The 144,179-nt window shown below is 43.5% G+C and overlaps 3 protein-coding genes across 5 annotated transcripts in view; all 3 read left to right on the top strand.

Annotated features, from left to right (window-relative positions):
* The window catches only part of ppp1r3cb (protein phosphatase 1, regulatory subunit 3Cb), a 48,083-nt gene extending 6,125 nt beyond the window's left edge, over positions 1–41,958 (top strand). Inside the window, exon 4 of the mRNA XM_085361705.1 lies at positions 41,764–41,958. Within this exon, the coding sequence (XP_085217831.1) occupies positions 41,764–41,824 (61 nt within the window). The 3' untranslated portion in view covers positions 41,825–41,958. The remainder of the gene's footprint in view (positions 1–41,763) is intronic.
* On the top strand, positions 6,365–7,219 carry LOC146627418 (uncharacterized). The gene is made up of 4 exons (XM_085361754.1): positions 6,365–6,377; positions 6,469–6,522; positions 6,620–6,967; positions 7,077–7,219. The coding sequence occupies exons 1-4, from the start codon at positions 6,365–6,367 to the stop codon at positions 7,217–7,219; spliced, it is 558 nt and encodes a 185-aa protein (XP_085217880.1).
* Positions 41,959–49,547: 7,589 nt separating the features above from the next.
* On the top strand, positions 49,548–137,577 carry tcerg1l (transcription elongation regulator 1 like). 3 transcript variants are annotated; one of them, XM_085361689.1, is made up of 17 exons: positions 49,548–49,748; positions 51,722–51,814; positions 51,920–52,092; positions 67,476–67,500; positions 82,593–82,600; positions 98,810–98,867; positions 99,229–99,297; positions 99,377–99,452; positions 101,500–101,502; positions 101,687–101,757; positions 104,004–104,122; positions 109,304–109,455; positions 109,542–109,629; positions 110,061–110,163; positions 132,957–133,046; positions 133,138–133,256; positions 137,421–137,577. In XM_085361689.1, the coding sequence occupies exons 1-17, from the start codon at positions 49,548–49,550 to the stop codon at positions 137,575–137,577; spliced, it is 1,605 nt and encodes a 534-aa protein (XP_085217815.1). The 3 variants fall into 3 exon arrangements, with proteins under 3 accessions (XP_085217815.1, XP_085217814.1, XP_085217813.1); XM_085361688.1 differs by lacking the exons at positions 67,476–67,500; positions 82,593–82,600; positions 101,500–101,502 and adding exons at positions 62,960–63,089; positions 80,549–80,555 and having other exon boundaries at positions 51,920–52,064; positions 98,736–98,867; positions 101,678–101,757; XM_085361687.1 differs by lacking the exons at positions 67,476–67,500; positions 82,593–82,600; positions 101,500–101,502 and adding an exon at positions 62,960–63,085 and having other exon boundaries at positions 51,914–52,064; positions 98,725–98,867; positions 101,678–101,757.
* The last annotated feature ends 6,602 nt before the right edge of the window (positions 137,578–144,179 follow it).

The following is a 144,179-nucleotide window of genomic DNA, read 5'->3' as shown; positions in this document are numbered from 1 at the left end:
CACGACCGCGACCTGCCTCCAACCATCAGCTGTTTCAAAGGCTCCACAGAAAGATTTGAACTTGGATTTAAAGAGCTACAGCTGATCTGAGACCAGCTGGGCGGTTGTTCCAGAGGTGCAGACACGGGGAAGGCACGGCGCCATTTCAGATGACCTTTAACTGCAGGATGGTCAGGAATGTGTGGACGCAGCAGACACGCTTTGTTCTGTAGTCACCGGGAGTCGACGCATCGCAGCAGTCATGTGACCTCTCTTTTTTGGTACCAGTCTGCAGCTTTTTAGACTCCTTGTAAGAGAGATGAGCGTGCGATGTGTTACAGGAGTCCAGCCTCGAGGCATCAGAAGCAAGTCTGATGGTTTTTAAAATGATTTCTGTCAAATGTCAGATTATCCCAAAGTGTGAATCAAAGCATCCTTCAGCAGACCTAAGAAACCGGTTCAATCATAAATAAATCTCTTCCTCCTCAGCATGTCTATGAAGCCCGAACCTCAGAAACTTCAGACTCTAATTTTCTTTTTAGTCACTGTGAACTGAACGATTGATTATAAATTGCTACTGAAATGTCTGCATGACACCAAATCATGTGTATCTTTCTTACATGGAGAGAATCAGATTCAATTAATTGTTTGATTGATTTTGTGATGATCAGTGAAGAGAAACAAAGAGATCATCAGGAAGTGAAACACGAAGAGGAGGAACTCTGAAACCTATCAGACAGGAGGAAGAGGAGATGATGAGGCAGCAAACTGCAGGTCTGCTGAAAGTTTTTGTTCTTTTCAAAGCTAAAACAATCAAACTTGCTTTGCCCTTATTCATCATGAAAGTGATGAATAAGGGCGACCGTGGCTCAGGGGGTTGGGAATCGCATCTGTAACCGGAAGGTCGCTGGTTCGATCCCTGGGCTCTCTGTCCTGGTCGTTGTGTCCTTGGGCAAGACACTTTACCCTACTTGCCTACTGGTGTTGGCCAGAGGGGCCGATGGCGCGATTTGGCAGCCTCGCTTCTGTCAGTCTGCCCCAGGGCAGCTGTGGCTACAACTGTAGCTGCCACCACCAGTGTGTGAATGTGAGAGTGAATGAATAGTGGTATTGTAAAGCGCTTTGGGTGCCTTGAAAAGCGCTATATAAATCCAATCTATTATTATTGTTATTAATAGAAACAGCTGAGCCTGCCTCGGTGCTGTCATTCAGTCCAGCCATGTTCTCTATCTGTGGGGGTGCACACTGTGCAGGGGCCTGTCCTCCACCATGGTTCTCCTTGCTCCTCTTTCTCAGGTTTCTCCTGCCTAATGTATTCACTGATCACGTAGTCAGTTGTATAGATACATCTCTAATAATCAGCTATGTACCACAGGCCTTCAAGCTGGCTGTAGTTAAACCTTTACTCAAAAAGCATCTCTAGACCCAGCAGTCTTAGCTAATTATAGGCCAATCTCCAACCTTCCTTTATATCAAACATCCTTGAAAGAGTAGTTGTCAAACAGCTAACAGATCATCTGCAGAGGAATGGTTTATTTGAAGAGTTTCAGTCAGGTTTCAGAGCTCATCACAGCACAGAAACAGCTTTAGTGAAGGTTACAAATGATCTTCTTATGGCCTCTGACAGTGGACTCATCTCTGTGCTTGTCCTGCTAGACCTCAGTGCAGCGTTCGATACTGTCGACCATAATATCCTATTAGAGGGAGGGGGGAGGATGAGAGAAGAAGAGGCAGCTGCAACGTAAAGACGCAGAATAACTCCAGCTTTGTGTCTTTTTCATTGTAGCTGAAGTCCGGGACAAAATGTTCCTTTTTCACCTCAATACCATTTTCTTCTGTTTTAATTTAATTTTATATATTTATATAGCACATTTAATTACAACAGGAGCGTTGACCAAAGTGCTGTACAAGAATACAAAATACATAATAAAACAACTTAGAGTATTGATAGCAAACACCAAATATGAATTAACAAATAACTCTCATGCTGTATTAAAAGCCAGTAAATAAAAATGTGTTTTAAGATAAGATTTAAAAAGATTGACAGTGAAAGCCTGTCTGATGTGTAGGGGTAAATTACTCCACAGCTTAGGTGCTGCGACTGCAAATGCTCGATCACCTCTATGAACCAGCCTCGACCTTGGTACAGCTAAAAGCAAAAGATCACTTGATCTAAGAGATCTAAGGGGGTATAAGTCTGCAAGAGCTCAGACAAATACCCGGGAGCCTGTCCATTCAGGGCTTTGTAGGTCAACAAAAATGTTAAAGTTAATTCCGAAGCGGACAGGGAGCCAATGGAGAGAGGCGAGCACCGGGGAAATGTGTTCACATCTTTTAGTACGTGTCAGAAGACGAGCTGCAGCATTCTGGACCAACTGCAGCCTTGCCAGGCAGGTCTGGCTGACTCCAGCATATAAGGAGTTACAATAGTCCAGCTGGGATATAATGAAAGCATGAATCGCTCGTTCAAAGTTTTTAAAAGATAAAAATGATCACCTTAGATAAAAGGCTCAGTTTGAAGAAAGACCGCTGTACGACTGAGCTCAGCTGTTTTTCAAAGGTGAACTTGCTGTCAAATATAACCCCAGATTTTTGGCATGTGATTTGACAAAAGGCTCAAGACTGCGCAGGTTAACATTAGAGGTGCTGGGATAGCCGCTTGGTCCAAAAATTAGCACTTCGGTTTTGTTCTCATTGAAGTTAAGGAGGTTAGAGGCCATCCAGGATTTAACTTCACCGAGACACTGAAGTAAGGGTTCTAGTGAGGCAGGACTGTTTCCCTTCAGCTGAAGATAGATCTGAGTATCATCGGCATATGAATGAAAACAAATGTTACATTTTCTAAAAATTAGGCAGCATATAAATGGAGAACAATATTGGCCCCAGTATAGATTCACCGCACCTGCTGTTTGATGAGCAGAAAGGTAGGGTGAGCATGGGGTGAAGCTTTCTGTTGACCCGCAGCTTAATAAGATAAGATAACCTTTATTAGTCCCACACGTGGGAAAGTGGTTTTGTCACAGCAGGAAGTGGACAGTGCAAAAGTTATGAAGCAAAAATTAGAATACAATGCAAATAATATACTGTACACAACTGTACAGAATAGAATAAAATAAAATACTATATACAGTAGAATAAAATATACAATAGCATAAAAATAGAATGCAAATTCTATATACAACTGAGTAAAAATACAACTTTGTCAGAAGTTTGTACAGTTTGATGCCGTAGGCTGATTCTGCGAGTCAACATCACCATTTGGCGTAATTATTGGTGTAACACTTTGTGAGTCGCAGGCATGTTCGTCTGCGCAGTCTGAGCACTTGTTAGGGCCCGAGCACTAAAAGTGCGAAGGCCTTATTGTATCTTTTATTGATTTGATTTTATTGATTAGCATCTCAGTGAATACAGAACAAAGATCTACCACAAAGAAAGAAAGCACGAGACAAGGCTAATCAAAAGGTCTTGGCTGAAGCTTTTGCTTATTACGCCAACCCTTTAACAAAAGATCTTTTTGTATGCAGCTCCTGTACACAGGGCTCGAAGCAAAGAATAAAACAAAGCAAAAACAAACAAAAAAAAAAAAGTTTCCCCCTTAGAAAGGTACCTACATCAAAGCAAAAGAGTCAAGAGTTTCAGTTTTATTATTTTTGCTCTTTTCATTCTTGATTTATATATTTTTCTAATATTTTTAAACATGTTTTTAAACCAGGAGAATGAACTCCACCTTTTTAAATCCCTGTCAGAACTATTCCACAGGTTACCTCCTCTAACAGAAACACATCTCTGCTTTATATTTGTCCTCATCTTGTTTTCCTTAAAGAAATCTGTTCCCCTTAAGTCATATTGACTCTCTCTGACTTTGAACAGCTTCTGAGTACTGGGGCAAAGCAAGTTATTTTGTGCTTTATAATTATCTGTGCCATTTTATATTCAACTAAATCATAAAATTTCAGGGTATTCAGATTAATAAACACAATGTTAGTTGGTTCTATATAGTTTGATTGGTTTATAATTCTTATAGCTCTTTTTTGTAACTTGAAAATATGAAGAGTGTTCGTTTTATATGCATTACCCCATATCTCCAGACAGTAAGTCATATATGGAAGCAACAGAGTGCAATAAAGTGTGTATAAAGATTTTTTGTTCAGGACATGCTTTGTTTTATAGAGAATATCGATGGTTTTTGACATTTTTGTTTTCACATGGTTTATATGAGACTTCCAACTCAGCTTATCATCAATCATCACTCCCAAGAAATTTTATTTTCATTCACTCTTTCAATTTCAATTCCATTAACCCTGATTTTAGAGACATTTTTCATTTGTCTAGTGCCAAAAATAATCAATTTTGTTTTCTTTATATTTAACGATAACTTATTTACATCAAACCAGTTTTTTAATATATTTAACTCCTTTTCCGCTGCAGTCAGAAGCTGTTCTAGGTTTTTACCTGAGCAGTACAGAGTGGTGTCATCAGCAAACAATACACATTTTAACAGTTTGGAAACACTACATATGTCACCTTATAAATACTAACCCCTTCCTCTTTCAAAAGAGTCTCCAAAATTACTGCAACACTTTCCCATTTATTTGGCCCAAATTCCCTGCCAAAAGCACCTCCAATCCCACGGCCCATCTCTAACAATGCAAGAGATGAAACCAACCAGACATCCAGCAAAACATGAAACTGTTCTGGAGTTCTGAGCAGGTTCATTCATTCAAGACGTTAACACCGGTGGCAGCAGTGGACGGACCTCTATTTGCTCCAGCAGCTGTGTGAGAGTCAGCAGATCGCTACAAACTGAAGATCATATGCAAGTTTTGGAAATTAAATTATGAATATTAACTTTGCTTTAAAACACAAAAATTTTAACTCATCTCAACATTCATTCAAACACATGACAAACTAATTGACACACCTGAGTCACTCACAGAGAGTGATATTATACCCCTCTCGTCAAACTGACAGGTCATTAATTATTCATGAGCTCCGGAAGTAATTAAATTATTCATGAGCTCCGGAAGTAGGAAGTAATTAAGTAATAAAAATATGATATTCATAAAAATATGATATTCATAAAAATATAATTGATTATTTAGAAAGTTTCTTATATATCAAAATAGCATTCTTTTATTTCTTTAAGCAATTAAAAAAATTTTTTTTATTTTTTTATGCTCAAAAAACGCCATCTGGTGGCGGGTCAGTGTGTGTGTGCGCGCGCGCCCGAGGCTGTGTGTCTGGGCGCGCGGGGGCGCGCCCGTGTCTCCGGACCGTGCTCTCTCGGGCTCCGTGCTCATGTGTTTAAAAATGTATTAAACCATATTAAAATTGTTTAGTTAAACTTGTGCTTTTGTAACGTTCAGTATGGCCACAAACACATGCTGCATGCCTTGGGGGAAAACTTTATTTAGATTTATATGCATTTGTAGATTTAGAATAAAACTCATACTCAGAAAAAACTCGCGATCCCCTAACCCTAACCCTCCTTAGAAACATAAGCAGGGAAAACTCCTTAAAAAACCCTCCGCGATTTCTCCAAAACCCTACAATAACTTGTTAGCTACCCCTCTATTCCCAAAACCTTATATTCGATAACAGGGAAAATCCTGAAAAAATCCTTAGTCTTTTTTCTCAAATTCAGCGCCCCGCGGCTCCCTTCATGCTCAGCCAAACAAAGCCAAAACTCCTTTTAAAAATTTCTCCGCGATTTCTCCAAAACCCCTAGAATAACTTGTTAGCTACCCCTCTATTCCCAAAAACCTTATATTCGATAACAGGGAAAATCCTTATTCTTTTTTCCTTCAAAAACTTCCCTCTTACTAGCAAGCTCTAAAATTCAACCCACACTCTAAGTTCTACCTCGCTCTTAATCTCCGATCCACAACTTCTTGCAGAGCACAATTTTTTCCTGCTTGTTCGCTCCCCGCTCTGCTCCCTAATGCGCTGCTTACCTCGTTTGAAAATTCCCCCCTTAGACCAACTCCGCCTCACTGCGCCCCGCTGCCAATCACATAACCCTTGCACCGCTCCCTTCGCACCCCGGTTAGCCAATCCACTCCAGGTCTGATTTTACGATCTCCCGCTGAGGTTAAGACTATCGTCGAACCCCCAGAAGACATCTGACTTCAGTCATATCAACAACTGGCGCCGCTCCGTGTCTCTTTCCTTATCCGCATATCATTCGGTAAGTGTTAAGCTTCCCCGTCTAACTACATTTTCGCATGTTCCTTTTTTTCCATTCTGTCAAAAAGCTTTTTCATCTTCAAAAGCCATGCAAATAGGCTCTGTAACACTTGGAATACACTTTTTAAATCATATATAAGCTCCCCTCTAACACTCAGAGCTAAAAAGGGCGTTTGTAAGTTAAACTATAGAAGCGATCATGGCCTCATCAGGTACCTCATTTTTTCTCACTCTTGTTCATATAATGTTTATATTTTTACTGTTTTTTCCCGTTTGTAAATACTCGATGTTATTTCTTTTCAGACTCTGAGATAAACCTGCTCAACTCCTCTTTTTTTGAGTCTCTCGATCGAATTGGTAGGTTTGGTTCATTCTTGTTCCCCTTCTTAACAGCTAATTGTACAAGAAAAACAAAACATTTACCCTCTTTTTTCATTTTTATCAAACTTTCTAGATATCTCTGACTTGGACACCTTTATTGGTACGAGTTCCCCGAATTCTTCACCACCAGTGCTTGTGCGATCCACAGGAAAGAATATTCGTCTCTCCACACGGGACAGACAGCATTTGCTCTCTACGCTAGATCGCCCTGCTTCATCTGGCCCCAGTTCCATTCCCGTCGGAGCTTGTTCTCTCCCGCAACCCTCTGGGAAAAACTTGCGCCTGTCCGCCGGGGACAGGCAAGATTTGCTCTCCGAGCTCACTCCCGATGCTCCGGCCGATCGGAGCCCCAGAAACGCTTCTTATTCTCCGACATCAGACACACGAAATGCACCGCGCCTGCCTTTGAGACCCAATCACGGTCAGTCTCTCTAGGTTCTCGCTTTTTTCTCATTTCTTTTTTAAAATAAAAACTAACCCTTTTCTATTTAACTTTACTAACTGTTTGTATCTTACCCTCAAATTCTCAGGGCGTTTCAGAAGGAGGAGTAGCAGGACCCGCAGGATCGCAAGGACAACGAGGACAACGCGAACACGCACCCGAAGGCAGCTGGCTTCAATCGCTCTTCGCGCGGTATCTCTGTTCGCTGAATTAGTTCAGCTCATCTTATAAAAACTTTGTTTTTGATTTTTTTTTTTCATTTTGCTTTTCAAACATACTCTCTTTTGTGGTTTTTTGTTCTTTTAATATATTCCTGTTAAACAATAATAATAAAATAAATGGATAACCAGGAACAAGATATTACAGACCCGTTTCTTGCTTTAGAAACAGCGTTAGCTAGGTTAAATGAAAATATACACCATTCTCAGATTACATATTCACAAAACAGTGAGCAACCTGAGGTGATCAATAATAATGATCCTTTAGAATTGCTTAATTTAGCTCTTGCCCGATTAGCACCCAATGAAAGTGCCTTTCAAAATATTTCTTTGAGTTTGGGATTGGATCATGATGAGATCCAAACAGAGTCAGACGCGGTTCATTCACAAATGAGTCTGACACAAAACATCTCCTCTTCTGATCCGTTTTTAGCAATTAATAGAGCTTTAGAAGCTTTGGCCCAAATACAAAATGAGGTTCAAATACCGCCAGAGTTATTGAGTCAAATAAACAGGCTAAATCAAAATCGTTTCATTGATTCTCAAAGCCAGCATTCGCTAGTCTTTTCCCCAGAAAATGCGTGTCCCAACGAACCGCTCAGCCGCAGCCCCCCGATACAGCTGTCAACCACTTTCAATGACTCTAATCCTCATCAATCACTCAGCTCTCCCGCAGACATTGTCTCTGCGAACGAGCCACTTAACCCAGTAAACCATGATCACTCCTTTCAACAAGGGGGTAATCCAGACCAGAGTTGCGCCAGTAATTCAGCACAACCCTCTATAGTTGTTAGAAATAAATTTAATAACGTTGAAATTAGAGAAATTTTGAATTTTCCTCCTCCAAACGATATACCCGACTATGCGCATTATTATCAAGGCGTAATGTCTAGTGCACGTGAAATATCAAACAGGGTTTTCTCTCACGCACGTCCAGGTGATTATATCCAGTTAGAATTGATAGGCCAGCAGTTACAAAATAATGTTTCAGTGATTTTACGTGATAATCATGATTTATCTGAATTTGAAAATTTATTCTTGAGAGCGGTACAGTCAAACTGGTCAGTAATGTGTGATGGCTCGTTGGAGGTTGTAGCTCAGATTGTTACACCCCCAAATGGCAGTGGGAAAAGATTGCTTAAACACATACTCGACAGCGAAATTGTGAAAAAGAAAACACGTTTTTTATACGTGGTCCATAACCCCTCGAATAAGTTGTGTTTTGCTACAAGTGTTGCCCACCTTCTGCAACCCGATTTTAATGACTATCAAGCACAAACATTAGCTAGAGAAATTCAACAAAAAGCTGGTCTAAATGATCAAACGCCTGTTGGGTTTAATCAAATAATTACATTTGAAAGGTTACTAGGATGTAAAATTATAGTATTTTACCGTAACGAGCATGATCGCACCCTTTGTAAATTTCAGACTAGTACAGTGAATAGCGCAAAAGCCTTGTGTTTATTTTTATTTGACAATCATTACTACGCTATCAAAAATCTTAAAGGATTTTTGGGCACAGCGTATTTGTGTACTCATTGTTACATAGGCTTTAACCATGTGTTATCCCATTTCTGCCCTGCTCGTTGCTCAGTCTGTATGCAGCCTGACTGCAACGATCATTTCCTCTCCCCTATTGTATGTACCGATTGTAATCGCACCTGTAGATCTCGTTATTGTTTTGAGAGCCATAAAAAACTCGTTGAGAAGCGTGAAAGGTCTGCCAGCAACTGTGAGCTCTACAGGAAATGTATCAAGTGCTCAAGGCTATATTACTTAGCAGCATATGAAAAACCTCACAAATGCCAAAAGAGAAAATGCCAAATCTGTCGTCAGGAAATCTCTAGTGATCATCAAACACATCAGTGCTATATGCAGGTTTTACAACGCGAAACAAAACATAATAACAAGTTGATTTTTTATGATTTTGAAACTTTTGTTAACGAACACGGTGAGCACAGCCCTTTTCTGGTGTGTACAAAAACATCAGATGGTAAATCTTGGAGCTCTCAGGGCGAGCATTGCGTTGAAAACTTTCTTGCTCATTTTAGACGCCCCCTCTTCAAGGGCTCAATCTTTATCGCTCATAATGCAAAGGGTTTCGATGCGTACATTATCCTTCGCGGGTTAGTTAGGCGAGGATTAAAACCAAACTTGATAATGCAAGGTTCCAAAGTGATCAGCTTTACAGACCCAGACTTTAATCAACGTTATATAGACTCGTCATGCTTCCTACCTATGCCATTGTCAGCTATCCCGAAAGCGATGGGATTTTCAGATAGTGTTAAAGGTTTTTTTCCTCATTCTTTCAGCTCCAAACAAAACCTAACTTATGTTGGACCGTACCCTCCCCCTTCCGCATTTAGTCTCGAGCGCATGACATCAAAAATTAGACAGGAATTTTACAAATGGTATGATTCAGTCAGCTCTGGCCCCTTCAATTTCATGAAACAGGCGCTGTTATACTGTAAAAATGATGTTGAAATTCTAGCTCGGGGTTGCACATTGTTTAGAAACGGGTTTATTGAAGAGAAAGGAGTAGATCCTTTCAGTCGCAACACGCTTGCAAGCGCTTGTCTTAAAACGTATTTGACAAACTTCATGCCTGCCAATTCTCTGGCCCTTCCCTGTCCTTTAAATTACCATAATCAGGTAAAATCATTTTCCTCATCCTCAATTCAATGGCTCGAATATCTCTCGTTTACGCAAGGTGTTTTTATCAGACATGCGCTCAATCAAGGAGAAAAACAGCTCGGTAGTTATTATGTAGATGGATATTCCGAAAATAATGGTAAAACATACGCGTGGGAATTTTTGGGCTGCTACTTCCATGGGTGTGTTAAGTGTTTTTCCAATCAGTCCGATGTTAACCCCCTGCTAGGTTCCTCTTTTGCAGAGTTAAACAGCGCCACTCAAGACAGGCTCGCTAGATTGAGAGCTGAGCATAATGTCTCTCTTGTTATAATCTGGGAGCATGAGTGGACCGAGTTAAAACGTAGTGATGAGAGTGTAATCAGCTTTCTCAAACGTTATGATCCACCAGAGCCTTTGATCCCCCGCCATGCTCTCTGTGGAGGCCGTACAAGCCCAGCACAACTTCGCTGTAGTGCCGGCCCCCGTGAGAAAATCAACTATGTCGATGTCACATCCCTGTATCCATATGTAAATAGTACATGTAGTTACCCCTTAGGTCATCCTCAAATAATCTTTCGAAATTTTCAGCACCCTAAAAACTACTTTGGGTTTATCAAAGCCGCCGTTTACCCACCACGACGGCTCTATTTTCCGGTCTTACCATTTAAAACAAAATCAGGAAAACTTCTCTTTACTCTCTGTCGCACTTGTGCTGAAATGAACAACCAACAAGGAGCCTGTAACCATAGTAACGAGGATAGAGCACTGAGAGGGGTTTGGACCACTCCCGAGTTTAACCTCGCATTAGAAAAGGGTTATGAAATAGGTCGAATCACAGAGGTATGGCACTTTGAGAGACAGAGTAACACAATATTCACAGACTATGTACATCATTTCCTGCGCAAAAAACAAGAAGCTTCAGGCTACCCATCAGATGCTGTAACTGAGGAGGCTAAACAGCTTTACATTAAAGACTACCAGGTTAAGCAAGGAATAACTTTAGACCCTGAAAACATAAAACTAAACCCTGCTAAAAGACAAATGGCCAAACTGTGTTTAAACTCCTTTTGGGGAAAATTTGGTCAGAGAAATAATCTCACACAGAGCAAACTGGTGAGTGACCCCGAGGAATTCTTTAACCTCATGTTCTCTCCAAAATACAAAGTGAGCTATTTCTCTTTTGTCAGTGATGATGTGGCTCTTATTCAATGGTGTTATGTGACCTCTGCACTCCGCTCCCAAACTCCACAGATAACATCTTCATTGCGGCCTTCACTACTTCATATGGGCGTATGAAACTCTACAGTTACTTGGATCAGCTGCAGGAAAGAGCTATTTACTATGACACTGATAGCGTAGTGTATCTCACTAAAGAAAATCAATCTGAACTAGAAACAGGCAGGTATTTAGGCGAGCTAACAAATGAGTTAGACCAGGATGATTTCATTACAGAGTTTGTTGCAGCAGGACCTAAGAGTTATGGCTACATGACCAGAAAAGGTAAAGTTGTTTTGAAAGCAAAAGGAATCACACAAACACATGATGTCTGCGAGAAGGTCAACTTTGAATCTGTAAAGATTCTTGTTGACAATTACATTGATAACTGTGAAGGAGGGTCTACACTTGAGGCCCCTCAGCACAGTATCGTTCGTAATAAATCAGCCTTTTCACTACAAAATTCATCATTTCCCAAAAAATTCCGTGTTGTTTATGACAAGCGTAGATTGCTGCCAGGAGGTCTGACTTTACCCTTTGGTTATTGATTTTTTGTTATTCGTTTTTGTTTGTTTTTTTAAAAAATGTTTCAGCCTGCTTTAATCGAGTTTGACCCCAGACTTCATGTGCCATTTTCCTGTATGGTTGTCGGGCCAAGTGGCTCTGGAAAGACCTTTTTTGTGAAATCTGTATTGGAAAACTGTGTACATGTTTTGAACAAGCTTATTGACAATGTTGTGTGGGTTTATACATCCTTTCAACCTCTGTATTCTGAGCTTCAAGAGAAAAATAAAAACATTAAATTCATCGAGGGCATTCCTGAATCATTTCAAGATGAGACCTTGTTTCCCTCACACCAAAGTCATCTCATTGTACTGGACGATGTTATTTTTCAAGCAGCTAATCATCCGGAAGTGGTCCGGATTTTCACTCAATACAGACACCATAAAAATATGAGTGTGATGATTTTGAGCCAGAACGTGTTTTTACAAGGTAAACACAGCAGGACGATCAGTCTGAACAGTACTTACATGGTGTTGTTTAAAAACCCCCGTGATAAATTACAAGTTAATACACTAGCTAGACAAATATACCCAGGACGTGTGCAATACTTTTTGGAAAGTTTTGAAGAAGCTACAAGAGAGCCACACGGATATTTATTGATAGATTTAACCCCCACCTGTCCAGAGCAACTAAGACTGAGAACAGGGATACTACCCTCTGAAAAGCTGTGTGTTTTCTTGCCCAGGAAAAAATAATAGAAACAATGTCTGTAAGATTGAGAAGAAACTTTGCTTTACTGAAAACACTAACCACAAGTTCCCCTAAAATCCGTAAGGTTATTTTACAACAATGCTCACCCGATTTTATTCAGTCTGTTTGTGAGATTTGTATGAATCTTTTAAAAGGAAATATTCCAGTCACAGAATGTCAGCATAAGAAGCTGAAACGGTATAGAGAGAAAATCAGACAGATGGCCAGCAGACGAGAGGGTGTTAGAAAGAAAAGAAAGTTAATCACTCAAAAGGGGGGTTTCCTGTTACCTTTGCTCACAACGGTTCTACCCATTGTTGCAGATCTGGCAATTGGGGCAATTCGCAAATAAAGATGCAGAAAATGTATCTGATCTCACCTGAGCAGATCAAACGCTTAAATGAAACACATGCAAATGCTTCTCGAGTGAATATCAGAGAGAAGGCGGAGGATGATCTGGATAGTCAAATGAGACAAGTACTGGAGACTCAAGGTCTAGCACCAGATGAGAAAATTAAAAAGTATAATATGCTTTTACAAAGGTACACAGCAAAATCTCCAGTGTTAAATTAACACTAGAGAGTGTCTATATGGGTCCACACCTCTGAGTGTTAAATACAACACTGTTGAGTGTTAAATTAACACTTTTGACAGTGTTATATGTTTAAAAGTAACCTAGTCAGTTTTGAAGATTAACAAAGACTAACACTGAGCAGTGCTGGTTTTCTAACACTGGAAAATAACTCAAAATGTTAGAAATATTCCAGTGTTAGAAAACCAGCACTGCTCAGTGTTAGTCTTTGTTAATCTTCAAAACTGACTAGGTTACTTTTAAACATATAACACTGTCAAAAGTGTTAATTTAACACTCAACAGTGTTGTATTTAACACTCAGAGGTGTGGACCCATATAGACACTCTCTAGTGTTAATTTAACACTGGAGATTTTGCTGTGTATCTGGTGCTTGAGAGACAGAAATCAGATGAAAGCAGACATATAACACTGAGACTCCCCAGAGAGCGTAAAGGGAGTGAGAGTGAGAGATCCGATGAATATCATCAGGAAGAAAGCGCAGAGGGGGGAAAGACGGGAAGTGTGAATAAGGTTTTACACGATGTTTTAACCCACATAAATCCACGTTCAAAGAGAAATACTGAATATCTAATGCGTAGAATATTAGCATCAAAAGGTCACATCGGATGGAGTGAGGAGGGTGAATTGATGCATAGAGAAAAGCCCATAGTAGGTAGTCAAATGCTGGACCTGATGAAATTTTTAGCAAGTCCCCGTGCAAGTGTGAAACCCATAGGCTGGAGCTCGCTCGCGCGAATGTTGGCGGATGTAAAAATACCCCTATCAACTATTGGAAACTTATCAGCTAGAAGAGAAATAGCAGCGTTAAAAGGAGAAACAGGAGAATACCACACATCATCTGAGGATGATGTTATTGTTAAGAAAAAAAAGAAGAAGAAAAGCAAGAGCATCACACCGTCTTGGGTGTATTTCTGATGTAATCAAAAACCAAAAAATAAAACCTTATTGTTTTTAAAAGTTAATTGTTTCTCATGTTTTTATATAACAAAAAAGCACAAATACACCACTTTTTTTCCGAAAGAAAACGTTTGATAGTTTTATTGAAATATTTTTAACACAAATGACAATCATTAAAAGCTTTCAGAGAACACGAAGTTTGATTAAAATTGCTAGCCTTACATATTAATACACATCTGATAAATCGTTTTACAAAACACGAGACCATGCTATCATTTTTGATTTGGTCAGAGCTATATAAAGCAAGTACATCCTCATAACTCTTTCCACGCGATTTGTTAGCCAGAAAAAATATGCAGTGTTGGCCACATACAGTGGAGATTGTGGCTTGTAGCTGTCTTTGATGAAAAGATACTCGTTTAGCATGCTTTTTCAAAAATGTTACAATACTTTTCGGGTAAAAAGGATAATCTGGTGGGAATCCAAATGAATCGTAAAAACTTGCACCTCCGTCTTGATCTAAAGAAATAGCCAGCCAGTGAGTTCCAGGTTTGTTCCTAGGATCTGTATTTATGATCATATATGTAGGCCGTTTAAACGAGCGTTTGAGTAATGTTAATAATTCATCTTCTGCATATACTCCAAAAAAACTATCGCCCACTAACAGTCTCATAATACTTTCCAATTCGTGATTGTTCATGATTCAATAAAAAAGTGAAACCTTAGTAATAATCAACCAAAACTTGTCTTTTGGAATTGATCTCGAGAATGGAATCATAACAAGCATAAACGATCAGTGTCGTTGTGTGAGGCAGTGGCACTCTGAAGCGCATTTCAAGTCTCAAGTTGCCATTTATCACAGGTGACAAGGCCTGATTGTCATCTGAAGGATTCATATTGAAAACAAACAATGTATATCCTTGTTCAAACTCCTGTCTGTCAATGCACAAGGACAAATCTTTCAGGTTTCTCCCGGTAGCAGTGTACAGGCTGTAAAACTCTCTTACGGACTGATTTTCAGCAAAATTGGGTTGAAACGCTTTGGCTGGTATTTGCTTACTCTCATGACACAGAGCCAAAAACTCTAGATTGTTGTGTTGGAAATTGAAAGGGCATAAATCATATCGACCTGTAAAAGCCTCGTGGTTAACCATGCCTATGACTAGGTAACGGGGAAGTGAGCCCAGAAATAGATTCTCATGATGTGATATCCGCGAGTTCTCGGGTATTGAAAATGTTTTTACATTAATCCGGGAGATGGGATACAATGCATTCGCTTGCATGAGAGCGGACGCGTGGCCAACACGGACAGCGGGGGAGACCGTGACTTTCCTTACGAACAATGATGCCCCAACAATATTGAGATGGTAATTGGCATTTTCAGGCGCCATGAGGGTGAAAGCATCGTTGGCTCTTGTGAGTTTAATCCGTAGATCCACATTATTTAATAAGAGTTTTTCGCAGAAAAATATGTCTGAATGTAGCGGACCGATCACGTGGAACTCTCGCGAGCGTTCACTGTAAACTGCCCTCCGGACTAAGCCCCTATTCGGCCCGTTATTGATAACATGGGAGTCGTGTGAGCCAGCAGTATCTTTGTAAAACAGACCTGCACTAAATTGAGTTTTCAGAGTTTCTTCTGAGTAATTTAAATATGTTTCAATTATGGCTCTATATGCATGTGTCGAACTCGCTTGTGAAATCAGTCTGTCGCCCAATGTGACGTCACACTGACTGAAGATGGTGTTTAAAGGGTAATTTATAATTCCAACATTAGCGTCTGCTGCAATATCGCTACCATCATGGCTTGTTATTTTCATTCTTAAACTGAACAGTGTATCATTCAGATCTAAGTAATGCAAGCCATTTCCGGGGACATAAAATTCCAGAGGTCCCCGATCTGTGAGCGCTGTTACTGGTAGAATTTCTGAATAACATTTGTCCTCGATAGACATCTGAGTGAGTGGGGCTGTAAAAATATCTAACTCACTCAAGGTGCATTCGTTTGATCTCTCGTGAAGTAAAGACATTGCTGATTGCTTCTTAGTTGATGTTGTGTTTAGAATATATCAGTCTTGCGTCCTCTCCGTCTCACGGTTTTCCCACTCTGTCTCTTTTTCACCGTTTTCCTGCGCTTTTTAAACTCTCTCAACCTCTGACCAGGGGGCCGCTTCAAGGGTCTGCGCGAAATTAGGGTCAGCCCCGAACCCTCTTGCTGTTCTGGTGTGTTCGACCGAGTTAAATTTGAGAGTGATGAGGTGACAATATCAGAAGCAAAACCTTTGACAGCAGATTTGAGGTGAGGCTTTGCGATGCTCACACCCCTCTTTATGAACGGGGTTACAAATCTAAACAATTTAGAGAAAATAGACGCTATTCCGCGCCCGTAAATTACAGGCGCACCTGAAAATCCGGGCAGACTGTTACCAGCCTGCGTTTGATAATACCCTATAAATCTATTATTATCCATTTTGTTGTTGTTGTTGTTGTTGTTGTTGTTGTTATGAGTTATGCAAGATCCTTGACAGGCCGGAAATGTAGCTTTACTATCGTTTTACCGTAGGTAAAGTTTACAGGCTCGTTCTGATCGGTTTTGATTTCAATATGGATATTTTCAATTTGTCTTCGTGCAACTGGAATATAGTCTGGTTTGTTAAAAGATAGGGTCACGATATCTCCGTAATTGCCCTCTATTTTCACAGTACGCAGTAGCGGGGAGTAGCTATCACCCACGAGCTGTAAGGCTGCTATATCAGAATAACAGAATAGATGATAACAGCCAGCCTTTATATCTGAAGGATATGGGGCAAATTTGCGCTCAAATCGTTGCCATACACCTGCTGGTACACCAAGCATATATGCGAGAGGCGGAAAAAACCTTAGTTGATATATTCCCCCAGCTGTGAATTCAAACTTTTTAACAATGGGATGATATTTTAGATAAATATCAGAGCTGATACGCCTCAGGCAGGCCTCAATCTCAGCTCTCAAAGTTTCAGCATGATCATAAAACCCGGCGCGTATTTTGGTTTTAACTACGTTATCAGGCTCAGCATCACCCTTTCTCCTATATTCAAAATAAGCCTTATCATTAGGGAGATTAAGCCATGTATAGGGATATGAAATTTCAGTGAGAGCAACCTCCCATGCCCCATCGAGATTGAGATGCTGGGCGAGATCCACACGGAAACAGCTGCTGGTGTTAGTTTTAAATACATTCAAACTTGCATTTGATGGAAGCTTATCCTTGACAAGAGTGATTTTCTGCAGCTCATGCTCATAAAAACTACCGATAATTTCTTCCCCGTCATAATCTTTGATTTTATAAACGGGAGGATCTCTAGGTATGCATTGGTCAATAGTAAACACTTCGCTTGTGAATGTTTGCTCATACCGCTTATCAAACACACCTCTGACTTTAGAGAGCCTAACGTGATCACCTTTTTTAAATTTCATGGGGTTTTTTCTACAGCGAGAAGAGGTGCCATACAGGTTTTGAAATACTAAGGCTGTGTTGTCTGAATTTACTTGATTCGGAGTCATTTTTATGGAACGATGGTAACTACTGTTATAGCTGTCTAATAAATCTTGTAACACATCGATATATCTACGTGTATTTGCAGCAGTGAAATATCTATACATTTTACTTTTAAGAGTTCTATTAAACCTTTCACAAACTGATGCTTTTAGATCGCTCCCTGTAGCAAAATGATTTATACCATACTTTTTCATTAAAGATTGAAAACTGGAATTAAAAAATTCCTTACCGCTATCTGTTTGGAGTTTTTGTGGGATTTGGCCATGTTTCAAGACAGATTCAAATGCTTTAGTGACTTGAACGCCTGTTTTGTTTTTCAAGATTCTTGCATAAGCTTTTTTAGAGAAAACATCTATAACTGTAAGTAAATATTGATAGCCATCATTATGCTCGGCTAACGCTCTCATATCTCAAAGGTCTGCTTGGTATTGATTAAGAGGTCTGGGGACAAACACACGGTTTCTCGGAAAGCGCAGGCGTGCAGCTCGGTGTAAGGTGTAAGCGTCTTGTCCAGAGAGGAATTTCTGTGCTGTTTGCGCGTTAATCTTTGTACCAGTTTCATCCTGTATGCTTTTAATCAATTTTTCCACACCGCAAAAGCTACCAGGGTGAGCTGGGTCATAATATGCACGTTTCAATAGATTCTGCTCTGCCATGTGTGATCTTTCAAGTTATGTTTAACTATGGTTTTATTTCATTATGAGCGGCTAGTTTTATGTCATGTAACGAGTTTTGCAAATATATTTTTTATTTGATATAATTAATAACATTATAGTTTGTTTCTTTTCTAGTGAAAAAAAATAATTAGTTTGATTTACTGCAACGCTTTTCCAAAAAAGTTTTATTTGATGTAACGGTTTTCAACAAACTATTTAATCTGATGTAATGAACAAAACAATAAACATGAACAAGAAAAGTTCTAAAAACTAACAGAGAAAAACATTTAAAAGTAAAAATAAGAAAAATAAAAAACATGTTAAGAAAAATAAATGGTAAAAGAGGGAGAGAAGAAAAACGATTACTAGGGGAGCCAAAGGGAGTATTTGTCATATAGTACTTTATCAATTGTGGTCCGGGTAACTTCTGTAACGCTTGACTCAATTTCTAACAGTGCGGTCTCTATATCACTGGCCTCTCGGAGTTCAAAGAGATATGCTTGGGCCACACCTCTGACTTGAGCCGCTGGTGGTGAAAAACCCTCTAACCGCAAAATTTGTAATAATGTGTTGGTGAAATGTCCATTCCATAATCTTCTGCTGAGTTCATCATAGTACTTGAAAAAGTAATATTTTTCCAGTGGGAAAAGACATGAATGTCGTCTTTGTGAGGGATGTGACACCTCACATCCTTGACAGACATCTTGTCTGTGTTTCTGGAGCAAGGAGTTAACGAGGTACTTTACAGTCAATTTTATAAGTTCAAAAACAGCAGTAGGGAGTAGAGTCGCGGCCTCATCGTTGTCCGCGGGCGAAGGCTCGTTGTCTTCAGACTCTCGGAAAAGAGCCCGGCACACAGGGTCGCCCAAGGCCCACAGTGATGCACCGGAGATTGCGGTGCTTGAGGGGCTCTGCTCCGGTGATTGCCACCCGAAAGCCGCTAGTTGTGGATGGCTGGGCGAGTTCCATCCTTGCGGTGATGAGGGCGGGGGTGGAGGCATAGCGGCCGGAGACGCTGAGGCCTGATGCGGGCTCTCGATCAACGGACTGGATGGCGGAGTAGCCAGATCGATTGGCGGAGTGGGTGGCGGTGTAGCCAGGTCGATTGGCGGAGTGGGTGGCGGTGTAGCCAGATCGATTGGCGGAGTGGGTGGCAGTGTAGCCAGGTCGATTGGCGGAGTGGGTGGCGGTGTAGCGAGATCCATTGGCGGGCTGGGTGGTGGTGTAGAAGCAGCTGATGGTCGGAGGGATGATGGAGATAGAGAGCTGAGGGGTCCAAAGCTGTGGTTAGTCATGGTTGTTTTAAGTAGTGGATGAGAGAGCGATTGCGGTTTTTAAGGGTTAGGGTTAGGAGAAGGCGGGGTAAGGGGGGACCGGAAGTGGGGGTGGGGGTATGTTGACCGTGGCGGGTTATTTCCAACCATCACCAGCTCAGTTGTACTTTTACTCATTTTGAACAGGTTTAATATTGTCGCATTGTTCTCGGCCATCATGTTGAGCCAGTGCTGAGTCGGAATCCGAAGCAATGTGCTGAAAACCCCGGACTGGGAGTTTGTAAGGTCGATCACAAAATCATCTGTGCAAGCTTGCTCGCATGTTTGTCGACTAACTCTACATACCCATCTGCAAAATGGAGTGCTCTTGGTCTCCCACTGGGTGTATGTGACGGTTTTGGTCACCGTGTTTTCATTCCGGAGTCGTTTGTGTTCTTGGGTGAATGGAGGGAACGAGTATTCCTCTTTGAAAACCCGATGCGTCTGTGTTTGCTGGTCTCTGGTTCGCGGTTGCTGAGAGCTGGTTTCCCGCACGCTTCTCTCTATTTCAGGGGTGGTAATGAGTGTAATAACCGCCCAGTCAGAGCTAGTAAAAGCGATTCGCGGTGTTAGCGGACCAAAACTTTCACCGGCTTTGAGCTGATAGAAAAAGATTTCACTCTGTGGTAGGCTGAAGGCATAACCCCAAAACCTGCCATTGTTGAGGCTGAATCTTTGCTCCAAACGGTTGGCCGCTGCTGTTGGCTGCACTCTGCAGAGATGTAGTCTTCTGAGTTCAGACGCCGTGGCGGAAGCTCTGTAGCAGTTTACAGGAGTTTGAGAAAGCACCGTTAGGTTGGTAGGTCTCACGGCCATGCTTCTTTGTGAAAAAAGAGAAAACTTGCTTGTTTTTTCTGAGAGAGAAAAAAACAGTTAAATTTAAGCTGAAATGTTAGATTATTTATCCTGAATGCCAGTAAGTGAATTAACCTATGGCTGAGAAGGTAAATCAGACCTGGAGCCGATTGGCTAACCGGGGTGCGAAGGGAGCGGTGCAAGGGTTATGTGATTGGCAGCGGGGCGCAGTGAGGCGGAGTTGGTCTAAGGGGGGAATTTTCAAACGAGGTAAGCAGCGCATTCGGGAGCAGAGCGGGGAGCGAACAAGCAGGAAAAAATTGTGCTCTGCAAGAAGTTGTGGATCGGAGATTAAGAGCGAGGTAGAACTTAGAGTGTGGGTTGAATTTTAGAGCTTGCTAGTAAGAGGGAAGTTTTTGAAGGAAAAAAGAATAAGGATTTTCCCTGTTATCGAATATAAGGTTTTTGGGAATAGAGGGGTAGCTAACAAGTTATTCTAGGGGTTTTGGAGAAATCGCGGAGAATTTTTTAAAAGGAGTTTTGGCTTTGTTTGGCTGAGCATGAAGGGAGCCGCGGGGCGCTGAATTTGAGAAAAAAGACTAAGGATTTTTTCAGGATTTTCCCTGAAATGCCGACCGTATGCCCACCCCCGATTGTTCCACTACTTTTTGTCAATTTGAACCCGTTTCTCTCTCTACTCTGAAGCATCTAATCGAGAAACTCAATAATACTAATCTTGTACATGATGTTCTTCCATCCCGTATAGTCAAGGATTGTTTTAGTACAATTGGACCTTGTCTTTTGTCCATATTGAACTCCTCCTTGCTGTCCGGCTATGTACCATTAGCTCTTAAACATGCCATAATCCAACCTGTTCTAAAAAAAAGTAATCTCGATCAAAATGATTATGCCAATTATAGGCCGATTTCCAAACTTCCCTTTGTGGCTAAAATTCTTGAGAAGGTAGTTCTGCTTCAACTTCAGACCTACCTGGATGAGAATAACATTAATGATAAATATCAATCGGCCTTTAAACAACACCATAGCACTGAATCAGCACTGCTTCGAGTTTTTAACGACCTTTTACTAATGGCTGACAATGGACGCCCCTCTGTCCTAGTGCTATTGGATCTTTCATCGGCATTTGACATGGTTGACCATAACATACTATTGGCGAGACTAGAGCACACTGTAGGCATCAAGGGCACTGCCTTGGATTGGTTTAAATCTTACCTCTCCGATCGGCTCTCTTCGGTTCACTTGGCTACCTCCTCCGCTGTACCTGTTTGCTGTGGTGTTCCCCAGGGATCTGTGCTAGGCCCTACCCTGTTCTCACTGTATATGCTTCCTTTAAGTGTCATTTTTGAGAAACACCACATTGCCTTTCACTATTATGCCGATGACATCCAGATCTATTTTGAGCTGAATGATGATCTAGCTATGTCCGTGAGTAACTTTCGAGAGTGCATGTGTGAGGTCAAGCAATGGCTTCTGGCAAATTTTCTTATCCTTAACGATAAGAAAACTGAAATTATGATCTTTGGCAGTGACGCTCTTCGTGCCAAACTTCATGATGCTTTTGGTTTTCTCACTAGTTCTTTCCCTGACACTGTTAGGAATCTGGGTGTGCTACTTGACAGCTCATTTAAACTTGACAAACAAGTATCTGCTGTCGTCAGATCTAGTTTCTACCAACTTCGCCTTATTTCCAGGGCCAAACATTACATCCCGCACAATGACTTGGAAAAGCTTATCCATGCCTTTGTTACGTCACGACTAGATTACTGTAATTCACTTTATTATGGTCTTCACTCTACCCTTTTACATAGATTACAGACAGTCCAGAATGCCGCTGCACGCATTCTAACTAAAACTAGGAAGTTTGCTCACATCACTCCCGTCCTTGCTGATCTGCACTGGTTGCCTGTGAAATTTCGTATTCAATTTAAAATTCTGTTGTTTACTTTTAAAATTACTAATAACACAGGGCCAAGTTATCTTAAGGAACTCTTAAATTCATATCTTCCTACGAGGGCCTTAAGATCTTCCTCACAGTCATTGTTGGTTCAGCCCAGATCTCGCTTGAAGTCTAGAGGTGATCGAGCGTTCGCTCTAGCTGCACCTGAGCTGTGGAACAATCTCCCGATTGGCATCCGGGCGTCTGATTCTATTCAATCTTTTAAATCACGGCTTAAAACATATCTGTTTGAACTTGCTTTTTCTACCAGTTAAATTCTCGCCTTGCTTCTAGTGTGTTGTTCTAATGTTCTAATGTGTCTGGTTGTTTTGCGTTGTCCTGTGCTGTCAATGTTTTCCATCACTGTGTTTGATGGTTCAGCTTTACAGCTTTACTCTGCTATAGCTCTGTGCTATAGTTTATTCTTATTAGTGGTTTTTATCTGTGAACATAATCTCACACTTATATGACTCTGACGTTATAGTCTTAATTATTTTATTTTATTGTTGCGTTGCCTATGTCCTCTATCACTGTGTATGATGGTACAGTTCTCTTTGCTACAGCTGTGTGCTATTGACTGTTCCTATTAGTGGTTTTTACCTGTGAACATAATCCCACACCTATATGATTCTGATGTTTTAGTGTAAATCATTTTATTGTTTTATTGTTTCATGTAAAGCACTTTGGCATGCCCCTGGCTTTTAATGTGCTCTATAAATAAAGATTGTTGTTGTTGTTGTTGTTGTTATCGAATATAAGGTTTTGGGAATAGAGGGGGTACCCTAACAAGTTATTGTAGGGTTTTGGAGAAATCGCGGAGGGTTTTTTAAGGAGTTTTCCCTGCTTATGTTTCTAAGGAGGGTTAGGGTTAGGGGATCGCGAGTTTTTTCTGAGTATGAGTTTTATTCTAAATCTACAAATGCATATAAATCTAAATAAAGTTTTCCCCCAAGGCATGCAGCATGTGTTTGTGGCCATACTGAACGTTACAAAAGCACAAGTTTAACTAAACAATTTTAATATGGTTTAATACATTTTTAAACACATGAGCACGGAGCCCGAGAGAGCACGGTCCGGAGACACGGGCGCGCCCCCGCGCGCCCAGACACACAGCCTCGGGCGCGCGCGCACACACACACACTGACCCGCCACCAGATGGCGTTTTTTGAGCATAAAAAAAAAAAAAAAAAATTTTTTAATTGCTTAAAGAAATAAAAGAATGCTATTTTGATATATAAGAAACTTTCTAAATAATCAATTATATTTTTATGAATATCATATTTTTATGAATATCATATTTTTATTACTTAATTACTTCCTACTTCCAGAGCTCATGAATAATTTAATTACTTCCGGAGCTCATGAATAATTTAATTACTTCCGGACTTCCGGAGCTCATGAATAATTAATGACCTGTCAGTTTGACGAGAGGGGTATAATATCACTCTCTACTCACTTTCTTAAATCCACTCGCTCTCACAAGCTCGACTCCATCAGTGGCTGTTTGTTATATTAGCCACACTTATACACACTGCATGTAACTGCAAACGCTCTTCAGCCATGTTGATGTGTTACCTATATTGGCTGGAAATGTTCATTTCCAGACAACAGACACAGGCAGACTATGCTTACATGTTACAACACTGGTGAAATTTTTATGTGTAATATATTTGTTCAAGACATTTCTTTGTTATGGGAAACATTTTGAAATCATCATGAGCAACAGGAGCGGTGATTTCTATAACTGCCACAAGTTAATCTGTAGTGGTTTTGGTATCAATGTGACAGGAAGTAAATACGGGCCAGTATCGCCGATACCGATACTTTTCAATTAATAAGGTGGATGCGTCATTGAATTGCTAAATGTGAATTAATTTTCATGACCTTGAGTGGTTTTTGTGATATTTTCTTTTTTATTATTAAATAGTTCAAACCCAGGAAATAATTAGGACAAAGCTTCTAATTAGAAAATGCTTTATTGTGGCGGGGCATGGCCTGCGATGTCCATCTCACCTGCACGCCGGATTGTACCCTGTGCTCTGCTTGTGTTGTTGTAGGTGGTGAGATGAATGAACACAGGCTGCGTCCCATCATGCTTTAAACAAGCTGTAGTTCAGCCTCTTCTTAAAATACACAATCTGGACACAACTGTTCTGTCCAGTTACAGGCCAATCGCAAAGCTTCCTTTTCTGTCTAACGTCTTGGAGAACGTGGTCTCCTTACACGTGCAGGCCCACATTGATTTTAACAAATTCTCTGAAAAATTTCAATCTGGTTTTAAATCACTACATAGCGCTGACACGGCACTTAAGGGTTTTTAATGATATTCTTGTCCTGTTTTTCTTCTCTCGCCCCAACCAATCACAGCAGATGGCCCCGCCCCTCCCTGAGCCTGGTTCTGCCAGAGGTTTCTTCCTGTTAAAAGGGAGTTTTTCCTTCCCACTGTCGCCAAAGTGCTGCTCATAGGGGGTCATATGATTGTTGGGCTTTTCTCTGTATCTATGAAGCGCCTTGAGGTGACTTTTGTTGTGATTTGGCGCTATATAAATAAAATTGAATTGAATGATATTCTTTTAACGCGGGACTCTGGCAGCCCTGCTGCCCTTTTATTGTTGGACTTGTCAGCAACTCTTAACACGGTCGACCACGACATCCTGTTATCACGACTAGAATTTCACGGCTGCCCTAAAAGGATCTGCTCTTGTTTGCAATGCTGTGGTTTCGACTCGCCGCTCCTGTGTCAGTGCAGGCACACTTTGCTCCCCCTCCCCCCTCTTGTGTTTAGATGTTGCGTCGTAATGTGATGTGACTTAGACGCTTTGGGGGTTGTTGTTTACATATTATTTATATTTCCACCAGTTGTTTTTGTTGAGAGTTTTAATTCAAGTTTTTGTATTATAGTTTCTTGTTTGTTTTAATTTGTTTACTGGTTTGCTTGCACTTTTTAAAAGAAGAAAGTGTACTTTATTGGTCCCCGTGGGGAAAATCCCTCTCTGCATTTAACCCACTCACTCAGTGAAGCAGTGGGCAGCCATTGGGCGCCCGGGGAGCAGTGTGTAGGGACGGTACCTTGCTCAGGGGTACCTCAAGGTAGCCGTTCAGTGGATTCGAACCACTGACCTTCCGATCATGGGGCCACCACTCTACCTACTGAGCTATCCCTGCCCATTTTTTTTGTTTCTTAAAAAAAAGAAAAAGAATTGATAACTGTGAACCACCACGGCAGACCCGATGGCATTTTCATGCTTCGCAGCATCGTTTATTATTACAATAATCACACGGTTGCTGTTACAGTACGTTCAATGGCTGCAGCTCTCCCGCTGCCAGCCGTACACATCACCACCAACAGCAACACAAGCAGAGCGCAGGTTTTAAGCAGCGAGGTGTGATTGTAGAGGCCGTGCAGGTGAGGTCATATCTGTTGACATATCTCCAAAAATGCACGTCATTGTGGAGAAACTGCACAGCGCAGCACAGTGGTGTTGTATGCGTGAGATCGGATCCACGACTGTGACAGAAAAGCCGATCAGCTGATCATTGATCATTTTCATGATTGAAGTAGCAACAGGAGAGGGAGGGGCTCCATATATCAGTTGTTAAGCTTAATGTGGGAATGCTTTACAAACATTCAGAGATGAACTGTACTGGTATCGGTCCGATCCAGTAATTTAGGTCAGTATCGGACCGATACGTAATATTGGATCGGTCCATCTCTACGCTGAACTCAACCCTGAGCCAATGTCGTTGTATTGATCATCCTCCGGAAATTAAAAACACAGTTCTCCACTTCATCTGTGGAGGACGAGAATATGACTATAGCATCTCAAAGGTCAAAGGGTATTCTCCTTTAACAACCGAAAACTCGGTAATGACCAAAATATTAGGCACGTTCTGCCCTCTTCTGCTTGTGTGACTGAAGATGCAGTTCAGAAATGTCACCACTAGATGGAGGCAAACGAATGTCAAAATGGAACTTGAGCCTCACTGGGCTGAGATTCACATTACAGGGCAAGACAAACAGAAACACACACAAAATAATCATTTTAAAAAGTGAAAACAACAATAACAATGTCCTTCTTGCGATGCATTATGGGTCCTCATAATGGCACCTTTTTTTTCAGTCATAACTCGGCTTCCATACCTCCCACATCTAGCACATGCTATATTGCCCCATGGCATTAATTATCCATAAAATCTCTGTAAGAATAAAATGAAGTTTTGAAGAGTGTTCATATTTAAGTACAGGGTTTAAAAGTAAGTGGAACCTGAACCACATTAAGTGCTAACATCACTAATGTCACATAACTTTACTGACATGTGGCCAAAAGTCATGTGTAAATGTTCTTTCATATTGGAATATGTCTGTGAAGGTTCTCAGTCATCCAGGTCATCGTAGTCTAAGGAGCTTGCAAAGAAAAGCGTCTGGACTTTAAGTTGCTTGAAGACGTTTCACCTCTCATCCGAGAATCATATTGGAACATTTGCATCGTGACATAAAACTCTTACTTACTGTTAAAGGTTTACTCTTCTTTCTTTCTTTCTTTCTTTTTTTTATATTATCCACCTTATAAACAGTACCTCAAGTGGTTGTTGATCAATGGTCTTGACAATTTGCATATAATTGATGAAGGAACTGACCTCACAGTCCATTGTTCCCTCCGTGGTGCTACTTTCAGTCATTATGCAAATGTCCTGTTTATGAGGTTGAAACCTGCAGTCACCTGATGATGATGAAACATTTCTCCCACTGAAAACGTCCAGATGAACAGAATCAACTGTTTGGGTTGACTGACCTGGATGATTGAGCATCCATCAGGACAGAAAAGAAACAACCATTACTTTCTTCAAAGCCATGATCTCAAACTCATCTTCAAATAGAAGATTTTCTCCCCATCTGCTTTTATACTTTTTAAAAATAGCTCACCAGTAGATTAATTCTAAGGTACACTGTGGTTTTTCTCCTTTCCTTCCTTTTTCAGAATAGAATAGAATAGAATAGAATAGAATAATCCTTTAATTGTCCCACAAGGGGAAATTTGGTTGTAACAGCAGCCAGAAAGACACATATACAACAAACAGGACACAGGACAGAAACATACATGATTTTTCTTACATATTTACATTAAGGACAGTGGTTACTATAAACAGAGTACTGTACAGTTATTAAATAAAATAAAATTAACTACAGATAAGAGGCAAAGCAGGTTGTAGTGCTGGTTTTGTGTTGTGTATTTCTCCCATTGTTAGTTTTATTGTTTTGTTCAAGTTAGTTTTTTTATTTTACCTCACCAAATGGACCTATAACAGAAATAAATGGATAAATAATGATTAATCTTAGTTTGACCACATAATGATAATCCCTTCATCTGTGTCTATTCTTTGATAAATCATATAATAACTAATTGGCCTCTTAAATCCTCCCTGTTTTTTTGTCTTCATCCCCTTTCTGTTTAGGAAGGAGGGTTAGCTTCATGACGTGGACATTTGTGACATGGGCGTGGGGGACACCCGTTTGCTAATGCACTAGACCCACAAACAGTGGCAATATAAGACCTTGTTTCCCTTTAACCCTTTATTATCTTTCTGAGAAGACTGAGAAAGGCCCGGCTTCCACCACCGATCCTGACCACCTTCTATAGAGGAACTATCGAGAGCATCCTGAGCGGCTGCATCACTGTCTGGTTTGGGAACTGTGCCATATCAGACCGCAAGACCCTACAGCAGATAGTGGGAACAGCAGAGAAGATCATCGGGGTCTCTCTCCCCTCTGTTGAGGACATCTACACCTCACGCTGCATTCGCAAAGCCACCAGCATTGTGGCTGATCGGACACACCCCTCTCACACACTCTTCACACTCCTGCCATCTGGAAAAAGGTACCGAAGCATTCGGGCACACACATCCAGACTGTGCAACAGCTTTTTTCCACAAGCCACCCGTCTCCTCAGCAAAAAGGGACTGACTGATAAACACGCACACGCACACACACACACACACACACACATTATCACTCAGCTTAACTCAACTACCTCAAAACATTGAGACTGGACTGACTAATCAACACAAGCGCAAACACACTGACCTACACCACCAAACCATCGTACACACCAACCTGTAAATGCTCTTTTGCACAATATTATTACTGCACTTTCTGCACTAACCTCTGCACTTCCTAATCTTTGCTGCTACACTAAGGAATGTTTACTGTTTCCTGTTTATCCTTAGATAGTTAGATAGTTTTTTGTTAATTTATGTTGTAATTTATGTTAGGTCAGGCTGTCTTGTCTCTGCTAGCCAGCTAACTAGGCCTCTTAGTTAGCTAGTTTAGTGTTTTCTGTTAATTTATGTTGTAAATTTATGTTGCATGTAGCACCTTGGTTCCTGGAGGAACGTTGTTTCGCCTCACTGTGTACTGTTAAACTGTATATGGTTGAAGTGACAATAAAGCCAACTTGACTTGACTATTGTGAATAAAAAACAAACTGGACAGTTGGGGCAAGGAGCTACCAAAACCTTTTCTGTAATTTTACACATTTATTTAGTTTAATTTAGTTAAATTTTTTAAAGACTCATGCCGACAGATTTCTTTCTTTGGCGCACCACTTTTTTCTTTATCATGTAGAAAAACAGTTAAATATGTAACTTCTTTACACTCACATAAAGGGGAGATTCACTGGTCCAGCCCACTCAGGATTAAAGTAGTCTCTATGACGCCCATCTTATAACTCTGCATAGTCACATTTTTGCAACGGGGGGTTCCACACGCTAACTCGCTCACGCTCCGAAAGGCAGGTTGGGTAACAAGGCCGGGGAAACTGTTCACAGAAGAGGGAAGCTCACAACTAGGAAACAAACTCAAGGAGAAAATGCTTAAGAGACTTCACAAAAGCTAGAATCTTAGCACTAATGTGTCTAGCACGTTAGTGCGATCGTGGCTCAAGAGTTGGGAGGTCGCCTTGTAATCGGAAGGTTGCCGGTTCGAGCCCCGGCTCGGACAGTCTCGGTCGTTGTGTCCTTGGGCAAGACGCTTCACCCGTTGCCTACTGGTGGTGGTCAGAGGGCCCGGTGGCGCCAGTGTCCGGCAGCCTCGCCTCTGTCAGTGCGCCCCAGGGTGGCTGTGGCTACAATGTAGTGCCACCGGCGAGCACTGTGAGGGTCATGTTTTTTGACTTTTCCAGTGCTTTCAACACCATCAGGCCGACCCTCCTGGGTGATAAGTTAGCAGCGATGCAGGTGGATGCTTCTCTGGTGTCCTGGATTGTTGATTACCTGACAGGAAGACCACAATATGTACGTCTCCCACAGTGTGTGTCTGACAAGGTGATTAGCAACACAGGGGCACCACAGGGGACTGTCCTCTCCCCCTTCCTCTTCACCCTCTACACCACAGACTTCAGCCACTGCACAGAGACCTGCCATCTTCAGAAGTTTTCTGATGACTCTGCGGTGGTTGGATGCATCAGCAGGGATGATGAGACAGAGTACCGGGCTGTGGTCGACTCCTTTGTCACGTGGTGTGAGCAGAATCATCTGCAGCTCAACGTGGCAAAGACCAAGGAACTGATCGTGGACTTCAGGAAGACCAGGAAACACTTGACCCCTGTTTCAATCCAGGGGGTCAGTGTTGACATTGTGGAGGACTATAAATACCTTGGAGTACACATTGACAATAAACTGGACTGGGCTAAAAACACCACAGCACTTTACAGGAAGGGCCAGAGTCGTCTCTATTTTTTGAGGCGACTGAGGTCCTTCAACATCTGCCAGAAAATGCTGAGGATTTTCTATGAGTCTGTGGTGGCCAGTGCGATCCTCTATGCTGTTGCATGCTGGGGGAGCAGGCTGAGGGTCGCAGATGCCAACAGACTTAATAAACTGATCCGTAAGGCCAGCAATGTTGTGGGGATGGAGCTGGACTCCCTCAAGGTGGTGTCGGAGAGGCGGATGCTGTCCAAGATAAAGACAATGTTGGATAACACCTCCCACCCACTCCATGACATGTTGGTCAGTCACAGGAGCTCGTTCAGTGAGAGACTGAGATTACCGAAAAGCACCACTGAACGACACAGGAAATCTTTCCTGCCTGTGGCTCCCTGTACAACGCATCCACTTAACACACTGTTTGCTGCTACAGCTACACATGTTTCTTTTCCAACTATTTATTTATAAGTGACTTATGTATGTATGTATGTATGTATGTATGTATGTATGTATATATTGTACTATTCTTAGTTAGCGTATTGTCTGTCTTGTCTTAATGTTGGTTTAAAATGGAGCACTGTAACAAAAAATAATTTCCCCCAGGGATCAATAAAGTATTCTGATTCTGATTCTGATCACCAGTGTGTGTGGATGACTGGATATGTAAAGCGCTTTGGGGTCCTTAGGGACTAGTAAAGCGCTATATAAATACAGGCCATTTTAGCACAATCATCTAGCGACAAGAGAATCTGAGCCCCGGCCTTAAATGGCACAGGAACACAACAGCAGAGTAATCGGAGACAGGTGCGTGGACCAAAGCCCGCAGTGATGAGAGAGACATATGTAGACTTACGGGGCCGGCTGGGCAGACACAGTGACCATGACAACATTGTTTTTTGGACACCACTCAGACAGCCAGCAATGTGGCTAAACGTGTCATGCAGTGGGGGGCTACAGTACTTCAGATGCACTGGCCATAGAGGCCTGGCTAGCTATGACTTTTCAATGCCAGGGTCTCCAATTCAGCAATCCTGGTCTCCAGAGCTGCAAACAGGCTACATTTATTACAAGTATAGTTAAATATAGTAATTAGCAGGCAATCTGGATAAAGCCGGTCCAGATTACACTATGAAATAAGATGTTATCGCAAAGTTTATATTATATAAGTTATATAAGCAAGTTTAAAGGCGTTTGGCTTGTTGGCACTGTAAATCTGATGCTTCTTCAGTCTGAGCTGTGAGGAAATAAAAATGTTAACGACAAACAACAACAGGGACTTAGAGTCCAACTCTGAACTCTAGAGAGGAGAAAAGTTTGACAGTCAAAGATACAATCTTATTGATTTTAGTTTGTCTGCAGCCACGTTTGTGTTGTACTGTCACACACTAACACTAGGTTTGGATTTTCATTTGAAGCTGCTGTAAACATGTCTGCTTTAGTTTCTGTGTCTGTTTTCAGGTGATAAGGCTGCTCTGAAGTCATTTCCTCCTCTGGGACAAAACAGCACTGATTGGCTGCACAGTTCCAGATGAGACGCACACAATGGGCAATCCTTCTGCGTTTGTTTTTCTACTGCTGGATGTGGGGTGTAACCATGGTGACAAGGAGTTGCCATGGGGATTCTACATCCCTCTCATGTTTTCAGTCAATGACATCATTAAGCTTAAGTCCCACCTCCAGCTACAACCATAAATGACAGCAGACACCTGTGTGTGTTACAGTGTATGTTACTATGTTACCATGTATAGATCTATATGTTACACTGTGTGTTGTGCTTGCTGTGTGAGATACACTGTATGTGTTACAGTGTGTGTTTTATAGTGTGTGTGTGTTTCCATATGTGTCTCTTATAGTTTGTATGTGTGTTTTACCATGTGTATATAACTGTGTGTGTCTGTGTTTATGTGCGTGTTATAACTGTGTCTACGTCTGTGTTACAACTGGCTCACAGGTGGTAACATAGAATGGTGTCAATTGAATGGGAATTACCTCGTAGGCAGTGTTGGGAAGGTTACTTTTAAAATGTATTCCACGACAGATTACAGATTACATGCCGCAAAATGTAGTTTGTAACGTATTCCATTAAGTTACTTAATAGGAGTAATTTATTCCCAATGCTTTGGATTACTTAATATATTATCACTTATTACTTATTACTTTGTGCACCTACATGAATGTACTATTGCTGTGTGATTTATTACTATTATTGAAGGTTACTCTCCACACCAACACCAGCTAGATGTTTAAATCTTACTATAAATGAATAACAGTAGGTGGACATTAGGTAAGGCTGCACTTCTTGCAGTGATCTCGTGTAGAAAACTACTCTGTATCAGTAATGCTTTCTTTTTGTCTGCAAATAATCATGTGGAACTGCACATGATTATTTGCAGCGATCAGGTTGTTAATGCAACAGCTTGTTAATACGTGGAGAGGCTTTTAAAATTTATCCTGGCTTCTACGGGCAACCAGTGAAGCTGCTGAAGAACAGCTAATATGAGCTCTTGACGGAGTAGAGTTATGACCCGAGCTGCAGAGTTTTGGAGAAGTTGGAGTTTATGAAGGAACTTTTTAGGGAGACCAAATAGGAGGGAATTGCAGTAATCAATAGGGGACGTAATAAGACTATGGACAAGGATGGCAGCAGCATGGGGAAGAAGGAAGGGGTGGAGTCGGTTAATATTACGGAAGTGGAAGCAAGCAGACCGGGTTATGTAATTAATGTGAGACTGGAATGAAAGAGTATTATCAAGTATGACAATCCAATCCAATCCAATTTTATTTATAAAGCACTTTAAAATACCCAGCACAGGAACAAAGTGCTGTACAGAAAATAAGTTAAAACAATAGAATAACAAAAAACAGCAAATTAAATAAATAAAACACATAAGACATAAAATTAAAACAGCCCTATGTTAAAGCAAAAACAAGATAAAACAGCATCGAATCACCTAAAAACAACTAAAATAAAAATAAAAAACCAACATCTCACGTGGTGTCAAAGGCCAAGGTAAAGAGGTGGGTTTTCAAGAGTGACTTAAAAACAGATAAAGAAGTGGCCTGTCTAATCTCTAAAGGAAGCTCGTTCCACCGTTTGGGAGCTGCTACAGCAAAAGCACGATCTCCTCTAAGTTTACGCCCAGTCCTGGGTATCTTCAGGAGCAGCTGATCAGCTGACCTGAGAGAGCGGGTGGGTGTATAAGGCTGTAGCAGCTCAGAGAGATAAGATGGAGCTAGGCCATGGAGAGCTTTAAAAGTAAATAAAAGAATTTTAAAATGAATCCTAAAAGAAATGGGCAGCCAGTGAAGTGAAGCTAAAACAGGGGAAATGTGCTCAAACTTTCGAGTGCCAGTTAAAAGACGAGCTGCAGCATTTTGCACCCTCTGTAGATGACTAATATATAATGCACTGACCCCTATATAAAGTGCATTACAGTAATCCAGCCGAGTGCTAACAAAGGCGTGGATCACTGTCTCAAAGTGCTGCCGTGAAAGAATTGGCTTTATTTTTGCAGCTGCCTGAGGTGAAAGAAGCTAGATTTTACCACGGCCTTAATTTGATTATCAAACTTTAGATCACAGTCCACTTTGACCCCCAGGTTTGTGACAGTTGGCTTAACATACTGTGCCAGGGAATCTACATACACATTGGGGGTCTCAGTGGGGCTGCCAAAAACCATCACCTCTGTCTTTTTATCATTGAATTTTAAAAAGTTAACAGACATCCAAGCCTTAATGTCATCGAGACACTGAAGTAATGGCTGTGTAAGGTATCTGCCTTTTTTCTTTAGAGGGACATAGATCTGACAGTCATCAGCATAAAAGTGGAAAGCAATGCCGTGCTTTCTCAGTACAGAACCAAGAGGAAGCAGATATAAAGAGAAGAGGAGGGGGCCTAGAACTGAGCCCTGTGGGACACCACACAAGAGGGGAGCGGAGGACGACGCATAGTCACCAAGGCTGACACAAAAAGTTCGCCCCGTCAAGTAGGACCTGAACCACTCCAGTGCTGTGCCCCTAATGCCCACCCAGTGCTCCAAACGAGAGAATAAAATGGCATGATCCACGGTATCAAACGCAGCTGTCAAATCTAAAAGCACAAGAACAACACAGTCCCCAGCATCAGTCGCTAAAAATATGTCATTAAAAACTTTTAAAAGGGCTGATTCAGTGCTATGAAAGGGTTTAAAACCAGATTGGAAAACCTCTAAAACATTTTGCTTTTCCAGGAAGGCTGTTATTTGGCTGTAAACTACCTTTTCAAGAATTTTGGAAAGAAAAGGTAGTTTGGAGATAGGCCTGTAATTTGCAAGAACCATAGGATCAAGAGCAGGTTTTTTAATCAGGGGTTTGACTACTGCATGTTTAAAATCTTTAGGGACAACACCTGACATCAGACTATGGTTTACCAGCTCAAGCACCAAAGGACCAACTGTAGGTAACACCTCTTTTAAAAGTCGAGGAGGGACAGCATCATTTGGAGACCCTGCAGGCTTAAGATGACCAACAGTCTCCTTTAAAAAGGATAGAGTCACAGGCTCAAACCTGTCAAAGACAGCAGAGCAGGAAACAGAGACTGAGAGGTCGTGAGCATGAGGAGAGATTTGAGCCCTTGTGGAGGAGACCTTCTCGATAAAAAAGTGTAAAAAATTTTCACAGGCTTCTGATGAGGGCTCGATACAGTCAGTATATGGTGCATTAAGAACAGAGTTAATAGTATTAAATAAAACACGTGGGTTGTGGCAGTTTGACAAAATAATGTCAGATAAGTGTTTTCTTTTGGCATCTTTTACAGTTCTTTGATATCGACGCCAACAGTCCTTCAGCATCTGGAATGACACTTGTAGTTTGTCCTTTTTCCACTTGCGCTCAGCTCGACGGCAGTCGCGTCTGACAGCTCGGGTCAAGTCGTTCAGCCAGGGCTCAGATTTAGTTTTAGGCAGTCTGGATTTTAATGGAGCCACAGTGTCCAAAGCAGTCCGACAGGTAGAATAAAACCATGAGCTCAGTTCCTCAGTCTGGCTGCATAAAAAATCCGGGATCTTACAGATCTGGTCAAAGACTGTTGAAAAGTGTTCAGCAGTGGAGGAGTTAAAAACACGACAGCGCTGAGCAGCAGCGCGAGTTTTAACTGAGGCACAGGCAAGAGGAACTTCAAACATCACAGGACTGTGGTCAGAAAACACAGCATCACAAATCTCTATGTTAAAAACAGAAAAACCATGAGATAAAACAAGATCAAGCGTGTGTCCACGTTCATGTGTGGGACCTGTCACACATTGCACCAGATTAAACGAATCAATAAGGTTTAAAAAGCCCTTCGCCATGGGCATGTCAGGACAACACACGTGAATATTAAAATCCCCAGCAATAAGAACACGATCATATTTTGGCATGAATTCAGCCAAGAAGTCAGCAAAGTCACTCACAAAGTCCTTATTGTATTTTGGAGGCCGGTAAACCACCGCACACAACACTGTGTGAGAGCAGCCCAGCTCAAACACAGACAGTTCAAAGCTGGTGAATGACGGGGTTGATAGCTGCTTACATTTAAAATGACTTTTAAAGATCGTAGCTATTCCTCCTCCTCGGCCCAACATACGCGGGGAATTAAAATAGCAGCAATCGCCGGGTAGAAGATCCGAGAAGATGCTGCACTCACCGGCGCTCAGCCACGTCTCGCACACACAAAGAAAATCCAGTCCTCGGGATGTGAAAAAATCCTTCAGGATAAACGTTTTGTTCGCTAGGGACCTAGCATTTACCAGGCCAATCCTGGCGGTAAGCAGCGGATCCCCGTCGCTAGCCGTCCTAGAAGCCCGACACAGAGGCCGCAGGTTCCGCAGATTCACACCACGTCGGCGGGGGCGAGGAGAGCAGGGTTTTCGGGACATCCCATCTAGGCCGATGACAGGTACCAGCCAGGCACAGACAGGTTCCAACGATCGCCGAGAGAAACAGAAGTTTGGCACCACTCCTTGTTTTCTGGACAAGGGCTTAAGAGAATACCTTAAAGAAGCTTTCAGCTTCACCAGGAAGCCAGCCCTTCGACCCCGGCGACGGCACTTTTGCCGGAGTGGTGGATCTGGAACACGGCACAGGTGAGCCGGGATCTCCGATATTAGCGGGGGCAAAGTTTTATGTTCAGCTTGGTTCCACTTTGCCCAGCCTTTGACAGAAGGTCGGAGATCCAGTAGGGTTAGGCGATCATACACCAAGAGAGAGTTGGCATTTATTACAATAGTCAATAAAATCAAAACAAACAAACATAACACTGGCAGTGATAGACGGCAAGCCACACGCACCGGCGCCATCTTGGATCAATCCCGGATGACACCCAAACTCTTAACCTGAGGGGAGGGAAGGGTGGGAGAATTTTCAATGTTAATGGAAAAGCTGTGGGATTTGGTTAAGATAGATGGTGAACCAACAAGTAAAACTTCTGTTTTATTACTTTGAGAATTGGAGGAGAACCAGGATCTAATCTCAATAAGACAGTTTGAGAGGGAGGTAGGTGGGAGGGATGAATTGGGTTTAGAAGAAAGGTAGAGCTGGGTGTCATCGGCATAACACTGAAAATTTATATTATATTGTCAGAATATATGACCAAGAGGGAGCATGTAAGTAATGAATAAAAGAGGCCCTAATACTGAACCCTGGGGCACACCAGCAGAAACAGGACAGAGAGTTGAAGAATGGGATTTAAGTTGGATAAACTGAGTGCGGTCTGAGAGATAGGAGGTGAACCAGGCAAGTGGGGTATGACTAATGCCAATGGAAGCTCACCGGTTCAGGAGAATATTGTGAGAAATGGTATCAAACGCCGCACTAAGATAAAGAAAGATGAGGATGGATAGGAGACCAGAATCCACTCCCATCAGAAGGTCATTGGTAATCCTTAGCAGAGCAGTTTCTGTGCTGTGATTGGGGCGGAAACCAGATTGAAATTGTTCATAGAGATTATGGTCATTGAGATGTGAATGAAGCTGGGCGGCGACAACTTTTTCAAGAATTTTTGGAATGAAGGGGAGATTTGATATAGGGCGAAGATTATCAAAGTTATTGGGGTCTGCACCAGGCTTTTTGAGAGTTGGGATAACAGAAGCCTTTTTCAGTGCTTCAGGAACAAGTCCAGTGTTCAGGGAGGAATGAATAATATTGGTTATGAGAGGAGCTAACAAGGGAAGACAGGCTTTAACTAACACATTGGGTTAAGTTGATGGTGGATATCTGAGATTTTACAAGTGAAAAAAGAGATAAGAGAGTTGCAAAAATCAACAGAATACATGTGGGAGGGGAATGTGTCTGGAGGTTTTGTAATTTTACTGAACAATGAATAGAGGGACATGGAGTTACCTTCATTAGAACTAATTAAACCAGAGTAGTAAGCAGATTTGGCTGAGGCAATGCAGTCCTTATAGAACAAACATGATCATTGTGCATTTCTTTATGTACAGTAAGTCCGGTTTTCTTGAATAGACGTCGAGTTGGAGTCCTTTAAGCTTTAAGGTGACGCAGGTCGGAGGTAAACCACGGAGCTGAACGGGAAAATGAGACAGTTCGATATTTAAGGGGAGCAAATATGTTAAGAAGGTTATGAAGGTTGACATTATAATGACAAACGAGTTCATGAGGGGTTGAGGAACAGTGGATAGATGGAAGGTCGTGGACGGCAGATGAAAAAACAGCTGGGTTGATATTACTAATCTTCCTAAAAGTGATATTACGAGAGACACAGGTTTTGGAAGCGGTTATGTTTGCATCAAAAGAAATAAACATATGATCAGACTGGGGAAACAATGTGGCTTTACAATGGGCGGGGGTAATGCCAGAACAACAGACCAAATCCAGGATATGACCTTTAGAGTGGGTAGGAAATGTTATGTACTGTAGAAGCCCAAAACTTTCCAGGCAGGAGGTAAAATCTCTGGAAAGAGGGATTTTATTATTGTCCATAATGGCTGGAAGGCGATGTCCAGGTAGAAGTATAGAGCCACAGGTAGAGAGACAGCCAGGCAGAAACGGAGCCGCAAAAGATCCGTAGCAGAGTACTGGAGAAGAGCTGTCGCCGGGTGATGAACGATGGATAAAAAAAACCCAGGTGAGCCACACCAACACCCTGTGGATCCACATCTTAATCAGGGCCGAGCACTGAGCACAAACGGAGGGACCGAACAACCAGCTGACAGCTGTAGCACAAGCAATAGAAGCCCGCAAGTATTGCGAAAACAAGTCAAAACAGGGTCGCGCCTTAGATACTTGATTCAAATTGTCGTCAGCAACTGAAAAAAATTATAATAAAAATATAACAATAACCAGTGAGCAGCGGCAGCCAGGCGTGCCAGAGTTCACTCAACCGGAAACACCATGTTATGTGTAATTTCTATTGCAAATATTAATCACAGTTAAATTTAGAAGGGATGACAGTAAAAAATGTGATGTCATCACGCGCTGCGTTCTCGACACCGGACTCCCGTGTGAACTTACGAAGTCCGGACGAGTGAAAACGCGACTACGTACTTTATTGATTGAGAAACGGCCTAACAGTCTACAGTCTATGAACTAACCTCAGCTAACGCCAACTAACAATGTTAGCTTGGTGGCAAGTAGCCTTCATTAATAGTAATAAAAATCACACAGCAACAGTAGATCGAAGACACTGCCGTTTCGCCCATCCCATTTCCAAGTAAGAAATGCATTCCTGCCCATGCACTGCCGGCTCTGCTGTCTGACTGACGCCACCAGCATTAACAGGACGCTGACATTAGAGCCTTTTGTGTGTTTTGTTTGGGTTTCCAGCAATCAAAATCAGAGAACCTGTATTAGTCCCAAATGGAAATTAAGTTAAAAGAAAAATAACAAAAGAACTGCAAGTCGTACTCGAACCGGCCGCACTCAGCCACGTGATTTATGGCTACATGCTCATCCAACTGGGTTAAATCTGCGCCCGACTGCGTTTAATCACCAAAACTGAAGAAGGCATAGAGAGGGCATAGCCTCACATATGAAACCGGAAATGACCGTCATGTATTCTGTTTATTTCAGCAAAGTAACTGTATTCTGATTACCACCTAATTAAACGGTAACTTTACCTGAATACAGTTACTCATATTTTGTATTTTAAATTTACTGCCCCTGCAACAAAAATAATGGCAGATCAAAATGAATGTTGGTGGCAATCTTTGGCCCATCTAAAGGCCTAATTATAATAACAATGAAATATTACATCAAATGTATTTTATGGAAAATATTTAAGTTTTTCGTTTTTTTCGGCTAAAAAAACAGCGCGCTCATGTAAAGTAACTGGGATTGAAAGGGTTAAAACAACAAAAATATAATTAAAACTTGATGTGAATATTTTAGAAGTAGAAGGCAGAAGTAGTTTTAAAAGACTGACTCATTTAAAGTGGAAAAAAGGTGGATGTCTTTTTAAGGACCCTCCAAGGGCTAAATACACAACGCTGATACATGGACTCCGTTACTCCCCAACACTGCTTGTAGGCGAACTGCAGTGGGTGCGAAAACCAAATGAAGATTGATAAGGTATGTGCAGCGGATTGGAGTGGAACAGCAGCAGGAACTGGGAAGGCCTTGAGAGGCAGGGTTTTACATACTGTGTGTATGCTGTTGTGTTACACTACATGTGTGTGTTTGTGTTGCCTGAGCCCTCAGTTTCTCTAATTATAACAAAGCCTCGGGTTACCTTATATCATCACAGCGCCGTTCAGCGTATTAGGAAGTTTAAAAATAAAATGTCGATTTATGTTGAACGAGTGATATTTGTTCAAGTGTCTTGTTTGATTGTCGTAACTCCGTCACTATTTAAATTTGACTAATTTCCTGAGATGATGATGATGATGATGATGAACTGACTGTAGTTCATATAACTAAACTGCTTCTTGATGACTTCCTGTGCCATGCTCTCGACGATGTTTCCGCTTGACGTCTTTCAAACATATTTTTCGTTGATTTCTTAATCCCAAAGCTCTCCATGGTCGATAAGCACCGTCTTTGTGCTTCTGCAGCAGATCTTTGACAGCACATCTGGAAACAGCTGCATGCTATAAAATGTCTGCTGACCCTGCTGAGGCAGGACAACTGTGTCTCTTTGCTGTATTCACTGAAAGCTTCTCAGACCCCTCAGTCTTCTCCTTTTAGACTCCCTCTGATTGTTATTCACCTGCACAGCTGCAGCTTTTCCACTTCATGACTTCAGTTTAAGAGAAAATGTTGTTCGTGAACAGCGATTTGCTATAGTTTGCTCACACATCACATTTATTTTCTGTGGTTCTTTAATCTGGAACGTTTTTGAAAATGAATGTTTTTAACCTCTTCACCAGCACACGCTCATGGGGAAAATGAACCTTATATCTTATGATATAACATCTCCTGCTCACACATTGTTCACTGCAAAATAAATACATAAATACAAAAAAGCCCAAAGTCAAACATAATGAGCGTATTTTTCTGATGAAAGAGTTTCACACACACCTCAACCCTTCAGTTCTATTCTGAAGCTGCTCTGGGGACCATTATTTCACCTCGCTGCCCGATTTCTTTCTGGCTTGATGGAAAATTATTCTTCAGGGCTGAATTACTCATTAAGATCTTTTTTTGTTTCAAAGCAACAGATATTTTATTGAAATGTAATTTCAGATGGAGGCTCTGTGCTTGTCGTTGATTGGTTAATGAGGGTCTGAAAGCTTAACGAAGCATCATGCTCATTAACGGCTGTGATTCTGAGCCAAAAAAACCCGTCGTTACTCCTCTTTGTACGACTGGGATCTGCTTATTCTTTTTTCATAAGCTCAGCCACATCCCTGGAGATCAAAATCTCTTCTTCGAGAGAAGACTGCTCTAAAAGTACATTACAACGCGGCTGTCCTTCGATTGACACATCAGGCCCAAAGTGCATCAGCTCACTGGGAAAATACCCGGTGTGCTAGATTATCAGTTCAGGCCTGCTACCTACACTTCTGTAATTGAGGCATGGTTGGTTAGATGCTTGCTGGCTTCAATGGAAGAACCTTCCAGTGGGATTGTGTTCAGGACAGTTGGAGTGGTTTTGTGTGGTTTGTCTGTCTGTGGTTGTTGGTTTTAAGCTCTGAGTTTGTGTTTAAATGACCAGGAAAACAGCAAGTGGCTTTTTGGCCTGAATAAATTCATCTGTACACAGATCTTCACGTGTAAACGCCAATCCTGCTCATAAATTAGGACGATACATCACAATGGTAACAGCTGGGGAAACTACAACATGCTGTTTCCATGGAGACCATGAAGGAGAGGAGGAAAAGAGGATAATTGTGTTTTAGGAAACACTTTAACTAATCAGCTCTAGCTGACAGTCGGGGTAATGGGTGTGTTTTGTGTTGTCATGCCGACTGCAGCTATTTAAACAGCTTTCATCATCACAACATGACAACAGAGTGAGCGTGGGACACACGGACAGACGAGAGATGGAGATAATAGAGGATAATAGGAGGTTTGAAAATGCTTCAGTGTAATAGCTGAGCCTCTCTCATGCTCTCTCTCTCTATTATTCTTTAGTTTCAGTCTCCAGACTGAAACAACTCAATTTCACCCCTCACTAACACTGTGTGTATGTATCTGTTAGTGTGTGTTGCAGTGTGTATGACCAGCAGTCATTTAAAACAATGACAAACTGCCAAACTCAGAGAGGAGAAGGAACAAAGAAAAATGATTTTTTACACATTTCAGGGTTTCTGTGTGAAATATTATCACGAAACACTTTTGAAAGCTGCTCATGTTCATGGGCTGGAGGTCGGAGGACTCAGCCTGCTCTCAGTCAAAAGGTAAACAAAAGCATCATTAACTCTGTGCTCATTATCCTCTGAAGCAGCTCCCAAACAGCTGCAGTGCAAAACACATCAAGGCTGCCGTGTGCATGGCTCCTGTCTAACAGTGTCAAACACTATATATGTGTAAATGTGTGTCACAGGTTTGGACACGCCCTCTCATTTAACATTTTTTGAATGTTTTTAGGAAATCTGCAGAGGGAGCTGAAGGTTCGAGTTGCCAAACGTCAGCCACAAAACTTCAATGACTTGCAGAGGATCTGCATCGAGGACAAAACCCCCGACATGTAAAACTGACCTCTGTGATTGCAACAAAGGTTTTGCCACCAAGCACCAAAGCATCATGTATTTGTTTCATTCATGAAAATGTGAATAAATCAGTTTTGAAATGCATTTTTCTGGATTTGTTGGTTATTGTTCTGTCTCCCACTGTTCTAATAAAGCTACCATAGAAATGATGGACTGAGCATTTCTTTGTGGGCAAACTTACAAAATCATTCTTCCCTGACTGTATATGCTGATGATGTCAAGTCTATTTTAATGAAAAGTGACTGAGGTGAAGCTTTTTTAATCCAGTGGCTCCAGCTGTATTCTTTGACCTTCCTATTTGGCCCCACATGAAAAAACCAGCATTTACTGGTTTAGGTGTGAAATGGACCTGCTTCACCCTCACATGCCATCACGTAGATCTGCTAACCAGGAGCTTTGACCGTCCTGAAGACATTTTTATAAATCCACAGGAGACACAGCCTTTGCACTTTTGGCTCCTAACATGTAAAAGGAGCTGCCTCTGGAGGTCAGGCAGGCGCCGTCTCTTGCTGTTTTTACCGTGCTTTTAAAAACACGTCTTTTCTCTTTGGCCTTTAACTCAGTGTGAGTTGTCATGTGTGTTAAACTTTTGTATGTCACCATACTGATTTATTCGTTTATTCTTCTTCGCTCGTTAATACAAACTGGGCGTCACAGCGAACGCCGTCCCCACAGATACAGCGGCCAGGGAAGCACAAGTCAAGACAATTCTAGTGGCAAACTTGTCGTTCCAACCATGGTCAGCGTTACAGTACACAGCGAGACAGCGAGACAACGTTCCTCCAACGTTCCTCCAACATTCCTACATATGGCAGACAATCAACACAGGACTACATAATGTGAGAGACAAGTGTGCAAAAAACCCCAGAATGACACAAACACAACAGTGCAATAGAAATGTGCAGCAGTGGCAGTGGGTTTTGCAAACAGTGGTTGGTTGATTTATGAAGGTGTGTGTGTTCATCCAGTCACTGAGTGTTCAGGAGTCTGACGGCCTGGGGGAAGAACCTGTTCCTCAGTCTGGCAGCGAGGGCCCGGATGCTCCGGTACCTCTTTCCAGAAGCCAACAGGCTGAAGGGTGTGCGAGGGTGTGTGGGGTCCTCCACGATGCTGGTGGCTTTGCGGTCGGAGCGGGTGTGACAGGTGTCCGTGATGGAGGGGAGATCTTCTCAGCTGTTCTTACTATCCGTTGTAGGGTGTTGCGCTCTGATAGAGTGCAGTTACAGAACCGCGGTCGTTGATCAATGCTCATGAGAATTTGCATATTTAATGATCGAGGACCTGACCTCCCAGCCCATTGTTCATTCAGTGGGCTGGTGTCAGTCACTGTGTAAAGGTGCTGTTTATAAGGTTGGAAATAGGGCTGGGTTTCTATAATCGATTCATCGATTAAAATCGATCCTGGCTTGGACAACGTGAAATCAATTCATTAAAATCCTGAATCGATTTTTTAATATAAATTTATTTTGCCCGAAACGCCAGAATCTCAGGTTAAACCTCACAAAATTTCAACAACTACCAAACAGCTAAAACAGTAAATGAGAGCAGGAACACGGCTTCTGCACAAAGACGTGAACACAAAGCGCCGACGCATCAGAATCAGTGAGATGTGACTTTCTCACCGACGGCACGGACACGGTCGGGGCTGAAAGCGACAGCTCGCCGATTCTGATGTGTCGGCGGGTCGAGCTTTGTGTTCACGCCCTTTTTGCGCTGATTCTAAAGCTGCAGGTTTTATCTCTCTCCAAACAATATTGACCGAACCAGCAGCAAAAGAAGATCCAAACTGTCCATCCATCCATCCATTCGCTTCCGCTTATCCTTTTCAGGGTCGCGGGGGGCGCTGGAGCCTATCCCAGCTGTCATAGGGCGAGAGGCGGGGTACACCCTGGACAGGTCGCCAGTCTGTCGCAGGGCCAACACACAAGGACAGACAACCATTCACACTCACATTCACACCTAGTGGCAATTTGTATTATCCAATCAACCTATCCCCACAAGCTGCATGTCTTTGGACGGTGGGAGGAAGCCGGAGTACCCGGAGGGAACCCACGCAAACACGGGGAGAACATGCAAACTCCACACAGAAAGACCCGGCCTGATGGTGGAATTGAACTCAGGACCTTCTTGCTGTGAGGCAACAGTGCTAACCACCGTGCCACCGTGCTGCCCCCAGCACCCAAGATCCAAACTACGCTTCACATAAACATGAACTCACTCTGACTTTTGCTGTTTTGCTTCCACCACAATGCACAGCTCTCTCTCTCTCTCTCTCTCTGTTTTCTGCATTATTCGCTTGCTTGTTACGCACAAGTCTACTGTTGTTTACAGCCTGTCAGCCGCTGTTTTTTTTCTTTTACTTACTTCCGAAAAGAAAACCTAACTTCTGCCGTTCAATACTGAACAAATTTAAACGTTTTAAAATTATGCAAAATGCAAAACGCCGTGTCTCTAATAAAACCTCTGTAACGTTACGTTCATGTGTTGATTAATGGTTTTCTTTTGTTTTTGATGGACTGCAGAATATTTTTATAAAATCCCAGAACAGGAAAATCAGCTTCATGTTTTTCTGTTTTATCTTCAGCTACTTTGACACAAAGGCCTCGCTGTGATGCTCACACCTTTGATAAAGGCTGGAAAGTGTCAGCTTCCTTTTTATAGATACAAAAATATGTAAATGTACTGATCTGAATTATAATATTTTTGTCTGAGGCAAAATTTCCCAGATTCAAATCGAATCGAATCGATTCGGGACCTTGTGAATCGGAATTGAATCGATTCTAGAAATTAGTGACGATACCCAGCCCTAGTTGGAAACCTGCAGTCAGCTGAGACTGAAGAATGTGACGAAACGTTTCTCCCACTGAAAACATCCAGACGAACAGAATCAACTGTTTGGCATTTACCATCCCAGCAACAGGGCAACAATATGAGAACAGGGGTCTGTCACACGAAGCGCTCCTGACATCAGCCCCACAGAGCTGATCAAGACAATAATCCAGAAATACCGATGAGGTGGAGGGCCCAAAACGTCTCTTCACTGACGTTCATCAGCAGGAAATGTAGAACGAAGTTTGCTGCTGCTCGATGGTTTTTTCACCTGACTGAAAGACGTTACTCCGAGTGATCAATAAACACATGAAGTGTTAGTACGGAGGACTTCTCTGTGTTTCCCAGGATTTTTATTTATCCTCCTCTGCACTGATCTGTCCTAGTTCCTATAAATATTTGTTCTGTGACTTTGCTGCACTTTGCTGCCAACCAGGGAAAATCATTTATTCATTTCTGAAGTCTGCCAGTCATTAAGCTTCAGGCTGAATTTCAGTTTGTGCAGATTTGTCTCAGAAAATCAGATCATGTACCGAAAACAGGTTTCTGCAAACTTCCTCATTTTATCCACAGAGATCAGTTTGTCCTTTAAAATAGTGATGAGCTCAGATTTCAGTTTCTATCACAGAAAACGGGAACAAAATAGACACAATCTAGCACCTGATCCCTTAAGTTTTATGTCCTCAGTCATACTCCGTGTGAGATTTAATCTGTGACATTACTAGAAAATACTGCCGTACTGATTCATCAGAACTGTGTGTGCATGTGTGTCGATCACGAGCAAACACTCATTAGTGCGATAATGAAGACAGTTTATTCTGTACGTGTGAGTTTTTTCTGAGCACACGCACAATTTAATCCGACATATTCTGGTGACGAGTGTGTTTATTTTACCTGATATCAGTAATTGTTTCTGACTCGAGCGGCTCTGCTGTAATCTCTGCAAACACACACTGATATTGACAGACGGATTAACTGTCGCCCTTTCAGAGGAGATGCTCGCCGCTATGATCTACCTCATCATACGACATTTTTTTTGATGACTGACGCATGGAAAAAAGACACACCAAGAATCTGTGAATGTTGGCAGATTATTTTAAAGAAACCAAAAAGTTTGGGTTAGATCGGGGGTCTCCAACTCCAGACCTCGAGGGCCGGTGTCGTGCAGGGTTTAGACGTGTCCTTGATCCAACACAGCTGATTTAAATGATTAAATGACCTCCTCAACATCTCTCGAAGTTCTCCAGAAGCCTGGTAGTGACCTAATCATGTGATTCAGGTGTGCTTACACAGGGTCACATTTAAAACCTGCAGGACGGTGGCCCACGGGGCCTGGAGTTGCCCAGCCCTGGGTTAGATTCTGTTTTCTGCCTCAAAGCTTCATTGATTGGGTCACTTTTTTATTATCTTTATACATGAAAAACAACAATGAATGAGTGGGAGATGTAAACATTCACAGATACCTGAAAAAATATCACATGTGGAGAGTTTTTCCTTTTCTTTTAGGTCAGTCGTAGTGGCTCTTGGGTGCACCAGAGAACAACATGGGGTTAGCATCTCGCCCAGGGATATTTGGCACACAGACTGGAGCACACAAGGATCAAACCACCAACCTTCCAGTTGGTGGGAGACCTGCTCTACCAGCTGAGCTACAGCCAATCTGAACTATGAGGCGAGCTCAGCATACCCAGGGCACAGCGCCGCTCTCTGAATTCACTTACACCAGGGGTGGTTTTACCCTGGGTCAGCACACCTGAATCACATGATTAGTTCCTTACCAGGCCTCTGGAGAACGCCAAGACATGTTGAGGAGGTCATTTGAAGCAGCTGTGATGGATCAGGGACGCTGGCCCATGAGGCCTGAGTTCCCCCACCCCTGACTAACACCAACATCAGAATCAAAGGTAAATGGCCTGCATTTGTATAGCGCTTTTCTAGTACAGAGGCGAGGCTGTAGGGGCGAGTCTGGCAGCCTCCGACCAATCACAGTTTTAGATAACCACTGGCAGGAGATCCTGACCCTGCTTCTAGCCCCGCCCATTTCAGTGAACATGCAGGTTAAACTGTTGGCCAACTTAGGAAGTGCTGGGAAGGAGCTACAGGTGAAAGGCGATCAGTACCGGAGGGGGGAGGCAGGAAGCAAAACTGAAACAGTCTTTCAAAGTAAAACAGAGCACAAGAGAAGGAAACACTAACAAACAGACAATGGAAGCGGAAACAAGGTGAGCAAAACAAACAGGTGGGAGGAGACCGAAGACACGAGCACAGAAACGAGACTCACGAAAAGATGCGAGTAAAACTGATGAGGAGGACAACGGGAACCACAAACACGATAACCGCGAATAACTCAAAGCTCCTGATTTTTACGGACCATCGATTATTACACGCACACGCGCGTGAAGGGGAGCGGCTCTTTGATCTGAGAGAAGCTCAGCTCAAATCCGTTTGTACCGGACAGAGGGGGGAGGGGGGAGACTCCGTGACGACGCGGAGCTGCACGCGGGCTCCGGTGTTTTTCAACCATCAGGCATCGCAGTGACACGCGCGGTGTGTCCGTCTGGTCTGTCTGCGTCTGTCTGTCGGTATTTCACGTCATGCCGCGCGCGTGCTTTCACCTTAACCGTATTGGAGGCTGATCTGCGGACCTCCGCGAGCTGCAGCCCGAAGAACGTGACCGGAGAGCAGAGGCTCGGTCCCGCCGGTGCGAGGAGCAGTTTACCGGATAGACGCCGGAGGAGCTCCGCGGGTCGGTAGGTGACTCTTACCGGATTTACCGTGATGTTCCGGTCAGCTGCAGGTCTGCATTATCATCCTCCTCCATTCATCATCGTCATCTTCAGCAGCAGCTGTTCACAGCTGGACTCTGTTGAAGACTTTGACTTCAGATATTTTTCATCACGTTTGTTTTTATTTAAGTCTGACTTTAATAAACAGACACATACAAACTCTGTCATTAATGTGTGTGTGTGTGTGTGTGTGAGGACACCATGTTCACCGTCATGTTACATATAAAATAATATTAAGTGATTATTTTTCAGTTGAATGTTACTATTCAGAAAAGATTCAACAGCCACATTCATGCCTGTGTGTCGGCCTGACAGCACCAACTTCACGGTTCCTAATTCTGATATGATATTTATAGTGATTACTGATCAATACCTGAGTCCAAACACTAATCTGTAATCCAAGTGTGAGAAACCTCAGGCTTACATTAAGAACTTTACAATATACAATGTGAAAAAAGAGTAAAAATCATTAGTGAAATAATAAATGATAACAGAACAGAGAGGAGTGAAATAAAAATGTATTTAATCCAATATGACGGCTTGGAGCTCAGTGTGCGTCTTTGCTGCTACACAAAATCTCATTTTCTTTTTATAATAAAATTCATTTGTTAAGAACAACAATCATGTATTGATTTACAATCATAAAATGTGACTGATGATCGATTAAAATTATAATAAAAATGATAGTTTTTATAACTGATCAGTGAAGGAAAATGTTTGAATCTGCAGTTGATCGTGTGACCTAAACTGCTGCTGCCGACCGTGTCCGTGGTGAAGAAGATGTAGGAGCACAGAGAGGAACCTGTGAGGAACATCAGTCGGAAACACGTTGTGACTGTTTGTGGTTGGACGGATTCAGTAGAAAGAAGCTTCAGCTGATCCTGATTGTAGAGGCTAAGCCTACGCTTGAAGTCTCTGAGGTGTTCGTTGGCGGGGGTGACGCGATGCCACTGTTATGAATGAAACCTGTTACAGTCCAGCAACTCCAGCCGTACTTCTCCATTTAACATCTTTATTCCACTTCCATCAGTTGCATTTGTTGTTAACAGTTCTCTTCATCCAACACCATTCATGAGAACAGCACAGTGGTCACAAACTCTTTGCTCCTTCCCAACAACAACACACCTGCCGTTAATTACGTGCGCTACCTTAAAAACGTTCACATAGACACACCATATGGTAAAACACAAAAGGTAACAACCCATAAAAATGGCTCCTGCTCCGATCAATAAATCGCTAAAGGTTCATCAGTGTTTCAAAGAACAGGAAATGCTCGTGGTTGTCTTTCCATCAAAATGAAATTACTCACAACTCTGACAGGTGTGATGATGATTTTGAGGTGATCAGTATGATCGGATTGATAATCAGTTGGATCAGTAATGGTTTCCATGAAGAGAGTATACTAAATGCAACAGTAGAAACAGTAGAATTATATTCTATTGTTAAAGTGGAGTTCAAACACCAGTTGGAGACTTCAGTTTAACATTTAGTTCTTTAATAACTTTTAAATATTTATTGGTCTGGATTCGGAGGTGTTGGCAGCGATCCGTGGTCTGTCTGGACCAGGGGTGCCCAATCCCGGTCCTCGAGAGCTACCGTCCTGCAGCTTTTAGATGCATCCCTACTCCAACACAGCTGAATCAAATGGTTTGATTACCTCTTCAGCATGCCATCGTGTTTGGCAAAGGCCTGAAAACAAGCCATTCATTTGATTCAGCTGTGTTGGAGTAGGGATGCATCTAAAAGCTGCAGGACGGTAGCTCTCAAGGACCGGGATTGAGCACCCCTGGTCTGGACTGATTTTGGATGAAGATGCAGTGTTTCTGTGGAAGTGTCACTTTGCACTGATGAAGCTGATGTCACGGCTGTTGAAAGCATGTGCTCAACTCGGGTTTGACTCGTTTATGTTTTCTTTTTGTGTATTTTTTATTTGCAGATTGCTAACCTCAGCATTAACTTTTCTTTTCTTTTAGCATACGGTTTGACCCATGTGATCATACTGCTCAGCCCTAATTCGCCCGTTTGCCACTCAGATGGTGATGTCATCATGATGCTGCCAGTCACCCGGTTTAAAGGTCAGCCAGCTGGCATGGTAACCACCACCACACCCTGGCTGTCTGTAAGCACTGACCCCTCCCCCCAGTGGCTGTGGTTGGCCAGCTGGTCAGCTGCAACATACCAGGCCATGCCTCCTTTGGTGTTCTACCCCCCAGCTGTGTGGATACCTGAGCACGCACAACTGATGCAGGTAACGCTGTCTGCACATCCTGCTGTTACACACGTTTCAGTTTCCTACCACAGGCTGCTAACAGAGAAGCTCTTTGTTGAACGAATCCTCCAAAGCTGTCCCAGCACTCTACACCACAGGTGTCCAACTCCAGGCCTCGAGGGCCGGTGTCCTGCAGGGTTTAGATGTGTCCTTGATCCAACACAGCTGATTTAAATGGCTAAATGACCTCCTCAACATGTCCTGAAGTTCTCCAGAGGCCTGGCAAGGAACTAATCATGTGATTCAGGTGTGTTGACCCAGGGTGAGATCTAAACCGTGACACTGGCAGGACGCTGGCCCTCGAGGCCTGGAATCGGACACCCCCGCCCTACACCATCCTCATCGTGGTCTGGTGGAAGATTTGTTTTTAATATCAAGCAATGGCTGCCTTTCCCTCTGCTCTGTTTGAACCTGTTCTGTATAATCATTGTTAGTGTTGCCTGCTCACTCATATCTGGCACTGTTCTTGGTAGTTTGGGTGATTGGTGCTGATGTGCTCAAAGATCACTAGAAAATAATCGAATAAAAAAACCTGACAGTTTCTTCTCTTGTTTATGGGAGATCGTCATAATCAAATAATAATAATTATCAAAGAAAAGAAAAGTGAGAACTTCCAGAATTCTCAGGTAGTCCCGCACGTCCTCATACAGCAGAAGTGCAGACCGCAGAAAGCCTCAACAGGAAGTGACAGAAAGCTTTTCACAGCTGGAAACGTTTTACTCTGCAGAGTCACGCTGGAGTCTCCTCTGAATTAACAACATTATTGATGAATTAACAGCGCTGAAGGCCCCCTGCCCTGCTGTGGACGAGTCAGGTCACACGGAGCGATGCACAAGGATTTGACTGGCTTAAAACAAGGAAACCAATCAAAAACATTGTCTGGAATTTAGGTTGCTGAATGAACGAGGCGTGTCCAGACGTAGGGACAGCTTCATTGTGTTACATGCAAATCAGTCCAACAGTTTTTCTTACATGTTGACTGCTATATATTCAGCATACACTATTTTAGTGATGCAAATATGTCCGAATGTATCCCCTCACATCAGCATTCGGATGGAATTTAATTAGCTCAAAGTGATTACATTTCTGTTGTAATGTAATTACATTACAACAGTGAATGAGCCGAATCATGAGCAGCGCTGACTGATTACAAGACCTTCGTTTATTTTAATGTCTCATGTTTCATCTTGTCCCTGAAAGTGATTGATTTATATGTGAAGCGAAAGGGTTAAGGACATGATTTCCTCACATCGCTTCTTCAGTTTGATCTAAAGTGTCTTTAAGTGAGTTCGGCCTCCTCTGCAGTCTAGAGATAAGATGAAACTTTAATGATCCCTGAGGGCAAAGTGAATAATCGTCTGTTAATTATCGGTGTCGTATTAATTATCTCGTGCTGCTCTTCTTTAATTCTTTCTGCATAAACTCCAGTGACAGAATTTAACATCTTATCAGCAGACCTTCTGAAGTAATTTTTCTTTTCAAAGCATGTTTGTGTCGAACAAAGAAAACTGTCTGAAATCCTGCACAGTGACATTAAATGGTGGCAAGAAAGGAAGGAGCTGCAGAGAGTTCTGAGGTTCTGTGCCTGGACTGAAAAGCCGCTGACAGATCTGGACCTCTGTGCTCTGACTGGCCTCTTTTCACTCGTGGATGATGGATGAAGGAGGTTTAGTTTTTATAGTGATAATGGATCTCTGACAGCTCCTTCACCTTGATGAAAAATCCTTTTTCAATAAGAGGATGATGAGTTCAGGTCCTCATTTTATTCTGTCAGCAGCTTCATCTGAAAGTCCTCCACTTATTTCTGCACACAGCACAAAGGTCAGGCAGGGCCAGGAGGACAAATTGGACAAATTCTCCGACAGAAGGCTGCACCAGCACCTGTCTACCTGTCTGTGTGTCTGTCTGTGTTGGTGGAGCAGGAAGTTCATCCTAATTTTTTGTGGTTTCAGTGGGAACGTCCAGCAGTTGAAGTCGTTCCTCTCGTCCAGCCGTTTTATCAGTCTTCACCTCTTCACCATCATTGTCATCATCGTTTCCCAAAGGTACGCACGCACGCACGCACGGACGCGCACACACACACACACACACACACACACACACACACACACATATACTGGAAAATGCTAATGTTGCTACTGTAGTTGCAGATCACTGATACCTGGTTCTCACCAGAGGAAGTGGGGGTGTTTCCAAGGAGACAGAAGCGCCTCCTATTAACCAATCGGATAATCCCGAGATCACGTAGACAAACCTCTGCGGCCAACCTGCTGTTGTTCCCTCCTCAGCTCTCAGGTAAGACAACACCTGCTGCAGATGTTGTGTTCGTGCTGGCCATCTTTTACAGTTTTATCTGGTGAGGATGCAGAAACGTGACAAACCAGGTGTCATGTGACATTTCTGTTCACTGAGTCATGTGACCTCTCAGTTCTTTACCTGCGATCAGTACAGTTGGAGTCAGGTATGTTTCCTTTATGAATCCACCTGATTATTCTGATCTGTTTGTTTAAACCAGCCCAGAGAGTTTAAGATTACACGCAGTTCATCCAATCAGATCAGGGACCTTCACGTCGAGGCGGGGCTTCTCATCTGGTCCTGTGCATTTAATCTGAAAGGCTCTGTGTAAAGGCCTGGCTAATCTGGAATCGAACCAACAACCACTGGAGGTTGGAGGTGTTTCAGGGATGCTGGATTCTCATTTGCCATGTTGCCATGACAACACGGCTCATTTCTGAGAGCTGAGTGGCTGTAGCTCGCTGCTCCGAGGTGAATGTGTTTTTACTCTCTCTCACACACACACACACGTACTGGTGTCAGTGTAATGGGAAGATGATTGGTCCATTTGAAATTACCCAATGAAGCATGATGGGAAATGTGTGCTATTCAGCCCTGAGACCGCAGGCATGTGTATTGATGAGCAGAAAAACCGTGACGGACATATGAACGAACGAGGTGGCGGTCTTATTTAAAGGTGGTGTTATTAGATAGACTGAATGATGGTAGGCCTATGTGAATGTGAATCGGTTCTGTTCTGACTCAGGTGGTGTCTGCGCTTTGGAATCAGCCTCACAGGGTGGGGTGGCTGTAAACAGTGAAATGTTTAAATGTTGGTTAAACATCAGCCTGCTGATCTTCTCCTTACATGAAGGAGGGTCAGAAGCTCGTATCAACTTCACTGATATTCACAGTGTTATTGCCCCTTGAAGTGGGATCAACTCTTCAGGAGACAAAAGTGAGTGTATACACTCTTAAATTTCTCCGGCAGCATGGCCTCGCCCAAGTAGGTTTGCCCCTGAATTGCCTCCTGCATTCCTGATTTTGTTGGTCTTCAATCCTCATGTCCTCACTTGTCTATACTATGGTGGGAGGTTAAGAAAAAATATTATTTTACTTGTACTTTTCGCTCCACTGCACTATTTGACAGATTTACTGTCCATTGCCCTAATACATGAGCATGGGCTGGGCCAGAAGTAACTGACCAGATGATTACAAAGAACGGCTGGGAGTATAGAGACTGAGGAGGTTGGTGAGATAGTCAGGGGCAAGGTTGATTAGGCATTTGAAAGTAGGCAGCAGAACTTTAAAATCAATACGAAATTTAATAGGCAGCCAATGTAAGTCAGAGAGCACTGGAGTAATACAGGCAAACTTTCTAGTTCCGGTTAGGAGACGATCGCAGCTTTCTGAATGAGCTGTAACCGTTGGAGGTGAGCGAGTTGGAGTCCAGAGTAGAGCGAGTTACAATAATCTAATCTGGAGGTCACAAAGGCATGTACCAGTTTTTCAAGATCTTTGTACGGTATTAAACGATTGACCATGGAAATTTGGAAGAAGCCAGATTTAACCACAGAGGAAACCTGTTTATCCAGCTTAAATGAGCTATCCAGGCAAACACCTAGATTACTTACAGTATCTGTAAGAAAGTAAGCAAAGGGAGCAAATCGGGCAGCTAGCTGGTCTCGTGGAGTGTGACTATCCTACACCATAATCTCAGTTTTCTTCTCATTTAAAATGAGAGAATTGGCTGACAGCCACTCTGTAACCTCTTTCAAGCTGTCAGACAAACGATTCAATGAAGCTGGCAGGTCATCACACAACTGGAAATAGATTTGAATGTCATCAGTATAACAGTGGTAGGAGATCTGATGTTTGTCAAAGATAGAACCCAGGGGTAGCATGTACAAGGCAACACTGGAGGGCCCAGCACAGACCCCTGTGGTACTCCACGGCAAACAGGGCAGTGGCGGATGAGTAGCAACCCATCATGAAAGAAAGTCCTACACGAGAGGTAGGATTTAAACCAAAGTGCAGAATCCTTGATGCCTATAACATGTTCCAGTCTCTCTAAAATCATTTTATGGTCTACTATATCAAAAGCAGCGGACAGATCCAATAAAATTAAAATGGGAGGGCAACCTGAGTCGGTAATTAAAAGAAGATCATTGAAAACCCTCAGCAGTGCCATTTCAGTGCTGTGGTGAGGTTTAAAACCAGACTGAAATTTGTCACTAATGTTATTTGCATTTAAGTAGGCCTGTAGTTGCAAAAGGACAGTTCTCTCTAATATTTTAGATAAAAACGGAAGTTTAGAGATAGGCCTATAATTCGCAAGGTCAGTATGGTCGAGGCTAGTTTTCTTTAGGATAGGTTGCACCACTGCATGTTTAAGTGCAGATGGGACATGGCCTGCGAGTAATGATAAATTAGCCGAGCTGAGTTTGAACTTCTCAATTGATCAATTATGCTTTAAGAGTAGAAAGTGAGATTGGTTCAGATTTGTAGAAGTTGGACGGAGATCCTCCAGGAGGACGAGGATTCACCACAGGAAGATGAGGGAGTGAGGTTTTTAGAAGTGAGATTTTCCTCGTAAAATAATTAAAAAATTCCTCACAGAGAACTGGGGAGGCAAAGTCTACTTTATCAGGGCAAGGATCGATCGCAGAATTGAAAATTTTAAACAGGACCCGGGGCTTATGGGTATTAGTCACGATGATGTCGGACAAAAAAGCCGCTTTAGAAGTCTTAACAGAGTCCTGATATATAGTGCGGCTGCTACGTAAAAGGGATACCTGAAGCTTATCTTTTTTCCACCTCCTCTCAGATTGACAAAAGGTACGGCGTAATGTCTCGTATAGAGTCATTTAACTGGAGTTGAGTGGAGGATCTAGGACGCTTCATTTTCACGGGGGCCACTAGGTCCAAGGTGGTGGAGCATGCGGATAACATAGCATTCATAATCTCCAAAAGTTGATTATGTTCATCTGGACGTAGCGTTTTGAGGCAGAAATGTTTCGTCACTCATCCAGGTGACTTCTTCAGTCTCAGCTGACTGCAGGTTTCAATCTTATAAACAGTACATTGCATAATGACTGAAACCAGCCCACTGAAGGAACAATGGGCTGAGAGGTCAGTTCCTTAATCTTAATTATGCAAATTCTCATGACCACTGACCAAAACCCACTGATCAAAGACCACTGATCAAAGACCACTGATCACTGAGTCCCATTCACAGAGTTGGGGAATGGCTGCAATCACAGCATTGTAAGATGGTGACAGATGTACCCTTAGGCCCCTCCTCCATTCAGAGATGGTCTTTCCCTTTTCACGTAAATGGCCTCCTTGACTCCGCCCTCAAACCAGCGTTCCTCCCTGTCCAGGATGTTACATCTTCATCCTTGAAAGAGTGTCCACTGGCCTGTAGGTGTAAATATAATGCAGAGTCCTGGCCTTGTGAGGTGGCTGTGTTGTGCCATCCGCTCCGCCAGAGGTTGTTTGGTTTCCCCGATGTTTAAATCCTGGCACTTACCAGCGTACACTATGTTACTCTGTTTGTGTCGGGGACCCGATCCTTGGGGTGGACCAATTTTTGGTGCAGCGTGTTTTGGGGTTTAAAAGCCACAGAAACCTGGTGTTTAGAAAAAATGTGTCTCAGCTGCTCCGATACTCCTGACACGTACGGGATCACTACAGATTTTCGCTTGGGCACCGGTACCGGTCCGAGGCCCGGAGGTTGGGGACCGCTGATTAAGAGGACCCGAGGGAAGCTCGGAAAGCTAAGCAGAAGTTATTTGGAGAGGAGAGTGACTGCCGTTGGTTGAAAAGAGAGGTAAAACTTCAGTGGTGTGGAAACATTATGGGTTCAGTCAGACGTGGATCAAGTAGACACAGTGTGTAACTTTGCTACAGTGTAGCTGCACCACAGAGCAACACTGCAAAGTTCACTAAACACAGATGTTTACATTTTTCATTTATTTTTTATATTGCAAACATTTGCACTGTTATCAGTATTTGCACTATTTTATATTATTTTTTGACAATCTTTAAAGTCATTATTCAACACATTGTTATTGTTAAATAAATATCGTCAAATAATCGAGATCTCAATGTCAGTGAAAATAATCGTGATTATCATTTTTGCCATAATCGAGCAGCCCTAGAGCTGGGTGTCATCTGCATAACAGTGTAAATGTATGCTATGTCTTCTAATGATGCTGCCTAAGGGAAGCATGTATAATGTAAACAGAATTGGTCCTAGCACTGAACCCTGTGGAACTCCATAATTAACCTCAGTATGTGAAGAGGACTCTCCATTTACATGCACAAACTGGAGTCTATTAGATAGATATGATACAAACCACTGCAGTGCAGTACCTGTAATACCTACAGCATGTTCTAATCGCTCTAATAAGTTCAGCGTTCAATACAATCCACCCCTCACAACTCATCAGGAAACTGACAGACCTGGGCATCAGTTCCCTCATGTGCAAATGGTCACTGGACTTCCTGACCAACCGCCCCCAACATGTCCGGCTGGATAACCGCTGCTCATCTACAATCACGATGAACACCGGTGTACCACAAGGCTGTGTGATGAGCCCTTTCCTCTACTCCCTCTTCACCCACGACTGCAGACCTGCTGATGATTCCAACACCATCATTAAGTTTGCAGATGACACCACGGTGATTGGCCTCATCAGTGACAACGATGAGGCCGCCTACAGGGAGGAGGTGGATCGTCTGGCTGAGTGGTGCGACACAAACAACCTGCTGCTTAACACCGAGAAGACCAAGGAGCTCATCGTGGACTACAGGAGGAATGCTGACCCACATCCACCCATCCACATTAAGGGGACGGCTGTGGAGCGTGTGAGCAGCTTCAAGTTCCTGGGAGTCCACATCTCCGAGGATCTCACCTGGACGACCAACTGCTCCAAGCTGGTCAAGAAGGCTCGCCAGCGCCTCTTCTTCTTGAGGACTCTGAGGAAGAACCACCTGTCCTCAGACATCCTGGTGAACTTCTATCGTTGCACCATCGAGAGCATCCTGACCAACTGTATAACAGTCTGGTACGGGAACTGCTCTGCCTCGGACCGGAAGGCGTTGCAGAGGGTCGTGAAAACTGCCCAGCGCATCGCCGGAGCACCACTTCCTGCCATAAAAGACATCTACAGGAAGCGGTGTCTGAAAAGGGCTGGGAAAATCATCAAAGACCCCAGTCACCCATCACATGGACTCTTCACCCTCCTGCCCTCTGGGAGGCGCCACAGGAGCCTCCGGACTAAGACCACCAGGTACCGGAACAGCTTCTTCCCCACAGCTGTCAGACTCCTGAACTCTGCCTCCTGACATCTGACCCACGTTAACACATGGACTGAACCAACCCGTTCTCACTCCCAAAGCGTAACATTTTACGCTAGGTGACAAATCGTCACCATATTACGTTTTCGGCTACCCACCACGTTCCTAAATGACGACCTCGGAAAAAGAGGAAATATGAGAACCGTCTGGACTGAACCTACACATGTTCGCTCTTATTCTTCAAATCGCTTAGAAACACGCTATTTAACATCATTAAAGTCCCGGTTAAGGTCAGGAATAAAGTTATGGTCAGGGCTAGGGATAAGGTTAGGTTTAGGGCTGGAATACAGGGCTGGAACGTCTACTCCCGCGGGAGCGTCATTGCACTGGATTCCAGCCATAACCCGCCGCGTACCATAAGAACGCCGAAGGTCTCGTTTCGCGTTCCTCAGGAACGCCGCGGGACGTGACAAAACGTCGACATGTTACGCCTCGGGAGTGAGAACGCTCTGACTGAACATACACACACCCACAATGGACAACTGTACCCTCAAACACAATAATAACATGGACTGAACCACCACTCACAACCACTAGCACTTTATATAGCCTCTGTAGAAACTATCTACACCCTCACTTATCTTAACTGCACTGCTGTATAGCTCTGTGTAAATAATCATTCTGTACATACGATAATTTTTAATTCTACAACTGTTTACAACTTGCATAGTTCCCATTTCTGTATAGCTGTATATCTCAGATTCTGTAAAGTTATTTATTTCATATTCTGTATAGTTTTTCATATTTATATCCTGTTCATAGCCTGTACATAGCTTGTACTCACTACAGCCTGTACATACTTATAGTTATAGAATATTCACAACATACTTCATACCGTGTACATTATAACATACCATAATAGACCCATTTCTGTAATATACTTGCATATCTATATTATTGCTAATATATATTGTAATATATCTATATCATGGCTAAACCACTTCTGGGTGGATGCAAACTGCATTTCGTTGCCTTGTACCTGTGCATGTGCAATGACAATAAAGTTGAATTCTATTCTATTCTATTCTAATAGGATATTATGGTCGACAGTATCGAACGCTGCACTGAGGTCTAGCAGGACAAGCACAGAGATGAGTCCACTGTCAGAGGCCATAAGAAGATCATTTGAAAAAAAAAACCTGGACTTCTTTAAGTTGCTTGAACACGTTTCACCTCTCATCCGAGAAGCTTCTTCAGTTCTGAACTGAAGAAGCTTCTCAGAATTATCTCTAATGATTGAAATTTTATTTGTGAAGAAGTTCATGAAGTCATTACTAGTTAACGTTAAAGGGATGGTTGGCTCAACAGCGTTCTGACTGTTTGCCAGCCTGGCTACAGAGCTGAAGAGAAACCTGGATTCTTATTTTCTTCAGTCAGTGATGAATAGTAAGATGTTCTGGCTTTGCGGAGGGCTTTCTTATAAAGCAGCAAACTATTTCTCCAGGCTAAACGATCTTCTAAATGAGTAATGAACCATGGGAGTTTGTGTTTGGTCTTGTTGTATTCTTTTCCTTTTTCTCTGTTTTTCTTTTCTTTTTTCCTTTTAGCAGTTTCTGGTTGGTTTATTCGTGTTGATAGTCCAAGGTCTTCTTAGTATTGGTATAGCTTTTGGATTCTGTTCATGTTAAAGTTTATATTTAAGTACCTGAGTTTTTGATTTAGTGTACCTCACCTCCCCTGTGTTATTTTTATCCAATTATCAAGTTTGTATGTTAGAATGTGCCGTTTACTGTTTCTTTATTTCTTACTTTGGGTTAGTCTCTGTTGGTATTTATCTCACCTGTGTTTCCCAGGTGTTTCCTCTCTGCCGCAAACACCCCTTTGTGTATGTTCAGTTGCTATCTGGTCCAAATATCTGCTTGCATGCCCTAGTGTTACCCGTTTCCATGTTTGCCTTTGTATGTGGTTTCATTTTCCCCTGTAGACTATGTAACTCATTAGCTAACTGGATTTCTGTTTTGTCTTTTGGACTTTTTATCAGCCTAAACGCACAGCTCATCTGTGTCGCACTTAGCCTGGTGGGGCTTAAGGCATTATCGTCCATTTACTTACAAATCAGTTGACAGGTTTGTAAACTTGTAGCTTTAGTTTGTTTACATGAAAAAAAAAAAACTAAACTGAAGAAGAAGGTGTTGTCTTTATGACTATTGGAGAACTTACGGGATTTACTTTGTGGCTAGCTGCTAGCCTGTACAGACCTTTGCATATCTATAGTAACAAAGCAGATGTGGCTACTGGAAGTTTTTTAACTCAAACTTGCAGCGTACACATGGTAGTTGGTTCAGCTCAGATCACATGTACACCATGAATGAACCCCTCTGGACCAAAATCACCTCCACCAAAGGACGTTGGTGCAGTTGTTTTAGGCCACACTCGAGTGCGCATACTGTGTTCGCATCTGCACAAAAGAGTAATATACAGGGTGAACCAGAGTACGACGAATGAATGAACCAGAAAGGAACCAGAGTATTATGGACTAAACACCCTAAGATTGAGGCTTTGAAGTAAAACTGTGTGTCGGTCTTTGGCTAATTAATAAGCTGGAGTGAAAGATTCACTCAGCCTTCAACTCAGCCTGTACTTTTTGTTAAATCATTTACTAATAGGACTTAGAAGAGAGAGGTCTAATGTCTGATACATTTAACTGTCCTGGTACAGTTGAAAACGGCTTTGTTTGTTTTCTTGTTTAGGTGGTCTGGGCCCAGACACAGTCTCTTGGTGGTTTGAGTTGGGTGTTTATTGCCACAATTCAGCCAAAATAAGTAAAGTCTGAATTTGCAGGTCCATGCCTATTGTAAGTGGGTTATGGTTTGAGAATGGCTTGGACACATACAGCTGCACCAGTCACCCAAAGGATTAGTGCTGTGATTGATTAGGCAATATAACCGTTGTTATATATAACCCAGAGAAAGGCGGAACATTTGAGTGCTATAAACCAGCGGTCCCCAACCCCCGGGCCACGGACCAGTAACAGTCCGTGAGTCGTTTGGTACCGGGCTGCGAGAGTTGAGGCTTGGGTGTGAAATTCACATTTTCAGGGTTTCCATGGGTCTTTTCCTGTGTGTTATGAACACATCTTTTTTCTTTTTGTACCGGTACTGGTTTTATTTTGTTGTATTTATCCGCGACACCTTAAAGGCCGGTCCGTGAAAATATTGTCGGACATAAACCGGTCCGTGGCGCAAAAAAGGTTGGAGACCGCTGCTGTAAACCATAAGATATGTTTGCCATCAACATGCAGGAACCAACTTGGTTATGTTACCATACCATCCATATACCATCCCTCCAGTAAAGCCCTCTGTGCTCCAGAAGCAAGTTAATGTTATTTATAATAGCCACCTTGTAGTCTCTACAGACTGATAACATCCAGGCAATCAAGCTGTGTAGGTGGACGAAACCAACCCCCTCCGTCTTTTGATATCAGATATCATTTGTCCCCAAATAGACTGGTTCAACTTGGGTTGGTTCTTTATAATCTCTGGGATCTTACCGGCTACTTCCGAAACCCCAGCACCAGGAAAATTATTTAGCAAAAGTTCAGTAAAAAAGAAAGGCCAGGAAACTTTTTAAGTCTGACACAGCTCAGGCCAAGAGAACAGAATTCATAAATATTCTGAATGAAGTAATATCAAAATTACTTCAACTTTCACCTGTGGTGCAGTTTTTTACGTTATTGCATTGCACTTTTCAAATGAATACTGAGTTGTTAATGTCCCTCTTTTATTGTATAATGTGGCATTATGTTTCTACATCATCTCCTGCTGAAATTTCTTCCTGCAACTTGTAGCATGATCATCTGCAGATGGTTTGTTGCATTGACATTTTAAGAGGTCTTTGTTGTGTCTCTTTATATTTTTATCTGCTGTTTGTGAGGAGCTTCCTGAGAACAGCTGCTGCCTTAAAGAATAAACTCAGGGGTGCAGGAACAGGTTATTGACTGGCTGCAGCCTGAGTCTGCATCACTGAAATAGACACAGATGTGTTTCTCTTGTCTAAATCCTCTGAGTTCATTTGTTTGAGACGATGTTCAGATGCAGTCAGAGGCTTTTGGAAGCCAACAAATGCAGATTAAATTTGCTTTTATTTAGTCAAACGTGGGTGTGTGTTCGTGTTGTTGATGTTTTCTGGCAGGAGCTCGGTTTCTCTTCAGTTTATAGTTTGTCAAGATTGATTTGTCTCAGATTGACACAACATGCTCACAGATGGAAACCTCCGCAGGAAATTCTGCTCTGCTGAATGTGGAGAGGAAATGAAAAACAGCTGAAAACTAAAAAATGTAATGTCTGCAACAGTGAGCATGTGTTGTTAAAATAATTTCTAACCTTATCATTCATCGGACTGTAAATGGACTGGTTCTTATCTAGCGCTTTTCTACTCTGGCTGAGCACTCACCATTCACCCATTCACACCAGCACTTTTTTGTCTATGCTGTCTCTAAGTGTTTACTATCTAACAGTCACACACATTCATACTCCGGTGGATGCATCGGAGAGCAACATGGGGGTTGGTATCTTGCGAGCATTGTGCTGCATCAAATATCCTTCCACAGATGTTTTATTGTCGCTGCAATGGTGCTGCCGTCAACAGATTTAGGTCAGTGTTTTCCTGAAAGGAGCGCAAACTCGTGGAGGCGGACTGATCTGCTGAAATATAACCATGCCACAAGCACACAGATCTTCATTAAAAGTGTAACTACATGAAACTTCAGTTAAGCCACAATGATATCAGCCACTTATAATGGCTGATTGCGGGGGTTTCCATATGGAGCCTCAGTGATGACAGATTTCTCTCTAATTATTTCAATGATTGTTTACTTCATTGAAGCCGGTATCAATCTGAAATTTATTCATTTGTTTTTCATGCGACTAGTTCTTTTGATTTATCAATTTAGATTCAGGGTGTTGTTGTGCTAAGAAGTATTATTGTAGGGTCTACCTTACAATATATGAGCTTCCTCCGAAGGGTGACTGGCCTCTGCCTCAGAGATAGGGTGAGAAGTTCGACCATATAGGAGGGGCTCAGAGTAGAGCTGCTGCTCCACATCGAAAGGAGTCAGCTGAGGTGGTTCGGGCATCTGACAAGGATGCCTCCTGGGCGCCTCCTGGGCGAGGTTTTCTGGGCATGTCCCACCGGGAGGAGGCCCCGGGGCAGACCCAGGACACGCTGGAGAGATTATATCTCTTAGCTGGCCTGGGAACGCCTTGGTGTTCCCCCGTACAAGCTGGAGGAGGTGGCTGGGGAGAGGGAGGTCTGGGCTTCTCTGCTTGGGCGACCCGGCCCTGGATAAGCGGAAGAAGATGGATGAATGTTTAATCTGAAGTGACTGCTTACACCCTCACTGTCAACCCTCTTTTTTATTCATTGGAAATCAGTTCAGCATTTGAACTCATACATACAAACTCTTCTCAGCTGTTCCTGTCGAGCTTGAATAAAATCTATTTACTAAGCAGAAAGAGCAGAAGACATGTGGACACTCAGTTTTTAGGCTTCGTGAAATATTCTTCAATACACTGATGAAGATCAGAAGCATCCATTTCTTATTCTGTGTGCAGATCACATCAGGAGAGACAACACAAAGACAAGAGATGTCGAACCTGAAGACTCTTCTTCTTCCTCGCTCCCACTACACCTGCTGTCTTTGTCTCCTCTCCCTCTCCCCACAGCTCTTCCTCCATCAGGTGAGTCTGATTTGATCCTCATTGTGTAATTAGTGTGTTGGTGGAGTCACAATTGCTGCTTTCGCTAATTTCATAAGCTGTATATGGATCACGTGGTAAAGCCACTTCCTGTTTACAATGCTGTGTGTTTCCTGTCTGCAGTCAGAGTAAATCAAATAAGATAATCGTATAATCTATTGATAACAGGATCTGGTTGTGACACCATAGCAAGTTCAGGTTCTGGTTCCATGCTGTGATTCTGATTGTGCAGTAGGGCTGTGCGATATGACCAAAATCTCATATCCCTAAATAAGACGTATATCGTCCTGACAACGATATATATCACAAAAATTTGACATTTCCTGTTAATTCGCTGAATCTCGGCCAGCTCGACTCATGTGAAGTGTTTTCAGCTGGGCGTCGTTTACCTGGAGTCGAGTGGGTTTTTTTTCTTTCATAGGTGGTACAAGAGGCTTGTCCTGTTTGAGTCTGAGGCCAGTTTGCACCATAATTTGCATAGCTCAGTTTTCTGGTCTGCGTCAGACTTTTCATAAACAAACCATGTCCATGCTACAGAGGTAGGCCCTCGTTTAGGAATAAGGTCCTCGATTTGTTTTGACTGGTCCTTCTGTTTGTCACCATTTCAGTTTATTTGGAAAATCTTAACAGGATCTTGAGCTTTATTGTGAAAGGTTTATGTGGAAAATAAACAAGAGGATGGTGGAGCCACACAATGGTTTTACCGTCGTTGTTGCTAATGACAGCGCATAAAAAGAGTCACTTGTCTATCCGTAGTGTGGTTATAGTACCGTAATTGTCGGGCTATAAGCCGCTACTTTTTGCACAAGCTTTGAACCCTGCGGCTTTTAGTCAGGTGCGGCTTTTCTATGGATTGTCCATGATTTTTGTCATATCGTAAGAGGATTTGTTTTGTTTGTTCCGCTGTTGTACGGCACTACGTTGGCTGGCGGAAGGGCATGTGATCAGACACACAGTATCGGGGTTCAAGAGTGGTATGTTGGTCACATGTCCGTCCGCCAGGCAACATAGTGCTGTACAAGTAGCGCGAAAAACAAACTTCAAAGTAGCGCTACGCATTCAGCGGGAGGCGTGGATGACCAGCGGCGATAAACTTGCGAAAAGCAAGTTATGCCCAACTCCACCGGTGGAACCTGACAGCGTGGAAAAGTGTGAAAACATCCACGATCACCAACGGATTTCGAAGGGCTGGACTGCTGCATGATGGAGAGGAGGACACCGCCACGGCCCTTCTGAGGGTGTTCGACACTGACAACGAGGATTTGTTTGGTTTTGAAAGTGACAACAAAGGAGAGAAGCGGAGAGTGGATGACGAAGCCATCCTGAGCCTGTTCGTGTCCGACACTGGAGAAGAGGACTTTGGTGGTTTCAGTGCAGGAAGAAAAGAAAGATGGTGGTGAATGACTGACTTTTCTTCTTGTTAAAGCCGTGTCACTGCACCTGAGCCTAAAAGGTAGTCCGGATCTATTTTTCTGGTGTGCTGTAGGTTATTGTTATGTACTACATTTGTTACTCATTTATGAAGCACAGTACATGTTTCGTACTTGTAATTACCGCTACTTGTACATATACCTAAAAAGTAGGGCTGGGCGATATGACCCAAAATTTATATCTCGATATTTTTTAGCTGGATGGTAGAGCTGGGCGATATGAGATTTTTTCATATCACGATATGTTTTTTTCATTTCAGGCGATAACGATATCGATCACGATATAAGCCAAATAACTATATTTGTAAGATTTAAATGTGCCGTTGCTCACAAGTAAAATGTGAAATAATCAGCAGCTTGTTTTTATTTAAATATTTATTTCCCATAATAAGTTCAACAGGGTAGATGTACTTAAGGAACATGAGACTTTTTCAGATAAATAAAGGCAAATATTGCAAACTACACAAAAGGCAGCCGCTAAAGCGTTTAAGTTTCAAAATAGAACAAACGAAACAGACTAAATTGTCAATTCCACTTAGAAACAAAATATTAATTCTAAAAATAAATCTTAGTTTGTTTTACAGAAGAACAGACAAAACTGACTAACTTTTGTCAGTATCAAATAAACTGAGAACTAAAAGGAAATTCTCAATCTCTCCTTGTTGTATAGCTGAGCTTTTCAAACAGTTTTAACAGTTACTTTAGTCTGACAAAAGCCGAATGATGAATTAGCGCTTCCAGTCAGAGACTGAGGCTACGTCCACACGTACACGGGTATTTTTGAAAACGGAGATTTTCCATTTTCGTTTTAAAAAATAATCCCGTCCACACATAAAGGCAGAAATGAAAGAAAACGCTGCTATGAACATGCCAAAGCAGCAGGTGGCGCCAGATTCCTAACCGTGCCTAAATGTTGGCCAATCAGAAGTCTAGAAGCCTCGGTGGGAAAAAGTAAACAAAGCTGGGGCATAGAAGCAGAACCGAGTCGTAAGTGTGGAGGGACAGTAACTGTGTGTATATGTAAGCATTTAAACACTGCAGAGAGTAGAATTAACAGTAACAGTATTGTAGAAATTCATTTCACCGAAACAATAACGTGGCGCAGTGTGACGCATGCACCAGTTTATTGTATTTCCAGACTTGCTTTCGGTACAATTTACAGTGCACGCTACTCTATTTTTGTCAGACTTGAAATAGCCGAAATACCTTCACACTACGGAGCTTCTATGGCTCTTCCGTTCGACAATCTCTCCGGCGTTGGAACCATCATCTGTTTTCTCTTCGGTCACGCTCGGTTGATTTTTCTAGTCGGCACACTCATTTCCTCCATTACCCGCTGGCTGCTTCCCAAACAAACACACGTGCGGCTTGGCACTTGTGCTGTACGTAACAAGTCACGCGACGTGACGCTGCGGCCGTGACGCTGCGGCTCTGCGCTACTTAATTTGGATTGGCTGACCTTTTTTTTTTTTTTTTTTTTTTTTGAGGACAAGAGCGGCGAGGTCTATCGCGATAGCTTAATTTCTCTATCGAGTAAAAGTTATATCGCGATACATATCGTTATCGTTCTATCGCCCAGCTCTACTGGATGGCGATATAAGATATGTATCTCGATATTTTTTTTTTAAGCCATAAAGTAAGAACAAAAAGAGAGTTCTTAGTCAAAGCTGTGTCCCAGATGTCACACAGGCACTTTTATTAACATACAGCACAGATGTACATGAAAAATTACTCAAAATTAAATTATGAGCATTCATTAAATAATAATGCTCCATAAATAAAAGAAAACAAGGTTGTTTTTGTGCTAAACAAAGAGCTCACAATTGTGCAGTCAAAATGTAAACTAAAAGACGCTGAGCGTAATAACAAAGACAGACAGATTTCACAGCTGCTCTGTTCCCAAGTTTTACTGCGTGACTGACAGCCTGGAGTTTGAAATCCGCTTCATAACCACGTCTCTTACAGGTGCCATTTATGGTCCTTATACACACACAATACGGTAATATTACGTTGATGCACAGTACGTATCACTCCGCGAAGCTCTTCGGTAGCCGTAATGCGCCGACAATCTATCAAGCGGTGCAGCTCCGTAGCTTACCAAAGTCGTACTCAAACATTTTTGACAGATTGCTGAGCGCCGTGTACCACATAAAAGCGGTTCGCGGCCATCAAGCACAACCAGAATTCATACATAAGGCGCGCTATCAACTTTTGAGAGAATGAAAGGACTTTAGGGTTAGCGCTGTTAGCTCGTTAGCGCGGTTAGCTCGTTAGCATGTTTAGCTCGTTAGCACGTTGACGCCGTCCAGCCCCACGCATGGGGCGATGCGCAGTAACTCGTTAACGGAGATTTGCCGTGTCCGTCTTGTCGCTGCCTGCATGTGAAGCGATGGGGGAGGAGGGGGAGTTGTCTTCAGTGAAGGCGAGGCGGAGTAACGTTGCGTAGAGACAAAAGTGGACGAAAGAGAGGCAAACTTGCGGCTCCACAACTATAATTATAACGTAACATAGACTATATCGATATAAAGGATATTGTCACATCTTATATCTCGTATAAAAATATATCGATATGTTTTAAAAACTCGATATATCGCCCAGCTCTACTAAAAAGTTATGCAAATATGTACCCATAACTTGTTTTTCAAAATATTAATAAAAGGGGTGTGTCTCCAAACAGCCGTCTCTTTCCTGACAATTCGCTTTGTGCATATTCTCTTACATATGATAAGTCAGCATTGAAACACCTGCAGCTTTTAGTCAGGTGCTGCTAATGTATGTACAAAACAGGATTTTCCCCTGATTTTAGCTTGTGCGGCTAATATTCAGGTGCGCTCTGTAGTCCGGGAAATCAGAATCAGAATACTTTATTAATCCCGAAAGAAATTAGGGTACAAATACAGTAAATATAAGAGAAAAAGAGAACTTTAATACAGCCACTACAGTGACCGTCAAAACCATGAAAAAATAGTACTGTAAACGGTTTATTTTGTAACACCACGAAACAAACGATAGCATATAATATGAAATGATAGATGTTTTCATATCATCATCCAATATATATTGTCATATCGAACAGCCCTATTGTGCAGATCTCTGCAGGTGTGGTGATATAGAACAGCTTGTTATGTGTCTCCTCTTCTGGCTGCGTTCATCTGTTTTTCAGCTGCTCATCACTGCTGTTGTGTATTTTTCATTTTGCTTATTAAAATCCAGCCGTACTCGATTTGACGCTGTGTATCTGTTCTGGTTTTTTGCAGCAGCGAAACAAATCTGCAGCTCAGCGTGTCATTACTGAAAATAAAGTGACTAACAGCCTCACAGACTCAAAACAGATAATAAACAGCAGTGGGGAGTCTATCGTCCACTGAGGAGTATGAAAACAAATATTTTTCCACAGTTTCTGTCTGACATCAGGTAGCTGCAGTGTGTGACTGATTTTATTAGCATCTGCTGCTGATCACAGTCTTCTTACTTTGACTGCTATAGTCCCTCAAAAAGAAAAAAGAAAATCACATAATAATTCAAAAAGGTTTAGGGAAGTTAAATGTGTACCAGTGTTAGTCAGTCTCAGATGTTTCACTGTGTTTCTGCTGCTGTGTGCAAAATAACAGATTCATCAGCCTTTATAAAATGTAAAGCAGCTCATTACAGTGCCGCGTCTTTCAGCTGTGTTTGATTAGCCTGAGTGTGTGAGTGAGTGAGTGTGTGTGTGTGTGTGTGTGAGTGTGTGTGTGTGTGTGTGTGTGTGTGTGAGTGTGAGTGTGTGTGTGTGTGTGTGTGTGTGTGTGTGTGTGTGAGTGTGAGTGTGTGTGTGAGTGAGTGTGTGAGTGTGCGTGTGCGAGTGCGAGTGTGTGTGTGTGTGTGTGTGTGTGTGTGTGTGAGTGTGTGTGTGTGTGTGTGTGTGTGAGAGAGAGAGAGACTGAGAAGATTTCTCAAAGGCATTAGTTAATTTTCTTCCCACAATCCCTTGCTCCTCTGAGCCAGTCCTGTGTGTGCAGCTGTTACGTGTTTGCTACGATGCGTAGGGTTGGCTTCCAGGCCCCTCTTCTCTGGACACCCTCTCTTCTTTTAAGATGAGGCTTCATTTTTGCTAAAGCATATAATTAGGGTTGGAACAGGTGACCCTGGCCCTCTCTTAGTTATACTGCAACAGGCTCAGGCTGAAAGACTTTCCATTATGAGAGTTTCTTCTTCACTCTCCTTTTTTCTCTCCCCAGGTGTTTATATACAACTGTCATGATCCTTTATGCAGGTGCTTTGAAAATGAATTTAAGTTATAATACATCCTTGGGCAGCCATCTTGGCTACATATAATTTTCAAGTTTAGTCCATCTCATAAGCAGTGAATTTGACGAAGATGCCAAATGAGGTTTCTCACCTCTGTGAACAGAGACTCTCTACATTTTGGACAGGTGAACATTTTACTTGCATCCTTTAATCTGTGCAATCAGCTCCAGTACTTTGGTTTTCCTTTGGGTGGACAGTGGCAGGTCATAGACAAACTCAAAGAAGGTGAAGACGGAGCAAAGCGGTGCTGGATAGGACAAGGACCCAATACAGTTTGAAAAGCTTATCCACAGCACACGTCTGGCCATCATTCAGAGGAATGGTTGCTTTGTCATTCTTGGCAACAATGACGTACTGCCTGGTTGCACTGTTTAGATCCCCGATGCATATCGGCTGGGGTTGGTGTGTTGTGGATGATGCTTCAGGATCACTGCAAAGGCTTGGAGATGGGGAAGATAAAGATAGATTTTTAGAGAAGTATTCAGTGAGGTTTAGACAAATGCTTTCCTCAGGTAAATACTGTGTGAACCTCACTGAATACATATCAGTGCAAGAACAACCAAGTGCGTTATAGCTGATTTAAGGCTGCAACGACTGGCACCAACTGGTGGGAGCAGGTGTGTTAACACTACAAGGGCAGTGTAACAAGCCTCATCTAATGAAGAAAAGCAAGGTGTAAAATTATTCAAAATACAGAAATGTGTTATTTAATCAATTATGAGATGTACAACAAAAATGACTTTCTCTTTTGTGAATAGATGAAATCAGAAATGCAGAGGCTTAAGGCACCTCATTTGGCTTATATGCGCAGCCCAAGGCCACATAATTTAAATTCTTTAGTTTAGTCTAGTCTCTAGGAATCCACAATAAGAGACTGGATCATAATAATGCTCCTGAGAAAGAAAGGACAGAGGTATATGGGTAATATACACTCAACAAAAATATAAACGCAACACCTTTGTTACTGCTCCCATTCCCCATGGGATGGACGTAGAGACCTAAAATTCATTCCAGATACACAATATAACCATCCCTCCCAAACAGTGGTCACAAATCAGTCCAAATGTGTGGTAGTGGGCACATCTGCTATATTGAGATAATCCATCCCACCTCACAGGTGTGCCACATCAGGATGCTGATCTGACATCATGAGTAGTGCACAGGTGTACCTCAGACTGCCCACAACAAAAGGCCACCCTGGAATGTGCAGTTTTGTCTCACAGCAAAATGCCACAGATGCCACAAGCAATGAGGGAGCGTGCAATTGGCATGCTGACAGCAGGAATGTCAACCAGATCTGTCGCCCGTGCATTAAATGTTCATTTCTCAACCATAAGCCGTCTCCACAGGCGTTTCAGAGAATATGGCAGCACATCCAACCGGCCTCACAACCGCAGACCTCGTGTAACCACACCAGCCCAGGACCTCCACATCCAGCAGGTTCACCTCCAAGATCGTCTGAGACCAGCCACCCAGACAGCTGTGAGAGCAGTCCCTTCTTTCGAATGTTGGAACACTGAGCTACTAGTTGTTTCGCCGTCATTGTGGATGTTGGGTATCGAAGAATCCATAGGTCCCTCATCCTATTCATGTAGCCCCTTCCGCCGGGGTTACTTGCGTAGTAGCATTCCAACAACGCCCTGTTTTCGTCTCTTGCCCACCGATGCCTTCTTGTTCCAGTAGCCCACTTTTCGTCAGGGTGCCCTGGTTCCTCAACACCTGACGCGGAGCTTGTTGATCCGGGCGACGTCCGAGCCGGCATGCCTTCATATTTATCTGTCTCGCTCATGTTGCGGTAGGCTTGCTTAGCATAGGGGGTCTAGCCTTAGGACCCTTACTGGATACAGACGCCCCAGGCAGGAATTGAACTTGCGGTCCAAAGGCGTGTAGTCTAACCACTACGCTATCCAGCTATATATATATATATATATATATATATATATATATAGCACTAGGTGCGGTGACTCCCAAGCTAGGCGAGTGGCTCCAGCAGATCCCGGGAACAACATCGGAGATCTCTGTCCAGAAGAGCGCAGTCCTGGGAACAGCTAAGATACTGCGCAGGACCCTCAAGCTCCCAGGCCTCTGGTAGAGGACCCGAGCTTGAAGGATAAACCGCCCGCAGGGGCGTGCTGGGTGTTTTTTATATATATATATATATATATATATATATATATATGCACATAATGTACATGCACGTTAAATATGCATCAATGGCAGACTCATACCTTGGGCCAACATGCCTCCAGTGTGGTCTTCTGGAAAGTACGCAGGCTATAAACAGCGAGCGCAGAGTCTTTGTTAATAAAATGGATGGTTACGCTCATGTAGGGCTACGTATCTCTGCTCGTCCATAGGTCAGAATTCAAGGCATAATGCACGGCCCTGCAAACATCCTTCTCTACTTTGGCCCGGCATGCATCATATAAGCGAGGCAACTCGACTTTACTGAAGTGCTTACGACCGGGCATAACGTACCTCGGATCAAGGACTTTGACGAGGTCACGAAAGCTGTCCTTCTCAACTACATAAACAGGGCCATGCCTTTACAAATATAACGTGAGATGGCTTCTGTGATTCTGTAATAATTTATAAAATTAGGTTAGAAACGATAGAAACGAAGAAAAATGGCATATTGCCCAGCACTATTAACCAGTGAAAAGTAATTATAACAAATATTTATCACAACACTACTAAATGTAGTCTATTAAGTGTGATAACAGAAGACAGAGGGCAACGTCAAACTAAAGTTAATCAGGCTTTAATCCTATTCTGTGCTAGCAAACGAATGGTCGCGGTGAACTGACTACATTTGCTATATTCAGAGCAAGGGCGTAGATTTCGTTTTGGCATTGGTGGGGGCGAATGATTCAGTTTTTTTTTTCCTTTTTGTCTTTGCTTCTTGATAACAAAAGGAGAAATGTACTTGCCTACATATGCTATTCTACATGCTTTTAAACCATTTAAAATTACAATTGATAGTTTTATATGCGAGTTATATAATGCTAAATTATAATTAAACAAATGAATAAGTATTTTAGACTTTAGTTTACTTCAGCCATATTCAATATAAATCAGGTATCATACAAAAATAAAAATAACTTCAAATTCAGCAGGGCTGGACTGGGACAAAATCGGCATTTTGACGAGTGACCAGCCCACCATGGTATTATAGGAAAAGTCATAAATCCTTTAAAGCCTTTATAATAAGCTTAAACCTACACCACCTTCCATATTCTGGTATTCTGAACAGTAACACCTAATTTATAATTACATATACCTATAACTGAAAGGGTTGCCAACTCCCAGCAAAAAAAGAAATGAAAAGAAGTAGGGAACCCCCCCCCCCCCCCCACCCTCTGCCTCAAGATGCTTAACTAACAAAACCGATTTAAATTTAATGCACTTATACAACAAATGCACATAACTCTATTATTTTTCTCCAGTAATTAAATACATTCAACATCTTTCTTCAACAGAATTGCAGACTGCACAGATGGTACCTTCCCAAAGTAAAGAATACTATAACTTACTGGGGTATATACTAACTAGACTTAATATTTACTGAATACAATAATGCATTTCTATACATTTTACATCAGATGAAAACGTTTGTTGTAAGATTCAGATAATTATTTGTTAAAAGCGAGACATTTTAAATGAGAATAAGAAAGAAAAGTATGTCTTTGTGCCCCCCTCTCCCTGTTAATGCCCTACCTGCCCCCCTGGCAACACTTTGCTAGACCCGCCCCTGCACAGTCACCAGCTGTCAGCTGCTTAGAAAAGGATCCTGGTGTCATTTGTCTCTCAGAAACAGTTCATAACTTCAACTCATCCATGTCACCTAAAAGGTAAACCTGTTTCTCCATCACCTGTTCAGCTCTGATGGTTCAGTAAGGACATCTCCTGGTTTCATCTTCATGTTTCCCTCTCACCACATATCCAAACCACCATCATGACCAGCAGCTTTCCAGCTGTGGCTCCAGCAAACATCAGCTGATACTAGAAATTAATATGAAATAAATTCTAACAACAGCTGATCAAGCTTAAACGTGCTGCTGTTGTTTAACCGACATCTGCTGGTTTCCTCTTTCTTGCGCAGAGAGAAAAGCCGATCAGCTGATCATTGATCAGTTTCATGATTGAATTAGCAACTTTCTAGCTGAAGTAGTGTGGGACAAATCGCGTTCCTTTTCACCTTAACTTTAAAGTTTGACCTCCTCAGCTGTAATTGGTCCAGCCCAGAGTCGATCATGACCAACTGGCCAATCCACCACCTTTCATTTATACTGTTAAAAAAAGAAAAGGAAAAAAAACCCATTGGCCCATAAAAACGAAAAATCACGAGCGGCCCACCGGGCAAATGCCAAGTATGCCCGATGGCCAGTCCAGCCCTGAAATACAGTCATGACAATAAACGAATATGAGTTCAAGGACTTAACAACATTACTTCAGTTACACCAACATCTCTGACACGTTAGCACTAAGGGAACACTGAATGACCTGGTGCTTTATGTCCATCTAAGATTACCACAAAGTAAAAGATCTCTCAGCAAAATTATGCAACATTTTAGCCACACTATTGCCCCGATCAAATCAGTGAGCTGGGATTTTTTATTCTAAGCTACTGTTACGGCAACAGACATTAATCCTACTGGTGTCCCACACAACAACTCAATGTCCACTATGTGAAGCTGCCAAACACAGGCCTTCTCCTCTCGTTAACTGAGATAAACTGCTGGCATATTGGTTTTACATCTATACTGTCCAGTGTCTCCTGGTGGACATACATCAGCATTGTTTAATCTCATTTGAGTCATTTTTGACTTTAGCCATGTTTTCTGAGAGCACTGAAGCTTCTTTCAGCCTCAACTGAGGATACTGGAATGACTAAAAGCAGCCTGACAACTGTCATGATAATAAATACTAGTTAATCTATAGCACCACATCATCAGTCAGTCACCTGTGAGCTCACCTCTCCACCTCGGTCTGAGCGACAACATGGCAGAGCTGCCTCTGTCACCTGATGAATAACAGTGAGACACTCCACATACATGCAGTCACACATGTGCTTCAAATACAGTCATGAACCAACAAGTCATCATCCAGTTTCACCTGTGATCTTGTGTCACCATTACTCTCTGAGCTTTGTGTTGGTTCTGCTGTCACCTGACAAACAGGACATACATGACAATAAGAATAAAATGTGGAGCTGCTTCAGTGTTTCTGTCAAATTGTGCAGATCTTGACTCATCAGTAATGTTTGTAGGCTGAGTGCATTTTTACAACAATCTGTGCAAACTGCACTAAAATGAACCCTATGAATATGTCAGTGCCATTAGGATGAAATTATTGTGTCACCAACATTTTAACGTTAGACATATAATTTTAACAGCCTCTGTAAACTAATATCCTGGCTGCTCGAGGCTGCCGTTTTCTCCGACAGCTTAAATCAAAATTAGAAATGCTGCTCTAGGAGTGCTGCCTGTTGTGCAGTTAGTTTCCAAAACACGTTATTAATGGGTACATACAATTTTAGACAGATGTGGGCCAAAGCCTAGCATAGCTTGTAACGCTTTTATGATGGGCACATTTTACGAGTGAACTTGAGTTTAAGTGTCTTACAGGTTTCTTTGAAAAACACTTTCTTATATCCAGGTTTTCCTTTTTCCTGCCATCCTCTCCTCCTTGCAGGCCCTCGCAATGCAGGCTTGCCGCTGCTAAAACTAAACAGAGCTCACTGAAAGGCACAGCCAATCACATTGGCCATATTTGTCACATGACGTAGGACTCCGGTAGAGAACATAATTTAACTCTTTCTGCACCGCTGGGTGAATCTACGCCCTTGATTCAGAGCCAGCGACAATATTGTCATTTTACACAACACTGCTACGGTTAGTTACTGACTCTGGCGTTGCTCATAGACACCAGAATGCCTGTCGGAGCTGCTGGCTCAGCTAAAACTCTGGTTCTAAGAGCAATTTCTGAATACTCTAATACATAAATAAAGTAAATAGATAAATACATGAATAAAGTAATACATAAAAGTACTACCAAAAACACATTAACTCTAATGAAGTATGGCACTAAAGCCAAGGTCTAATACTAAAATTAAGAGTAGAATATGTTAGCAAGACTGTTACCTTAGCTAGGTATAGTTAAGCAGTAATTAGCTTAAACTCAAAACTCCGACATAACTCCTATATTTTATATAAATTCAAAGTTTCACATTCTTCCAGAAACCCGACACATTTTCAGTACATTAAGATAAACTGGTAAATGATACTTACTGTGAGGTCTGACAACATACTAGGCGACGTAATGTCCATCTTTGCCTCCTTTGTCTCAGTGGCGCGAAAAGATAGCGCCCCCTTCCCGCCGCTGGTATGTCATGTTGCTGGGCAGAATTTGTTTCAATTTTCAGCATGTGTATTCTTACTCATTTAATTTTCTAATTTTACTTCAACTGTATTGCCCTAGTTCACATGTTACGGTCAAAATTAAGCCTGTTCTGTGTGGATATTTGTGGTTATAGTATAGCCACGGCCAGTAATTGGTATGCCATACATATTGAATCTTCCTTCAGAATTTTAGTACACCATACACACCTTGATGTTGTTTTGTTTGTTGAACGTAATGAGGAAAGGATTAAGGAAAACAAACAATAACTAAACATTTTATTTATTCAGTTAATATAGTTATAATACATTGTTAATGTACAATTTATTTCACTAAAGACAGGGCTAACCTCAAATTACTGAGCTGCTAATTTTAGGTCCTGTTGTTAGATTCTGAAAATAACACACAAAATGTGTTAAACTGTGCAACACATCAAGTGTGTTAAGCCTTTTACACATTTTTTCAAAGTTTACACATTTTCTTACACATGTTATGTTAAAATTCACACAAAATGTGTTAATAGTGTAACAACACATTTTTTGTGTCATTTTTTAACACATCCTTTAGGGGGACCTCCCTAAAGGAGGACCTCCCTATTTATATCATAGTTTATGATATAGCACTGATTTGAATATATTTCTGGGTCTATTATAAATTCTAAGGAGACAAATGGTAGAGAGTCCAAGGTATTAACTCCATACTAGGATTTGCTCCTTAAGAGGTTCGTTGACACTCTATTGATCATGTGCCCCAACTAAAAGGCAGTTTAAGCATAAACTTGCTCCTGGATCATAAATATATATCAATACAGAAAACATAATTAGGAGACGTTTGAAGCTTTAAGTCTAACAAAGTACAGCAAAAAAGATTACACCTGACCGAGAATATTAATCTTCTTCAGGAAAAGTCTGTTGGTAGAGAACTGTATGAGCAGCTTTGATGTCACGGCTCATCAGATGTACTGGTGATCAGTGTTTCAGAGGTAAAACTGTTTTTGCATGTGAAACCACCCCACCCACTCGCTGATCATTTACAGTGGGGAAAGAGAAGAACTGAAATCATCAGTAAACACACGCACACACAATGTTTGTCAGTAAACCTGCTGATCTCTGCTGTGTTCAGAAGTAGTTTGATAAAGTGACTCTATAAACTGAGAACAGAGCTTTCCTGAACACACACACACACACACACACACACACACACACACACACACACACACACACACACACACACCTACAAGATGGCGCTGGAGTGACGGCAGCCTTTCCAAGTAGCTCTGCAACACCGCACCTTTTTTCTTAACTTTAACTTTTTTAGACTAGGCTTTTCAAAGTTTTTTTTTCACCTTCCTCTACTTATACCTCTTAGATATAGCGATACAAGATGGATAATGCACTTTTCAAAACTTCTGGAACCAGCTCCTTCATCTATTCGAGAGCGGAGCTGCTGGCACTAAGAACAAAGGGACAGACCGGCATGCGACACAACATCCCGGCCGAGCTAAAGAGGAGCTACAGAGGCTGCAAAGCTGGAGCGAGGAGAGCGGATCACCGGAGGCGATTCAAACCATCAATCCCGACAGTGATCATGGGCAACGTGAACTCGTTACAGAATAAGATTGATGAACTGTGCGCTCTGAACAACCACAGACTATACTGTGAGTGCAGCTTGTTTATCTTCACGGAGACGTGGCTAACCGAGCTAACGCCGCAGGCTAACGTAGACCTATGCGGTTTCACATCCGTGAGAGCCGATAGGGACACGCAGGCCAGCGGAAAAAGCAGAGGTGGGGGACTCATTGTCTACGTTAACAACAGATACTGTAACCCTGGACACGTCTCCGTTAAAGTTTCGGTATGCCGTCCGGACCTGGAGCTGCTAGCTGTTAGCTTGCGGCCATATTATCTACCTCGGGAGTTCAGTCATGTGATCTGTGTGTGTGTTTACATCCCTCCGAGGGCCGACGCAACAGCTGCCTGTGAGAAAATACACACAGTCACAGCAAGACTTCAGACACAAAACCCCGAGGCTTTCATTATTATATCTGGAGACTTTAACCATGCCACACTGGACTCTACTCTGGCTGCTTTTCACCAGTTTGTGAATTGTCCCACAAGGAGCAACAGGACAATTGACCTACTGTATGCTAATGTGAGAGATGCATACAGAGCCACCCCCCTCCCCCCACTAGGGAAGTCAGACCACAACCTGGTTTACCTACAGCCACAGTACACACCCCTCGTCCAAAGGCAGCCTGTCACAACGCGCTCCATCCGGAGATGGACCCCAGAAAAGGAGGATGCTCTGAGGGACTGTTAAGACCCTGGAGCGGTTGGTCCTGGCTCAGCTTCGGCGCCTAACAAGCTCATCACTGGACCCACTTCAGTTTGCCTACCAGCCTGGCATTGGAGCGGATGATGCCGTCATTCACCTCCTACATCGTTCCCTCGCTCACCTGGAGACCGCTGGAAGCACTGTGAGAATCATGTTCTTTGATTTCTCCAGTGCCTTCAACACCATTCTTCCCTCGGTTCTAAAGGACAAGCTGGTGAACTCTGGAGTGGACCATCACCTCACTACCTGGATCCTGGACTACCTCACCGACCGACCACAGTATGTGAGGACTCAGGGCTGTGTGTCGGACAGGGTCGTCTGCAGTACGGGGGCCCCACAGGGAACGGTTCTGGCTCTGTTCCTCTTCACCATCTACACTGCAGACTTCTCCCACAATTCCACCCAGTGCTTCCTGCAGAAGTTCTCTGATGACTCTGCAATAGTCGGCCTCATCACTGATGGGGACGACAAGGAGTACAGAGGTCTGACCCAAGACTTTGTGGACTGGTGCCAGCTGAACTACCTCCAGATCAACGCCAGTAAAACCAAGGAGCTGGTGGTAGACTTCCGCAGGCACAAGCATTCTCCACTGCAACCACTGAACATCCAAGGTATGGACATTGAGGCTGTGGACAGCTACAGGTACCTTGGTGTTCATCTGAACAATAGACTGGACTGGACTCATAACTCAGACGCCCTCTACAGGAAAGGGCAGAGCAGGCTGTACCTGCTGCGGAGACTCAGGTCGTTTGGAGTGGAGGGCCCACTCCTGAAGAAATTCTATGACTCTGTTGTGGCTTCTGCTATCTTTTATGGCGTGGTCTGCTGGGGCGGCAGCATCTCTGCTGGGGACAGGAAGAGACTGAACAGGGTGATCCGAAGGGCCAGCTCTGTTCTAGGATGCCCTCTGGACCCAGTGGAGGTGGTGAGTGACAGGAGAACGGCGGCTAAGCTGTCATCCCTGATGGACAACATCTCCCACCCCATGCAGCAGACTGTGACAGCACTGAGCAGCTCCTTCAGTGGGAGACTGCGGCACCCACGGTGTGGGACGGAGAGATTTCGCAGGTCTTTCCTCCCCACTGCTGTCAGACTCCACAACAAAGACTTTAACTGATCAAGCACACACATCCATACATATGCAATAATACTAAGTGCAATAATCCTTTCTGTCATCGTTGTATTTTTACTCAGTTGTATATAGTATTTGTATTTGTATTCTATTTTTATCTTATTGTATATTTATTTTATTTTATTCTACTGTATATAGTATTTTATTCTATTCTGTACAGCTGTGTACTGTATTTATTCTTATTGTATTCTAATTTTTGCCTCATAACTTTTGCACTGTCCACTTCCTGCTGTGACAAAACAAATTTCCCACGTGTGGGACTAATAAAGGTTATCTTATCTTATCTTATCTTATCTTATCTTATGACACCACAGACTGGGATGTGCTCCTGAGCCCACATGGTGAGGACATAGAGGGGGCGACACACTGTCTTACAGACTACCTCAACTTTTGTGTGGACACAGTCGCCCTGCTAAGACGGTACGGTGCTATCCTAATAACAAACCGTGGGTAACACAGGAAGTCAAAGCTGTCCTCAACATGAAGAAGAAGGCTTTCAGGAGCAAAGTGAAGGAGGAGATGAAAGCAGCACAGCGGGAGGTGAAACGCTGCCTGAGGGAAGCAAAGGACACCTACAGGAGGAAGGTGGAGCAGAAGTTGGAGAGGAACAATATGAGGGAGGTCTGGAATGGTGTGAAAACCATCACAGGCCACAACACCAAGAAAAGCACAGTGGGGGGGACTGTGGAGAAGGCAAACGAACTCAACAACTTCTTCAACAGGTTTGACCAGCCCACAACCCCCCCACCCTCACCTTCACTACAGAGTCCTCTCCCCACTCTCCTGCCTCCCTCGCTTCCCCCCCTTCCTGACACCATGACACCCCCCTCCTCCAATCCCTCTCTCAGCAGCAAGACATCTCCCCCCCTCCCCTCTGCCCAAACATCTCCCAGTGTCACAGTGGATCAGGTCAGGAGACAACTGAGGAAGCTTCGCCCCAGAAAGGCAGCAGGCCCAGACAAGGTCTGTCCTAGGATGCTAAAGGCGTGTGCTGCTGAACTTGGGGAGCCGCTACAACGAGTCTTCAACCTCAGTCTGCGACTGGGGAGAGTGCCCGCCCTCTGGAAGACATCCTGCATCGTCCCGGTCCCCAAAAAGAACCGGCCCAATGAGCTGAATGACTTCCGACCGGTGGCACTGACGTCACATCTTATGAAGACTCTAGAGCGGCTCTTCCTCAACTTCCTCCGACCACGGGTACAACATGCCCAGGACCCACTACAGTTTGCATACAAGGCGGGTGTCGGAGTGGAGGATGCCATCCTGTACCTCCTACACAGAGCCCACTCACACCTGGATGGGGGAAAAGGCACGGTCAGGATCCTGTTTCTTGACTTTTCCAGTGCCTTTAATACCATCCGGCCCTGTATGCTTCAGGAAAAACTGAACAGGATGGAGGTGGACCCCTGCCTGGTGGCTTGGATCTCCGACTACCTCACCGACAGACCACAGTACGTCAGGCTGAAGGACATCACGTCTGACACTGTGGTCAGCAGCACAGGAGCACCACAGGGAACTGTGCTGTCCCCTCTTCTCTTCACCCTGTACACCTCTGACTTCTGCTACAACTCTGAATTATGCCATATTCAGAAGTTTGCAGATGACACGGCCATCATGGGGTGTATCTGGGATGATCAGAAAGAGGAGTACAGAAGTCTGGTGAGGAACTTTGTCGCATGGAGTCACACAAACCACCTGCAACTCAACACCTCAAAGACTAAGGAACTGGTTGTGGACTTCGGGAGGTCCAGAGAAGGTCCACTGCCGGTTCAGATAGAGGGGGAGGAGGTGGAGGTGGTCAACAAGTACAAGTACCTCGGGCTGTGGGTGGACAATAAACTGGACTGGTCATGCAACACAGAGCACCTGTATAAAAAAGCCCAAAGCCGACTGTACTTCCTCAGGAGGCTGAGGTCTTTTAACATCTGCAGGAAACTCCTGAGGATGTTTTACCAGTCGGTGGTTGCTGGAGTACTTTTCTATGCTGTGGTGTGCTGGGGGAGCAGCACAGCAAAGAAGGACTCATCCAGGCTGGAGAAACTGATCAGGAAGGCTAGCTCTGTGGTCGGCATGAAGCTGGACACTCTGGTGACAGTGGCAGAGAAAAGGACATTAAAGAAACTGCTGGACATCCTCTGCACACGGCCATAAACAATCAGAAGAGTCTGTTCAGTGACATCATCATCATCATCATCAACTTTATTTATAAAGCACTTTAAAACAACCACAGCTGACACAAAGTGCTGTACATTGGAACTGTAAAATAAAATTACATGAGATATAAATAAAAAACAAATAAAAGAAGAGTGAAATCATTAATTAAATAACTACTGCATTAAAAAAAAAAACTAAGTCTCACTGAGGTTAAAAGCCAAGGAATAAAAGTGGGTTTTAAGACGTGATTTAAAAGTGGACAGTGAAGGGGCCTCTCTAACGTGCACGGGCAAATTATTCCATAATTTTGGAGCCACAATAGAGAAGGCCCCGCCCCCTCTGAGCTTCCTCCTGGATCTCGGTACCTCCAGGAGCAGCTGGTCAGCTGACCTGAGAGACCGACAGGGTATGTGGGGATGAAGAAGCTCAGAGAGGTAAGGCGGGGCAAGACTGTGTAGGCATTTAAAAACAAACATAAGAATTTTAAAATTAACTCTAAAAGACACAGGCAGCCAGTGCAGAGAGGCCAGCACAGGGGTTATATGCTCTCTTTTTCGAGTATTGTATTGTATTGATAACCAGCTGATTGATTGAAGAACCTGAAATTGAGGTAATTGGCCACAGGGGCCATTAATACTGTGTTTGTGTGTGTGTGTTTGTGTGTGTTAGGGTTATTTAAACATTTGTATCCAGAAATTAAACACTGAGTTTCTGTGAATAAACTAAAACACTTTTTATTTAAATCAAACTGATTTCAATTCACCATGAACGATTATTGATCATTTTGCACCGAGCTGTCTGGCTGAACTCAAGCACAGGACTCAGGAATTAAAGTTCAATGAGTTTATTTACAGTGTTGGTGCAGATAGTGCTATATACAAATTATTTTTCAAGTGCTCAGTTCAAAAGTTCAATATGTGCAAACATCCAATGGAATGAAGCTTCAGGGAATCCAATCCTCTGAGTCTCCCAAACAGGATCTCATAACATCATCAATCACCAAAAACTCTCACAACTCCACTGGGCCACAACACTCGGGTGAAGACTGAAGTTAAGCTTAAATAGCAGACAGCTGATTGCCAGCTGGTGCTCGATTGATTCAGGTGGGTCCAGTACTGGGTCAAGATTCCAAGAGGATCCTGCAGTAGTCAAAACACTCACACACAGAGAGAAAGAGAGGGAAAACAAAGGAGAGGTCACCGAGCATGGTTTTGTTCAGGACTGCCGAACCTAGGAACGTTCTTCAGGGCCATACACCTCCCAGTCCACCAGATGTTGAAGAGCCCCTCTCAGTAAGTGAGTGAGACAGTAGACAGCGGTGAGGAGGGCTGTGCGAGTGCATCGCAAAAACACATAAATATGCCTGACACCCGTAAACGAAGCAGCATCTGGCTGCAGTTTAAAGGCTTTTTTGTCTCGGTCTTGGTTTCGTCTCGACTTTGTCTTGGTCTTAACTCGGTCTGTCTTGGTCTTGTCTTGATCTTGGTTTAGGCGGTCTTGACTACAAGTCTAGTGGGGGGAGGTTGGCCAGCAGGCTGCAGATAGAGGATTTTAACTGGGAGACATGATAGATGTTATGAAAGTGCATATTGCACTGAAGTTTTAGGTGAACAGAAACTGAGTTGGAGTAAATGGAGTCCAATAAAGTTTGGAGAGAGTTCGTGAGACTTATCCTGGACGATAGTGAGGTTCTTCGTTGTGGTGTTGGTCTGTGAGGAACTTGTTTTGCTCTTTTTGACACAGACCAGTTGAGTGCTCCAAGTGGATGAGTTAGATGATACTGCACATCAGAACAGCAGAACTTAGTGGGAAGTTAATTTAGGACCCTGACCGGAAACAATATCCACCGGGATACCATAAAGCCAAAACACGTGGTTAGAACCGGTTCCAGACCAGGGGCTCAATCTCCCAGGTAAGTAAACCAACTATACGGGTAGGAGGCAGGCGGTGGATTCTTCTGAGGAGGAGTCAGCAGTGTAGAATTGTCATGACAAGGCATCAGGTTTGATGTTGTTAAAGCTGGGGCTCTAGGTGATCACAAAGTTAAAGCAAGCAAAAAAGAAAGGACCCACCTGATTTTCACTCGCTTGGTTGCTTTGACATATGCAAGGTTCTTGTGATCTGCCCATATGGTAAATGGCCTGTATTTATATAGCGCTTTACTAGTCCCTAAGGTCCCGGAAGTGTTTTACACATCCAGTCATCCACACATTCACACACTGGTGATGGCAGCTACATTGTAGCCACAGCTGCCCTGGGGCACACTGACAGAGGCGAGGCTGCCGGACACTGGTGCCACCGGGCCCTCTGACCACCCCAAGGATACAACGACCGAGTCTGTCCAAGCCGGGGCTCGAATCAGCAACCTTCCGATTACAAGGCAAACTCCCAACTCTTGAGCCACGATCGTCCCATAAGATAAACAGGTGCTCAGCCCCCTCCATCTAATTTGCCTATTCCTCCAGTGCCTTTTTGCAATAGTTCCGATTACCGACATCATAATTGCGTTCTGCTGGAGAGAGACGACAAGAGAAAAAAGCACAAGGGTGGGAATTACCTTCCTTGGATTTTGAGAGAATGGCCCAGACTCCGGTATCTGAAACGTGCACAACACAAACTGTTGAGTAGTGTCAGGCTGAATGAATACCGATACAGTGGCAAACTGGTCCTTAATAATGGTGAAGGCATTATTGGCAGCACTGTTCCACACGAACTGCACTTTGGGAGAAATCAGAGTAATGAGAAGTAAAGCAATTTTACCGAAATTTTGCATGAACCGGCGGTAAAATTTGGCAACCCCAGGAAACACTGAAAGGTGCTTTGAGAAGTAGGTGTGGGCCAGTTCAAAACTGCCTGGATCTTTGCTGGATATGCCCTGCTGTGTCCTTTCTCAACCATATGACCTAGGAAGGAAATACTATGGGTGTGGAATTCACATTTCTCAACCTTAACAAAAAGTTTATTTTCAAGGAGATTTTGGACAACCATTTAGATTCTCTCCAAGAGGAGAGGATAATAGATGGATAATGCTACCTACCAGTGAATTGGTGATGTACTTATCCCTAGCTTGAAGCTATGGAAGAGTGTTAGGTACTTCAAAAATGCATAGTTTAATGTGTAAATGAGACTGGAAGCAGAACTTTGCAGAACTTTTCAATTTTGCCCATCAGTATTCCTACTATTACTGCCAGGCCCTGTCTCTTGGCCAATGAAGACGTGTGTCAATCAGATCTCCTTTTTTGCAGCAACAGAGGCACTCACTCGCTCAGTTGTGTCATGGGCAGACACAGCAGAGCTGGATCGGTTGCTCTCCGTTGTCAGAGTCAAAGTTCGGGGTCCAAGGCTCTTCAGGGGAAGCTCCTTCAGAGCCGGAAGCAGTGTAGCACAGGGACCACTGGATTTGTAGTTTTTCTTTGGGTGGAATTCACTTATATGATCTGAATACACAAGGTGATTGTCATGGACCCGGGCCATGTGGGCCCAGTATTCTCGGTTTTTGTATGTTTTGTATTTCATCCCCTAGTCATGCCTTGGTTCCTAGGTTCTTCTGTTAAGATGTTCCTTATTTGGTTACCTCCTGTGTGCCCCTGTGTAACTGTGAGCCCTCGTGTTTTATTCCATGTCTTCCTCAGCCCGTTATGTCTGTGTTTTTCCCCGTGCTCTCTCTCCTCCTGTTTGAACCTCTGTACTTCCTGTTTGACTCTGCCTGTCTCCCGTCAGTGTTATGTTCACCCCGCCCTGTCTCGTTATGGTTATCTGTGTCAGCTGTGTTCCCCGTGTGTTCCCACTTTCCTCGTTAACCCTCTGTGTATTTCTGTCTGCGTCTCCCTCTGTTCGGCGTCGCGTTCTCCCTCATGTTGTGTGTGTTCCTCCCTGTGTTTCTTGGCGAGCTTTGTATTTAGTTTTCCCAGTTTAGTTTCGTATTTCCTACGTTCTGCCTCTCCAGCATTAAAGCTGTAATTTTTGAGTTCATCCCCGTGTCTGTGAGTGTTGCATTTTGGGTCCTCCTCCTGCCTGCCACACAGCGATCCATGACAGTGATTAAGGTATCAAGAGACACAGGAAATTCTTTTGCAGATTTCATTTCATCAGATGTCCAAATATGCTCCTCATGGCGCTCGCTCCTCCATTCCTGCTTCCACAGCAAAAATCTAAACATCCACGGAATCATCCACAACGCTCCACTCACCTTGGCCTTGAGAAAATCATTTCTGGGCCGCTGCGTCTGAGTTGGTTGCCTTGTCGTAAACATTTCTGAACCTTTCTGAAGTCTGCGTAGGATAGATGGAGATGTGACTTTAGGACTGCCTGGGCCCACTGGAGACCTCGGTCCCAGTCAAGAGGCTCGTGGTGAACATGTGACCTTCACCTGCTCTTTGACTGGATCACAAGTCATGCCATCTGGACAGCATACACCATCGGGACAGGACCCACAATCAGGACAGGCACACCTTTACAGGGCGACACGCCATCAGAATATTACATGCTTAGGGATAGCATACACCATCATGAGGCAGTGGGTGTCCTGTCCATGATGAAACGTGTCACACAGACGGGCATGTAAAACAGACTGAGTGCTGTTGTTTGGTTGTTTCCCGTCTCTTCATCTCTTCCAGCTGATTAATAAATGAAAGACGCGTGTGAATAAAACATGAAAGAAAAGGTGAAACTGCTGCACTTTTAAATTTTTTAACACAAATTCATCGACTTCCTGTTTAGTTCTAGTTGAAATAAACATCAAAATTGAGCTCAGGGCTGCTGGCTCTGATCATGATTTTGGGTTACTGATCCATCATGTGTAGTCTGAGTATTCAGTCAGGTGACCGCTGTCATCATGTGACACTTTAACCTTCTTGCTCCTCAGAACGTTAATCCCTCCGACTCCATGACTGTGCTTGAATGACACCATAAGGATGAACCACGAGCATCGCTCTGCCCTGCTCCTCTCCTCCTCTCCTCCTCTCTGCTCCCCACCCTTCCTCTCTCCTGTCCTCCTCCTCCTCATAGTTTTATTTCCTCTCATACTTCACTTCAGGATGTCATAAATAATCCTGACCGACTTTCTGTTTTTCAGAATAAAATTAGCAATCACCATCTGCATTTATAGCTTACCCCCCTCCCCCCCAAACACACACACACACACACACACACACACACACACACACACACACACACACACACAAAGAAACACCCAATTTAGTGAATAATTTCACAGCAGGTTTGCTCATTACAGCAAGACCAGAGTGGATATCACTGATTAGACATGCAGCACACACACATGCACAGAGTTCAGTGTGTTTGACTTTATTAATAATTAAGGAGGTGCAGTTTGGGGAGAAAAAAAGCTGATTTATGACAAACCTTTCACCTCTCACCCTCACAGTATTAAGAAGCTACTCGCCTCTTCATGCTCGTCCTCCTCATTGGTCTCTCTCACTGTGGCCCCTCCTCCTCTTGTTCTGTTCTACTGTCATTGTTGTTGTCAGGGGAAATGTTTGTGTGTGTGTAATGGTTGTCATTAGTTAACAAAGCACTGTGATCGCAGCTCCTGGCCTCTCCTCTTGCTTCGATTGTACCTTCCAGGTGGAGGTGGTCTCATTCACACCTTGAAGATGTCCGTCTTCATGGGTGTCACATGTCACAGACTGTTGTCCCTTCAGTTTCTGTGTGAATGAAAACCCTGACCAAGGAGATGACTTGGAAACCTCCAAGTCACATACTGGACCACCTTAACCGGCTCTTTTCGATGTGGTGTAGCGACTTCCTGCGCGCTCCTCCTGAATGACTGGACTCCTTACTCGATCTCTAAGGCTTAGCCCAGACGCCATTATTCATTTCTGCTGCTCATTCTTTTGGTCACTCCCTGAGCTCGCGGTCATTGCTGAGAATCAACTGTTAAATTTAGCAGCTTTGCCTTCACGCTCCCCTGTCTTCTCATCACATTACAGCATCCGCAGCACTGCCGGCACTTCACCAATCCACCTGTCAATCTTTCATGTCTGAGGGTGAAGAGCCCAATACACTTGAAGCCCGCACTAAACCATCATCATTTGATGCCAACAGGAGACGCCCACCACTTCACCTAGAAATTTTGCATATACAATTTATGAACATAATCTGTGACAAAGTCCAGCCCTGACAGAGTAATACCAGTAATAACTGACCTACTGGCAATCCAAGCTCTCACCATCGTGGTGGTGTGGGGTTGAATGGCCCATGACAGTGGAGAGATACCCCACACTCTCTGAGAATCCCCCGCAGGGCACTGTGAGCCACAGAGTCCATATGTCAACAAGCAGGAACCGCCACTCAAGTCTGCCTGTGCAGATCCACCCTCCTCCACTTAAAGCATTTTGCAGAGTTGTACCAGCCAGGACAGACCCACTAATCCAGAGCCTTGAGAAACTTTATACTCCCCAACTGAGATTTTTTTAAACTACCTCAGAAATCTCTCAGTCAGAACATGCTATATCATGTTTAGGTGGAAGCTAGCGAGCTAACTTCCTGCTAACTTCTAACTCAGTTAAACTTCATAAATCCTGTTTTCATGGATGCCTGGATGTTAAACTTCATTGTTACACCTGGTAAAGCAGCAACGCTGATCATTTTATTAAAGATGAAAGAATTTAGACCGTTTTTAACTCTCAGTGATGCCGCAGTGTTTGTGTGACTTTGGGACCTGAAGCTGACGGAGTTTAGGACCCAGATTACTCTGTGAGTAAAGTAATTAATTACTTAGTTACTTTTTAAAAACACGATTTACAACCTGAGTAGCTGATAAAGTGATAGATCTTTCATCCCAATTCTACTTTTTCTGCATAATCCATCATACAAAATGTAATCAAATGGAAAAGTCTCTTTTTAAAACTTGTTTTATTAGTTTTAATCTTTTAACTTTATGCATCAAGCAAAAATTAATTATATGCAACATTCTCTGACTGGAAGAAATTAGTTTAACATTTAAAGCTATTTTCTGCACATTCCAGCTCATAAAATAAAATATTTTTTGTGTTTACACTCAGTCTTTCAAGTAGATGCAAGTAAAACACAGCAGAAAATAAATAAAGTCAAAGACTCAGCGGTCCTGTTGCTCTATTTTCACCTGTAAAGCAGGAGTGCGGTAGGCGGAGGGTTACCCTGGTGCAGGTGTGCAGCGGTCAGTGGAAGAATCCGCGAGTTTCTCTGTGAGTTTCCCATTACGTCGTAGCTACTCGGTGCTTGTTGGAAGTTTAGGGGTTTTTTCGCTGTAAAAAGAAGTTTTCTTCCCACGCACAGCGGACACTAATGTTTTTGTCACTTTTTATGGAGTCAAACTCAAAGTAAGGTCAGTACTTCCACGCTTTAAACGCTGCACGCTCATACTCTCTCCCACAATCGATATATCAAATCAAATTTCAAATTCACATTTTTATTTGTCACGTACACAGTCATACACAGTACGATATGCAGTGAAATGCTTAGACAACTGCTCGTGACCTAAAGAAAAAAAAGGAAAGGGCTATGAATAAGATAGGGAATAAATATGAAAAACTAAAAAGTGTAAATTTAACTAGGAAGGAATAAAATATAAGAATATAAAAAATGAAATAACTGTACAACACAAATTAGAATGAAGGGTAAATTTAACTGGGAAAGAATAAGATAAAATATATAAATTAAAGTTGAAAATAAAATAACTGTACAACAAAATACACAATATAGAACTATATAAGAATGTATGAAGAAATATAAATAAATAAATATATATATACACACACAATAACAGCAGCTGTACAAGTATTAACTGGAAATGAAGAATATAGTGACCAGTGTTGTGCAATCCACATTATGATCCACTGTTGATCTGCACACAGCTGTTGTCACTAACGGCGCACTCGCTTACGTCACTGTCATGAGACATTCTCGCAAAAAAATCACGGTTTTAGTAACGCAGTAACGCAGCGTTCCTACGGGAAAGTAACGGTAATCTAATTACCATTTTTGCAATAGTAATCCCTTACTTTACTCGTTACTTGAAAAAAGTAATCAGATTACAGTAACGCCCATCTCTGCTCAAGACACAAGAGAAAACTAAGCTTGATAAAAAGCGAGACGTTTATTTGGCTGAAAAACATGAAGACAAAAACAAAGCGAGGCGAACAGGGGGCGAGAACTAAAACTGAAACCTAAACTAGGAATGACTATGATAATTAGAACATGACAGTGAACGGGAACATGTGAAACGTGGACATGAAGAAAACTAAATCTGACATGCGCATGAACCTGAGGAGGAAGAGAAGAAGGAATGAAGAGAGGAAGTTTCTGTGACCTGACTTGAAATAAACAGACAACCCGAGGACTTAAATACACAAGAGGGTAGTGGAAACACCCGGGGAGACACAGCTGACACAAATGAACACGACGCCACAGAGAAAGTAAAACAAAACACATTGAACATGGAAACACTAGACTCTTCAAAACCAAGCAGGAAACACGGAGAGACGTGACAACACCAGCTTGACAATATGGAACACACAGACATACGCACAACTGAAAGTAAAACACTGAGGACAAGAAAAGACTTGTTATTAAGGAGTTACAGAAGAAACAAAAGCTAGAATGAAACACAACTAAATCCTAACTAATAATAGCAGCACACTATTTCCAATATAACAGAAGAAATCAAACTGTCTGAAACGTGATAAGTATCAATTCAGTCAGTAACATGGAGAACAGAAAATGTCGAGAGCCTGGAGATGCAGTTAGTTTGCCCCAAAAGAAATGATTTGGTAAAGGACTGCAGCTAGCCTCTGAGCCACATAGGCTGTGTGCACAATGCAGCAGTAACAGCTTTAGTTGATAATCAGCCAGAAACACGCATGCAGTGGCCTTTCTTTTCCAGGACAGGGGTACTAAAGGGTTAAAGTGTTTCAGCCATAAATGCAGATGCTGCAGATCCACACACACACACTCTGCCTGCACTGCGTGTTGCATTTAAATGTGACACTGATTTAATTTGTCAGCAGAGAAGAAGAGCAGCAGAAAGGAGGAGAAGATGATGTATCATTCATTGCTGAAGGAAGAACGAACACAAAGATGTTCTGCTTTTCTTTCCTGTCCTCTCTGAAAGATGCCCTCTGCTGGTTAGAGCTCATAACGACACTGACCTGGTCAGCTGATCCTTAAGCCAACACCAACTGAACCCAGATGTTCTGTTGTTCAACATACAAACTAAACACCTCCTGACCAGTCAGCTCGGTGTGCAGATTGAGATTGTCTTGTTAGAGACCGCAGTGACAGTCAGTTTTTGGGCGTCGGGCCAAATTAGGCTCACCTCGGGGGGAGGAATGTCTCACAAGCTGTTTTCTAACTCAGTGATCAGATCAATGAAAGTTTCCAGCTGTTTAAACTATTTGTGGTCTGAGGGTAGCCCTACTGCAAGCTAGAAAGAATAAAAGAAGCTGGAACACAAGCCTTTACCTGTTTGTTTGTTTTTACTTAATAAATATAGTTGATATAAAGCATCAAAGTTGTTATATTTGGTAAAACCAGATTAATGAAACATTTCCTGAATATGGTGAACGGGTTTTTAGTCCACACCTCTGAACTGCCCGTACACTGTCTATGGATCACCATGTTGCCTTTTCCTTGTTTTTGTTTTATATTGTTAAAAAATACATTAAAAATATTGTACATGTACAAGCATTACAGAGAGCCTCATGGCTTCCCAGCATGTACTGGGGCAGGGAACCGATCACTTTCATTTTACTGTTACTGGTCTAGCTTCCCCTAGTATTGACACGTTTGTAATAACATGCCTGATGTGACTGCAGGTGATGCATAAGCTTGTGATTACCGTCACTGTTTTGTTCCTTTGTTTTCTGTGGTGAGGGAGCTTAGTCTCAAATTGTAGCTCTTAATTTATCTGCCATTATCTGTCATCTTGTCATGGCTCGGCTGTGTGGCAGGCAGGAGGAGGACCCAAAATGCAAAACTCACACACACGGGGATGAACTCAAAAAGCAGCTTTATTGCTGACAAAAGATAATGGGAGATACAAAACTAAACTGGGAAAAACTAACGTAAAGCTCACCAGGAAACACGGGGGAATCACACACAGCATGAGGGAGAACACGACGCCGAACAGAGGGAGACTCAGACAGAAATACACAGAGGGTAAACGAGGAAAGTGGGCACACACGGGGAACACAGGTGACACTGATAATCATAACGAGACAGGGCGGGGTGAACTGAACATGACATGTAGAGGCACAGAGGTTCCGACAGGAGGAGAGAGAGCACGGGGAAAACACAGACATAACGGGCTGGGGAAACATGAAACAACCACAAAGGGAGATGAGGGCTCATCAATACATAGAGGGCACACAGGGGGGAGAGAGCCATGAAGGGAAAACACTTAGGGAACAACACAACAGGGCAACTCAGAAGACATGGCCTAAATAAGGAACGAAATACAAAAATACAAAGAACTAAGAATACTGGGCCCACATGGCCCAGGACCATGACATCACCCCCCCCTAAAGGGCTGGCTCCCGACAGCCCAAACCCGAGAAACAAAAACAAAAACAGAAAACAACCCACCCAGGGCGGGAGGCGGGGGACCAGGACGGAGGGACCAGAACGGGAAACAAAATAAACAACAGAAAACACGGGAGCACATGACCATAGTCAAAATAAAGTTCAGGGGGCCGACCCAGAGCCCACAGGCACCAGAGTTCACGGGTCACACGGTCGGGGGGCCGACCAGGCGGGTGGCACAGGTGGCAGAGCTGGTCCGGAGGCCGGCCGCGCGGAAGGCAGCGGCGGCGGCGAAGGAGACGACGGAGCAGTTCAGGAGGCCGGCCGCGCGGAAGGCAGCGGCGGCGGCGAAGGAGACGACGGAGCAGTTCAGGGGGCCGGCCGCGCGGAAGGCAGCGGCGGCGACGAAGGAGACGACGGAGCAGTTCAGGGGGCCGGCCGCGCGCAAGGCAGCGGCGGCGGCGAAGGAGACGACGGAGCAGTTCAGGGGGCCGGCCGCGCGGAAGGCAGCGGCGGCGACGAAGGAGACGACGGAGCAGTTCAGGGGGCCGGCCGCGCGCAAGGCAGCGGCGGCGGCTCTCCAGTGTCAGGCGTACTGGCCGAGGCCCGGTGGGCACAGGACCAGTCGAGGCGGGACCAGTCAAGGCGGGACCAGGCGAAGCACAGGCTGAGGCTGCAGCAGACGAAGACTCTGAGGCTGCAGCAGACGAAGACTCTGAGGCTGCAGCAGACGAAGCACAGGCTGGACCAGGCGTAGCAGAAGGTGGCTGGACGGGCTCCTCGGGCCCTCCAGCAGACGAGGCGTGAGGCCGGACGGGCTCCTCGGGCCCTCCAGCTGAGACAGGATGCCGGACGGGCCCCTCAGACCCTCCAGCGGAGACAGGAGGCTGAACGGGCCCCTCGGACCCTCCAGCGGAGACAGGAGGCTGAACGGGCCCCTCGGACCCTCCAGCGGAGACAGGAGGCTGAACGGGCCCCTCGGACCCTCCAGCTGACGAGGTAGATGGCGGCGTGGGAGCCGCGGAGTCCTGGATGAGCTCATCCGAGCTCCCAGCAGGAGCTGATGCAGAGCCAGAGAGATTTGAGACCCCTGGCTGAATGTTAAGCTGACCAGCGGACCGTACTGCTATCGGGGACTGGGCTACAGGAGCTACTGGGGCCTGCGCTACAGGCGGCACTGGAGCTACTGGGGCCTGCGCTACAGGCGGCACTGGAGCTACTGGGGCCTGCGCTACAGGCGGCACTGGAGCTACTGGGGCCTGCGCTACAGGCGGCACTGGAGACTGAACTGAGGGTGGCTGCGAGGGAGCTAACTGAACTGAGGGTGGCTGCGAGGGAGCTAACTGAACTGAGGGTGGCTGCGAGGGAGCTAACTGAACTGAGGGTGGCTGCGAGGGAGCTAACTGAACTGAGGGTGGCTGCGAGGGAGCTAACTGAACTGAGGGTGGCTGCGAGGGAGCTAACTGAACTGTGAGGGGCTCAGAGCGCCGGCGGCGAGAGTGCCGCTTCTTTCTATCCGTGGAAGCGGGCGGGGTGAGCGGTGGAAGTCCCTGGCAACTCCGGGGACCCCCAAGAGCCAGTCGAGTTCCCCGGAAAGAGCGCTCGTCCTGATCAGGAGCGAGCCACGGCTCCCTCCCGAACTCCTCCACTAGCTGTGCGCCTGCGGCGTGCTGCTGCCCCACGTGATCGACGTCCAGGACCCCCACAGCGTCCGCGGGACGCTTCGTGGAGGGCGAGACAGGACGTAGCAGTGCGCGACGGCGGCGAGAACGCCGCTTTCCCCTTGAAGCGGCTGTGGACAAAACTTGACTGTCCCTGGCGACCGGCTCCTCGTCCTCCAACCACATCCGTGCTAGAAAGACAGCAGGGGACGAGTAGTCCGATCGGGGCGGCGAGGGCGGGCGGCAGGTGCGAGGTGGGGCAGTTGGCGAGAACTTCTCCTCGGGGATGAGCCAGGGCTTCCAGCGGAGCTCGTCCTCGCGATACGCCCGTAATACCTGCTGCCGCTCCTCCTCACCAAAGTCAATAGCAGCTGGCATCTCCTTGAGCCGCGTAGTGCAGTCAGGCGATGGCGAGGAAGCGGAAGCCGATGGAGCGTGAGCCGAGGGTGTGTCGGCGGTGAGCCACACCGTACCGATTCTGACCGCTTCAGGCTCACGAGGCAGCGGGGAAACAGAGCTACAGCATGGCTCAGGCGACGGCTCACGCTTACCGGGCAGCTGCTGTCGCGGGCGGAGTTTGAGAGTGGAGGCGAGAAAGTCTATGATGAGGGGATGCAGCGCCTCCCATAACCAGGGGAATGCGGACACGCATACTCCGGCTTGGCGGGCTAGCTCAACCCGTTCCTCCTCCCCGGAACACTGCAGCCAACCGCCGCATAGCGACTCCACTGTCCGAATGATCTCCTGGTCTTGTGACGCAGGGTCCGGCATGGTCGCGTCGTACTGGAGGTCCGCGGAGGGGTTGTGAACTGCTGGGTCCATATCGTGGTCGTGTTCTTCTGTCATGGCTCGGCTGTGTGGCAGGCAGGAGGAGGACCCAAAATGCAAAACTCACACACACGGGGATGAACTCAAAAAGCAGCTTTATTGCTGACAAAAGATAATGGGAGATACAAAACTAAACTGGGAAAAACTAACGTAAAGCTCACCAGGAAACACGGGGGAATCACACACAGCATGAGGGAGAACACGACGCCGAACAGAGGGAGACTCAGACAGAAATACACAGAGGGTAAACGAGGAAAGTGGGCACACACGGGGAACACAGGTGACACTGATAATCATAACGAGACAGGGCGGGGTGAACTGAACATGACATGTAGAGGCACAGAGGTTCCGACAGGAGGAGAGAGAGCACGGGGAAAACACAGACATAACGGGCTGGGGAAACATGAAACAACCACAAAGGGAGACGAGGGCTCATCAATACATAGAGGGCACACAGGGGGGAGAGAGCCATGAAGGGAAAACACTTAGGGAACAACACAACAGGGCAACTCAGAAGACATGGCCTAAATAAGGAACGAAATACAAAAATACAAAGAACTAAGAATACTGGGCCCACATGGCCCAGGACCATGACACATCTGTATATATATGTAAAAACAACAACATCCAGCACGCCCCTGCGGGCGGTTTATCCTTCAAGCTCGGGTCCTCTACCAGAGGCCTGGGAGCTTGAGGGTCCTGCGCAGTATCTTAGCTGTTCCCAGGACTGCGCTCTTCTGGACAGAGATCTCCGATGTTGTTCCCGGGATCTGCTGGAGCCACTCGCCTAGCTTGGGAGTCACCACACCTAGTGCTCCGATTACCACGGGGACCATCGTTACCTTCACCCTCCACATCCTCTCGAGCTCTTCTCTGAGCCCTTGGTATTTCTCCAGCTTCTCGTGTTCCTTCTTCCTGATATTGCTGTCATTCGGAACCGCTACATCGATCACTACGGCCGTCTTCTTCTGTTTGTCTACCACCACTATGTCCGGTTGCTGTCTTTCAGTCCAGCTTTGTCCAGCCACTGGTAGGATTTCTGGATATCAGCCACCTCCTCTATCTGCCGGTGGTACATACCGTGCAGGGGCCTGTCCTTCCATGATGGTTCCTCGTCTCCCTCCTCTTTCATTGCAGACATAGAGGACAGTTACAAGTACCTGGGGATCCCGCAAGCGAATGGGAACCATGAAGAGGCCACTAGGAAAGCTGCAACCAAGTACCTGCAGAGGGTCAGGGAAATCCTGAGGAGTCAGCTGCACGGTAAGAACAAGATCCGGGCCATCAACACGTACGCCCTGCCCGTGATCAGGTACCCTGCTGGGGTAATAGGCTGGCCAAAGGAGGAGATAGAAGCCACTGACATCAAGACAAGAAAGCTCCTTACCATGCATGGAGGGTTTCACCCCAAGTCCAGCACCCTGAGGCTGTACGCTAAGCGGAAGGAAGGGGGCCGGGGACTGGTGAGTGTCAGCACCACAGTCCAGGATGAGACAACAAACATCCAAGAATACATTGGGAAGATGGCCCCAACTGACCGAGTGCTCAGTGAATACCTCAGGCAGTAGAAACCCAAGAAAGAGGAGGGAGACGAGGAACCAGCATGGAAGGACAGGCCCCTGCACGGTATGTACCACCGGCAGATAGAGGGGGTGGCTGATAATCAGAAATCCTACCAGTGGCTGGACAAAGCTGGACTGAAAGACAGCAACAGGACATAGTGGTGGTAGACAAACAGAAGAAGACGGCCGTAGTGATCGATGTAGCGGTTCCGAATGACAGCAACATCAGGAAGAAGGAACACGAGAAGCTGGAGAAATACCAAGGGCTCAGAGAAGAGCTCGAGAGGATGTGGAGGGTGAAGGTAACGGTGGTCCCCGTGGTAATCGGAGCACTAGGTGCGGTGACTCCCAAGCTAGGCGAGTGGCTCCAGCAGATCCCGGGAATAACATCGGAGATCTCTGTCCAGAAGAGCGCAGTCCTGGGAACAGCTAAGATACTGCGCAGGACCCTCAAGCTCCCAGGCCTCTGGTAGAGGACCCGAGCTTGAAGGATTGACCGCCCATATAATTATGCACAGTAATAATCACCTGCACACACAGATATCCCCCTAAAATAGCCAAATGGTAAATGGTAAATGGCCTGTATTTATATAGCGCTTTACTAGTCCCTAAGGACCCCAAAGCGCTTTACATATCCAGTCATCCACACATTCACACACTGGTGATGGCAGCTACATTGTAGCCACAGCCACCCTGGGGCGCACTGACAGAGGCGAGGCTGCCGGACACTGGCGCCACCGGGCCCTCTGACCACCACCAGTAGGCAACGGGTGAAGTGTCTTGCCCAAGGACACAACGACCGAGACTGTCCAAGCCGGGGCTCGAACCGGCAACCTTCCAATTACAAGGCGAACTCCCAACTCTTGAGCCACGATCGCCCCGTAAAGCTAACAACAAACTAAAAACTACTTCCAAAAACATTCAGCTTTGATATTAATGAGTTTTTTGGGTTCATTGAGAACATGGTTGTTGTTCAATAATAAAATTATTCCTCAAAAATACAACTTGCCTAATAATTCTGCACTCCCTGTATATGTATGTGTATATATATATATATATATATATATATATATATATTCTTGGATGAATACATTAGGAAGATGGCCCCAACTGACCAAGTGCTCAGTGAATACCTCAGGCAGCAGAAACCCAAGAAAGAGGAGGGAGACGAGGAACCATCATGGAAGGACAGGCCCCTGCACGGTATGTACCACCGGCAGATAGAGGAGGTGGCTGATATCCAGAAATCCTACCAGTGGCTGGACAAAGCTGGACTGAAAGACAGCACAGAGGCACTAATCATGGCAGCACAAGAACAAGCTCTGAGCACAAGATCCATAGAGGCTGGGGTCTATCACACCAGGCAAGACCCCAGGTGCAGGCTGTGTAAAGATGCCCCAGAGACAATCCAGCACATAACAGCAGGGTGCAAGATGCTAGCAGGCAAGGCATACATGGAACGCCATAACCAAGTGGCCGGCATAGTGTACAGGAACATCTGTGCCGAGTATAACCTGGAAGTCCCGAGGTCAAAATGGGAGATGCCCCCAAGGGTGGTGGAGAATGACCGAGCTAAGATCCTGTGGGACTTCCAGATACAGACGGACAAAATGGTGGTGGCTAACCAACCGGACATAGTGGTGGTAGACAAACAGAAGAAGATGGCCGTAGTGATCGATGTAGCGGTTCCGAATGACAGCAATATCAGGAAGAAGGAACACGAGAAGCTGGAGAAATACCAAGGGCTCAGAGAAGAGCTCGAGAGGATGTGGAGGGTGAAGGTAACGGTGGTCCCCGTGGTAATCGGAGCACTAGGTGCGGTGACTCCCAAGCTAGGCGAGTGGCTCCAGCAGATCCCAGGAACAACATCGGAGATCTCTGTCCAGAAGAGCGCAGTCCTGGGAACAGCTAAGATACTGCGCAGGACCCTCAAGCTCCCAGGCCTCTGGTAGAGGACCCGAGCTTGAAGGATAAACCGCCCGCAGGGGCGTGCTGGGTGTTTTTTTTTTATATATGTGTGTGTGTGTGTGTGTGTGTACAAGTAAATAAAAAAACATCTAATAAGGTTAGCAGCTCAGAGGAAAAACTACTCCAGTGCACCGAAAAAGTGGGTTTAGGTAGTTATATAAGCTCTCTGTCCTGTGAATACCTCGGGAGAGATAAGAGATAATCAAATGATGTAAAGATTTCAGTCACCTCACATTCTCCTCAGCTGAAACCTCAGTTAAACCAGCCTGGAACCAGTTTAAACCACCTTCACAAGCATCGCTGTGAAGTCATAAAACAGCAGAACCGTCATCTACATCCTTAATAAGGATATTGTCAAGTTTCGTAGATCGGACTCACGCGCAGACCACTAGTGTCTTCAAAAGGTGCATTTATTTACAGTGTTTCCTACAGTGGAATTCATATATACACATAATGGTGTCAACGGAAAAAAGGGGCCGGGGTTCCAGGGTCCAGGAGTGAAAGAGGCAGGAGTCCAGGAAGGGAAGGTTTCCATTCAGTCCTAGCACATCTCCTCTCCTTTCCTCTATCTCTCTTGCTCCCGTTCAGTCGCCAGGCACAGGGGAAGAATAAGTCCAGAGGCAATCTATGCACAGGCAGAAAAAAAACATTAGTCTCCTGGTTCAGACATGCTCACAAACTGACTTTACAAAATACAGGACGACTGACGCTGATGGCTCAACGATCCAGCGACGAGTAGAGCAGACTCGCCCTCTTAAGAAGGGTTCCAATCTTTCATGATCAGCGACAGATGTGCTGATCACCTCCAGGTGCGTAGGCCAGGGGCAGGAGCCCATACTGAGCTCCGCCCCGGCAGGAGAAAGAGAGAATGGAAGAGGGCGAGAGAGAAAGGGAGAGCACAGGTGAGAGAGAAAGGTAAACAAAAACAAAGCACCTGACGGCTGTCAGCTGACGAGGAGCGGAGACCATGACAGATATCAACCATCTATTCTCTTCAGTTTATCCTTTTCAGGGCGTGGGGGGGCTGGATCTATCCCAGCTGTCTTAGAGCGAGGGGCAGGGCACACCCTGGACAGGTCGCCAGTCTGTCGCAGGGCTAACACATAGACACAGACAACCATTTGCACCTATGGGCAATTTAGAGTTTCCAATTAACCTATCCTCCCTCCCAGAGTACCCGGAGAGAACCCACACAAACATGGGGCGAACATGCAAACTCAACCCAGAAAGACCCCAACCTGATGGTGGACTGACTCAGGACCTTCTTTCTGTGAGGCAACAGTGCTATCCACTGTGCCACAGTGCTGAATATCAAGGACTCACTGAAACGATCTGTGTTGTGTTGTAGATGTAATGTACTGTGAATGGACCGGCCTTCACAAGCAGAGACGCAAGGAGGCGTGGCATCTCATTCTACCCAATCAGCATCGAAGAGTGACATGGCTCCGGCCAATGATAAGCTGTGAAAGTAGACCAACACCACCCATTCAGGTGAGTATTTATCACATCAATGTTACAAAGTGATCAACACAATGAACACTTTTTGATGCAGATGTGCTTCTAGCTAGATAGATAAACCCTGAACTGAATTATAAACTTAAATTACAACCCCCAAGTTACCTCTCAGCCTGATGGCTGGTGTTAGAGTAAGAGGAGCCAGATAAGAGCAAGATGTCCTGGTTAGAGATGTCTTGAATGTGTTGAACGGGAGTCAGGGTGACCTTATACGAGATGAGCAGCAGTTTCACCTACCTGGAGTTTGGAGGAATTGCTGTTCCTGGTGCTGAGTGGCTGATGTGAGACAGGTGAACAGGTGTTGTGGTCAGAACCCATCTCTCTCACGGTCTTTCAGCAGTGTGTTTCTGGACCTGTTCGTCCCTCTCAGCTCTGCACTGAAAAGTGTCCTGTGTTACCTCTCCAGGTGAGTCTCCAGCTGATCTGTCCATCAGTTTGTCTTTCTGTCCATTCAAGCTGTGCTAATCACATCTCTTCTCTTTCAGGTGATCAAAGAAGTTCAGCCTTTTTTTTCTTCACAATTTTCTTCCAGATTCACTTTGCTGACAAACTACAGACACAGTAAGACAGCGTGTCTCTCAGTATGTCTCTGTTCATCTGTTGTTTGTGTAAATGTGTGTGTCAGCCATAAACAGAAGCACACTGTGTGTATGAAATGCCTTTGAGCCATGAGAGCAGATTGAAACACTGAAATCTTTGTTTACGCGGACGAAATCAACCATGTGGCAAATGAATATTTCACTGTTGATTATGATGTGCTGTATAAAGTAAATGATGGCCATAAATATCTCGTGTCCATCATACACAATAATTCACTCCTGTTTCTGTCTGTGTTTTTGGCACAGATACATAGATATGTTGAAGGCCAGGTTGAGAGCTTTAGCCAGATGTTGAGCTTGATGATCCAAAGCTCTTAGACGGCACTAGCTACCCTGTCTTACATTTGAGTCCTGGGACTGACAAGGCTATCTGCTGCCTGCTTCAGTGAGAGAGGGATGGTGCATGTTGTAATGGAAATTAGGCATTTGTTGGAAACTTAAAGAGAAGATGCCACAGATACTCAGCGAGAAATTAATACTTTGTAAAACTGCCATTCATACCACACTGATATGCAGTTCAGGTACCTCAGCTGGAAGGGTTATACATCTTTTATTTTTATTTTTCTTTGGCCGCCTGTCCCGTTTGGTTCTTTTGCCATCAGAATTATTGTCTGAAGGCAAAGAGAGAAGCCCAATGGAATTACTTTACCAAGTGGACCTTCCCTGCCTTGCCGTATTGGTCCATTTGATTGACCTTTGTTGTTATTATTTATTTATTTAATTTTATTTTCAGTTGTTACAGACGGGACAGACATCACCGGGGGGAGGGAGGGAAACAACAGAGGAATAGTGATGAAGGGCAAAGAAGGGGGGGGGGCAAAAAATGTATATCACCTGGATCACCTGTTAAGAGAAAAAAAAAGAGAAAACAAGCAAACAAAAACTAATAAAAAGCAATATAATAAACACAACACCATCGTGGTACTCTATGTGTATATAGCAGTAAATATTAAATATTGAATATTATTGTGCAGCATGTTAGATCAACAGCGTACAGTGTGCTTTGAGGTAGGAGGCAAAAAGGGTGTAGTTTTGAGGCATTGAAGATGATAACAGTGGGTGGATTATATTCTTAAATTTAGTTACAGCGCTTTCAGAAAGACATCTACTGTGATAAAGTCTACTATCCACTGCTGTGTAATCAATTACTGTAAATGTAAATGTTATGTTGGTCCCAACTTTTCTATAAGGCAGAGTAAATCAATCAATCAATCAATTTGATCATTTATTAAGTCATGTCCATGGCACAAAAAGGGTTGGGGGACCCTGGGTTAAATTATCCAGAGAGCAAATAGCCTAATGTACCTCTGAGGGTCCTGACTCTATTGCACAGCAAGTTCATGTTGGTAGCATCCCTTGTCTGTTTCCCTCTGAATGATTGATCAGAAAAATCTGCCCTACTTCTTTCCTGTCTACACCTCAAGGCAGATCCCATTGGAGTACAGATGGAGCTGTGTAAAATGTAAAATGACCTTCATGATCATTAGGTTTTTGTTTATACAGCACCAGTTCACAACAACAGCCATCTTAAGGCACTTAAAGCTGAAGGATGTTAAAAATAAATAAATAGCAAAGCAGGTAGAAAGAAGCCATCAAACATACTGATCATTTGCGTTTAAACTTCACCTGCTGTCTGACAGAGGTAAAGGAGCATGAAGTCATGAATCTATAACAATTCTTTAAAAAGTGGAAATCAATGATTTTAGAGTAGAACTCCTTCTTGAATCAAATCAGAAGTTAACCCTTTAGTTCACCGTGTTTCAACTCTTGAGCAGTAAAAGTTAGGGTGTGAGTAGGTTTGAGTTAGGTTAGTCTGCAGAGCAAAACAGATCTGACTTCATCATCCTGTCACTGATCGTTTCTGACATCACGCTCCCATGACCCATGTTTCTGTTGTCACAATGTTTCATCTTCTCACAGAGTATCAAACATTGAGCCTTAGGAATTCTGTTCATCTGTCACATATTTTTAGCTTGTTACATTTTTACTCTCACAGTCAAACTAGGAAGAGAGTTGTTACTGAGCAGATAAATTAGAGTTCAAGGGTCAAAGGAGAGCCACTTGGCTTGTTTGACTGTTTTCCTTGCAGTTCTTCAATGAGTTCACCTGTTGGAGAAAGTCTGTGCTGCCCAGTTCAGATCCAGGTATCCTGTATGGGCAATAAGTTTTATTTGTTTTGTTTGTCAGGGAAACGAGGAACGGGTGGAGGAAAGCTTTCCTATCAAGGAGCATTACTGCTGAGGACAAAGAAACCAGAAGACAGACAGGTGAGGATCCATTTAAATCAAAATAAAACTCAGATAATTCTAGCAAAATTACAACCTTTCTTTCTGTAAAGACACAGCTGTTTAACACAAAATCACCTGAAATGGGCATCTTTCCATTATCTGGGTTCAACATCAATCAGGATACTGAGTCACACAAAGCTGGCCACAGTCACACAAACCTGAAACCCAGTAGGCGACCCCCTGGCAACTGTAGGTCTCAAAGGAAATATGTATATTCCTAGACTGGTTGGTGAGTGGTTTTTGGAAGTTGTTAGGTTAAATGGGTCTTAAAGAGAAAGCTCCACCAAAAAGCTCCTTAAAATCGCTTTGATCATTTACTTTAGCCCATAGCTTGTCTAGAAGAGATGCACTTGTCTGCAAACATTCACCATTTACTTTAGGAGGAGCTCTAATGAAGCATGAGATAGGACGATGCAAAGTAGAAAAGAGAGAACCTTCTCTATTTTCAGTTTGTGTTACACTTTCTGCAGTGTCATTACCACTTAGGGAATAGTTTCAGTGTTCACAGATAAAACAGCATCCTACAAACTACTAACAACCACATCAACATGCTAGCAACCAAAGCAACTGCAAGGCGTTTTTTTGTGCAGCACCATATACAGTATCTCCTTGAGGTCAATTTCATTCTAGCATCTGCCAGTAACTTTACTCAATCACTCTGGAACTGGTCACAGGAGGGACATCAAATGAATGACTAATGTTCATTTGATGAGGGTTATAGATGTTTTTCTTTTTTTTTCTTTTTTTTTCTTTTTTGCAGTCTGAAACAGTCTGAAATAGGGATGCACCGATACCGATACTGGTATCGGGTATCGGGACCAATACTGTAAAATGTGTGTGTACTCATACTCGTAAAAGTTAACCGATACCATGAACCGATACTAACTTGTTTCATTAATCAGATGGTGGCATGTCATTTCTGTTGTAGTTCTTTAGATTGGCCACTAGGGGGACATCTCGCGCTAAACAGGCACAGGGTTAGGCGAGTCAGACTGGCGGCTCCAGATAAAAAAAGAGAAACTGGAGGCTTCTGTAGTTAGACTAAAAACAAAATGTCAGCAGTGTGGACCGGAACAGCCAACTTTAACTCAGGTTTTGGAAAAGTGATGAAAAATGTCAAGAGAAAATCCACGGGCAGTTAAAACAACAGAGGCTCTGACTCATTTTATCGCTCTGGATGACCAGCCAATGCCAGTCGTGGAAAACATAGGATTCTTCTCAGCACACTTGAGCCGCGATATGAAATTCCCAGCCGCCCACACATCAGGGAGATAATGGTGCCAAAACTTTCTGAAGAGGTAAAGACAGCAGTGTGTGCGCGATGTCAGTCCTCGGTTTAACGTCACAGTGGACTGATGATCCACGGGCAGATGGGGAGTTCGTCAGTGCCAAATACTTTCGTTATTTTGTTTGTTTGTTTGTTTACAATATGGACACTCTGCAATAATTTAACAGAAGTGCTTATTTTTCACTTGAAATTTTTTTGTGGTCATTTTTATTAAGATTTTATTTTTTATCGGCAGAGAATAAAATAAAACCTGTCTTTCAATTCATTGCATTTGTGTGTGTGTGTGTGTGTGTGTGTGTGTGTGTGTGTGTGTGTGTGGTAGAAGTATCGGTTTTTGTACTCTGTATTGGCAAGTACTCAGATCCAAGTATCGGTATCGTATCGGTTTGTAAAAATTGGTATCGTTGCATCTCTAGTCTGAAAGTAACGTCTTGATGCATGCTCAATCATCCAGGTAAGTTGATTCTGTTCATCTGGACGTGGCATTTTCAGTGGGAGAAACGTTTCGTCACTCATCCACGTGACTCCTTCCAACCTTATAAACAGTACCTTAAGTGTTTGTTGGTTTTGTTGTTGTTGTTGATGATGATCAATGGTCATGGCAATTTGCGTGTTACGTATCAAGGAACTGACCTTCCAGCCCGTTGTTCACCAGTGGGACAGTTTCAGTCATTGTGCAAATGTCCTGTTTATAAGGTTGGAAACTTGCAGTCAGCCGAGAGTGGATGAGTGATGAAACATTTCTCCCGCTGAAAACGTCCAGATGAACAGAATCAAACTTTTGGGAGTCTGAAAGTAAAGAATATGAAAACAGAATTCAAATATAGCCTTAGATTACTGTGTAAAGCCAAAAACTACAAACAAAAGCCCCATTTTTTTATCTATACTTTGATGCTTGTAGAGCAATAACATTGTTGTGTGTGTGTGTCTGCTGCAGTGTGTCAGTGTGTCTGTACACAAAGAAGAGGATGATGATGAAGAGGAGGAGGACATAAGAGAAGGAAGAAGGAAAGACAAGCGCCCTGTCGCCTCAACTCCTGTGCCTGGGTCCCCATGGTAACCATTGTTCTGTAACATTATTGTTGTTATTGATGATTATTGATTTTTCAGACATGTTTTAGCCTAAATTCATTAAAAATTCATCAGTGGCTGATCTGGACGTTTCCACTGTTTGTACTGTGACTCCTCTCTGGTGTTACCAAGGCAACCATGAACCGATGCAGTCGTCTGGTTGTTTTGTGTTTTAAAGGTAAGACTGCAAACAAAAAATACAATGGCGCTGAGGATGCTGATTGTACAGACTGTCATCTGTGGGTCTGAGAAAAATCATGCCCCTCAGTCTGTAGCAACTATAACTTCACTTTTCTGTTTTTCAGGTCATGTTTGTGTTACTGTATGAATACAAAAGTTGAATCATTTAATCACAGAATATTTGTCTTGTTTTATTAGAGAATGACAGAGCAGTCATCCATCTTTACCATTATCTTCCACAGCCACTCAGCTCCTGGATTTAGTTGAACCATTTAAGCTCCTGGAGTCGTGAACCTGAACTTACTGGACACTGTCATATGCCTCTCCCCTGTCCTGATTTATGTCCCTGTCCTGTCCATTTTCAACATTGAAGCCGGTGTACCCGGAGGGAACCCACACAAACATGGGGAGAACATGCAAACTCCACACAGAAAGAGCCCAGGCCTGATGGGGAAATTGAACACAAGATTCAAGATTCAAGAGCTTTATTGTCAATATAGTAGTATACACAGTGTACAGTGTACCAAAATGCTGTTTCACCCTAAGCCCCCCATGGTGTATTTATAAATATATAAAGGATATATCTCCAAGAGATATAAAACTAGGAATTAGAAATAAATAACATGCTAAATTTCGGTAAAATTAAGGGATAAAAAGGTACTAATTACTAACTATACAATTCTATACAATACTATAATGGTAACTATATAATATTAACTGTGCGATAAACAAAGACAGGACAGAGATAATACAAAGTGGAATGTGCAGTAGGTATTGAGCAGTGTTGGGACTAACGCGTTATTAAGTAACGCGTTACAGTAACTACGTTATTATTGTGGTAACGAGCACGGTAACTAGTTATTATTCCAAAATCAGGAACGCGTTACTCGTTACTGGGATTTAGATAGGCTCGTTATTCGTTACTTCGTGTGGTGGCTATCGCGGAGCTTCCACAGATTCAGTAACATTAGCAAGTGTTGGAGGCCAGCAGGTGGATGAGAGAAAGGGGAGGCAGAAGGAAAAGAGACCCGAGGCTGCCGCCGGTCCAAGTGTGAACTGAACTTCAGGTAAGAAGTTATGACCTGCAGTCTCTCTGGGTCAGATATAAACCAAGTTTAGGTGGAGTTTATTTTCGTCGTGCTGACTTTTTCCGTACTGCGTGCTAGCTAGCATGACGGAGTTTCTATACAGCTGGGTGGTGCTATGATGTTACTGATGTTGAACTTTATTTTGTTCATAAGTTATTAGAGTTGCCAGCCGTCCCGTCTGGTATTCAGAGAAAATATTACGCGTTTCTTATTGAGGTGAAAAGGAACAGTTTGTCCCGTAATTCAGCTACAATGGAAAAGGCACAAAGCTGGAGTTACTCTGTGTCTTTGCTGCACAGCTGCCTCTTCTCCTCTCATTCTCCCCCCTCTCTCTCCTGTTTCTACTTCAATCATGAAACTGATCAATGATCAGCTGATCGGCTTTTCTCTCGTTTATTTATCTCCCACTTTGCGCAAGAAAGAAGAAACCAGCGGATGTCGCGCTAAACAACAGCAGCACGTTTAAGCTTGATCAGCTGTTGTTAGAATTTATTTCATATTAATTTCTAGCATCAGCTGATGTTTGCTGGAGCCACAGCTGGAAAGCTGCTGGTCATGATGGTTTGGATATGTGGTGAGAGGGAAACATGAAGATGAAACCAGGAGATGTCCTTACTGAACCATCAGAGCTGAACAGGTGATGGAGAAACAGGTTTACTTTTTAGGTGACATGGATGAGTTGAAGGGAAGTTATGAACTGTTTCTGAGAGACAAATAACACCAGGATCCTTTTCTAAGTAGCTGACAGCTGGTAACTGTGCAGGGGCGGGTCTAGCAAAGTGTTGCCAGGGGGGCATGTAGGGCATTAACAGGGAGAGGGGGGCACAAAGAAATACTTTTCTTTCTTATTCTCATTTAAAATGTCTCGCTTTTAAAAAATAATTATCTGAATCTTACAACAAACGATTGATAGATTGATGCATATATACCATCAGAACAGTGAACATCACTGTCACAACAGTGTTTATTATCATTCAAAGGCTTTATGATTTTTCCTATAATGGTGGGCCGGTCTCTAGTCAAAATGCCCGGGCCAATTTTCTGTCCCAGTCCAGCCCTGTATGCAGCTCATCTGCAGTCTGGTGTTACCTGCATCTTCCTATTCAGAAGGCAGAATTTCCGAGTTCTGAGTACAATCGAAAGCACCACGACTGCAGTTTTTGTGTTGGATGTAAAAGGCGCACATGACGCTGTGACGTAGGCTAGAATCATGGCAGCAGTCAATGACGGTCCAGGCGTGGGATTTCTCTCGTGGAAATGTGCACATTATCTTTTCCTTTCTGTTGGTAGGTGGCACAGTGCACTGTGGCAAGTAAGCAAGCTAGAAGACTGGCAAAGTTATGGAAGCAACACATTAACAAGAGAATTCTGAGTAAAACCAAAGTTACTTTCCCTAGTAACTAGTTACTTTGAAAGTAACGAGTAACTTGAAGTAACTGAGTTACTTTTGAGAGAAGTAACTAGTAATGTAACTAAGTTACTATTTTAAAGTAACTTACCCAACACTGGTATTGAATACCAGTTTCAAGTTTTTGTCGTCCTTGCCTCTCCTTTCGAACCCTCTTTTTTGACTTTTGCATTGCACTCCTCATTCTCTTGGTATTATGCTCATCGCTCTTGTCAGATCGCTTAGCTGTTGGTGGCTCTGCTTTGTCGGGCAGTAAGTCTACCCAGTCCTCCCAGGACCTGGATAACGTCTTCCAGAGGTGGCGTGGATCACAGCAACCTAAGCCGTTTGCGACGCACTACGAGTAGAGACATGGTGCCCATGAAACAGATGGCTCTACTAAATGTAAGGTCGCTGGTGAATAAGACTTTTGTTTTAAATGGCTTTTTCCTCACCTCGGGGCTGGACGTTTTGTTCCTGACGGAGACTTGATTTCGCCCTGGTGAGTCGTTCGCCTTCTCGGAGGTTCTCCCTCCAGACTGTGCCTTCTTCAGCTCACCTAGGCTTACGGGCAGAGGTGGTAGCTTAACCTTGGTTTTTGAAAATAAACATAAAATTCGGCAGCTCCCCTCCCCTACCTCCCCTGCCTTTGGAGTTCAATTATTGGATATGGCCGATTCTTCTAAAACTCTACCGACCGCCGAAATACAACAAGGCTTTTATTCATGACTTTGCATGACTATTAGGATCTGTTCTTTTTAAATATGAAGAGAACTGTTAACAACAAATGCAACTGATGGAAGTGGAATAAAGCTGTTAAATGGAGAAGTACGGCTGGAGTTGTTGGACTGTAACAGGTTTCATTCATAACAGTGGCATCGCGTCACCCCCGCCAACGAACACCTCAGAGACTTCAAGCGTAGGCTTAGCCTCTACACATACATTTACATTCATATACATGTACCCAGAGTACTTCCATACAATACATACCCCATAATCGTTATACCATATTTAATAAGCAAACCTATTTATACTATAGTAAGTATATGTGTGTATCTACCCATCTATCAGTGATGTGGTTACTTTCATATATATCGATGTGCATGTACACGCCGAGGCATGTTTGAAAGGAGCTGTTAAGTGCACAAAATATGTGTTATTAGGGCTGCCACAAACGATTATTTTGATAGTCGACTAGTCACCGATTATTTATGCGATTAGTCGACTAATCAGATCATCATCATCATCCAAAATAAACAAAAAGTCCTTCAAAAATAAAATGCAGCAACCATCACTGGACGTAAAACTACAGCTTATTGCACCAGCAGCATCTGCTCTTATATAACTATCATTAGCTTACAGCTTTAAGCTTTTAAGGTGCTAACTAAAAATAAAGACAAGATGATAGTTTATTCAATTTTAATGAAATTTGCAGATTGTCTCGGTGAAGTTTAATAAACTCCTTGCTATCTAAAATATAACAGGACACCGGAGTATATTCTCCAGCATCTCACACTTCTGATAATCAGCTGTCTGCTTGGTTTATTCAGCTGTGTAAAAACTATAACTTTAATCTCAGCCAAACCGATTTACTCAGGAACAAATAAAATACAAAAAAAAAAAAAAAAAGCCAAACAACAACATTTTTAAGTTATCTAAGTGACTCATATATATTTAACCTGAGTCGCGAAAGACGGCGGTGGGTTTGAAAACAATTTGCCGGGAGTCCGGTGTTCTCACGGCGCTAGTGACCTAGCCCCCGGCTAGCTATCGAGCTAGTGGGTAACAGACGTCTCCGAAAACGTCGGAGCGCTTTTGAAAATATGCGGTGTCCTGATAAACTGAGCAGATATTTGAGGTTTACACAGCTACATTCTCGCCTGAAAATATGTTAAACGTTTATTTTGTGACCCAGAAAGAATAATAAGAGTAATATTAAAACTAACTAGCTACCGCCATTGTTGGAAACTGAGCTGGGCCGCGCTATGAATTCTGGGACACAGCTTCTTCTTCTTCTTCTTCGGGGTTTAACGGCAGCTGGCATCCTTGTACATGCTGTGCTGCCATCTTCTGTTTCAGTCCGTTATTACACTCTTAATTCCTGCTACTTATTCCTGCGTCTTTTGCGATCTTACAAAGCTTCAAACGACACGTCGACTATTAAATCAGTCGTCGACGATTTTGATAGTCGACGTAATCGTGACTAGTCGACAAATCGTGGCAGCCCTATGTGTTATACAGACATTCTTTTATTTTTTCGATCTTTTGTTTGTATTCTTCTCTGTGAGACTGAAGCCGCACATAATTAGCTTGTCAGTAAGGATCAATAATCAGAGATGTTTCAGCCCTGTTTGACCTCCACCCTATCAAAAGTCTTCATGGGAGGAGACTCAAGATGGTGCTCAGGGTAGATGATTCACTTCTGAAGATTGGCCCTTATCTAGAGGGCAGTGAGGCTCATAGTATGACCCTCGTTTCGTGATTCACCCATGTGTGCATGTGTGTCTTCAGGTGTGTGGTCTGGACTGGAGATGACAGAGTGTTCTTCTTCAATCCCACAATCCATCTCTCTGTGTGGGAGAGACCAGGAGAGCTGATTGATCGAGACATCAGCCGCATCATCGAGGACCCGCCCCATAAGAGAAAGAAGACCTCACCTTCAGGTCTGACCCTCACCTCTCTATCCTTCACCTGTGTCTCAACTGTCTCACTTCACTCTTTAACTATGGATTTTACATCTTCCTGACAGAAATCAGCTCTAGCTGTCAATCAACTGGTCTCCATAGGAATGATGAAGATGAAGATAATGACCTTAAACACAGCACCAAGAGGAACAGGTGAGTCTAAACGATGCAGGAGGTGAAAGTGTTTTTGTTTATTTTGTTAGTAAAAGTAAAGATGTTGCTTTGCTGATGTCATCACCAACCTGTGGCTCAAGAGATGGACGTTTGTCTTGTAATCGGAAGGTTGCCGGTTTGAGCCCTGGGTCAGACAATCTTGGCCGTTGTGTCCTTGGGCAAGACACTTCACCCGTTGCCTACTGGTGGTGGTCAGAGGGCCCGGTGGCGCCAGTGTCCGGCAGCCTCGCCTCTGTCAGTGCGCCCCAGGGTGGCTGTGGCTACAACGTAGCTGCCATCACCAGTGTGTGAATGGGTGGGTGACTGACTGAATGTAGTGCAAAGCGCTTTGGGGTCCTTAGGGACTAGTAAAGCGCTATATAAATACAGGCCATTTACCATTTTTACCATCATTGGTTCTTTATTTTTAGAACAGAGGAGTCGATGTCTCTCGTTCCCCATCCAGGAGGGGTTCAGCTCCTCCCACTGGAACTCCGGATCGCTCACTTCAAGGAAATGATGCTGGAGAGAGGGGTAACATTAAACTCAACACACATGCTGTACACAAGCACTCACTGAAGTACAATTACACTGAAGTACAAATGTTTCACTGGAAATACTGTGAAAACTCTCAGGATACAGCAACATTTTACAGGTAAAAGAAGTGTATCTACGTGCATGAAAGCTGGTGCATCAACGGGACAATTATAAACAGTCACTGCTCCCCGAACCTCTACAGAGAGAGCTAACAGTAGTGATCATCACGTCTGTGTACATTCCACCTGATACCAATGTAAACACAGCGCTCTCTATCAGCGGGCCCACATAATTGCAGGTGACTTTAATGAGGCTAACATAAAGACTGTGCTCCCAAAGTTCTATCAGCATGTCGAATTTCCCACCAGGGGAGAGAAAACTCCAGACCATGTTTACTCCAACATCAAGCGTGAATATGGAGCCATACCCCTCCCCCACCTTGGCCAGCCGACCACCTCTCCCTCCTGCTCTCCCCCAGCCTACACTCCCCTCAGACGCAGTGCCAGGCCCACCACAAAGACTGCTTCACACCATCTTTGAACAGAGGCGGGGGTTTACGACACCAACTCTCTTCCATCTATAATCCAGTTTTGAGATCCTTCCCAGACGCCTCAACGCCCACTCACATCCTGGGCCATCTGACCTCAGGAATTCGCATGATAAGGTGGGGCCAGGTTTCACAATGAACTCACCCGAAACTCTGGCTGATTGGGACCCACACCCAGTTTCACACCTTGGCTCAGGCGATTAGAGGATCATCAGGGGGTCCTTTTGTCCCTCTGTGGGAGGAAACTCCCACTAGGTTTAAATCTGGGACTCCCCACCATTTGACCTTAGAACTGAAGAAGCTTCTCGGATGAGAGGTGAAACGTCTTCAAGCAACTTAAAGAAGTCCAGACGCTTTTCTTTGCAAGCTCCTTTGACTACGATGACCTGGATGACTGAGAACCTTCACAGACATACTTCCGGTTCCTTGGTGTCCTCATCTCTGCTGACATCTCCTGGACAGACAACATCTCAGCGGTCATCAAGAAGGCCCAACAGCAGCTGCACTAAGGCAGACAGTGAGACTTCAGAGTGTAGTCAAGGCAGGACAGAAGATCATCAGCTGCCCTCTAATTGTGTGGATGCTTTAAGCATCCACACTATTGAGTTCCTGTTTCTCTTTATTCTTTATCTTTATTATTATTATTCCGGGTGTTTCCGTACACTTTTCGCCGTTAAACTACTTCCACAATTTTCAGCCGATTTTCACCGTTCAAATTTTAAACTATTCAGCTATTTTTGCTCTTTCCTGCTATGATTTTTGCTATTTTTAACTATTATACTTTTTAAAATATTCCACTTTTTTCCTTTAATTTGTCCCATTGAAATGAATGGGAAACTTCCAAAATTCTGCTAAATTTTGCTTGTTTTTGAAACTTAACTACTTCCTCATATTTTCACCTAGAACAACCATTCAAACTTTAAAATGTTCACAAATTATTGGGCTATTCAGGTATGATTCAGCTTTTTCAAATCTTTTACTGTTTTACTTTTATGCCTCTTAAAGTTTTGAGTTGCAAAATTGTGATTTTTCACAAAATACATGTGTTGTTATGGTTGCTATGCTCTTGGCTTCCAGTGTGCCACTGAAGGTTTTGCAATTTTCACTTCATGTCCGAACAACTTCCTGCTACTTGCTCAATTTTCACTCAACTTCCACAAATTATACATCAAAACGTAGGTATTTTTGCTGGCTTTCAGAAAATGTCACCATCATTGTTGTGGGATTTATAGAATTTTTGCAAATCTCCTCAGACTAACACAAGGTCAGAAAACTCTCCATATAAAGTGAATGGAGAGCTTGTTCAAAATCACCGCTGGATTTCTGTAATGAGAGGCATATTCGAATCGTCATATCTCCTTAACGAAGCAAAGTTAAGACATGAGGCTTGTCCCCGAATATCTTCAGACACCCCTGACGCTCACAATTCAAGAATTTCTTTCTCACCTATTACCGTTCTGAAATGAGTTGGACTTGTTTGAGGGTAGGAAATTCGTCCTTCGCTCAGATTTCTTCAGATTTCAAACTGTGGAAATGAACCACTTTTTTCTCTCGTCATAACTTTTTGTTGGATTTCCACAGAGACCTGAAAATTTCCATGATTGTTCACCAAAGCCTGCTGTCTCTTACGGTGAAAGAATGATATCGATACTCCAAATAGATTTCGAGTTAGAAAGCGTTGTTTGAGGGCAAGTCAAGGCAGTTTTTGCTTCGCTCTACTCAGTTATGGTGCATTACAAGTCAAATATCTTTAATAATTCATATTTTAATGATAAATTGTAAACACTGGAAGATTCCCCCATCTCTTCTGAACAAAACGGTGTAAGAATGACCGCTCTAGCCCCTACGGTTTGGAAATTATGGTCATTTGTTTGAGGGGAGTCCTCACTATGAGAAATAGGCTGCAATAATCCTGTGCCTCTCTGTGCTGCGTGTGTAAAAAGAGGCACATGTTTTGGCGGGAAAAAGTACACAGGCTCTCTGATTGGTGGATTCAAATTCAGCAGCTCCCAGGCTGACCTAGAAACTTACTTCTCTCTCCCTGTGCATTTTTTTGCTGATTTTTTCATTTAACAAGTATATTTGAGGGACCCTCAGCATGTTCAGCATTTTTTCAGCTGTCCATTTTGCTTTTCCAATTTTTCTGTTTAACTTATTACTATTGTGCTAAATCATACTATTTCTGCTATTTTATAAGATTTGTGCCTAATATAGTATTTCTGCTAAATTACAATATTTCTGCTTTTTATACTATTTGTGCTAAAACATAGTATTTCTACTAAATGTAGTATTTATGCTTAATCATACTATTTCTGCTTTTTATGGGATTTGTGCCTAATATAGTATTTCTGCTTTTTATAGGATTTTTGCTCAAACATAGTATTTCTACTAAATGTAGTGTTTATGCTTAATCATCCTATTTCTGCTTTTTATAGGATTTGTGCTTAATATAGTATTTCTGCTAAATTATAGTATTTCTGCTTTTTATAGTATTTGTGCTAAAACATAGTATTTCTACTAAATGTAGTATTTATGCTTAATCATAGTATTTCTATATATTTCTGCCAGGTCCCCAGGCAGCCAATCCTCTGTGAGGACTGAGAAATTCAAATTTTCAAATCAGGGCCTGCACGGCTTCCCAGCCAATCATATATGTGTCCTGAGGCATTCAAATTTGCATATTGGGGCCTTCATGGCTTCTAAGCCAGCCAATCATATCTGAGGGCTGAGGAATTCAAATCCACAAATCAGGGCCTGCACGGCTTCCCAGCCAGCCAATCATATATGTGGTCTCAGGCATTCATATTTGCATATTGGGGAATTCGTGGCTTCTAAGTCAACAAGTCATCCATGTCATATATCTCTAAAAATTCACATTTTAATGATAAATTGTTAACACTGGAAGATTCCCCCATCTCTTCTGAACAAAACAGTGTAAGAATGACCGCTCTAGCCCCTACGGTTAGGAAATTATGGTCATTTGTTTGAGGGGAGTCCTCACTATGAGAAATAGGCTGCAATAATCCTGTGCCTCTCTGTGCTGCTGCGTGTGTAAAAAGATGCACCTGTTTTGGCGGGAAAACGTAAACAGCCACTCTGATTGGTGGATTTAAATTCGGCAGCTCTCTCCCTCTGTGTGTGTGTGTGTGTGTGTGTGTGTGTGTGTGTGTGTGTGTGTTTAGTGGGAGAGAGAGGACCCTGCCCTTATTTGGCAGCATGTCATTGTAGGATTTAAATTGAATATAGTTAGACTGGTTGACTGGATTAGAGCCTGTGTTTGTGTGTCCCTCTGTGCATTTGTGTTTCAATATGCCTCCATATTTGTAATTTTGTAAGTTATTACTATTCTGCTAAATCATAGTATTTCTGGTACTTTTCGGTACTTGTGCTAAATACAGTATTTCTGCTAAATCATACTATTTCTGCTTTTCATAAGATTTGTGCCTAATATAGTATTTCTGCTAAATTATAGTATTTATTATTTTTATAGGATTTGTGCCAAACATAGTATTTCTGCTAAATTATAGTATTTCTGCATTTTATACTATTTGTGCCTAATATAGTATTTCTGCTTTTTATAGGATTTGTGCCTAATATAGTATTTCTGCTTTTTATAGGATTTGTACCTAATATAGTATTTCTGCTTTTTATAGGATTTGTGCTTAATATAGTATTTCTGCTAAATTATAGTATTTCTGCTTTTTATAGTATTTGTGCTAAAACATAGTATTTCTACTAAATGTAGTATTTATGCTTAATCATAGTATTTCTATATATTTCTGCCAGGTCCCCAGGCAGCCAATCCTCTGTGAGGACTGAGAAATTCAAATTTTCAAATCAGGGCCTGCACGGCTTCCCAGCCAATCATATATGTGTCCTGAGGCATTCAAATTTGCATATTGGGGCCTTCATGGCTTCTAAGCCAGCCAATCATATCTGAGGGCTGAGGAATTCAAATCCACAAATCAGGGCCTGCACAGCTTCCCAGCCAGCCAATCATGTATGTGGGCTCCAGGTATTCAAATTTGCATATTGGGGAATTCGTGGCTTCTAAGTCAACAAGTCATCCATGTCATATATCTCTAAAAATTCATATTTTAATGATAAATTGTCAACACTTGAAGATTCCCCCATCTCTTCTGAACAAAACGGTGTAAGAATGACCGCTCTAGCCCCTATGGTTAGGAAATTATGGTCATTTGTTTGAGGGGAATCCTCACTATGTGAAATAAACTGAAAGAAGCAGGTCTATGTCTCTGTGCTGCGTGTGTAAAAAGATGCACCTGTTTTGGCGGGAAAACGTAAACAGCCTCTCTGATTGGTGGATTCAAATTCAGCAGCTCCCAGGCTGACCTAGAAACTTAGTCCTCTCTCCCTGTGTGTGTGTGTGTGTGTGTGTGTGTGTGTGTGTGTGTGTGTGTGTGTGTGTTTAGTGGGAGAGAGAGGACCCTGCCCTTATTTGACAGCATGTCATTGTAGGATTTAAATTGAACATAGTTAGACTGGTTGACTGGATTAGAGCCTGTGTTTGTGTGTCCCTCTGTGCATTTGTGTTTCAATAAGTTATTACTATTCTGCTAAATCATAGTATTTCTGGTACTTTTCGGTACTTGTGCTAAATACAGTATTTCTACTAACTCATACTATTTCTGCTTTTCATAGGATTTATGCCTAATATAGTATTTCTGCTAAATTATAGTATTTCTGCTTTTTATAGGATTTGTGCCTAACATAGTATTTCTGCTAAATTATAATATTTCTGCTTTTTATAGGATTTGTGCCTAATATAGTATTTCTGCTAAATTATAGTATTTCTGCTTTTTATAGTATTTGTGCTAAATTATAGTATTTCTACTAAATGTAGTATTTATGCTTAATCATAGTATTTCTATATATTTCTGCCAGGTCCCCAGGCAGCCAATCCTCTGTGAGGACTGAGACATTCAAATTTTCAAATCAGGGCCTGCACGGTTTCCCAGCCAATCATATATGTGTCCTGAGGCTTTCAAATTTGCATATATGGGCCTTCATGGCTTCTAAGCCAGCCAATCATATCTGAGGGCTGAGGAATTCAAATCCACAAATCAGGGCCTGCACAGCTTCCCAGCCAGCCAATCATGTATGTGGGCTCCAGGTATTCAAATTTGCATATTGGGGAATTCGTGGCTTCTAAGTCAACAAGTCATCCATGTCATATATCTCTAAAAATTCATATTTTAATGATAAATTGTCAACACTTGAAGATTCCCCCATCTCTTCTGAACAAAACGGTGTAAGAATGACCCTTCTAGCCCCTACGGTTAGGAAATTATGGTCATTTGTTTGAGGGGAGTCGTCACTATGAGAAATAGACTGCAAAAATCCTGTGTGTCTCTGTGCTGCGTGTGTAAACAGAAGCACCTGTTTTGGCGGGAAAAAGTACACAGCCTCTCTGATTGGTGGATTTAAATTCAGCAGCTCCCAGGCTGACCTAGAAACTTACTTCTCTCTCCCCGTGTGTGTGTGTGTGTGTGTGTGTGTGTGTGTGTGTGTGTGTGTGTGTGTGTGTGACAGAGAGAGAGAGAGAGAGAGACAGATAAAGTTTCTTTAATGGGATGATCTCATTCTAAGATTCAAATTCAATATATTTAGACTGGGTGACTGAATTGGATCGTGTGTGTGTCTCTCTGTGCATGTGTTTCCTTATGTGTACATATTTGTGATTGTGTGGCTGTTATATTTTTTTTTTGCTGATTTTTTTTTCATTTAACAAGTATATTTGAGGGACCCTCAGCATGTTCAGCATTTTTTTCAGCTGTCCATTTTGCTTTTCCAATTTTTCTGTTTAACTTATTACTATTGTGCTAAATCATACTATTTCTGCTTTTAATAGGATTTGTGCTTAATATAGTATTTCTGCTAAATTATAGTATTTCTGGTTTTTATAATATTTGTGCTGAAACATAGTATTTCTGCCAAATGATAGTATTTCTGTCAAATTATAATATTTGTGCTAAAGCATAGTATTAATTCAAAATTACAATATTCATAGTTCATCACAGTGTCTCTGGTAAATCACAATATTTCTGCTATGTTGTACTATTTTTCTAAATCATAGTGTTTCTGTAATGTTTAAGTATTTTTGGCTAAATATATTCTTTCTGTTATCTTATACTATTTCTCCTAAATTCTTGTATTTTTGAGAAGTTATCATGTTTCTGGTCAGTTACAATATTTCTGCTAAGTTCTGCTCTGCTATTGTATTTCTGCCAAGTATTATGTTTCCTCTAAGATATTGCAGTTCTGCTAAGTTATTCCATTTTAGCAAAGTTCCTTTGCTTCTGCAAAGTTTTTACAATTTCTGCAACTTTTCAGCTTTTTCAGCTACTTTTTGCATACAGCTTCAGCTTTAAAGCATCCACACTGCATTTTCGCAGGAAATGCAAATTTTTCTAGTTCAATTCAATTTTATTTATATAGTGCCAAATCACAACAACAGTCGCTGCAAGGCACTTTATATTGTAAGGTAGACCCTACAATAATACATACAGAGAATGTATTATTGTATTGTATCTCCCTTCCCTGATGGACATTCATTCCTCCCACTGCCTCAACAGAACAACAAACACCATCAAGGACAGTCCCACCCTGGCTTTGACCTGTTCAGCCTGCTTCTCTCAGGGAAGAGCTACAGGTGCATCAGCACAAAGACCCACAGACTGAAGAACAGTTTCTTCCCAAAGGCCATAACCATCAGTCCCACCCTCTGATTTTTCCCATGTCCGTCTATAAACCACCACTGTGCAATACTAAATTCTATGTGCAATGACCCAAACTGTATTTATTTACATATGTACTTTTTTCTTTTTTACACCCAATTGTATATTTGTAGATTTTATACTTTTTTGTTCCTGTTGATACTGTTCATATGTATATAGTGTTTTTCTTTCATTTTCCTTTACAATACCTGTCACGGTCCGCTGTGACGGACCGAGTGGAGAGTGCGTGGAGGACTCAGGTGCAGACACGAGTGATAAGGAAGTGAACTTAAACAAAAGCGAGCCTTTTATTGTGGCTGATGAATACAAAGAAGCAAACCAGAATAAGGGCAGCACAAGAGCAATAACTAAACTGGGGAAAACTAATACTGTGACAAACTAAGAGAACTCTGAGACGAAGATGATCACAAAAGACTGATCGTGAAAACATGGGGGTGAGAACACAGACGACGCGACACAGACTGTACGAAACACAGAGACTAAATACACATGAGGGAAGATCAGGGGAAGTGGATGCACACGGGGAACACAGGTGACACTGATAATCATAACAAGACACGGCAGGAGTGAACGTAACACTGATGGGAGATGGGCAAAGTAAAGCAGGAAGTACACAGAGGTTCAAACAGGAGGAGAGAGAGCACGGGGAGAACGCAGACATAACGGGCTGGGGAAAACATAGAATAAAGCACAAAGAGAGACGAGGGCTCATAAATACACAGAGGGGCACACAGGGGGTAAGAGTCACGAAGGGAAAACACATAAGGAACAACGTAACAGATCAACCCAGGAAGCATGGCCTAAATAAAGAACAAAATACAAAAATACATGAAAACTAAGAATACTGGGCCCACATGGCCCAGGACCATGACACCACCCCCCCCTAAAGGGCTGGCTCCCGACAGCCCAAACCCGAGAAACAAAACACAAGCGAAACAGAAAACACCCCACCCAGGGCGGGAGGCGGGGGACCAGGACGGAGGGAACAAAACGAACCAAAAACAAGGAGCACGAGAACAAAACTGAGTCCACAAATACACAAAAGAGTCCAGAACAGGAAGGCGAATGTCCAAAGAGGCCCGAAGGCCAACCCGAGAGGCGACAACACAAAAGTCCAGTCCAACCGTTCCGGAGGCCGGCCACGGGAAAGGTGGCCACGGTGACAGAACAGATCCGGAGGCCGGCCGCGCGGAAGGCAGCGGCGGCGGCGAAGGCGGAGCAGTTCAGGGGGCCGGCCGCGCGGAAGGCAGCGGCGGCGGCGAAGGCGGAGCAGTTCAGGGGGCCGGCAGTGCGCAAGGCAGCGGCGGCGGCGAAGCAGTTCAGGGGGCCGGCAGTGCGCAAGGCAGCGGCGGCGGCGAAGCAGTTCAGGGGGCCGGCAGTGCGCAAGGCAGCGGCGGCGGCGAAGCAGTTCAGGGGGCCGGCAGTGCGCAAGGCAGCGAAGGAGACGACGGAGCAGTTCAGGGGGCCGGCCGCGCGGAAGGCAGCGGCGGCTTTCCAGTCTCAGGCGTGCTGGCCATGGCCTGGTGGGCACAGGACCAGCCGATGGCGATGCGGGGGCCGGACCAGACGAGGACGAAGAGGCTGAGGCTGGGCCAGACGAGGACGAAGAGGCTGAGGCTGGGCCAGACGAGGACGAAGAGGCTGAGGCTGCAGCAGACGAAGAGGCTGAGGCTGCAGCAGACGAAGAGGCTGAGGCTGCAGCAGACGAAGACTCTGAGGCTGCAGCTGACAAAGCGCAGGCCGGAGCTGCAGCTGACGAAGCGCAGGCCGGAGCTGCAGCTGACGAAGCGCAGGCCGGAGCTGCAGCAGACGAAGCACAGGCTGGACCAGGCGTAGCAGAAGGTGGCTGGATGGGCTCCTCGGGCCCTCCAGCAGACGAGGCGTGAGGCCGGATGGGCTCCTCGGGCCCTCCAGCTGAGACAGGAGGCTGAACGGGCCCCTCGGACCCTCCAGCGGAGACAGAAGGCTGAACGGGCCCCTCGGACCCTCCAGCTGACGTGGCATGAGGCTGGTGCGGTTCTCCAGAACCCCCAGCTGACGAGGAAGGTTGCTGAACGGGCCCCTCGGACCCTCCAGCGGAGACAGGAGGCTGAACGGGCCCCTCGGACCCTCCAGCGGAGACAGGAGGCTGGACGGGCCCCTCGGACCCTCCAGCGGAGATAGGCGGCCGGGGCAGAAAGCAGTCTGAGGCGGAGAGAAAGCTCACGCCATTCCTAGCAGGCTCAGAAGCAAACTGTACAGCCGACGTGTGAACCCCTTTCGCTGTTTCATGAACCTGGGCTTCATGTGGTACGACTATGAGAGCAACGCTAGAAAAAGTCCTGGATTCTACAGAGACAAGAACATGGTCTGTGGTTTCGTTGTGTGCTCCTTCAAAACAGTTACACACAGTTCTTTCAGCTCTGGAGCCCAATTCCATTATAGTCTCCGGTCCCGGCAAATCAACACTCATCTCACTCTGCTTCATAGAAGGGACGTGAGGCGCAAAAACGCAGTCACTCACCGGAGTTAGTGCGGTGCAACGGCGGCGCCGCCCCCTTCTGGTAGCTGGCGCGATGGGCGCTGATGCCACCACTGCCGAGGGTGGCGTAGCGGCAACATCCTCCTCTGCCCATATCCTCGCTAACGGCGAGGCAGGGGAAGCGAAGTCTGAGCGGGTTGGAGACGGCGAGCGGCTGGTAGGCGGTGCAGCAGGTGAGAGTTCCTCCTCTGGGACGAGCCAGGGTTTCCACCGGAGCTCGTCCTCCCGATAAGCCCGTAACACCTGCTGACGCTCATCGTCCCCGAAGTCTATGGCCTCCACCGCCTCCGTGTGCCGGTTAGTGCAGCATGACGGTGGCGGAAACGAGGAAGCCGATCCACGGTGAGGCGATGGCTGAGTGGAAGTGGGCCTCAGCGTTCCCCCTGTCGCAGCCTCTGGCTCATGAGGCAGCGGCGCCGACACCCGTTTACGGGGTGGAGGTGTGGGTGCTGAGGCGGCATCCAGGACCCTCTGGGCCAGCGCGCGGGCACGAAGCTCCTCCTTCAGGGGGCCCAGGGAGTCAAATGCCTCGACGAGGCGGGGGAGCTGTCGCAACCGCGGCTCCCGCAACATAATGGCGTCCACGGCCGCCAATCCCGTGGAAACCACTCTCGGATCCGTGCATCCGATGATGCGATCCATAACGCGGCAGAGCCTGTTCAGCTCCTCTCCCACCTCCTCCGAAATGTCCGCTGAGTCCGACATGGTCGCGTCGTACTGTCACGGTCCGCTGTGACGGACCGAGTGGAGAGTGCATGGAGGACTCAGGTGCAGACACGAGTGATAAGGAAGTGAACTTAAACAAAAGCGAGCCTTTTATTGTGGCTGATGAATACAAAGAAGCAAACCAGAATAAGGGCAGCACAAGAGCAATAACTAAACTGGGGAAAACTAATACTGTGACAAACTAAGAGAACTCTGAGACGAAGATGATCACAAAAGACTGATCATGAAAACATGGGGGTGAGAACACAGACGACGCGACACAGACTGTACGAAACAGAGACTAAATACACATGAGGGAAGATCAGGGGAAGTGGATGCACACGGGGAACACAGGTGACACTGATAATCATAACAAGACACGGCAGGAGTGAACGTAACACTGATGGGAGATGGGCAAAGTAAAGCAGGAAGTACACAGAGGTTCAAACAGGAGGAGAGAGAGCACGGGGAGAACGCAGACATAACGGGCTGGGGAAAACATAGAATAAAGCACAAAGAGGGACGAGGGCTCATAAATACACAGAGGGGCACACAGGGGGTAAGAGTCACGAAGGGAAAACACATAAGGAACAACGTAACAGATCAACCCAGGAAGCATGGCCTAAATAAAGAACAAAATACAAAAATACATGAAAACTAAGAATACTGGGCCCACATGGCCCAGGACCATGACAATACCCCTGTTTATATTTTGTTCTAATGCCACTGTTGGCATGCTAGTCTGCTACGTACACATATATGTATATACTGTTTTACTTTATATAAGCACACATTCTTTCATTATTATTGCCTCTCCTACAGTTTGATTCCTGCCATGTACAAATGGAGGACAACAATACCTCAGCCTGCCTTTTTTGTGCTTTTCTTCTGTCCGTTTTTGTATAGTAAGATACAAAAGTAGTACAAAAGTATAGTAAGATACAGTGGGGCAAAAAAGTATTTAGTCAGCCACCGATTGTGCAAGTTCCCCCACTTAAAATGATGACAGAGGTCAGTAATTTGCACCAGAGGTACACTTCAACTGTGAGAGACAGAATGTGAAAAAAAAAATCCATGAATCCACATGGTAGGATTTGTAAAGAATTTATTCGTAAATCAGGGTGGAAAATAAGTATTTGGTCACCTCAAACAAGGAAAATCTCTGGCTCTCACAGACCTGTAACGTCTTCTGTAAGAAGCTTTTCTGTCCCCCACTCGTTACCTGTATGAATGGCACCTGTTTGAACTCACCATCTGTATAAAAGACACCTGTCCACAGCCTCAAACAGTCAGACTCCAAACTCCGCCATGGCCAAGACCAAAGAGCTTTCGAAGGACACCAGGAAAAGTATTGTAGACCTGCACCAGACTGGGAAGAGTGAATCTACAATAGGCAAGCAGCTTGGTGTGAAAAAATCAACTGTGGGAGCAATCATCAGAAAATGGAAGACATACAAGACCACTGATAATCTCCCTCGATCTGGGGCTCCACGCAAGATCTCATCCCGTGGGGTCAAAATGATCATGAGAACGGTGAGCAAAGATCCCAGAACCACACGGGGGGACCTGGTGAATGACCTGCAGAGAGCTGGGACCAAAGTAACAAAGGTCACCATCAGTAACACACTACAACGGCAGGGAATCAAATCCCGCAGTGCCAGACGTGTTCCGCTGCTGAAGCCAGTGCATGTCCAGGCCCGTCTGAAGTTTGCCAGAGAGCACATGGATGATACAGCAGAGGATTGGGAGAATGTCATGTGGTCAGATGAAACCAAAGTAGAACTTTTTGGTATAAACTCAACTCGTCGTGTTTGGAGGAAGAAGAATACTGAGTTGCATCCCAAGAACACCATACCTACTGTGAAGCATGGGGGTGGAAACATCATGATATGGGGCTGTTTTTCTGCCAAGGGGACAGGACGACTGATCCGTGTTAAGGACAGAATGAATGGGGCCATGTATCGTGAGATTTTGAGCCAAAACCTCCTTCCATCAGTGAGAACTTTGAAGATGAAACGAGGCTGGGTCTTCCAACATGACAATGATCCAAAACACACCGCCCGGGCAACAAAGGAGTGGCTCCGTAAGAAGCATTTGAAAGTCCTGGAGTGGCCTAGCCAGTCTCCAGACCTCAACCCCATAGAAAATCTGTGGCGGGAGTTGAAAGTCCGTGTTGCTCGGCGACAGCCCCAAAACATCACTGCTCTCGAGAAGATCTGCATGGAGGAATGGGCCAAAATACCAGCTACTGTGTGTGCAAACCTGGTAAAGACCTATAGTAAACGTTTGACCTCTGTTATTGCCAACAAAGGTTATGTTACAAAGTATTGAGTTGTATTTTTGTTATTGACCAAATACTTATTTTCCACCCTGATTTACGAATAAATTCTTTACAAATCCTACCATGTGGATTCATGGATTTTTTTTTCACATTCTGTCTCTCACAGTTGAAGTGTACCTCTGGTGCAAATTACTGACCTCTGTCATCATTTTAAGTGGGGGAACTTGCACAATCGGTGGCTGACTAAATACTTTTTTGCCCCACTGTACATCCTAGTTCCTCAATTTTATCTAGCAGAATATTGAAAATGTAGTGAGGCGGCAAGGTCTCACTATATTTTCATAGTGAGACCTTGCCGACATATATGTCGAGCACAATCAATGGTCTTAGAATTGTCTCCTGGAATGTGAGAGGTGTGGGGAATGCAACCAAAATTAACAAAGTTCTGGCACATTTACAGCAGCTTAAAGGAGATGTGTTTTTTCTTCAAGAGACGCATCTCTGCAACAAAGAAGTGAGGCAACTCAAGAGAAACTGGATCGGCAATATATATCATTCCAAATTTAACGCCAAGGCTAGAGGGACAACTATTCTTATTCGTAATAATATTCTGTTTGAGCAACATAAAGTTATTGTTGATCCAGATGGCCGTTTCACATTTGTGTCAGGAAACTCGCAGGGCTCACTTGTGATACTGGCTAGCGTGTACGGGCCGAACTGGGACGACGACTCTTTTATAGCTAAACTTTTCTCTTCACTTCCAAATTTGGAAAACTATCATCTTATTATTGGAGGTGAGTTTAACTTGGTTCAGGACGCTCTGCTGGATAGATCGTCAACTAAGGCCTGTTCCCTGAATAAATCTGCTAAAACCCCAGAATTTTCAAAACTCAGCTGTGGATTGTGGATCCATGGCGACATGCGAATCCTACTACTAAGGCATTTTCCTTTTTCTCTCATCCCCACCATACATATACACGTATAGACTTTTTCCTTGTCGATATTAGGTTTCTCTGTAAAATTAGCCATTGTCAGTATCATGCTATCGCCACCAGTTTCTTTTGATGTGGTATTAGCGACCCCGTCTCGACCCATTAAACATTGGAGATTTAACTCTAGCCTGTTGATAAGGGATGACTACACAAATTTTTTGAGGTCACAGTTCTCACTTTTCCTTGAGTTGAATGACTCTACTGAAGTGTCAAGAGGTATTATGGGAAACGTCGAAAGTCTTTGTGTCAAATTTAAAGAAGAAAGAGTTATCTTACACGTCCAGTGTATTGAATAAGATCAAAGATCTAGATGGCAGATATGCATCGAACCCAGATCCTAACCTCTATACAGAACGTGTGAAAGTTCAAGCCAGGCTCAATTTAACCACCACCGCAACAGCTATGGTTCAATTAATTAAGACAAAGCAACGCTTTTTTGAATCCGGCGACAAGGCAGGGAAACTTCTGGCCTATCAAGCCCGTGCCGAAGCAACCTCCAAGCTAATCCCAAAGGTCAAGTCTGCTGCTGGTGACATAATATCGGACCCAGAGGGAATTAATGAAATATTTGTTAGTTTCTATTCCAATCTGTACACTTCAAGCTCTCCCCCTCTATCAGAAGAAACTCTCCAAAATATACATTTTACAAGAATAGAGATCTGATGAAGGGATTAGGGGGACCTATTACTGTAGTAGAGGTACAAGAAGCCATTAAATCCTTAAAGACAGGTAAATTGCCGGGCCCTGACGGTTACTCTGCAGAATACTATAAAGCTAATTCTGATCTTATGGCACCATTGTTGAAAGAAATGTATAATGAAGCCTTTTCAAAATGTCAGTTACCCAAGACTTTGTCTGAAGCTACTATTTGTTTAATCTTGAAAAAGGACAAGGATCCTCTGTTGTGCAGCAGTTACAGACCAATTTCTCTTTTAAATATTGATTTTAAAATACTATCTAAAATCCTCACACTTAGGCTACAACGTGTTCTGCCACAAATTATCGCCTCTGATCAGACGGGATTTATGGCCGGCAGGCACTCATATGACAATTCAAGACGCCTCTTGAATATTATCCACACATCGTGCAACTCAATTCCAGAGGTTGTGGTATCTCTTTTTTTTTTTTTTTTTTTTTTTTCCTATAAATGTGTTTTTATTTCTCCCAAATGTTTCACAGTCAACAGGATACCAAATGAAACAGTTTCAAACGAGCTTCAAAATAAAAAAAAGTACAAACAACATGAAGCACAGAGGAAACACAAAGAAAACATGGCTGAAGTTCACGTGAATACTGTAGTGGCTCAGTGTGAAAAGATTTAGGAGAATGAAAAATTAAATTAATATGTTAAAGGACGAAATATAAAACTGCAAAGCAGCTGGGGGGTTTGTCTTTCAAAATAAAAGCACCTGGCCATTTTATTTTTAAAACATGTTTCAGGAAATGTTAAGGTTAGACTTCAGATCTTCAGATGTTGGCCTGAATAGTGAGGTTATAATAATAGTGAGGGAAGTTTTCAACTTTTATCCACAACGTTAACAATTCAAAGACGCTGATCTTTCCTGTCACTCTGACTTTTTAAACACTCAGATTTATGTTTCTTTGCTTGAATTTAAATACTTTTTTTTTATTGGAAAATGTCCCGTTGAATTGGTTAATCCAACAACAGCCGACATGCTTTTAACACAGAGGAGCTGAAGGCTCTGTTAGCCTGAGATGTGGTATGAAAGGAAAACAGAGCAGTTGTTATGTGCAGTGCGCTTCTCCTCTAACATTGGTTGGTAATAAATATATATCTAAAAATGAATTTGTTTCTTGGAAATTCACTGAATGGGACTTTTGTTGTGGCTAATCACTTCAAGGGATCTGTACTTACTAGTATAATGGACACTGAGCATGTGCAGTGTGTTTCTCCTCAAAACGTTGGCTGGCGTCTGAGAAAAATCCTGCTGCTATGAACGCTCTGCCAATGTATATATCACAGGAAAGCAAATCATTTTCTTTGACGTTTTACTAAATGTGACTTTTGTTGTGGTTAACCACTTCCAAGAATCTGTATTTACTAGAAGATAACAGATGTTCCCGTCTTTGACATTAACTTTCAATCTTGTGCTTCCATTTAAAAAAAAAGAAAAAGAAAAGATTAATGGCCTGATTATAACTGATGGCTCCCTTCAGTCTAGTAAGACCAGAATGCCTCTTCCCCACAAAAGCTAATGACAGCACGACGCTGTAGAAAAACAACTCTCTGGGTTCACAGAGGCTGGAGAGACATTTACACAAAGGTGCAAACCCTGATGTCCGGAAAAGAAAAAATATATTCTGCAAGCGTAAGACTGACTCACACAGGACTCTTTATCTCATGCAGTCTTAAAAAGGTTGCGACAAAAGCGTCAAAAATGAGAGATTATCCAGCTAATTAAGCATATCTGCCTCAGAAGAAGAAATACTGATAACGTTTTCTCACCTGCTGCCCAAAATCACATTTATCTTTTTTTTTTTTTTTTTTTTGCCTGGCCCGTTTGGCTCTTTTGCATCAGAATTGTTGTCTAAAGGCAAAGAAAGATGCCCAACGGATTTACTTTACCAAACTGACCATCCCAGCCTTGCCGTAATGGTCCATTTGATTCACCTTTTATTGTTTATTTTATTTTCACTTACTGAATACGGGACAGACTTGACTGGGGGAAAGAAGGGGAGAAAGAAAGAGGGAAAGAGAAACAGCTGAGAAGAGGGACGGGGGAGAAGGGCAAAAGACAAAAACCAACAGAATGAGCAGAAAAAAAAAATGCATATATCAATCACCTGGATCACCTGCTGAGAAAGAAAAAAGAAAGCAAGCAGAAGAGAACAAGAGTAACAGAATAAACAACATCACAATGATCTATGGGAATATGACAGTAAATACTAAATGTTAAACATTATTGTGCAGCACATAAGATCAACAGAACACAGTGTGCTTTGAGGTAGGAGCCAAAAAGGGTGTAGTTTGTGGGTGTGATCACCCGTGTGTACACCTGTGAGCATGGACGCGCTTGTTTTTTGTTTTTTAAAAGGTTCCTTCATGTAATAATCTGCTAGAGGGTGTGGGGGGGCCACAGCCCCGTCCTCCAGGGCGTGAAGCAGGTGTGGAGGAGATCAAAACTCCAGACATCCAGAGGCCCCCAGAACACAAGAGACCAAGGAAGACCAACAGAGGGGCAGCCGCGCCACTGTCCCGGAAAGAGCTGAGGAGAGTCCCAGATGAGGGCTCACTCAGCAGCCGCGGAGCAGAAGCCAGGGGGAGTTGCAGTGACGCGCCCGTGAGCTCCGCCGGCAGCCAGCCGCGCCTGAGTGACCGAGCCCCAGGCCGAGAGGCCGGGGGCACCCCACCTCCGAAGTGGCCCGAGCGAGCCCCAGGCTCCAGGCCCCGATAAGCGGCCGCCAAGGAGTGAGCCGGTGTGTACCTGGACGCCCATCCCCGGACACAAAGAACCACCAACGCACCGATGCCTGAGGGGGTCCGCCACTGGCAGGGGACGTGGTGGTAGGGGGAGATAGGCCTCCAAACCTTGGAGGGCCTGAGATGTCCCCAGAGAGGTGGCGCCTGACACCCAACCTGACATATAGACACAGACATACAGGCACACACAGATACAAACATCCATTCCCACCCTCATGCTCTCATATGCACTTACTCCACACTCAACCAACGTGGAGACAGACATAAAGAGACGCTGTACACACGATCACACTCCCCAAGCGTACTCTACAAACCGGGTCTAGGTGCCCCCGCCCCTGGAGGGGGGAACTGCACCCAGACCCAGGTGGTGTTTCCCTTTTCCCTGCGGTGGGGGGAGGCAGACCGCCCCGACTCCGCAGCAGCAGGAAGGCTCCACACTCCAGACCGCAGTCGGACGGCCAACTCCTCCTCCTAGTCCTAGCCCCCCTGCTCCAGCAGGTCGCAGAGAATGGGGGTGAGAGAAGACTCCAAACCTCCCTCCACCCGCTCATTGTAGTGTTGATGTATGTGTGTTCTAAGGTGCATTTAAAACCCAGGAGGGCATGGAGCTACCTGCCAAGGAGCAGCAGGTAAGCGCATGGTCCCTCCTGCTAGCCCTCAATGTCTACGTGTATTTAAAATCGAGAGGTGGGCAACGATGCCAGGGGTGGGGTGTACACCCTGATGGTACTTTGGACTCTGTGTATCGTGCCCACCCCCAAGATCCTATATGTATGTGTAATGAGAGTGTGAGTAATGTGAATGTCTAAGTTGTGGGATAAAATTGAGACAGAGGCAGCCAGAAGGGGACAGAGGGGGGGGATGCCTCCCCTGCACCCTGGTGACATACCCCTACTCCAAGGCCCTGCATGTGTGGGTGGTTGTGGTGGAGCGGGAAGAGGGAGGCAGCTGGAGATGGGGAGGGAAGGAAGGGAGGTTGTGGTATCTCTTGACGCGGAGAAAGCTTTCGACCGCGTCGAGTGGAGCTTCCTCTATGAGGTGATGGATAGGTTTGGCTTAGGGGCTGACTTTATTCTCTGGGTTAAGCTACTATATTCCTCGCCATCCATCTGTATTCGTACTAACAACAACTTGTCTTTGCCTTTTTCACTTGAGAGGGGCACTAGGCAAGGGTGCCCTCTCTCACCCCTCCTATTCGCCATTGCTATCGAGCCTCTTGCAATATGGCTGTGTTCAGAGGATAGATTTAAAGGCATTGCAAGGTCCGGTGTTACCCACAAACTCTCTCTTTATGCAGACAACTTGCTCCTGTACATTTCTGACCCTCTAAACTCATTCCCGGTGCTTTTTGACATACTGGACCAATATGGTACACTGTCAGGATATAAGCTCAATTATCAAAAAAGCGAGTTGCAACCCCTCAATTCCCTGGCCAGAGCCCTTCCCCACTCAATAGTGCCTTTTAAGTGGACAGAAACCGGATTTAGATATTTGGGGTTTTTTTATTTCCTCTTCTATACCTAAAATGATGAGGGAGAACTTCCTATCCCTACTAGAAAATGTTGGGAAAGATTGTGACTGTTGGACTTCTCTACCATTGTCAGTGGCAGGGAGAGTTAACCTGATAAAGATGAGTGTCCTCCCAAAATTCTTGTATCTTTTTCAACATGTCCCAATTTTTCTTACCAAGGCATTTTTTGACAAGTTAGAAAAGATTCTGTCACATTTCATATGGGGAGGGAAACAAGCTAGAATTCGCAAGTCTATTCTTCGGTCCTCTAAAGCTGACGGTGGTCTTGGTCTGCCCAATTTTAGACACTAGAATTTTAGACTCTCCGCAATTTTTGGCATTCCTCCCGACTTGAACTCATCTGGCCCCCTCAAACAGGCCCTAGCCTTTACCACTTTACTAGCTCGGAGGCTTATTCTGTTGAAGTGGAAGTTTCCCCACCCCCCAACTCATGATCATTGGGTGAGAGATGTACTCTTTAACTTAAAGTTGGAAAAACTTAGATTCTCTCTAAAAGGTTCTATTAAGGAATTTAACCAAATCTGGAAATCATTTCTCTTGCTGGTGGACACTGTTAAGATTCAAAAATTGAGAAAGGGTACAAGAGGTGATCGAAAAATAACCACACTGGTCCGGCCGGGTGAAGTCAAATGAAGATTTTAATTCACACGTGGGAAGATCACTGGAAAACAGCAATTGATCTTCGACTTACTAAAGCACAAACAATTATTTTATAACATCAGGGTTTGTTTACTGACGCCCCTTCATGCGTCACCGATACATTTTATACATAGATCAGATGAACACCACAATGACTTTTCACCTAGAAAATCATCTTCTATTTTCATGGCTGGTACTTTCCGTTCTTGTCTTAAAGTGAATTGTTCCTCTTTCTTGTCGAGACATAACTAATCTCTCCTCTAAATAAGTCTAACTAATGTGTGTGTGTGTGTTGACCTCACATGCTCTCTGTGTCACCTCTTCACCTCCAACCTGCTGTGTCTCGTCCTCAAATGCTCTTTCTCAATTCACCTGTTGCACTTCTGACCTCTCACTAGACCAGAGGCTCACTGAGACTATGTGTATGTCTTCTACTAAATAAATGTTTTAACCAAGAACCTCTACTAAAACCTTAATATAAAATGACCTGATATAAGTGTTTTGTAAGCATGTATTGCAATTCCTTCTATGGCTCCAAGTCACTTGCACAATAGATTGTCCGAACATCGCGCCGAACAAAGCTTCCGACCCCCAATTAATTGACCGAGCTCCAACTCTTTAATAAGCACAGATATGCATTGTGTATAAAATAATCATAACTGCACCTGAAATACAAGGTCAACATAATAACTGTATGCATAACATCTTAAGGCCATCTTAAAGCTATCTGTTACATTGTTAAAGCAATGATCATACTGCAGATTATATTATGCTGGTATAATACTTTTGTTCATCCCCACAACACCATCACTGAGTCTGAAGTGAACTGAGCGAAGCTACATTATAAAGTTGTTGTTTTTATTTCTTTTTTAAATTATTTTTTATATCTTTTTTATTTATTTTTTAAATCTTATTTATACCTTATCTACTTGTTTTTCCTTTTGTTTTGTTTGGTCCCTTCTCTGCTTTTGTTTTCTCTGTTTTTGTTTTGTTTGTTTTTGTTTGTTTTTTGCGGGGGGGTTGTTGTTTTTTGGGGGTTATGCTTGTTACGTATATGGGTCTTGAGATGTGTTTTTGGTTTTTTGGGGTTTTTTTTGTGTGTGTGTGTGGGCAGAGACTGGTTCTCTGCGGCGTCATGTCTAGTGTGGACCTGGTAGGGGGAGAATTCGGGTTAGGGGGGTTGGAGGGTATAATGGACATACAACTGTTCTGAAATCAAGATTGACTTTGCTGTTGCTAACTTTGTATGTCATTGTTGAAATCAATAAAACAAATTTGGAAATAAAAAAAAGAAAAAAAAGAATAAGATTCCCACCATAAACACGTACCTCAGCGGCATCAATTTCTTTGCCAAGCTGCTCACAGGTTCGCCATGCCCAACCATTATGTCGTCCCAGATATCATTACTCATCAAAGGTCTCCAGCGCCAGTCACCTGCCACGACCCTACACCGCTTACCCCTAACTTCAGATCTTCTACATCGCTGCATCTCTACCCTCCGGCTGAAGTAGCGACTACTTCCTGGCACGCACACTCCTGCTCGCCTTCTTCGGCTTCTTACGCTGTTCCGAATTCACCTCCTCATCTTCGAAATCCCATTCGACTCTTCACCCGTGCTTGAGCGACATCCACCCAGTCTTCGAAGACTGCCTCATTTTCTTCCTCAAACGAAGCAAAACCAATCAATCCGGCAGCCCCACGCCTATATACTATTTCAAAATAAACTCACCTTTAAGTCCCTTCGAATCAGTAACCCATTACCTCCACCTCAGAAAATCTCAGCACGCCTTACCTTCAGATCCACTGTTCATCACCGAATCTGGCCACGCCCCGACCAGGTCATCGTTCCTCTCACACTTTCGCCAAGTGCTCTCGTCTTCTGGGATTCCTCCAAATCTCTTCTCTGGCCATTCCTTTCTCATCGGCGCCGCAACTTCTGCCTCCCGCAAAGGAATCTCTGACCACCTAATCAAGCTCCTGGGTCGATGGTCATCACAAGCCTACCAGTTATACATTCGCAACAATCTCCAAGACCTCCGTAATGCCCAGTCTTCACTCCTGTAGGGGATGATTTCTTGGGGGTTCTGCCCGGCCCGAGAGCCGTCGCCGCAGCACCAGTTTTCACTTCCTCATCCCTCATCACCCATCGTTACCGAGGATGTGGTCCCAGCTAGTGAAATGGTTGTTTAAAAAGGGTAAAAGGTAAATGGCTGCAAATAACTTTGTTGTTTGCAAAACTTGTGCATATGATTTTAAAATTGACAATTTATATTTGCATTTCAAGTTATGAAATATGATTCAATAAACATGTTTGTGGTTGTTACAGTAAAAAATATAACTTTTTCTACTCGGATTTTATGTTTTTTGTCTGATTTTAGATCAATTGTGTTAATACAGTTTGTCAAAATGAAAACATAACTGTAAATTCAGACACGTGAGGCTGTGCTGAAAAGGATGATACCAAACAAGGCAAAGTAAATAGTTTTTGTAGGTGAAATGTAGCGGGACAATCTAAAAAATGGACAATTATACCCTGGTTAAACTTTTTTTTTTAAGGTAACGCAATAGTTACTTTTGAAGTAATTAATTACTTTTAGGATCTTGTAACTCAGTTACTAAGTCAGTTACTTTTCTGAAGAATTAACTAGTAATTATAATTAATTACTTCTTCAAAGTAACTTGCCCAGCACTGATTGTATCAGGTTTTGCTTCCCCTGCTTTGCCCTGATTTGCCCAGCTGTGTTTCCCTTCTGTCTCCCATTCACTGATTGCTCCCTCTGTGTCATCTCCCTGAGTTTCTCCCTCCGTATCAACAGGCTTTAGGTCTGTTTTGTCAGTTCTCCCAGTATAGGTAATCCTTAGGTTCTGTTTATACACTCTACTTTTCTGTTTGTACCATCATCCCACGCTGTGTGTTCCATCCATCTGCCTGCCAGTTTAGTTTCTGTATTCCCAGTTCAGCCAGTTTTTTGTTTTTGTCATGTGGTAATAAATCTTTGTTTTGAGTCTGCACTTTTGGATCCATCATTACTCCTATCCTGCTGGATTTGGTGGATCAGACCCCCACTATCTGAAGAACAATGATCGATCTTCATTCACTGAAAGACAGAATTGAGCTTCATCACAGCCACAATTCTCCGACTTAAAATTATGTTTTACGTGTATCTGTGTCTTTTTTGTATTTGTGTTTAAAATTGTTTCTTTTTCACCTCATGTTGGTTTGAAGATTAAAAAAACTGTATAGATAGCATTATTGATCTTAGTCAATATGTGTAATGCACCTCCATATAAATTAGATTTATTAAGAGTCACCCTGCCAGGATAAATACAGATTGAACCATTAAATTTAAATATTGACCTGTGGCTCTCCTCAGGTGTCTGCATTCTCCACCTGGGAGAAGGAGCTTCATAAGATGGTATTTGACCCTCGATACCTGCTGCTGACTTCAGATCAGAGGAAACAGGTTTGGCAAATTAAAGATTACTTTCATTTCTAACATTTTCATGCAATGTCATGATGTCACGATGACATCAGTGTTACCTGTATGCGTCCAGGTGTTTGATCAGTTTGTGAAGAGCAGGATGAAGGATGAGTACAAAGAGAAGAAGAGTAAATTGCAGAAAGCCAGAGAAGAGTTCAAACAGCTGCTGGAGGAAGCAAAGATCACCAGCAGGTATTCCTCATTCATTATTCAGAGAAGCACTCTTAATTATTCAGCTATGTTCCTGTAAAATATGACCTCACCTCGACTGGCAGCTGTTTATCGACCAGTCGCTGGGACAAACTGGAGATGCAGATGAGGTATTTCTACCAGAATAAAATTCATTGGAGAATGATTCATTAGCACCAAGAATTAGAGAACTAGGCTAATTCAGCTCCGGAAACAGAACTGTTTTATTGTTTGTACAATTCAAGTATTTATCAGATTTTGCATTTTATAACAACAAATACAAGAACCAAAAGCAAGAAGCAAACAAACAAACAAACAAAAACAACAACAAATAAAAATTATCTGCAAAAGTTGTCACCTTTTCCAAATTTTTCCGTAAACAGAAAACTCCACTCCGCCCTATCAAAAGCCTTCTGTGCATCTAAAGATATAGCCAATACAGGATTTGTTATTTCTATTCCGCCACAGCAGGTGTAGTAATGTCATATTATCGGAAGCAGATCTATTCTTGATAAACCCTACTTGATGGATAATTTGTGGTAGTACAAGCCTTGTTACTAAATCCTTGTCGCCTTTTGGGATTAGTGATATCACTGCCTGATTAAAACTTGCAGTGAGCCGTCCATATTCAAACGCTTCATGTAATACTTCAGTTAAAAGTGGACATAGCAAGTCTATAAATCTGTGATAAAACTCTGCCGGGAAGCCATCTATTCCCGGTGACTTTCCAGCTTTCATTGCATGGATACCTTCCTTACATCTACCTCAGTTAGGAGTTTCCAATTTGTCCCTACCCTCTTGTGAAATTTTTATTTATTTTCCTTTTATCAAAGAATGCATTTAGCAAATCCATACTTGATCAAATATTTTAAAAATCATGTTGATCTCCGAAGAGGATGTAACTAATTTAGCATCGTTTTCATTGCTGTAATAACATTCTGATTGTTCATTTGCTTAAGTTGTCTTGCTAATAGCCTGCCTGTCTTCTCACCATTCTCATAAAAATTAGTTTTAAGATGAGGGGGCATATTCTCCTTTTTTGTTATAAATTTCATGAAGGATATACTTAAACTGACAAATCTCCGAGATCCAGTTCCGGGTCGCTGCTCTTTTTGTTGTTGTATTTCGCCGTCTACTCGGTATATTTGTATTATTTTCCTTTTCCTCATTTTTGTGATTTTTTCGGACTTGTTTCCAACACTTCAACATAACCCCAAGGCTCACCTACACCAGGGACTCCCTCATCCAGCTGCAGATGCAGCTGCAGCCCAGTCTCCGACTTTTCCGCTCGACGGAGAAGATCATAAAACAGCACATCGTAAGAGCAACTGACCCCTGATGGACTCACTCCAGTTTGCTTACCATCCATGCAGAGGTGTAGATGACGCAAAAATCTTCATCTTGGACTCCATCCACAAACATCTGGAGCTCCTGACTCCTCCCCCAGACTTCTGTTTGCTGATTTCTCATCAGCGTTCAACACTCTGCAGCCTCGTATCCTGCCCACTAAACTTTCCACCTGATGAGCAGCTAATCCTGTGGATATTGGCCTTTTTGACCAACAGGACTCAGAAAGTTCGGGTCAACAACTCTCTCCGGTCTCCGTTCCACCTCCACTGGCTCCCCCCAGGGCTGTGTGCTCTCCCCCCTTCTCTTCATCCTCTACACTGATGACTGCAGATCCACACAGCCCAACTGTCACCTGGTTAAATATGCTGACGACTCAGTTCTCCTGTCACTGCTGTCAGGCCCCTCACAACACCACGGGTCCACTCTGCAGGAGTTTGTAGAGTGGTGTGACAGCTCCAACTTGAACTGAATGTGAGCAAAACCAAAGAGATGGTGGTGACCTTCTCCAGTAGGCAGAGAGATCTGGCTGCTTCAGTCACCACCACCATCCACGGGAAGCCAGTGGAGGTAGTTGAGGAGCACAAATACCTGGGAACCATCTTTGATAACCTCCTGAAATTCTCTGCCAACACAGAGAGATTCTCAGGAGGTGCCACCAATGGCTACACCTCCTTTGGAGTCAGCACAACCATCATGATGACTTTTTACTACGCCTTCCTGGAAAGCATCATGACCTCCATCAGCTGCTGGTTCCCCTCCCTCAGCCTTCATACAGGAACAGACTGCAGCGCACTGTATCAGCGTGCTCTACAGTCATTGGCCTGTCAGAACTGACAGGTTTTCAGCCAACAGGCCCTCAGACAGGCAGCCAAAATCATCAACGACCCCTCTCACATTCTTCACCCCGCATTTCAATGGATCCCCTCTGGGCGACGCCTCCGATGCATTTCCTGCAGGACTGAGAGGAGGAGGAGAGAATATCTTTTATGTGAATGAGAATAAAAGGTGTATTTTCTTTCCATAGTGTGAACAACCCTCCAAATATCTACCAAACTGAGATCTTCTTTTAACACTAGATTTACTAAACCTGCGCAAATTTGCGTAACTTCCCTCAACCCAACAGTTTCCTGTTTTATTGTGAAGGTCCGTGTCGTATGTGAGTGTGCTCAGTTTACGTTTCCCCTGTCCCGTCAGCCCAGATTCCTCCCAGCTGTGTTGCCCTCCTGTCTCTCATCCCCTGATTACTGGTGTGTGTATTTAAGCCCTGTGTGTTCTCCTGCCTGTTGCCGGTTCGTCTGTGTTACTCTGTGTCAGTCTGTGTTACTCTGTGTCCTCCTCGTCTCACTGCCTCTCATCCCCTTTTGTATCATCTCAGGTTTGTCATTTAGCTTTCCCAGTTCAGGTCTTTAGTTTTGTCTTCCCTCTTGCCTGTTTGCCTTCTCACCCCTGTATAAATAAACTCACCTGAGTTAGAGGGGCTGCTATTGTGTGTGTGGATAATAGCAAACACTGAAATACAGCTTTTGCACACAGGAATGAATTTTGTTCACTCAAATTTAGCTTTTCTTCGCTCAAAATAAATTTCTACTCAAAATACAACACTTGCACCTGCAAAAATTTTTTACAAGCGCTCAGAATAGTGGCACAAAAATAACGCCATAAACACACAGTATATATACACGGAAGGAGACGAGGAATGGCAAAACAGGAGGAGCAGCTGATGCTATTTAATATGACGAGACAAGAGACACAGGGCTTCAATGTAAGACAGGAAATATACACTGACAAAACTCAGAGACACGATACCGACCGAGAACGGAAACTAAAACCAAAGAACTAGAACGTCTTAACCTGGATACGTAATCAGAATAAACTAGAACATAAGATCATAATAATAAACAAAATGCTGGGTCAAATGACCCAGGACCATAACAGTTTCTGGGTTTGAGCTACTTCTTTTTTCGAACGGTGGTACATGTCATGCAGGGGCCTGTACTTTCATGATGCTCTTGTTCTTGCTCCTCTTCTTTCAGGTTTCTGCTGCCTGAGGTAATCACTGAGCACACTGTGGTTCTGACACAACTATTTACAAGCCACACACGTCACATCAGTTGAATGTTTTAACACAGCTATACTGAAATGTATAAATAATCTCTGGGCACATGAAGGACATAATGATCATAAACCCTGTGAGACGTATGCACCATAGAGCGGGCGGGATACAGCACTAAGAGTCACTTTCCCCCAGAATCCTTCAAGTTTCATGTTTTAAAGTTTTACTCTCGCCATAACGTAAAGCATCTAAAATTTATTAAGCAATTTATACATTGTGCGATCGTGGCTCAAGAGTTGGGAGTTCGCCTTGTAATCGGAAGGTTGCCGGTTCGAGCCCCGGCTCGGACAGTCTCGGTCGTTGAGTCCTTGGGTAAGACATTTCACCCGTTGCCTACTGGTGGTGGTCAGAGGGCCCGGTGGCGCCAGTGTCCGGCAGCCTCGCCTCTGTCAGTGCGCCCCAGGGTGGCTGTGGCTACAATGTAGCTGCCATCACCAGTGTGTGAATGTGTGGATGACTGGTTGTGTAAAGCGCTTTGGGGTCCTTAAGGACTAGTAAAGCGCTATATAAATACAGGCCATTTACCATTCAGCTCAGTTTAATGCTTTTGGTTCCTCGTTCCTTATTGAGGTTCTCTTATTTGCAGTTAAAATAAAATATTTTTTCATGTAGTTTAATGAGCCAAAAAAGGGCTGCCATCAGAATGACTGTTTCCAGCTCTCATATCAAAATATGAATATTCCTGTTTTGTTTTTCTTCTCCAGAACAACTTTTAAGGAATTTTGTGTTCGTTATCGGGATGACCAGCGATTCAGCACTCTCACCAGGAAGAAGGAACAGGAAGTACTCTTTAGCCATTACATCACAGCCTTAAAGAAACGAGAGAAAGAGAACAGAACCAGACTGAGGAAGATGAGATGAGAACATGTCTGAGAAAGAACCTTACAGAACCATCTACAACATTTATAGAACCCTTTTAGGTCCTTCCAAATCTTCAGAAAACCTCCCGGGAACTCCTGTCTCACTGCACTCATGCCTCCCGATTCCTGGATTTAGACTCATGTTTTGAACTGGGACTATCAAACTGTCTGTGGTTTTGTTGGACAAACCTGAATGGGACCAGAACCATCATTCTCAGTAGATTCTCATGGTTCTAGACTTTGTAAATTGTCAGGTGAGTATGAACCTGAACCAACATTAGACCATTTTCTAGGGTGAACTGCACTTCGTCATCTGGATCTGCTGGACTGGATCTAATTCATAGTCTCATTCATAACTGACAGAAACGAAAACCAGAGCACAAAAACAAATGTTCATGTGTCTGACTGTTTCTTTGTGCTGTAAAGACTATTCATTCAAACTTTATCAACACCGCAGCTTCCTAGACTTAAAAATGGACCATAATAACAGATTAAAAACAATAACAAGTAGAAAAAAGACCATAAACAAAGAGATTAGTGAGTAAACACATTTTAAACCAGAAGGGCACTCTGAGGGCAGATAACTGTGTAAAGACAAATACTGAACTAATCTACAGACGAACTCAGAAAAGCCAAACTTCATTTGTGTAATCTGAGAAACAAACAAAAAACCCCAAAAAGGAATGAATACACGAGCTCTTTAGAGGCTCTCCCTCCTCTGTAAAGGTAAGCATGAATGCAAAAACAAAGAGAATAGAGAGCCACAATCCTCTGACCTTTCATATGCAAAGGGAAAAAGGTGGGAAAGATATGATAACATCAAGCTTGCAAATATCAGCGAGTTTAGTCAGGTGCTGATAATGCTGGGCATACACTGTGCGATTTTTTTTGGCTCGTTTTGGTCATCAGCCCGAGTTTCGCCTTCATCGTGTGGCGTGCATCGTGTAGTATACGTGCGAGTCAACCGTGCAGTTTGAGCAGGAGCTGAATAACACGAATGAAAAAATTGCACAGTGTTTGCCCAGCTTAAGTGGAGTGCTTCCAGGAAACAGACTCAGCAACCCTGAGGACTTGGTGTCAGGTACCACAAGGAACCTTAGAGGTCTGTCACGTCCAGGCCCATGGAGTCCTGCTGTGCAGTGTGCTGGTCTTTGGATTCTTGGTCTGTAGAATTAATGTTTATGGAGTCTACGTCTATGAAGATCTGACCTTGGTGGCTCTCAGCTTTTGCACTTGTTTTTAATAGTGTGTTTTCTGTTCAGTGTGTGTTTACAGTGTGATCCTTTAACTTCAGTTTGTGTTTGATTCCTGGAAACAAACCTATAGACCCCATTAAGAAATCTGACTTTTACAAGTTTTCCAGAAATTCTCATCTGCTGTAGAAAATGGCAAACTAGGAGACTTGGCAGTTTGATTGGCCATTCGATGTACTCTGGGAGTTGTAGGGGATGTTGGTGTAGCTCCTTCAGTTTCTCAAAATACCGCCTGATTACTAACCGAGATTGAAATTATCAAGGGCTCAAAATGTCATAAAAAGGAAGTGACAACCCTTCTCAATTGATCACATGATGTTAAACTGCGTTTTGGGACTTTTTGCCACTGACTTGAAGTCTTCCAGACTCTCTACTCACACAGTAGAAGAAACACAACAATGATCAATGGGGGTTTTTAAGGTGGCATGATTAATAAAAAATTTTTTTTTTTTTTTTTTTTTAAATGACATCAGAAACAGCAGTATGCGACATTACGTGATGGCAGAGCTTCAGTTCATCCTTTGTCATTTTTTTTTTTTTTTTTTTTTTTTTTTTAATAAATAGGACAGGGGGAATGAATGAGAGAAAGAGGGGGAGAGAAAGAAAGAAAACCAAAGGGGAGAAGAGACGGTGAGAAGGGGGGGGAAGAGAGAGAGAGAAAAAAAAAAAAAAAGAGCTCCTGGGTCACCTGTATGGAGAAAAAAAAAAACAAACAAAAAAAACAAACAGAGGAGACAGCAAACAACAAAGAGCAACATAATAATAGAGAAAACAAAGCACCATCACAATAAACTAGCTAGCCATAGATATCAATATTTACTAAATAATAAACGATATTGTGCAGCACGCAAGATAGACAGCGCACAGTGTGCTTTGAGGCAGCAGCCAAGAAAGCTTTAGTCCGCGTCTGTGAATACCCATGTGTGCATACCTGTGTGGATCAGCATGCTTGCATTCCAAAGGTTTCTCCATGTAATGATCTGCTAGGGAGTGTGGGGGGGCCACAGCCCCGTCCTCCAGGGTGTGAAGCGGGTATGGAGGAGATCAAAACTCCAGAATAAAATTGTTATTAATAAATTTACACTGTAAGATTTTAAAAAAAACATTCTGCATTCCTCTAACATCTTTATTTCTGGCAAAATCTGTTCTTTCTTACTAACCTTTGTATACATTTTTACATTTTTTCAGGGTTCTTGTCGTTACTTGATACTTATTGTCACAGCACTATAAACTGTATGTAATTTTCTGTCTGTAAAAATGCTGAATTACAAAAATGTCTGTGTGAATCCCTCGTGGTGATCTGATGTCACCGTCTTAGCAGCAACAAACTTCAACAAGCATCTGAGAGCAGAGACCCCGGGAACAGGAACAGGAAGCACCTGCTCACACTGTTTGCCCCGAGGACTTGGCCAGCAGAGAGACAGTCCCTCAACCACCACATGTGCACCTGACTCACCTGTCCCTTCTGAACAGTTTCACCTGACCCAGCTTCATTTATAAAGTGTGCTACTGTTTGTGGTCAACAAACAAACAAACAAAACCCATTTGGTGTAATCCCTGCCCTCACCAATGGGCACGGTGCGCTGTTGTTGAGCAGGCTTTGTGTCACGATGTCCTGATTGGGTGTTTTGTTTTTTTGTCTTCTCATTGGATGTCTGTGTTGAAATGATCTGTGTGTTCTAATGTTTCATTGGCTGTTGGTCCTGCCGTGTTTTAAATTAAACTGTCAAAACTAAACTGCTGTGTTCTTTAAGATGATATTGCATTTCTGTTTCAGGTGAAATCTCGGCCCAGACCCGCACTAAACTGTGGGGTTAAAGTCTTCAGTTTAACTTGAGCTGAAGGTCGTTGAACATGAGCTAAATTTGACAAATATTCACTTCCTGTTTCTAGGGTATGCCAGCTGTTCCTTCCTCCAAAATCTGACATGACATTATTTGGATGATGTATATCAATGAAAGCCCCCCAAAAATCTGAACATATGGAATTTTTTTAAACCATAAACAGCAGCACAAAGCAAATGTAAGAAAAAAACACATACATGTGATTGTTTTATAAAAAGAAATGTATATTTTTCTTTATTTTTTAAGTTGCTTTCACAAACACATTTTTCTTACTTTGTGTGTGCATGTGTTCCTGCCTGAATGTGCACATTTGAGAAGAAATGTCCATGATCTTCATAATATCCATATCCCCAATAGGCCAGCAAAGTGCACCATGATGAGACCTGGAAACCAGATTTTCAGGGCCGAGTACAATAACCTCAGTTTGATCTGAATTAAGAAGCAGAAAGTTAGCGGCCATCCAGGTCTTTATGTCTTTAAGACATTCCTGCAGTTTAACGAATTGGTGTGTGTTATCTGGCTTCATGGAAAGATAGAGCTGGGTGTCATCTGCATAGCAGTGTAAATGTATGCTATGTCTTCTAATGATGCTGCCTAAGGGAAGCATGTATAATGTAAACAGAATTGGTCCTAGCACTGAACCCTGTGGAACTCCATAATTAACCTCAGTGTGTGAAGAGGACTCTCCATTTACATGCACAAACTGGAGTCTATTAGATAGATATGATACAAACCACTGCAGTGCAGTACCTGTAATACCTACAGCATGTTCTAATCGCTCTAATAGGATATTATGGTCGACAGTATCGAACGCTGCACTGAGGTCTAGCAGGACAAGCACAGAGATGAGTCCACTGTCAGAGGCCATAAGAAGATCATTTGTAACCTTCACTAAAGCTGTTTCTGTGCTGTGATGAGCTCTGAAACCTGACTGAAACTCTTCAAATAAACCTCTGCAGATGATCTGTTAGCTGTTTGACAACTACTCTTTCAAGGATGTTTGGTATGAAAGGAAGGTTGGAGATTGGCCTATAATTAGCTAAGACTGCTGGGTCTAGAGATGCTTTTTGAGTAAAGGTTTAACTACAGCCAGCTTGAAGGCCTGTGGTACAGAGCCGATTATTAGAGATAGGTTGATCATATTTAAGATCAAAGAATTAATTAATGGCAGGACTTCTTTGAGCAGTTTTGTAGGAATGGGGTCTAAAAGACACGTTGATGGTTTGGAGGAAGTAATTATTGAAGTTAACTCAAAAAGATCAATTAGAGAAAAAGAGTCTAACTTAACATCAATGGTACTAAGAGTAGCTGTAGATAATATTACATCTGTGGGATGATTACTGGTAATTTTTTCTCTAATGATAAAAATTTTATTTGTGAAGAAGTTCATGAAGTCATTACTAGTTAACGTTAAAGGGATGGTTGGCTCAACAGAGCTCTGACTGTTTGTCAGCCTGGCTACAGAGCTGAAGAGAAACCTGGGGTTGTTCTTATTTTCTTCAATCAGTGATGAATAGTAAGATGTTCTGGCTTTGCGGAGGGCTTTCTTATAAAGTAACAAACTATTTCTCCAGGCTAAATGATGATCCTCTAAATTTGTGACACGCCATTTCCTCTCCAGGTTACGAGTCATCTGCTTTAGGCTACGTGTTTGAGAATTATACCACGGAGTCAGGTACTTCTGATTAGAGACCTTAGTTTTCACAGGAGCTACAGTATCCAGAGTCGTACTAGTGAGGAGGTGAAATTATTAACAAGATAATCGACCTCTGTTGGAGCAGCGTTCAGATAGCTGCTCTGCTCTGTGTTGGTACAGGGCATTTAAGATGATAACAGTGGGTGGATTATATTCTTAAACTTAGTTACAGCGCTTTCAGAAAGACATCTACTGTGATAACGTCTACTCTCCACCGCTGTGTAATCAATTATTTCTGTCAATCGCAAGAACTGTGAGAGTGGGTTTCGCCTGCTTGGCTGGAAGACTAATTGAGGTTATGTCAGAAAGCACAAATGGTGTGATGACTGGATTCTGCAGCCAAAGATGGAGGAAAGCTTTCAAGCCAAAAGTGCTGAGCTGGTGAGCAGAGTCATAGTACATAGAAATATGTGTCTGTGGTGTTTTGAGCAACTGGCAGACAGTTGGTATGTTGGTATATAAGATAGCCGTTCACAGTGGACACAGATGCTTCTTTTACTCCTCTTTCAAACCTGTCCTCTCTGTCCAACATGTGAACATTTGCATCCTTAAAGCAGTGACCTTTGTCCTTTAGTACAGCCGAGCCTTGTCCCGTGGAGGTGGCTCTTCTATGTTGTGCGTTTATAAAGTGGATGTTTGGTGTCTCCAGTGTAGAGGTCTGAGCACTCCTCCCTACACTGTACAGTTCGCTACATTGTTGAGGTTGTGTGTGGGATGAACCAGTTTGTGTCTGAGTGTGTGGCTGGGTACACTGGGATGTCGTGCTTGGAGAAGACTCTCCTGAGTTTCTCTGATAAACCTGCCACATGAGGGATGACAGTTGTTCTGTTTGTCCTTCTGATCCTCTCTAGTTGGTGTCTGACCGTCTTTGCTGTGCATCTTAGTTGATTTGATGAAAGCCCAGCTGGGATAACCACATGTTTATGAGCTTTGGTAAATGGTAAATGGCCTGTATTTATATAGCGCTTTACATATCCAGTCATCCACACATTCACACACTGGTGATGGCAGCTACATTGTAGCCACAGCCACCCTGGGGCGCACTGACAGAGGCGAGGCTGCCGGACACTGGCACCACCGGGCCCTCTGACCACCACCAGTAGGCAGCGGGTGAAGTGTCTTGCCCAAGGACACAACGACCGAGACCTTCCAAGCTGGGGCTCGAACCGGCAACCTTCCAATTACAAGGTGAAAGCTACAATTGCCCGGGTGGTGGGAGTCAAAGAGGAGGTACTGGTCCGTGTGTGTGGGCTTCAGGTAAACTTTGCTGTTAACATTTCCATTCTCCCCAGTGTGCACACTACAGTCCAAAAACAGCAAACTGTTATCTTTGTGTCTTCCTGGTGAACTTTATGTTTCTATCCACTGAGCTGATGTGAACCATGAAGGTGTCTTCTTCTTGGGTTTTAATTTTGTTCCAGGTTTCTTCCATATATCTGTACCAGTGGCTAGGTGCTAGAGAGTTCTTTGAGAGTTTGTGCTCGGGATGAACCAGTTTTTGTTTCACAGTGTTGCTGGGTTGGAAGTGCACTGGGATGTCATGTTTCAAAAACTTGAAGTCCAGTCATCTTCTTTTCAAGCTCCTTAGACTACCATGAATAAGAACCTCCACAGAGATGTGGAGGAGTTCCTGTCTATGTTCTCCCTTGGTTCTTCAGCTTTCCTCCACAGTCCAGACACATGCCTGATAGATTAATTTGTGTTTCCATATTGGCCATAGATGTAAATGATTGTTCCTCTCTTTGTGCTAACCCTCAGATCACCTGTGGAGGTGACCCCACCTCTCTTCCTGTGACAGCTAAACGTACCC

This window comes from Diplotaxodon limnothrissa, linkage group LG8 (assembly GCF_057381915.1).
Source record: "Diplotaxodon limnothrissa isolate DT_005_m linkage group LG8, D_limnothrissa_male_GT1.1, whole genome shotgun sequence".
Lineage (NCBI taxonomy): Eukaryota > Metazoa > Chordata > Actinopteri > Cichliformes > Cichlidae > Diplotaxodon > Diplotaxodon limnothrissa.
The sequence above is the reverse complement of the archived record's forward strand: the minus strand, read 5'-3'. Positions and strand labels throughout refer to the sequence as shown.

Bases quoted from the DNA above. Each gene is read 5' to 3' on its own strand.
- tcerg1l (XM_085361687.1), top strand. From the start codon at position 49,548: ATGATGCTGCCAGTCACCCGGTTTAAAGGTCAGCCAGCTGGCATGGTA. The intron at 51,815-51,913 runs GTACGCACGCAC...TTGCTACTGTAG, and splicing joins GTCATCATCGTTTCCCAAAG to TTGCAGATCACTGATACCTG. The intron at 133,047-133,137 runs GTTTGGCAAATT...GTATGCGTCCAG, and splicing joins CTTCAGATCAGAGGAAACAG to GTGTTTGATCAGTTTGTGAA.
- LOC146627418 (XM_085361754.1), top strand. The intron at 6,523-6,619 runs GTAGGTTTGGTT...CAAACTTTCTAG, and splicing joins TGAGTCTCTCGATCGAATTG to ATATCTCTGACTTGGACACC. The intron at 6,968-7,076 runs GTCAGTCTCTCT...TCAAATTCTCAG, and splicing joins GCCTTTGAGACCCAATCACG to GGCGTTTCAGAAGGAGGAGT.